Here is a 138,549-nt window from a genome sequence, read left to right as displayed (position 1 = left end):
GACCCCAGACGCCTGAGGGACTTGACCGAATCCTTGAGGCAGAAGCATCAGAGAACAGGATGGAAGCTGAGAAGTGAGCTGATCACCCCTCTGCAGGGGCGAGGCCTGGGGAGGCCCGGGGAAGGGTGAGGACTGCGTCCCGGCCCCCGGTGCTGGGTGCACCCCCGCCCCCCGTCCTCACAGGGGCACCTGCCCTCCCGCTGACAGCCTGCATCTGACTGCTGCACGTCCCCTCCTGACGCCTTGCTCGCAGTCGCCCTCCCCGGGTCCTGGGTTGGAAGGCCGTCCTTCACCCCCAGTCCAGCCCGCCAGGCTTATCGAGCTGCACAGGAAATTTCTCCCCATGCGTTTAAACGTCTTCTGGTTTCACTTCTATTTTTAATCCCTTGGAGTCACTTCTCTCCGGTGAGGTCAGGTGCTTCACAGACATTATGTACTGAATCTTCCCAGGCTGGTGGGGGTGGGGGTTGGTGACCAGAGGCCACAGGTGGGAACAACGACCTCCAGGAGCTTAGATGACTCTCGGGTGCTCCTGGCAGATGAGGATGCAGGGAGCCCGGCACCACACCTGCAGGAGACCTGTGCCTCTGGGTCCCTCCTCCGGGGCCAGGGAAGTGGCGTCTGTGTCTGGTCCCGGGGTGATGCCAAAGGGCAGAGCTGCGGCATTTCAGCGTGAGGGGGGTGCTCTGGACACCGTCACTGTCGTCTGCCCTGCCCCGACAGGGAGACTGGAAAAGTGGGGGCCGGTTCGAGGTCATGAAACCCACCGACAGTGACTCCTCCGGCCAGACCCTAGGCTGCCTGGGCCTTGGAACTCCACTTTCTGGTGGTTCATAGTTTACCGCCTACAGGTAATATTAAGCCACACGTGAATGCCTTGCTCAGGGATCAGCAAGCCTTTCTCAGCCCGGGGCAATTCTGTCTTTCAGGAAGACTCACGTGGAACGTGCCCCTCGAGCGTGGAGACTTAGACAAGTCTGTGAATGTGCACCCCTCTCCGGGTGTGTGAGCGCAGGCACGTGCGCTCCGGGGGAGGGAGGGGCTGCGCCGCAGGACAGCCCCCTCCCAGGAGAGGCATCCACGCGCCCAGCACAGCCAGCAGGGCGGCGCCGGTGCGTTCCAGCCGTGCTCAGAGCCGCCGCCAGGATGCTTGACGTCTCAGCCTGAGCTCCTGGGACCCGGGCGCCTGTGTTCTCATGCGACCTCCAGGGCCGGCGGGCACGCCTCTGGAACCAGGAACCGCGGCTCTGTGCTGTTCCTGGGCCCCCTCGGCCCCTCTGGGACCTCAGGGGGCCACCCCCCGAGCGGGGGCTTTCCTAGGAGTTCCAGTAATGCTGCGTGGGACTCTCCCGGGACGCCTCGCAAAGCTCAGGGAGGCCCAGACGGCGAGCCTGAGGGCTGCCCTTGGTCTCTGCGGCATAGGATGTTGCTGCTGTAGGTGTCCGTGTGAGAGAAGTCCTGCCAGGGTATCGGTTCTCAGTTCCTTTAAACCAGCTCCCTGTGATGCTTTCTCATGTCATCTTCTGGGTATCACCTCAGTCAGGAAGGTGTTTTTGGTCAAGCTTTACCCCATTAGTTATTATCACCCACCTATCTATTAGCTGAATCAGCGTATCATCCATCCCCATCTGCCCGCACTCACGTGTGCAGAGCGCATTGATCGCGATTGCCGGCTCACAGCACACTTCCGTCGCCGGCCAGTGGGCGGTGGACGAGCTACTAGTTAGCTGTTTTTGATAATGCAGCTGCCACCTGCAAACCCACCACCCCAAGCAAAGCCAGGACCACAGCCAGCCTTGGACCGTGCGCCCCTCACCTGCGGCCGGCAGCCCCTGCCTCGCCCCACCCCGTGTGGCGGCCGTCCGAGACACCGTGTTCCTTGTTCCCCTGCTTTCGTTTCCCGCGGCTTTGCCACCACGTGAGTCCTAAAAAGTGCGCGTGTCGGCGTGGTCGTCTGCAGCTTCACGAAAGTGTGCTGGGCCCCCTGCCGCGCTCCTAGATCTCCTTTTCCACTGACTGACTTGCTGTTTCACCATGTGGCTCCGTCTTGCCGTAGATCGTCGGTTCTGACCGCCGTTGTGTGGACAGCGTCCGGGTCCGGGAAGTGCCTGCATGGTGCCTGACCCGAGGGCTCTCACGTTAACCTTCAGTTTCACAGATCGGGAGGGGGACGGGGCAGGGCAGGGGGAGGAGGTGAGGGGCCCGCGTTCGGGCCACGCACTTCGTTAGTCCTTTGACGGACCGGCCCAGCGGGCAGCCTGACATCAGCATGACCGTGGGGGAAGCAGCTGGCCCAGGAGGGGCCGTGCACACAGTGGGCACACGGCAGAGAGGGTCCCTGAGCCCGCGGAATGTGAGCCTTTTACAGTTTGCAGTGAGTGTGCCTGCCCTCCGCCCTGGGCCCCGCCATCGCTATCCTGCAAGGCCGTCAGCTACCGGACATTCTGGAAAAGACAGTGGGGACCAGGGCAGGCACATCTGCTTGCAGGACACACGGACACGCGAGAGACAACAGGGAAATCACGGTCTCACACTTTAAGGTCCTGTTGCCAATGGAATAGAAACATCTCTAAGAAAGTAAACATACTAACTGTCATAAGACTCATTTACATAGCTTAAAGGAAATGAATCTGTCTGCCCTTCGCCACTTTTGGAGGTAAATGAGCTAAGCTTGAAAACAGGGAACAGAGACGGTTCCGAGCTGTGGGACGTGGAGAGGAGAGGTTGCTGGTGGGGAATGGGCGGGGCTACACTCAGTTTTTCCTGTTGGGAAGTTTTATCCTGAAGCAACCAAGGCCGTGTGCCTGACGGGATGTGTGTCACCCACCTATGTGGCCACAGTGTCAAGGACAATTAACTGATCTGACTGCGTTTTTATGCTGAGCTGATTCAGCGCAAAGTGAGGACAGACAACGGGGAGAGCGGTTCCAGGAAGGAGCGCACTTTGCTGCTGCCGGCGGGGGCACCACCTGCGCTGACCTGGAGCTAAGAAGACCCTTTTGGGACCCTCCCCTTTCCCTGTAGAAACTTCCCATCTCCTCAACAGTGCACTTAACTTCTGGGGCAGCTGAAGAGGGGGACGCACCGGAACAGCTCCGAGGAAGAGTCTGAATGTTTACGTCCCAGGCACAGGGGGTTCTCAGGTTGGCTCTGTCCAGGACTCCCTGGGGAGCGCGCACGTAGCCCAAGCCGGGCTGCGGCCAGACAGGTGCAGTGGAATCCCCAGGTGGGACCGAGCGTCCACACCCTCCCACGGTGTCCAGCCCGTTCCCCTGTGCTGTCAAAGTCGAGAAGCTCTGTCTCGGACCTCGCACAGGCTGGGGCAGAACAGGGTTCACTGAGTCCAACTCATGCTTCTACAACTGCAGGACAAAGATTCGGAACAGCTCTTTTCACCTGGGTTCCCCCGAGGCTCCTGGGGCAGCTGGTGGGAAATTCCAGTGCTGGGGCCGCAGCCCCTGAGGCCAACCCAGAAGACCTGGCGTGGAGTCCCTGCCGTGTTTGCTTGGAAGGGTCCCCAGGGAAGATCGACAGGCCCAGGGGAGGGAATTAAGACCCTGACTCTTGTTTGCTGCCTGCTCAGTGTTGGCCTGGAGGTCATCACAGGGGTGCAGGAAGGTCAGGGGAGCGGGCCGCCCGCTCCTCGCCTGCTCCTCCAGGGAAAGCTGGCCGAGCGGTTGCCTCTCTTCATTGCTCTGGAGTGAGACGTTCGAGAGCCTCTCCGGGACCCACCCGGCCCCCACAGGGCGGTGTCTGCTGCTGTCTGATTAGCGTTAGAGGCTGCCGATGGCAGAGGTGGCTGATGAGTCGGGGAGTGTGAGCTTTATAAGGAAACTGGGATTTAGCCAGCCCTCCAGACGCTGGTCCATGGGGCCTTAAGGGTCCTCGGTCTGGGGTGGGAGGGGGAGGCTGGGGTCTCGGCGGCGTTGCCCCCTCCTCTCCCGAGACGTCCCTTCTGGCCCTGGGCTTTCTGGCAGCATCACCCTGTTGCTAGGCGACGGACCCTGCTGCGCAGGCGCAGGAGCAGTGTTTAATCACTTCGGCTGTTCCCCTCGGCCCTTTCCCGCACGTCCACCATCTCCTTAGAAGGCACTGTGTCTCCCTGGAGCTGGTGGTGCTGGCTGAGAGAAGCACCCTCAGGCTGAGCTCGGAGGAAGGATTGCATCACGGTTCCCACCTCTTGTGAGGCTGCCCGAAGCATCCTGAGCTCCCCAGCAGGGGCAGCAGGCTCCTGAGACGGGGCCTGAGGAGTGGAGGGCCCCCGTGGGCCCCTGTCCCCCAAGGTCCCAGACCACTTGCCGCTGGCATCCTGGTGCCAGGGGAGCGAACTGGGGGCCACGAGCAGACTCTGAGACCTCAGCAAGCCACAGGGACAGTGTGACAGTCGTGTGCTGGCCTGTTACATAGCGATGACGTGACGGCTTTGCCCCTGTGCGCACCTGGACTGATCAGCACCTCGTGAGGGGCAGATGGTGGGCAGCAGTGGGTGGGCCAGGCCCCTGGGGGTCAACACCTGGCTCTCCCTTAACTCGCTGGACGTCTCCGTGTTTCTGGTTTCCTCACCTGTAACCCGAGACTTAGTTCCTGCAATGACCATTGTCATGAGAACCTTGGAATGGGCCCTGCACATGCTCAGCATGTGTTCCTTCCCCCACAGCCCGGAAGTGGACTGGTCTATCTGCTCTCTGGTCCCTTGGCTGGACCCCCGTAGGGAGGCCGGACCCCTAGCAGGAGGATGGGAAGAGCGTGGTGGTCTGCGGGCGCCCGTCTCCAAGTTGGACGACCCGGGATGCACTCCCCTCATTTGGGGGTTTTCTGTTCACTGCAGCTGAGGGCGTCCTGGCCGGGACAGCTGCTGCGTCTCTGCACCCACTTCGTCTTAAAATAGAAAGGAAAACCCAGTTCTGCTAATTCTGGGTTCGCAACTTAGTTAATTTGCATAACTAATTGAGAAACTGTGAGCGCTGGCTTGACGGAGACAGCAGAGGGTGTGGGCTGGAGACGGAGGCCCGGCTGGTGAGTGAGCCTCAGAGGAAGCCACGTGAAAGGGTGGCAACTTAAACGCTAAATTAAGGAAAACACAAGGTCAGATTTTTGAAAGAGATGTTGATTTTTTTTCCCACCAGAAAAAAAGTAAGGACACAGTATATTCAGAATTTGCCAAATTCAGTGTATATTTGAGTATATTTGATTTTTTTCCATAGGAAAAACGTGCGGACAGAGGGCAGTTTGGGATCTTCCGGGAGTGAATACTCAGTATGAGCTCGATCAGCTCTCGTCGCAAACCTGTGGGTCAAACATTGTTTTGTTTAAAAAAAAACCTCACTTGCTCTGTTACTGTAACCGCAATGCTTCCAGGGCTTTTTTTCCCTTTGGGGATTCCCAGATCCGGAAATACCTGATTGAGCCCAAGTTCAGGCAGCCTGACCGCGCTTACGCTCCACCTGGAAAGAGGTTTCGGAGACTCATCCGGCGCAAGGCAGCTCCGCCTGGCCTTTCCCGGACACCTGGGGCGCCGTCTTCATCTCTCGTGTCTTGGTCGGTGACCGCCCGACGCAGAGCCCGCAGGACAGTGATGCAGGGCCGTCCGGCTGGCCTTCCTCTCTCTCTGGACCCTTGGCCGTCCGGGATGGCGTCGTCAGTGCCGACTTCTCAGGCCTGGGGTGGGGCTTGGGGCCCCTGAAGTCCTCCTCCGCTTCCTCCCAGGGCGGAAAAGTCCTGGCTGTGTCCCTTCTGCCTGCAGGCGTTTGCAGCTGCTCGTGGACCAGAAAGAACTTACTCAGGGAAGAGTTGGGGAGACCAGGGGAGGGTTGTTAATGAAAGGGAGAGAGACCACATCCTCATGACTTTTATTACAAGACGTTTGTGATAAAATGTAATAAATTGTGAAAAATTGTGAGCCCCAGCACAGAAAGCCAAGCCCTGCCACAGGCGCTGGCAGCGGGGTGAGGGTTTCCCGCAGGCGCCAAGCACGGGGCTGGGACGCCAGCCTCAGACCCATCCCGCTTGGTCATCGTTGGGGGCTTTTAGGGGAAGAACAAAGAGACTGGGGCTGATCACCTCTCCTGTCACAGTTTCTCAGTCGCAGTTTCGGGAGTCAGGACGTCCCGGTGTTGCGAGTCTCAGGCCAGGCGGTCCACGGCTCGGGGTCTGTGAGCTCTTCTTGCCCCAGGGAGACAACCTGAGTTTGCGCGTAAATACGATGCCTGTGATGGCAATCTTAGTGCCTGGACGATGCTATCTGTTCTGACAGCAGCAGTTTTCGTCATCTGACTCCAGCTGATCTGTGCTCCGTGAGCGCAGGATTGAGGTCAGAGGGGACAAGAAAGGGGACGGATCTGGATGAAGGTGAACTGTATGCTATCTTACTGTGCCTAATTTATAAATTAAGCTTCACCGTAGGAATGTGTGCAGAGGAGAAAACATAGTATAAACAGGGTTTCGGGCGTCCAAGGGGAGTCTTGGAAGTGCCCCCCGCACCCCGTGGCTGGGGGGGTGACTGTACACTCGTATCTGGGGTCAGAAGCGCCGGTGGTGAAGCGGCGGCCACGGGGACACACGGGAGGCACTCCCTGACCCTCAGTCCCCAGCACAGTGGCCTCCGGCTGGGTCCCCACGGGCAGTCTTCTGTGCAAGCGCCCTCTGTCGTCTTCACTTGTCTCCTCTGCCCGTGGGCAGTCTCGTTTGTTGTTTTTCGGGGTTAAGGTTTTTCCTTGTGTGACTGATGTTTGCTTCTTCTGGGTCGTATGTTGCAGGACTCCTGGCATCCTCTGGCCCCGCAAGTCCCTCCAGTCCCCGAAAGCCAAGCTGCCAGCCTTGCCCACGGCCGCCCCCACGGACACCTGGCCCCCAGGGAGCTCCCCATCTGCAGCCCTGAGCCCGTCCTCAGACTCGGAGCTTCCCACCCCTCTCAGAACTGTTGCTAAGCCCAGAACCACATCATAAACCACTCAGAGAGCGGCCAAGGGGGTGTTCACTGAGCACCCCCCCCGTCCGGCACCGTGCGACGCACGACCTAAAGACCGATCGACCTGTCGACCGACGTCTGGGAAGGGACTCACTCCTGTCTGTGGCTTAACCTCCCCTGACGCTCAGAGGGCATCCACCCAGTTCCCCCGGGCCAGGGGGACCAGGGCTCCTGAGTCACTGCCCGGGACGCTCCCCCTCGCCCCTGCCTCTGGCTGTTCTGGTCAGGGGACAACTGGTTTGGGGGCCTGGTCTTTCTTCAGAAGGGCTTCCTTCTGTGAGGTGGCCTGTTGGCTGTCCCAGGAACCACACCAGGGACACTCCTCTCCCCCGTCTTGGGGAGGCAACCTTAGTCCCACATGAGAAAGAAGGAACTCGATGGCCATGTGCACAGTGGCCGCCCGGCTCGTCCTGCCACCGGACACGGGTCTGCTCCCCTACCTCCGACCCCACCCTGAACTACTGCGCTTGTCAGACCCCCAGTGACTCGGATCCAGGAGACCGGAGGCTGCGAGCCGGCCCGCCCACACCAATGGTCGGACGGGGTCAGAAGTAGGCCGCTCCCGCGCCGTCTCGGCAGTGGCCGCAAAGCCCAGCCCGAGAGGTGTGTTGGGACATTGCACTTTCCACGAGCCACCTCCCTGCAAGTGAGTGACACGGACACCGGTGCTTCCGTGGACGGAAATGGTTCCGTGATGAGGCTCCTCTGACCGTTGATGACAATACCTGGTCCTGCGGAAGAGACTGAGGCTCAGGGTGTGGCTGAGACGCGGGAGGCAGGAGTTTGGGGGAGAGGGAGGCCTGACCCGGGGCTGCCGGCAGAAGCCACGCTGGAAGGAAGGCACCCCTGGGGGAAGGCGGGCGGGGCCGTGGCTGCCAAGAGCGTGGCTGTGGGGCTGCCCTTGCGATGACCCACTCACTCTCCGCTTCTCCCTCCCCAGCCTGACAGCAGGCCCGAGATCTGGTCGCCTCTGATCTCCTGAGACCTGACTGCAAGTTGGCTTCACACTTCAGTGTCCATAGCTGGGCTCCAGTCCCCAGTGTCTGAGTCGCCTTTTGAAGCCCCTTTCGGTAACAGGGCCGCCGTCTGGGCTCTCTGCACGTCCTCCGTGCGTGGCTGGGGCAGGAGGGGGCAAGCCCATCAGCCCAACGGGACGGGGCTCCTGCTGTGAGGCCCCCAGGGCTGTTGGGAAAGTGTGGGGCTTACCTGGCCCAGAGCCAGAGAGCTTCGGGTCGTAGGGTCGGGGTTTCTGGGCCCTTGTGGCGGGAGACCAGGAAACAGCACGGTGGCAGGGCTCTGTAGTTGAAATCTACGCTTGACATTGACATAAACTGAGGATGGACAGAGAGGTCAGCGGTGTGCTCGCTGCAGCCCTTTTACCTGCAGGATGTCGTTTACGTGCTTACATCCCCGTGAGACTTTCCGTGGTTTCATGTCCTGTGTCCCCGTCAGAGTGGACACTGCACAACCACGGCCTGGCAGGTGTGGACGGCACGGCGTCAGATGTTCCACACGACACACACGATGTCTTGGTCCGCGTCTCACAACACCGCGTGGATAAGAGCGGTGGCTGTCCCAGGTCAGTGGGGGGCGCTTCTGTGCACTTCTGTCCCCACGTCCCCCCAGGGTCTCCCCCACGTCATTGAATCCTCAGTTCCGCGTCAGCTTTTCTGGAAGGGTCTTTGAACAAGCCCAGAGGGCTGTACCACGTCTCCTTGGCGTGGCCTGGGCACCTCGTGCTCACTTGGTGGCCTGTCGTCCTGGTGTCTGGGGACTGGTTGTCTTCTCACTGCACTGGCGAGGCCCCTGAAGACAGGCCCGGGCTTTTCTTCTCTCGGTTACCAACACCGCACGGGGCCTGGAACATCGTAGGCACCAACTCAGCCTTTCAAATGAACGGATGGATGAACTGGGGGTCTAGTGATGGAAGTGGAAGGCAGAGGGTGGGTTCAGAACAAGTGCAGAGGGAAGAATGGACACATCTGGTGACAAGCAGGCGTCTGGAGGGGTCAGACGAGCCAAGGTTCCAGGGCTGGGTGGCAGGAAGGACAAAGGTACCGATGCAGGAAGGCTGGGGGAGCGGTGATGCTGCGGGTGGCAGGTGTGGGTTGGGGTGAACGGATGCGGTCCACGAAGCACTCTGGCCCGGACTGAAGAAATCGAAGCAGAGTGTACTGCTGTGGTCAACGAAACACCAAGAAATATTCCAAGAGTCATAAGGAAGGACGGGGGAGGGGAGGGAGGCGGGCAGGAAGTGCCCTCTCCGCAGCTCCGCACCTGCGGCCTCACGCCCTGCGGGCTGCCAACCCTGAGAAACAAACCCCGCAGCCGGGAAGAGCCCAGAGCCAATACACATCATCCAGCGCACTGAAGGCTTCACCAAGAAACTGATGGAGGAAAATGTGCTGTTTTCAGCTTGAAAACAAACGAAGAAAAGGTCTATCTTAGGACAATGTAATGCTTAGCAGATTAAGTAAATCATTGTTCGCCTAATTTCAAAACTGGAAGAGTGGAGAGCGGGCCTGAAGACCGGGAAGAGTTAAGCTCACACGGATGAATTTAATGAAAAGCTGTGTACGTGTACCTGCACAGAGCGCCGTCCGAGAGGGGCGTGTTCCTGCCGCCCCGGGACGCCCGTGCGGCTGTGTCAGCACCGCCCGCTGGCTGGCAGACTGGGTCCTGGAGAAGCGGGGTTGCATCAGGCACCTAGTTAGCAGCAGGCAGAGCCTGTGTAACAGAATAAGTTGTTGCTTAATACATTCAGCAATAAAAAATCTGAAATCTGTTAACCTCAAGGGATAGATGAGAACCCACATTTCAAACACACTTAATGGCATATATACACACACATGTGTAATACAACACAAATGTAAACTATGTAATGGTACTTTTCCTCAAGCCTGAGAAGTGCGTGGATCTCATTTGAAAGACACACACACACACACACAAAACCCACTGTGGCTCCACAGTTGCAACAAAGTATTTTTTAATTGTGTTATTACTTCAGTACGTACAAGTGTAACGTCGCACACGCAATCCTTACACTTACAGAAATAAGAGAAGACGAAACTGTAGACTCTGCAACATCCCAGGTTGCGGCCTTTCCTCACGGCGGCCGAGCCGTCTCCGTCCCCACGGACGCGCCGGTGCGCGGGCTCGGGGCCCCGCCGGCTCAGCGGAGCCTCCTCCCAGTCGCCACGCTGCTGCTTCTCCTGCTTCCCAGCAAGTCCACGTAGCCGCCCGTTCCTCACTCAGGTAAGTCGGGCGTGTAACAATGTGCCATCGACACCCAAAGCTGAAAGAGAAAAGTAAGTGCTTTTATGAACGTTCGTACAAGCAAAAGAGATCGTGCCAGACGTCTGCTTCCAACGTGAGTATGTGACAGAGACTGAGATGCGGTTTTGTAAACGTCTGTGACTCCTGCCTGACTGTTGGTGACATGACATGAGCCAGCCCTCCGTCACATTCCTGTGACGCGGCACGCCACACACAGAAGCGTGCTCCGCTGCGCACCCTCGCGCTGGACACCCTGCAGAGCGCGCCCTCACACGGCGCCCCGGGCGTCCCCCGTCTTCACCGGAGGGCACCTTGTTTACACGTTTAGTTTCCCACCTTTATTGTGGTGTGACTCCGACACAGCGACCTACATGCGTTTCCGATGTACAATTTGGTGAGCACGTGTTTAGCTGAATCTCTGTTCCTTTCCCATGACCCCTCAGCATTTACAGAGGTCTGTTCTGTCACTCAGTGCTGTCTTCACAGTGTCACGTCAAAGCTGTGGGCTGCTAGACTCAGACGACAAGCTCTTACTGGAGGAAAGTGTCTTTAAATAGCAAAGCTAAGTTATGACTTTGTAACTTGCCAAATGTTTTAAGATGACCATGACCGGAGTAGGGCAACCCTGTTTTGAATTTAGGACGCGTGAAGCCGGAGGTGCAAAGACAGGCTTGGTTCGTGTGAGCCCGGCTCTCAGGACGCCCTGCCGCGCACCTGCCCGGAAGCACAAGCAGGCACGCGGGCGGCAGGCCTCTGGGGTGCTCGTTCTGAGGTGGTGCTCGGGTGGATGCTGTCAGCTGAGCATCAGAAGGAAGCAGAGCGGCGCTAATCACTCTCTGGGGCCTGGGAAACAGCTCAGTCCCCCCTCCCCGGCCCCCATCTCATACCATGACCTTCACGTCTTGTTGGGGAGGGACCTCCGGTTCCAGGACAGGTCCCCCACTTCTGAGCAGGGAGGCGCCAATCACCCCAGGTTCTCTGCAGCCAGCCTCCCAGGCCTGCCCCCTCCAGCTGTCTGATCCCAGGCACTCAGCTTCCTCGTCTTTAAAGCGGGGACAATAGCAGCGCGCCCCGACAGGATCACTGCGAGGCCTGAATCGGGGAGTGTCTGTAAAGCACTCGGGGTGCGCTCGGGACGGAGGGCGTGCTCAGCGGTTGTGACCACCTCTGTTCTCTAAAGCCCACGAGAGTCTTGTCTGTACTTTTCCACGGCCAAGAAGACAGAATCGTTGATGCAAATACAGTCCTTAAAATGACTCTCATAAAAATATGCAAGTGACAGAGCCATATTAATCTTATTATTATATAATTCAACTCGCCTCAGCTGTTGTATAAAGTGACCAATCCGATGCCCAGAAACCTGGAAGGTTTAGGACAATCAGGGCTGACGGCACAGATTTGCCCAGAAGGACGATCGCAGCCTTCAGCTTAAAGTGATCGTGTCCCCAGGTGCTGACCGGCATCACTAAGAATCTTGGGACGACAAGAGCAGAAGTCGCAAGACCCTGTCTCAACCCCCTGACATCAAAGTGTAGACACGCAGGAAGATAAACAGCCCCCGGGGGCAGACACCCAGGGAGCAGTGCACCCAGACTTCAAAGGCCCGGGCGGGCGCAGGCCCCTTACTCATCCGTCACTGGCTGCCTCGGAGACGGGGCCGGGGCGCAGGGGATGTGCCCTCTGCTCCCCTGCTGCCCAGGCCAGCTCTGGCCCTGGGCAGCTTGCAATGAGGAGCCTGGGGAGCCTGGGGAAGCGATAAGGGAACCCTCCCGCGGACTGAGTTTCCATGACTCAAGTTAACACAGCTGGGAACTCAGGCGTTACTTAACAGCAGGTTGCTCGGCCCCTGGGTTCCCATCTTAGCGGAGGTGCGGCGGGTAGAGGGTGTGCGAGGAGGGCAGAGAGGAGCCCTGTGTGGGTGGAGGTGGTCTCCTGGAGTCACGCTTGTCGGGGGGGGGGTTCCCCGCCAGTGGGCATCCTCCTGCCGAGACAGCCCCCCTCTGCCTTTGGCGGGAGCCCTCTGGTGAGGGTGGTTGGGCCTGGGCTGACTGCCTGGGTTGGGCCACACAGGCAGGTGAGCTGGGTCTCCCCACGGGGCGGGCCTTCTCCATCCCCGGCTCCGTGCACGAGCAGGCGGGGGCTGCCGCTGCCTCCCACCCAGCCTGGCAGCGTCTTCTGCTCATCGCGTCTTGTCTCCTCTGTTTCCGCTTTAGGAAGGAGATGGCCAGTCCTGCAGGAAAGGGCAGACACCCATACCGCCCTGTTTCTCCTGGGTCTGGAGGCCTGAGAGAGGAACACAGCCTGGGTGGGGGGCAGTCGGGGGCCTCAGATGGAGGATGGGCTTGGGTTTCGGGGGGTGACACCTAGGGACACTGCACGGCAGGGGTGTGCAGACCGGCAGCCGACAGGCTCTTTGCTCTTTAGAGTTCAGAAAGAACTGAAACCCAGGGGCCATCAGGAGCAAAGCCCAGTGAAGGGAGAAACTCAGCAGGGCCAGACAGCCCAGAAGCCCGAGGCTGGGCCGGGGTGGAGGGCTGAGGATGGCCGGTCTCTGCGCTACGCCGGGGCGAGCCCGGGGCTGCACACCGAACGCCCACCCTGGGCCCAGTCCCCAGAGCTCCCGGTGGTGTCGGTGCGCACGTCCTCGGGGATTGCTGTGAAGGTGGCGCGCAGTAGGCTCACAGCGAATCCTGGTTTCCTCCATCATTTAAATATGACAATGGCTTTTCTTTTCAACCATCCCCCCTACATTCTACCAGCCTTGCAAGAAAAGTGTCCTTGCTTACAATGCTGTGACCTATGAGATCACCACGAAAGAAAATCATTTTTTTAACCATCATTTTATTTATTTTGCCAAAATTGCACTTTTGAGTCTATTGTTGGCAGGGACAGCAGCGCCATTTCTAGGCATTATCGCACAGTCGACAGTGGCGTTTGGGAAATCTGATATAGAGCACTCCTTCCATCCTGCTTTGATATTGATTTAATATCAGAGGACCATTTTCTCTTCATCTCAACCAGATGCTAAAAGGAACTTGAGGGAGACAGAAAGGACATTTCCTGAGCAAGGTAATGCTCATCTAACCTAAAATAAGAGGCAGCTTTTTCCTTGCCTTTGAAATATCTTACTGCATTTTTTTATGCATAGAAAGGAGCAAGATTCTAAATGACATACATGAATACAAAGGACACATTTTTGCCTGTTCGTGTGTAGCCTTCACTTCCCCAGCTTTGTTGGGCTGCAGCTGATGGACAGCACTGTGTGAGTTTAAGGGGTACACAGGACGACTGGACGTACATCCGTGCAGTGAAACGATCAGCACGCCAAGGGCAGTTCCACCCGCCGCCTCACGCCGGTGCCGTCTTCGTGTGCGTGTGCGGCAAAAACACTGAAGATCTCCCGTGTTAGCAAATTTCAAGTATTCGATCCAGTGTTGTTACCTTTAGTGGCCGCGCTCTGCAGCGGGTCCCCAGAGCTCATTCCTCCGACAACCGGAAGTGTGTCCCCCCGTCCCCCAGCCCTGGAAACTAGCACTCTACTCTGTTTCTGTGAGTTGGACTTTTTAAGATGCCACAGATGAGTGAGATTATGCAATATTTGTCTTTCTCTGAGTCCTTTCCCTTAGCGCGATGCCCGCAAGTTTCACCCGTGTTGTTGCAAGCGGCGCGACTGCCTTCTTGCCGCCCTGCTGCGTGCGTGCACCACGTCTTGTGCTTGCTTGTTCGCTGCGGGACGCAGGCTGCTTCCACATCTTGGCTGTTGTGCCCAGTGCTGCACTGACCGTGGGGCGCGACCTCTCACTGAGATCTGAATTTCACTTCCTGTGGATGTATACCCAGAAGCTGGGCAGCTGGATCACATGGTGGCTCTGGTTTTAATTGTTTAAGGAGCCTCTAGGGGCTGCACAAATTCACATCCCCACCGACTGTACGAGGGCTCCCTTTCCTCCACGGCTTCCCCAGCACTTGTCCTTTCTTTCTGACAGGTGTGAGGTGCTGTCTCACGGTGGTTTTGACTCCATCCCCCCGACGGTGAATGAGCACGTCCCTGTGCCTGTTGGCCACTGGCATGTCTTCTCTGGAACAACGTCTCTTCAAGTCCTTCGCCCATTTTAAAGTCAGATTATTCGGGTTTTTTGCTCCTGAGTTATGTGAGTTCCTTGTATATTTTGGATGTCATTTGGCTTCCACTGGGCTCTCAAAGCTTTCCCTTCTCCGCTGTTCCCCGGGGGCACTTGTGTTTTATTCTTTAAATGTTTGGTGAAATTTTCCAGTGAAACCATCTGGGTCTGGATATTCTTTTTCAGAACTTTTAATACAAGTTCAATTTTTTAAAAAAGGCTATATACATATTCAAAGTATCCATGTCGTCTCGACGGGATTTTGGTAGTTTGCGGTTTTTGAGGAATTGGTCCCTTTTTGCTGGGTTGCCGTGTGTGAGCGTACGTCGCTCACAGAACTCCCTTTTCATCCTGTAGCGACCACAGCGCCTGTGCTGTATTTACCGCTTCATGCCTGGTATTGGTGGCTTGTGTGTGCTGTTTGTCTTTCTCAAACTAGCCAGCGGTTTATCGATTTCATTGGTTTTTTGTTTTTTTTTTTTTGAAGAACTGGCTTTGTGTTTCATTGATTTTCTTGGTGTTTCTCTGTTTTCAATTGTATTGATTTCTCCTTTTATCAGTTTTTAAAAGTTCTCGTGCTTTAGGTTGATGCTGGCCTTCTTTTTCTAATGTCTCGAGTTGGGAACATGCATAATTGACTGGAAACGTTTCTCCTTCTTTGGTGTGAGCACGAAGAGCTGTACACTTTCCCGTGAGCCCTGCCTAGCTGCACCCCGCAGACTCTACACGCTGTGTGCTCGTCTTCATACGCTTCAATGTACTTTCTAGATTCCTTTTGAGGCTTCCTCCTTGGTCCAAGGATCACGTAGCAGGGTGGTGTTTAGTTTCCGCGTGTTGAGGACTCTCTGTTGTCTTTCTGTCACTGACTCTTAGTTTCATTCCATGAGGTCAGAGAATGCACTCTGACCCTGGTACTTGTAAATCTGCGACTTCGGTTGTTGTTCATCTTGGTCTTTGAGATACTTTCTGTTCTGCTGTTACTGGGTGCAGTGTTCAAAAACGTTACATTCTTTTAGTTGACGGTGTTTAGTTTTCATATGTCCTCGCTGACTTTCTGTCCAGAAATCCTGCGCGCTTCGCGGGGCAGGCCAGCGAGGTCTCTGCTGTTGCATCTGACCGTCCACCTCTTCAGCTCCGTCCGTCCTCGCTTTGCGTTCTGAAGCCCTGCTTCTCACGTCTGATGTTCAGGTCACAGACCTTCTTGGCTGAGTCGCCCTTCCATCGTCGTGCGATGTCCCTGCCCGTCCTCGGCAGCTTCCTTTGCTCTGGAGTTCGCTTTACCTGACACTAATAGAGCCACTACTGCTTGTGAAAAACTACTGTTCGCACAATGTGTCATCTTCTATCCTACTCTTTTTTTCTGAGGGGAGGGAGGCCATCAGGTTTATCTGTTCATTCATTCATTCATTCATTGTTATTTTTTAACGGAGGTGCTGGGGGCCTAACCCAGCACGCGCTCTGCCCCTGAGCGGCCCCCGCGGCCCCCAGCCGGCTCCTTCAGTCTGCCTGTCTTGTTATACTTGCAGTGAGTTTCTTACAGACAACGTGTAACCGAGTTGTGTTTTTTACCTGCTCTGATAATCTCTGCGTTTTAGCTGGCGCCCTGAGGCCGCGTGCCTTGAAGGTGATTGCTGACACACCGGGGCTTCAGGCTGCCTGTTCATTAGTCTGTCCCTTCTGCTTCTTGTTTCTTTCTTTCTCTTGTTTTAAGTCACTTGGGTATTTTTTAAAAATTCATTTTTATTTGTTCAAAAATGCTTGCTGTGTCACTCTGCATGGTTTTCTCAGTAACTGCTCCAGCTGCTACAGGATACACGTGTATAAATATCACAGGCTGCTGGACCCAGTTTTACCACTTTAGGTCGAGTCCTGAAATCTTGCCCTCATTTAGGTTTTTTTAACCTTCTCCAATTTAAAATATGATTCTTAGAATATGAAAATGAATATATGTATATGTATGTGCGCACGACTGGGATATGAGGCTGTACACCAGAGACTGACACACTGTGACTGACCATACTTCAGTTAAAAAAAATTACATACTAATAAAAATGTGATGATCTTGAGTACTTCTTCTATAAATGCCACATTAGACGGTGTTACAAATTTTGCTTTAACCATCAAATGTTATTGAAAAATGAAGTATTTACTCGTGAAGTAAAAGATAGGTTTGTGGTTGTGGTTCTTTTCTTACCCAAATTCCCCGTCGTCTTTTGTTATCATTTCCCGTCTATTTGCAGAGTTTTCTTTAGCCGTTTCTTACGAGTGGGTCTTCTGATGAGAAGCTCCTTCAGTTTTCCTTTTCTGTGAGTGTTTTTATCCCCCTTCATCAGCAGCCGCTCTGGGTATGTGGCACGCGTAAGGCGTGGCCGACATCTGTGAGCTGTAATTCCAGTGACAGTGCAGTTTCCAGGGCCCTTCAGTGCTAGTCCAGTCTGCCTGTATCTCAGCAAGGCACACATTTTACAAAGCATGTATTCACTTTGTAACTAGGAAGATGAGAATCCAGTCTGACATGTATTCTCCAGCCCATGTATTAGCAAGGGAGACACCAGCATCCAAGTTAACACCAGAGTCCAGGTAAGGGCCGCGAGTGGTGCCCAGGAATAGAGGGAGGTGGGAGGAGTTCCGGGGTCAGAGGAGCGCGGACAGGCTGGCTGCACCGGGAGCGCGGGGCCTCCGGGCCCCAGGGGTTAGGATGAGTCCCTCTCAAGGACACTCCCCAGCGTCTGAGAGGTGTTTGCCCAGCGGTCAGACTGGGGCTTGAACTCAGGGCTCTGGGCTCTGAGGCCAGAATGCTCCTTCAGGCAGCACAATGAGAGACAGTGCAGTCTTACTGAGCTGACAGACTAGTTAATTTTCCACATTTAAAGCATGGTTATAGAGACGTTTCCTTACACATGTGACCTCACTGGTGACACGTACTTCAAGTGGACAGCAAAGCGCTGTCTCTACAGAGATCAGGACGTCATGTGGGTAAACGCACCCCTGCTGCCGCCAGCGAGCTCTGTTAGGAGCGCTGGTCACTGCCGCTGAGGTAATTTCATGTATTTAGACCTTCTGCAGCTTTTCAGTTTATCTTCATTAATTTTTAATACATGGAATAATACAACAGTCACATGCGTGTAATGCTGAATGAGGGTTCATGCTAAAACACATTCAATGTGATAGAATGAATCTCTGTGTTGGTCTTTTTACTGTAAGCTTGAAAAAATTCAGATAATGAAATCTACTAACAGACATTCCATAACCTCATTTGCAAGCCATAATTTTCAAAGGTTTACTAGGTATTTTTTTTAACACTAACTTATTATATCCTCTCAAAATCTTGCAAAGTAAGCATGCTCGTTTGATTTTAAGGCGTCGAAAACTGAAGGCTGAAGAAGTGACTTGTTCAGAGCCGCGCGCCCGGTGGTGGGGTTTACTCTGCAGGACCCTTTGCTGTCTCCTGCCTTCTCGCTCGCGGGGCCGAGTGAAGAGTCTTGGAAGCATTCTGATCATGAGACAGTCTCTCCCAGCTTTATTTCTGAGGAGAGCATTGAGCACGTTTGATGCAGAAAAAGCGCCCTCCCGAGGAGCTTTGCGCAGCAAGGCAAAGACTGTGGACCAGGAGGGCAAGGCTTACTTGAATTATGCGGATTCTACTAATGACATGATGCTTTCTAGATTTATTCTCTAAAACCAGCTGGCCGGATTAAGCTGCAGCTCTCGCGTCTCAGGGCAGCAATCCAGCCCCCGGCCGGCAGAGGGCAGCAGCAGGCCGGCTCAGGGAGGGCGGCCCAGCGCGGTGACTGCATCCCAGGCCGTGCTTTCCTGATCGCCCAGGCGGAGCCCCTCTCAGGCCCTGGGGACACTGGCGGCCTGGCGCTATTAGGTCTTGAAGGGCCTAATGACAGAAGAGGGGCGTCCTCTGCACGTTTGCAGAATGAAGAAAAGTGCTGAGAAAATTCTGAACCAAATACACATTTTCTCCACCTAGTGATCCCGTTGGTAACCAGGAGTGTGCTTTTCCGGCAGAAACGCATTGAATGCTACCTGCAGAAATATTTCTGACCGTATGTCCCGTAGCAAGAATTCCCAATGATGTCCCAAGAACTGGATACAGGACTACAAAGAACCTTACATTTCCATGCTGCACACCAAGGACTTTTAGGAAGGAAACTGCCCATTTGGAAGAAAAAAAATTATATTCTGCTTTAAAAAAAAGCATACAGAAACAGCAGCTTTGGCACGGTCGAAGTCAACTGGTAAAGCATTTTAATATACAATTTTATATTGACTTTTTATCTCTTAATTTTTAAATAAACGGTTAAAATAAGAAGTATTAATGCATTTTATAGACCATCATTAGTCAAATGGAGATTTAACAATTACATTCTGAACGGTAATTTAAAATTCTATTGCAAAGTTACTAGTGAGCTAGTGAAGCGTAGCACAAGAAACGTCAGCCTGGAAGGGCCGTGATTCCAGGCTCTGTTTGGCCATTTACTGCTGTGTGAGTTCAGGCAAAGCACTCAAACTCTCTGAGCCTCGGGCTCCTCACTTCTCAAACAGGGATCCTGAGCCTGCATCGGGGGGTTTGGTGGGGAAGCGGCCTCCTCGCTAACTCCTGGTTGAGAGCACAGACACAAGCGGAGGAGGATGCTCACCTCTGCTGACAAGCGTTCAGCCTGTGTAGCATTTTAGCACTAATTCTATCTTTGCGGCGTGCCTGCCAGGAAGCCACGCTGCGCGTGTCCATGCCTTTGCAGGGGTCGCACACATGGTCGACAGCAGAGCCAGGATGTGACGCTTTCTCTTCCGGCTCCAAATGCTGCTCCCTCTCTACCTGGCGGCACTACTGGTCAGATGTGTGAAGGGCAGCGTGGAGGTTAAGACCAGAATCGTCCCCAGGTCGCTCTGACTTCCAGGCTGGTAGGGAACGTCGCCCTCAAGAACGCATCTTTGATAAAGAGTGAAGGGGCCTGTCCACTCCAAACTCACTGTACAAATGGACTTCAGCCAAGGCTTTGCATCCAAATTGGCTTTAATGTTCTTTATGTATTAATACTGAAAAATCTGAAAACAAACTGGACGTCCCGGAACATGAAGAGGGAGATGAATCGCGCACATCGTGATCCATCCACAGGACGGAGTTAGTGCAGCCACTGAGAGTCAGGCTGTAGCCTATTTGATGCTGTAGGAAAACGTGAGATTATAATGGTGAGTGAAGTGGGAGGTTACAAAATAGCACGTGTGGTACAATTTTGTGGACGTGGGTGCGCACACACACACACACACACACACGAAGACTGGCTGTATAGACACTGAAACATTAATGGGGCTACCTCTGTGTGCAATTATGCCTGATTTTTGTCCTTTAGATATTCTTGTGGTTTCTCAAGTTTTCAAGGTACATCTGTTAACTTGGGAGCAGAAAAAAGTTTATTTTAAAAAAAATTGTGTCTATATATAATACTACCAGTAAAATAAAAACAAGTTCATAAGTTAACACATGAAGACCATTTCCCTAACTAAAAGATGCCAAAAGGAACCCCTAGAAATATAAGAAGAATGCATGAATTGAAAATAAGAGGCCGCAGTGCCAAGACACGAAGGGGAGTGGGCTGAGACCCGCCGAGATCTGGCTGGGAGACATTAGAGCAAAGCGTTTGAATTTGATTGGATTGTTTTCTCACGGGAAAATAACAAACCCTATTAGTTTGCCACTAAAATGCCTTTTGGAATTCTGGAACTAAAGCTTAAGCAGTGAACTTTTTGTCTGCAAATCTGCTTTAAGATCCCAGGGAGAGATGCTAACCAGAATAGCGAAGGTGGACAGTTTTACAGTTAAAATAAGAGTTGGAGTGTGAACTTGGAACAGAGCTGGCAACAATGAAATTCCGAAAATGAAGTGAGCAAAGCCTGTCTCTTCCCTTTCCTCCTCCTCTGCGTTCCCTTCTGTGTGTGCATGTCACCTCTGGCCCCTTCTACAAACCAGGGATGAAAAACGAAGCATGGTAAGCTTGCGGGTGCTACTAACATTCAGGATCGTTATGTGTCGAATCCTTCATGGCTTCTGATGTAAAAACCAAAGCAAAACACCTTCAATAAAAAATTTTAAGAAATTAAAAAATAAAAAAACAGCAAAACAAATCTACCAAATATACAGCATTAGCAACTAAATAAAATTACCCAAGAAGAACAAAGACTTACCCAGCTTTAGGGGGCGTATACTCTGACACAACCCCTTGTGACGCAGAGAGAGCCTCAGACGCTGTGGAGATGACCGTCCTCGGGACGCAGTCTACGAGGGCTGGCGGGGGGCCCGGCGCGTTGCGGTGCGCCACGGCTGGTTGTGCAGGGGCTGAACCCCTTGGTTCTTGCCATGAGAATCTGAAGTTAGCAAAACGCTGCGGTTTCTGGGTTTCAGATCAGAAAGCAGGCCGGAAGAAGTTAAGTGCCCTGCCCTTGTGGGGGAGGGGCAGGCCCCCAGATGATAGATCTGTGGCTCCAGGCTCTTTCTGTGCTTTATGAAGTCTGTTGCTTCTATTAACGTATTTACGTATTCTTATTTATTTACTTTTAATGAAGTAAAGCCTGCTGCTTTTAAACTGTAAGTTGAGTTTGCACGCAGTGAGACTTCAGAGCCCGCCTTGGGAATACCCACGTGGTAATTTTGTCCTTACATCATACACTGAAAGTAAACGGCAGGGAGGAACTGTGCGAGCATGTAATTTGTGTAAATTAAAGTTACTGTGTGAGACACAAGGTGGGGGGCGGTTCCTGGCTTTGATTCTGGACCCCACACTATCTAGTCTCACCTTGTGTATTCCAGCTGTGTTTTTAAAAACACATTCAAGCCGATTTTATGTGAAATGAACAAACAGTGGTGGTGGTGTGGGCTGGGTCACCGGTCCGTTCCGCTGTTTTGTGAGGCACAGTAAACAGAAAAGTGTGACGAAGGCAGACGGTTTTCTCCACTGGGCAGAGATGAACTGAGCGCTGCTGCTGCCAAGGTGACTTACGATAGATGTTTACAGACCTGTGAGCCGTCCAGCCCTTCACAGATCCCACAGCCACCCCTGAGCACGAAGCCCCGCGCACGGGAGAAAGCGCGGTATTCAAAATGCCCACGAGGGCCCCAGGACGAGTGTGCGGCCCGGGGTTTTCTGGTCGAAAGAGGCGCCCTCTCCCCACTGTTAACTTGGGGAAGCGTCTGCTCAAGCCAAAGGGAAGTAAATGCTCTACTCATCCGGAAAACTAATCAACTTCTTTTCTCAGACGCTTTATCAGGTTTCTCCCGTGCAGCGGTCCTCGGATTCCTAAAGGCCGAGGACACGGAGAGCCGCTGTGACACGTATGGGGCAGGCAGCAGCATCTGACACGCGACGTCTCAGGGTCCTGTGACACGGGTTGTTTGAACCCCGGGTCTGCCCCCGGCGGTGAACCCGGCCGAGTGACTGATGACCGCAGGTCACAGCAGGAGACAGGGCCGAGCTCGCGAGGCTGTGCGATGCTTACTGAAGGGGCTGTTCCACGCCAGACACAGAGGGCAGGGCATGGAGCCATCACAGGGGTCAGGGGCCAGGGTGGCCTGGTGGAAGCTGTGAGCCAGCAGCCCTGAGGGCCTGGGAGTCATGAGTGGACAGAGACAGTCTGGGTCCCAGAAGCTTCCCGGACTTTCGGGCATGCATATATCCTGCCGTGGAAATGGAACAATGTGCTGGGCCAAGCCTGATCCAGTGAGAGCCTTAACCCAGGTTTCTCAGCCCCGAAAGGAGAAGACACCTCAGCCCACGTCACATGCCTGGGGACCACAAGGTGAGGGCAGAGGGCAAGGAGGGACCTGTGCAGGAGGCCAGCCCAGCTGTCACCTCGACCTGACTCGACAGGTGTGTTTGGTCCCTAATCGTGAAGGCAGGTTCCATCTTCCAAAGATCAGACACCAGCACCGTGTGCTGACGTCAGGCCCAAGACACTGCGGACACGACCCTCCATCCACAAGAACAGCCTTCTCCGCCACCCACGCTCGCTGTTTTTACTCCTCACAATGGCTCTTTCTTGAGTTGAAGAATCTCTCAAAAGTTGTCCAATCTTTGACCAAGAGGATCTGTGTACTCCCAGCCGGCCCCACACCGCAGAGTAAGAACAGTTGAGCAGATCGTGGGTAAACTGGGAAGGTGAAGGTGGCAGACGCCCTGTTAGATGGGGTGGGGGTTGTGAGCAGCCCCCGGTGAGTGGAGGATTGAAATGCCAGCCACAGAATTTGGTCCCCAAACAAGGATATTTCCTCCCCAGTATGAAAGGCCATTTGTATTCTTTAAAAACAGTGTTTTAAAATTAATTTAAATCAAAGAAGCAATGTTCTGATTGAACACCATACTAAAAAATGTAATATGCTTCAAAAACTGTGAATATAGATTTGAGGATTAAAAGAATACAGGCAAAAGCAATGCTTAAAAAGAGGGGATGGGGGCTTCTGCTCCCTAAATTGGAGAGAGAGCCAAAAGCAATACTCAGTCCTGGCCTCATTTATAATAAGTTCGAGGCAAGTGCCAGCCTTCGAAAGTCGACTCCTATTTTTAAAAAGTATGAGAAGAAACACTACATACTCACAAAAGAAGATAACAGAAAGGACAATGGCTCAAGGCTTCTTGACTTCTGAAGTAATTTATCCACCCACCTACCACAGCTAAATGGCATCTTCCTGAACTATATGAGTATTCAAAGCCTAATTGGAGTTTCTTTCTGTTGACCCGATGTCAGAACGGTGAGTCATTACGGTCTCAAAGAAGGAAAGTGACTATCAATTTATGAATTAATTGTAATTTGAAAGCTTGTTCACTGGTTTTAATCCATCAGTCATTAAAGATCTTTCTAACGACCGGGCTGGGTACTGAAAGCTCATTCATCCTGAACCCCCTGATTGAGCACAGCTTGAAAGCATTTTTCCTGCAGTGTCACACGGGACCTGAAAGCTAGAATATAAGAGTTTTAAATCCAGCCGTATGAAGGAGAAGCAAGACAGAAGTGCCCTACCCATGTGAGAGCAGCTGAGCACCAGGCATGAAGGATGCTGTCCATGTGGTGCCCACACAAGTCCCCCTCAGACGAAGGAGCCCCTTCACAGAAAAGGCGATCCCGCGGTGCCTGACCGCAGGATTCGCCGTCTTACTGCAACATCCCGGCTGCCAGGAGCCCTGGACTAGCGTGAAGTACGGGCCCCAGTTAATACTAAGGTGTCCGTGTTGGGTCGTTCCTTGTAGCAGACACACCCCCAACGCAAGGTGTTGCTAGGGGTGCCAGGGTGGGTGGGTGGACGGGTCTTTCTGTCCTGCCCACTCCATTTCCTGTAAGTCTACAAGGGTCCTAAAACCCCGTCAGGTCTAGTCCTTATCTTTTCAGCACTCACGGTGATGAGGGAGTGTCAGAGAGACAGGAGGCAGCTAAAAGAGCCCCCACAGGCCAGGCCTGGGTCAATCCGAGCAGGAAAGTAAGTGCGGTAGCGTTGGATTATGACCCGGAGCAGAATATCAATATCCACCAATGCCTGCTGACATTAGCAAACTGCTGAAGAAACAATTGATGGGGGAGAAGAGGCAACCCTCCCCTGCAGAACGTTAAGTAAGCGGTGTAGATGCTCCACACCCAGGAAGGGGGCGGCTGGACAAAGGCCCACAGAGGGCAGTGGACCGCAGTCCACACCCAGACGGCAGCCTTGACTGGACGTCGCTGGACAGTGCTCGCCTCTGGGGACCAACCGCACTTACGCTGAACGTGACTGGTGAGATGTTCTGGTGCCAACGCACCACCGTTATATGTTTTCTCTGGTCCCTCCTGCTCTGCGTTCACTTTTCTTTCGCTTTTTTAGTGGAGGAACATTTTTTAGTGTACTGCAGTCTACTCTTCATTAGTTTGGTGGTCATCAATGTCCCAGGTTGTCCCCAAGTGTAAGTCAGGGCTCTCCAGAGACACAGAGGCAGCAGCCTGTCTGTCTGTCTGTCTATCTATCATCTATCTAGAGAGAAAGAGATTGAGTTATTTTAAGGAACTGGCTCACATTGAGTGTGGGGCTGGCAAGTCCAAAGTCTACAGGACAAGCTAGGGCTGGAGCCCAGGAAAGAGCCGATGCTGCAGCTCGAGTCTGAAGGCCGCCCACTGGCAGAAAGCCCTCTTCCTCGGGGAAGGTCACCTTTTGTTCTATTCAGGCCTTCTACTGATTGGGTGAGGCCCGCCACACTATAGAGGGTCATCTGCTTTACTCAAAGCCTGCTGTTCACATGTTAATCTCCTTCCAAAGCACCCTTACAGAAACACCTGGAATAATGTTTGACCACACATCTGGGCACACAGCCCAGCAAAGTGACACAAAATCAATCCTCACGACATTAAAATCCTGGCAGGTCTGCACCTTGTACCAAGTGGGTCCCCAGCCTGGGGCCGTGCTTGGGCAAATGTGGCTGGAGTTCCACCCGTCCATTTCCTACCAAGCCCCCTTCAGCTGGTGAGCCACGGCCTTTCATCTCTCGCCCCAAATCCAGCCTGCCTGCTCTGGGGCCAAAGCCGAGGGCCAGCGCCTCCTGCATGGGGCTTTTGTGTACTAGTTGCTAATTCTTAGGCAAGTCCTTCTCTATGTCCTGCTACATGCCAGCCACACTGTATTTTCGTTACTTTATTTCCATCTTTAGATTGAAAGAACAGAGGCACATTCAGGGAAGTTCCAGTGACAGGAGATGGTTGTAAGGACACTAGCACAATGTCTCCTAAGCTGTGCTGCGTCCTCCGCTTTCTTTCCCTCTCTCTGCCTCTGCCGTGCTGCTGTCACGACTGTGACTGGGGCCGTTGCCTCAGAAGCCAGGTGAGCACGGCAGGAGGCTGGGAAGCAGGAGAGTTATGGACACTCTGCTGTCTGAAACTGCCGTCTGTTCTTGATGCCAAGTCCCGACCTTCCAGGTACCTCACTCAGAGACTCTTTTAGCCTTTGTTTTGTGACCTCTATGGTTTTCCTAGAATCTAACGGTAGAAGAAGACAGGTGCTGAAATGCAGAGTCAAGCAGATGGGGTCTGTTATGGTCTTGGCCCTTCTTCGACGGGCCTGGGGTGAGGCACCTCCAGCATCCTGAGTCCCAGCAGGACGCCTCGGGTGGTCCACTTTGTAATGCCTGGCCTTTCCCTCCGACCCTGGGAAGGAGGGTGGGGCTTTTCTCCTACTCAGCTCACTTGGCTGTCAGAAGGTGCCCGATTTCTCTGTTATAGTTCAGGCCATCTGGAGACACAAGTTCTTTTGATCTTAATCCCAAATTCCCTGGGAGGTACTTGGGTTGGTCCGGCATGGGACGCTTGGTCCAAACCAGGGGCGCCACGTGAACTGGACAGCTCCCGGCTGATGTGCGGACTGGTCATTTGTCCCTGGACCGGGCAGTTCTCAGGGCCCGTGACCCCTGCACCCACTCCTGTGTAAGCTTCTACAGTAACGTTCAAAACGCCTTGTAACTGCCGGCTAGTTCACGTTTTCCTCTCCAGGCCTCACGGTCCGCCTGCCTGCGCTGGGCCCGGGCTGGGGACGGCCAACCCCGCGTGCAGCCGCTGTCAGTGCTCAAAGCCCCCAAACACCATAAACCCCTCCTACTGTGTAAACAGACTTCTTCCACCGAACGTGACTTTAAAAAAGAATTACGGACTGGAAAGGCGCTCACGGCAGGTCGGCGGCCGGCCTGACCCTCGAGGACACCTGCAGACCCTGGCGGGCGCCCGGGGCGGAACGTTCCGGGCCGGGCCGCAGCGCTCGGGGAACGTGAGGACCGGGAGCGGGGACCCTTTAAGCCGGTGCACCCGCGGCCCGCGCGCCCGGAAGGAGCGGGGCATTGTGGGAGGGCCCGCGTTTCGGCGGGTTCCGCTAAAATGGCGTCCTCGTTGCCGGCGCTGCCCGCGGGGCCTTAGCCTGTCGGGGACCCGGGGGCGCGAGCCGGGCGCGGGCGGCGGGGCTTCCGGAGCGCGCCGGGCTCGGGGCGGGGTCGGGCCGGGGGCTCCCGGAGCAGGGGCCCCGCGGGCGGTCCCGGGCGAGGATGGCGACGCCGGACCAGAAGTCGCCAAACGTCCTGCTGCAGAACCTGTGCTGTCGGATCCTGGGCAGGAGCGAAGGTGCGGCGGGGCCGGGCCGGGGCGGGCAGGGCGTCCCCCGGCTCCTCGGCCGGCCTGGGGCTGCAGCAGTCCCCGGGGCGGAGGCGCGGAGGGCGGAGGCCGCGCCCGGGGCGGGCTGAGTCAGCGCTCGCCGCCGCCGGCCCCGGGAGCGCAGCCCGGGGGCCGTCAGCTGCGGGCGCGGCCACGTCCCCTGGGCTCGCCGGCCCGGGCAGGCGCTCCCGCGCTGGTCTGGGTGGAGAGCGCGGCGGGCTGGCCCCCGGGCACGCGTCCGTGACGGCGCCGGCGGTGACGCCGCGGACGGGGTGCCGGTGGCGGCGAGCCACCCCATTTCCCCGGGATGCTGGGAGGTGAGCGGATTTGAGTGTGATGCGAAGGTGGCGTTTCCCTCCGAAAAAGGGTTTGACGCAAAGCCAGCCCTGCAGGGCTCACATGGCGAGTGCTGCCGCCAGACCCAGCCCTCTACAGCGTGTGAAGCCGTTCTGTGGTCCTTCAGAAATGGCCCAGTTTGCAGTCTCTCGGTATCTGTTTCGGCGGCAGGGAGGGGGTTCGAGGGGATGCACGATGAAGGAATTTTCTGGGTAATTGAAGCAACTGAGTTACTTGTTCCTTAAGCACCATAATGTGGAAAAGAAGTGCAGTTTTTGCGAGACGACTTTAAGCAAAATTAAAGTATTGACGCTGCATTTTGACCTGCCCTGATTCATGACAGTTAGCTTACATCATTTATTTGATGCTGTATGATCACCTTAGGGGCAAAAGATGATTTTTTTGGTCATTCTTTTAAATGATACCGACTTCATATGGTTCTTGCTACAATATGAAGTTTCACTCTGTCACTTTATTCATCTAGGAAATCTTTGGGCTCCCCCCACGTCCAGGCACTATGCTAGGATGTGGTTAGACAGACAGGTCATTCCTCTCATAGAGGCTACGTTCCAGTGGAGGAGACATGGTAAGATAAGTGAGCTTCTAATGTTGATGAGGGCTGCTGTGATGAAAAACAGAGTAGGGTGAAGCTGAGGACACCTGAACAGAGACCTGAGTGGAGTGTGGGTGCAGAGACTTTGAGTGGGTGAGAGCGTGGCTCTCCTCTGTTTTTGTCTCCAGTTCTTCTGAGTGTGTGTCTCTGGTAATCTTGAGTTGCCTTTCTGACTTGATCCTGATCACAGGAGAAACCAAGGAACTGAGATTGTGGGCCACTCATGTTAACCTTGGTGCTTTCATTAGACCAGTGGGTCCCCAGTTTTCCTCCAGGGGTAAACCACACATTCATCCGTTTCCATTGTCACAGCTGGACTTTGAAGACCGTTCATTTCAAGATATCATTTCTCAATTAATACATTTTTTAAAAAAAATTTGCAGCTCCTTTGATTGGCTTAGTTTCACCGACTCTGGGAGGGTTGAAACACTTCTCTTCAGCAAAGTTCTGCACCCTCCTTCTCTCCATTTAGAATTGTGTCTAAATTAAGAGTAAATGGCTTTTGTACAATTTAAACTTATACAGTGCTGTCGGTCAATTATATCTCAAAAAAAGAAGGAAAAAATAGGAAAAAATGTGACTAGGTTGCCTGTGAGACATAGAGGGGATCCTTTCAGAATAAAATATCTCATAGAATCCACTAAGGTGATGCTTTCTTGTTCTGTTCCGGATGGCTAGGGTTGCCATGCAGTGATTGTGTTCATAATTCTAAATTATGCTACTATGTACTGAAGAATTTACAAGTCTTTAGTAGCTTGCCTTTTTCCGTTTAATTTGTTCTACCTCAGTGAATAATGTAGGAAGCAGTATTAATTGCTGTCTTTACAGTGTTTGTGATTTTAAAAAAATTTTCTTTTCATTAGTGAGTATTTAATCTGTTAACTAAGTAGAACATTTGATTACTTCGTTTTCTAATGTGTTACAGTTGGCCTTATGCTTTTAAAATATATTGCTTTTTTGATACTATGAAATTGAGGCATACTACACATGTTACTTTTAATGTGAATTTCATATGAATCAATTTTTCATAAAGTATTTAAAGTTTTTTTTATAGTTGGCTTCAAGAGACCTTCAGAAGCAGAGTACCTAGCTGTAATGGTGCTTGCTGTTCTTCTAAGTTAGTATAACCATCGCTTCCCACTTTTTCCGGCTCATATCACCGTGGATTTCCTTGAAACGCATAAGCCTGCCAGTGACAGAATCCCCTCTCTGCATCCCTGCCCTCCTCAGAGCATGTTTTGCTTGTGTCTTTGGATAGTCATTGTTTCTGTGTTTGGAAACTGTGTGCCTGATGTTACAGTGTTCAGCTGTTTGAGGCAACATTCCTTGTCGTACTGTGTAATCTTCTTAGAAGAAACGAGGAGTCTTTACCAGGTAAGTGTGTGAGCACAAGCGCTCGGTAGGACCGCAGCGCAGGGTGCCCCGGAGCACAGCCATTGCCCTGACCTGGAGCCCCTCTGGGGGCAGCGTGACCCAGTGCAGGCAGAGGAGGCTGTGTGGTCCTGGTGGGTCAGGGGCTACAAGTGGTGTTGCTATGGGCTTTATGATTTTCAGAAATGGTGAAGAGCTCTTGATGAAGTTCCAAATAAAGTATAGACTTCTGCTGGTTATATTCTGGGGAAAATCAATGTGTATTAAATATATATTGAAACGTATGTGTGTTAAAGTGTACACTATGCCTGTTACTAATGTGCATGTTGGAAACTTAAAAATTTAGGCTTCATCTGAAGGTTGTACTTAATGGGTTTAGTATTGTTATTAAAAATGAATTAACATCTAAAAGCGATCTTGGCTTAAATTTCTAATACGATATATATTGATAGATGTAACTCATGTAAATAGCAAAAACTTCTAGGGGTCCTCAATATTAAGAGTGTAAAGGGGGCCTGAGACCAAACAGTTTGAGAACCACAAATCTAGAGCAGTGCTTTGTTTTAGAGCATCGCGTTGCACCTAGAGCTTCGCATCAGCACTGCCTGCGGCTTCACAGAACCTGACCGCCCTGGCTGCTCGCGGGGCGGGGAGCTGGGGGCTGGGCAGTGGTTGGGGGAAGGCTTTTTACTGTATCTGATGTTTCACCTTCTCATTTTGAATCCTCTAAACGTGGTACTTACTCAAAGTTGATACTATGGGCCCTGTTTCCAGAGATTCTGATCCTGGAGGTCCCTTGGAGCTCGGTGTCTGGAATCCTAAACCCGCAGTCATTCTGGCCCGTGTCGGGGCTGGGGCTGGGGTTCAGCTTACTGCCCTGCTGCCCCTGCCACGTGTGCATACAAGCCCGCATGGGAGGTGGTGCAGGAAGGCGGGGACTAGTGACCTAATCATTCGCCTCCTCCACTCGCTGCCCGCCTCCCGGGGCCGCAGCCCCTGCAGAGACTCTCTGCTCGCTTGTTTCTGTGCCCTTGAGCTCAGTTGATGCCTTTGACCTGAACATAAGGACGACCCCTGTGGGATGCAGGAGGCGCTGTCTTTCCCCCAAAACCGTTGGGCCTGCAGGTGCGGGGATGGAGGCCACAGCCCCGCTGCGCCTCTGGCCTGGCTCTGCGCCCCCTCTAGTTTGTCTTCTTCTCTGCAGCCAGAGGGCCGTGTTGGTATAGGTTGGGGTTCTTTTTTGAGTTTACCAAAATACCTTTTTCTCCCCCACATTTAAGTTGCTGTATCTCATCTTGAAGGCTAAAATCTTCAAACAGATCTTTAAAAAAAATACTGATACCGCAGGCCCATTAGACCATTAAAACCATTTGTGAAAGAGATTTTAGACTTACACGTGATGATGCCACAGAGCCGTGTGTCCCCACGCGCACTCCTCTGTTGCTGGCGTCCTACGTTAGCGTGGCGTGTTTGCTACAGTGAAGGGGTCGATAGCAACACACGGTGTTAACTCAGCTTCCTGCTTTATTCACATATCCTCGGTTATCTCCTGATTAACGTCCTTTACTGGTCTCGGGTCCCACCAGGGAACCATGTTACCTTTGCTGTGTCTCCTTGGGCTCCTGTTGGCCCTGACAGTTTCTCAGACTTTACAAGTTATCGTTTTGATGACCTTGACAGTTTTGAGTACTGAAAGTCAGGTATTCTGTAGAATGTCTCAGTGGGATCAGCATGGTGTTTTCTCATGGTTGTACTGGGATCTGTGTGTTTGGGAGGAAGACACCACGGGTGGAGTCTCTGCGCCCTTTGCGCGCGGGGGACCCCGGGTGCACGCTGTCCGCACGACTCCTTGCACCTGGCGGGGGGTCTGCAGGTCCCGGCTGCCCAGGCCCCCCCCACCCCCGCTCCTGCGCTTGGGGAGGAGCTGCCGGGCTTCGGGGGGGGGGCCCTGGGTTTCAGCCACCCCTTGAGGGGGGGCATTTACACCGATTACTTAGCTGTTAGTTTTTAAAAATTTCTTTGGGATCAGTGGTAGTATCACCTCTTTCATTCTTAAATTTGTGTCTTTTTTTGTTTTTGTTGGTGACAAATTTATGTTATCAATTCTGTTGAATTTTTTGAAGAACTAGCTTTCAATTTCATTGATTTCTTTCCCCCATTTTTGTTCTAAATTTCATTGATTTCTGCTCTAGTTGTTATTATGTCCTAATACTTTGAATTTAGTTTGCTTTCTTTGATTTCTAGGTTTTATTGTGTAAGCTGAGATTATTGATTTGAGACCCATCTTCCTTTCTGATGAAAGCATTTTCTACTATAAATTTCCCTGTAAACACTACTTTAACTGTATCTCACGTATTTTAATGTGTTGTATTTTCATTCTCATTCAGTTCAAGATATTTTCCAGTTTCCTTTGAGACTTTCTCTGGACATTATATTGTATAGGAGTATGTCGATTCAATTCCAGTATTTGAAGATTTTCCAGATATCATTCTGTTATGATTTCTGGTTTTTAATTCAGTTATTTATAGAGGACATATTTGAGTAATTTTAGTTATATTTAATAAGTTTTATTTTGTGACCTCTCAAACACTGTTTTTTTTCCTAAATTGAAGTATAGTCAGTTACACTGACTGTTAATTTCTGGTGTCCAGCATCATGTTTCAGCCATACGTATATATACATACCTTTGTTTTCGTGTTCTTTTTCATTATAGGCTACTACAAGATAATGAATATAGTTCCCTGCGCTGTACAGTAGGCCCTTGTTTGTCTACTTTATGTATAGTAGTTAGTACCTGCAGATCTCGACCTCCCAGTTTATCCCTCACTTATCCCTTCCCACCTCCTTTCCCCCATGACCATGTTTGTTTTCTATGTCAAACACAGTCTGTCTTGATGAGCATTGCATGTTGGTTTGGAGAGAGGAGTGTTCTTTTGCTGAGGCTGGGCTTCTGTGAGTCTCAGCGAGGCTCCGCTGGTGGTGCCGGGGCTCAGGTCTGTATCCCTGCTCACTTCCTCTTCACTCATCTTTCCCACCCTGGGAAGGGGACTTCTCGCGGTGGAGCCTGGGGGACAGCATGCCTGCGGTTTCAGCTTGTTGACGGTTTTCCGGGCATAGCAAGCAGATGTGCTTCCCCAGGAGGCAGAGGCGGGTGCCGAGCTTTGCTAGCGTCTCCTGTAGGATTTTGACTCCCAGTGTCCAGGAAGGAGGGCTGGGTCCTGAGTTCCGTCTGCTGCTTTTACTTCACGTCTGTGCTGTCCTGGAGGCCAGGGCGGGCTGGGGGTGGCCCAGTCTGCAGCTGTCGGGCTGTGTGGGTGCGGTGGGGCAGGGGTCCTCCTGCCCCCTCATCCGCATCTTCTGCGGTGCTGGTCCCCTCGTTTCTGAAGCCTCCCTGGACCTGCACCGAGGGAGCTGTTTCCTTCCTGGCGTCTGTCCCCGCGCTTCAGGTGTCGCCGTCCTGACCCCGTCCCACCCAGTGCTTCCTTCTCAGCCTCTCTGGCTTGGTGATTGTCTTTGTGTTGCTTCTGCCTTGCTTTCTTTGCCCTCGTAGGCTTATGCCTTAAGGGGCAAAAAAGCTCCCTTATTCTCTAAGTTCCGTGGGGACTTTGACAGGAGTGGAGGCAGACGCCTGTGTTTAAGCATCGTCTGTCTGGAAGAGCGAACGTGGTTGTTTCATAAACTCATTGCCTGTTTTGAGTGCTCACAGCCCCTCTGGCGTGTGAGGGGACCAGAGCCTCTCGGAGCCTCTGCCCAGGCCCACTTCCCGCGAGCACTATCAGGGCTGTGAGGGTTCCCGCTCCTTTTTTGTGATTATCAGCCCAGCGTTGTCTCCTGGGGGTCTGCAGACTCTCCGGCCGTGGCTGTCTCCCTTTCTTACTCTGTAAAACTGTTACTCTGCTCACTCGTTGTTCACCGTGTTTTCTGAGTGGCTCTCCTGCCCTCAGTGAAGACTGGGATGGGGGAAGGTGTGTGCATGTGCCCAGTCCCCTGTCTTGAATGGAAGCTTTAGGTGATCAAAACCTAACCTGATGGGCAGTAACTTGCAACCTTTTATTTGCCTTTCAGCTGACGTGGCCCAGCAGTTCCAGTACGCGGTGCGAGTCATTGGCAGCAACTTTGCCCCAACTGTCGAAAGAGATGAATTTCTAGTCGCTGAAAAAATCAAGAAAGAACGTACGTATTTTTCTTAAATGTTAGTGTGTGTTGCATTCTTAAGCTTGTCAAAGCTAAGGGTGCGCGTGTCTGTATACGTGCATGTATGTGTTCCCAGGCACGTTTTAATTACAGGTGCTGTTACATATGTAATAAAAATTAAAAGCAAGGGCAACTCAGTTCTTTTAACAGAAGACAGTGAGAGGAGGTTGTGTTAGATACTATGGTAACGACATAATTAGGTTTAAGCATGTGAGGAAGATGAAAGGACTTAATGTAACTCCCTGCTTGTCTTGTGATTTGCAGTGCTGAATGGTCACCTTTCGGGGGGGAGGGTTAGCTCAGGGGCAGGGCACGTTCGCTCCCCAGTGCCTCCATTAAATAAATAAACAGACAAGCAACCCTAATCCCCCCAGAATAGCCACCTTTGACCAGGTAACACAGATGTTACCTTGGCAGTTAAACGGCGCTTGGTGAGTCAAGCCTTACTACTCTTGATGGTCCCATGCAAACTTCGGGACTTTGGGACTTCGGCATTTTCATTCTGAGATGGTACTGAGAGCTTTCTTAAACACTGTTACCTTAAAGGCCTGCTGGCTGCTGGTTCTCTGACTGTGTCAGGTGGGCTTTGCTGCCCCTCCGTGTCTGGGGGGCCTGAGGGAGGGACCCGCCTGTGAGGATGGCTCCGGGGCTGCTTCCCCTGCCTCGGTTCCCTGGACAGAGTGAGCCAGCGCCAGTGCCTGAGAGGCATCCGGTGCCACCTCCCTGCCGGCCTGACTGTTGCAGAGCGGAGTGACTCTTTCTAGGAGCTGGTTCTTCTCGGCACGGTATCCCCCCACTGGGCAGCTGCATCATTAACTGCGTTTGCCCAGCGTCTGCGGGCTGTCCCCTGTGGGCTGTCCCCTGTGTGCTGTCCCGTGTGGGCTGTCCCGAGCGGGGCGTGCACCTGAGCGGGGCCGGGGCGGCGGAGCGGCGTGACTGTGGCTGTGCGAGCCTGGATCTGGTGGCAGCTTGATGCGCGGGGCAGGACTAAACATCTGCTGAGATGAGTCAGATCTCGGGGCGACTGGACACGTGTGTGCTGAAGGGGGACGGTGAGAACAGAGGGTCTGTCCTACCGTGTGTTCCCTTCTTGTCTGTAAAACCCTGCTCCCTGATGATGTCACATCTTAGGATATTTTTATGTTTTAGGCTTTGGGTTATTTCACATTTTAGATGATTAGTGAGAAGCCCAAGTAAAACGTAAAAAGGATTTTAAAGAAAGAAAAAGTTGATGTGGTCTTGTTTCTGATTATTGGAAGTGTCTCTAAAAACTATGTGAATTAACTTCACTGCTGAAACGCAAAGTAAAATGAAAGCATTAGGAAATAAAGGGAAGCGGAGGCAACGCTCTCTGTCTTGCTTTATTTAGCAATCTGTTAACATCATCTAGGTAAATATTCTGTGTTCACTTTTATTCTTATTATTTCTACATTTTGTTGTCTTGTGACTTTTATGTCTATGAATTTGAATCAGTCTCATTCTATGGAAAGAACACGTAAGAGTAAATTATATTGAATTCTTAACACGTGGTTTTGTTGGATGCGCCCAGCAGTGGGCATTTTAGAGGCAGCTTCCCCTCTCTGTGTCGGAGGGCGTGGGAGGACAGACGTGACTGGGATGCTGTCACTGGCGTGTGGTCCCTGTGGTCAGCGCACGGTACCAGGACCCTGTCCTAGCCAACGAGTCTGAACGTGGCTGTCACATCAGCCTTGTCTTTCTGCAGGAGAATTGGAACATTTAACTCAGTGAGCTTGGCTGATGAGATTGTGAGAAGACTATCCTGCTGCACGGGGATAAGGAAACACAGAGATTCCCTGGAGACCGCTGAGGCTGTAGCCAGCTTCTGAAGGGTGCCTTTTCTCGAGACTGTAACAGGAGTCCTTCGAGAGGCCCCTGTGCACAGGTGGAGGCGCAGTGCTGTTGGTGTGGGTGAGTGGGTCTCCCCCGGGGCCCAGATCCAGCATGCAGTCCCTTTTGCGGCCTTTAGAGAATGTGTGAGGCAGCCCTGGAACGTGGTGGGTGAAGATGAGCAGTAAGCTGTTTTGATTTCGATTTTGAAACAGAGTATCACGTCTTACACTAAAGCAAGATGGAACGTTGCTGTGAGTGTTAACAGATGCTCAGTGTGTGGTTGAGCCTCTGGCATCCGTGGTGCACCTGTTACTGCCTTTTGGTGTTAGGAGTCCAGAGATAGTGCCACTGCCCATCCCTCCCTCCAGGTGGCTTTTATTAACTGGTGAAACTGGTAGTTTGCCTTCCTGGGCTGTTCATTTCTATCTATAGACAGAGTCTGAAAGATCCCATCATTTCTGTTCCTTTACTAACCTTCACGTAAACTCTTTGATTCCACCCTGATTTAGTCTGTATTTTATGAACTTCGGCGAGCTCACATGAACTGACCCGATGGATGTAGTGAGCTGCGGTGACACTGTCTGGTTATTACCTGGAGTAGCGAGCTGCGGGGACGCTGTGTCTGGCTGGTACCCGGCGTAGCGAGCCGCGGGGACGCTGTGTCTGGCTGGTACCCGGCGTAGCGAGCCGCGGGGACGCTGTGTCTGGCTGGTACCGGGCGTAGCGAGCCGCGGGGACGCTGTGTCTGGCTGGTACCCGGCGTAGCGAGCCGCGGGGACACTGTCTAGTTACTTCGATTCTTAAGCTCAGGATTCTTTTCAGACGTCAGAGTTACCTGTCACTGTAGGTGAAATCATATCGTAAACACAAATTCTGGTGACTGACATGCTTATTTTCTGCGTTTCAGTTATCCGCCAGAGAAGAGAAGCAGACGCTGCCTTATTTTCTGAGCTGCACAGAAAACTCCATTCACAGGTACCGCTCGAGTGTCCTGGAAGCCGCTCTGCCATTGGCGAGGCTGTTTGTGTGATCTGGGAACGCTGTTAACCTTTTCTGTATCGGGTAACGGCTTTCAGTTGTAGATGGTGTTGCTTTTTCAAGGATGCTCAATATTAGAAGTCAGTTTAGCTGGGCTGAGCGCTGAATGGCTGATAAAGCTGTTGGGGCCCCCGGGAGAGTGTCAGACGCGTGCAGGGGACTGTGGGTCACTGAAGCCTTGGTCCCTTCCTGGGAGGAGGCACGCCGTAGGGGCCTCGGCTTGTCTGCACGACAGCACAGGCTTACATGTTGATCCACCTGATCGTTCATCAGCTTCTTGTTTGTCCTGTTTCAGCGAATAACTTAGAAAACATGACTCGACTGTTTTGTGACTGGATGTTGATACTCAGTTGGTTTTCCTGACCCGTTATTTTTACAAAAGACTCTGCTGGCCTTCACTCCAGTAACCTAGCTGAACCCTGGGGTGAGATGTCTGTGATTCAGACTAGAAAGGAGCCCAGGCTGCTGTCTCCTCTGGGGGTCCTTCCATGAGCCTGGACGCTGAGTGGCCCTGTGTCTGGAGGCGTGACTTGTCCTGCCAGAGTGCATTTGCCTGTGTGCCTGGGTCCCTCTGGATGGGGGCTCCATCAGGGCTGGCCCCCTCCTTTCTCGCTCTTGTCCCAGCCATGGAGCTTGTTGTTTCTGAAAAATCCTCAAGTTAGACCGTAGTTTAAATACCTGGAAGGAATTTATTCATTGAAGAAACTTTCGAGGAATATTTCATACATATGATGAGGTACTTGTGTAATGTGAGTAGCTATCCCATAAATTGCTTTGTGAATAAAGGCATTTGTGTTTTCCAGCCTGTGCAGCGGAAAGGTACGATCGCGTGAGCAAAGCAGAACGCTCTGTAAATTTGGGGTGAAGCGCGTTGGGGGTGAGCTCTGTTAATGGCTGTGCATCAGGGCAGAGTGACACACATTTGATGGTGACCTGACACCCAGACCTGCGTGTTATCACCCCGACATCTCAGTGCTTTGGAGCCGTGAGGTTCCCAGGAAGGCGTGGTGCTGACGCCCGCATCGTAGACTTTAGAAAAGCTACTTGTGTATTTTGTGATGCCATTTTTCTTAGAATCACTGCATTTGGGAGGTTGGTTACTATAAGAATTAGCTCAGGGCGGAAATACTGCTACTCAGGACTAGGGCAGCTTAAACATGTCCTTGTTGGGGCTTTGGAGTTGGATTTAGGGGCTTGAAGGGTCCAAGGGCACTGACTTCTTGAGAACAGCCTGTAGCCTTCTGATGGGGAGCGCTGTTCGCAGTGCCTCGTGTGAACGCTGCCAGGCAGGTTTCACAGCGTGTTCCTGTTTGGAAACAGGATCATTTAGGAGAGAGGAAGATGGAACTGGGGAGGGGTACAAAGCTGTTCTTTCACTGTTTTCTTTCTACACAGGGAGCTTTGAAAAATAAGTGGTCAATTCTCTACCTCCTGCTCAGCCTTAGTGAAGACCCTCGCAGGCAGCCAAGCAAGGTGAGCGGCTGTGTGCGCAGCTGGAGGCCTTCGGAAAGCACGTGTGGTGCCCCTTGTTGGGACGGGTGTCCCGCACCGTGACCGGAGCCAGCGTCAGTACCTAAGATAACGTGAGAAAAGCCAAAACACGTGTCCGGCTTTCTGGGCAGTTGTGGTGGCTCGAGAGATTCTTCTTTTTTCTTCTTTTGTTTTTAAGGGCATTTTCAGTCAGCATGCTGTGTTTCCTTAAGATGTTTTTGAGAAGCTTGTTAGTCAGATGTAACCATGTCTGATTAAATAGAGCATAAACTCCCTTTTCAGAATTTTTGCTGTGTAAAATTATTAATATCAGCACAGCTTTGTTATTCTTTGAATTAGAAAACCTTCTAGGATTGTCTTGTGTTTCCAGATATCCTTGTGAGCGTTAAGTCCTGTCACACCAGCGAGAACTTGGGCGTCGGCGGGTTTAAGTTTTGACCCGTGCAGGGGTGGAAGGGGCGGCTGTGCTGCTGCTCCGAGTCCCGGACGGTCTGGTTGATAACAGATTCTGCTGCAGAAATGTCCGTGTTTAAGAAGCTGAAGAATGGGGGTGGAAGCATATGTGGCTTTAGTCTGAGTAGTGAGCACTCTTTCATTACATAGTGACGCCAGACTTTTAAAAGTGCTTGAGTGCCGAGTCTTGGTTTTTCTGAAACAGTGTTTAGCTATCAGACCACGCGGGAAACCTTTCTGACACTTGATCGGATCAGGCACACTTTAAAAGTGTGGTAACTAATTTGCCGTTTAACAAATACAGGCAGACCTTGTTTTGTCGTGCTTCGTGCACACTGCGTCCTTCACACATTGAAGGTCTGGCAATCCCGCATTGTCAGCTGATGATGAGTGTTTTTAAGCGATAAGATATTTTTTTAATGATGGCGTGTCCATCGCTTTTTAGACACAGTGCTGTTGCACATTTGCTAGACTGCAGTGTAGTGTGAGCATGTCATTCATATGCCCAGGAAACCACAAACCGTGACTTGCAGTGCTCTCGCAGGGAATTTTGGAACTGAGCGCACAGCATCTCTGCGGTGTGCCTGCACAAGTGCGGCGGCCAGAGTAGAACGGAAATCTGAGTGTAAATGGTCTTTGTCAGCTTGGGGAGGGGTCCTGTCATTCATGTCTCTGCATTCGTAATGCCTCTTGTCTTCAGGTTTCCAGCTACGCCGCGCTATTCGCTCAGGCCTTACCGAGAGATGCGCACTCAACTCCCTACTACTACGCCCGGCCTCAGACCCTGCCCTTGAACTACCAGGACCGCGGCGCGCCATCGGCTCAGAGCACCGGCAGCCTGGGGAGCAGCGGCGTGAGCAGCGTCAGCCTGTGCGCCCTCAACGGCCCCACCCCAACGCCGCAGTCCCTTCTGCCGGGGTAAGCAGGCCTCCCGGCGAGGCTGCCTCCGCCTGGGGTCGGCGTGGGTGCGCCCTGCTGCTCTGTTCTGAGCCTCGTGTGTGCCCGGGTGTCCTGGGCACCGCCTCTGACGTGCTTTATCGTGGGCTCTCACTTTTGACCAGTGCCTGCCGGCAGGCGTTCTTCCCACTTCTCACCCTACTGACCGTCAGGGCGTTGGGCCGACCGTAGCCTGCTCCTGTCCATGCGAGTAGTGAGGGCCTGGCTTGTGGGGGCTGCGGGCAGAGCCTCGTGTGGGGACAGCTGTCCCTCGTGGCGGACAGCCCCTGCTGCGCTCGCACGCCTCTTGGGGAGGATCGTCCCCATCCCGAGTGACTTCCTGAGAAGTGAGTACGAGAAAAGGAGGCTGTGTCCCCCCAGGGGCGAGGTCTGCAGGCTGGGAGCGCGAGGGGTGAGAGGGCCTGCTGCAGCGGCACGTGGTCGCTTAGCATGCGCGGGCCGGCGCGGGGTGGGCTTGGAGCTGCTTTTCCTGTGTTTTCTGCACGTGCATTCCTGTGTGAGGCCCACGGCTAGAAATCACGTTAAAGCAGACTCGCAGAAAGGGCGTATTTTTCCAGAAGAGCAGTGACCAAGGATTCGCCATCAGGTGATGTTTTCCACGTGAGCATAACGTAGTACAAATCATTGTGTGGCTTAGTGCGTTTGTTCAAGTTATTAGAAAACAGAATGTGTGCCACACACACGGGTCCTGAACAGAGTCCGGGGTTCTAGGAAGGCAGCAAGACACACTCACCTTAGAGCCTGAGCTAACTATTGTCCTGGTAAACAGTTGTACAGAGAACCTTGAGCTTCAGCGGGCTTTCAGAATTTTTTCTTGGATTTAGAACTGTGTTCAAAACCAGTTTTAACTTCGTGCTGTTGGTGACTTTCTGGCCCTGTCAGAAGTAGAGTGAGGGTGGTTTCGGGTCCTCTCCTGCTTCGCCAGCAGGTCACGGACAGGCCGCCAGCGGTGACAGAGCTCCCTGTGGGGCCGTGGTGCCCTGAGTGTCTCGTTTTTGTGTTTTGTGGTCCTGGGAAGCGCTGTTTTTGTTGCTGTTGTCAGAACGTATGTCCCTGCAAATCAGCCATCTGGCTCTCAGAACTCAGCGAGCAGCTTTGACGTTCCCTCCAATGACTGAAACCAATGTTCCGGCCTTGGCTGTGCCTGTGCCTTGGGTCTGGTGTTTGTCCGTTTTCAGAACTGACTGCACATCGCGCTCCTTCTCCCCGTATTGAGGCTGTGAAGCCGGGAGATGGTGAGGACAGGACGAGGGCAGTATCTCAGATTTTTTAACTCAGCAGATGTTTTAGGGTGAAATGAGTGGTGGTTTTAGGTGGGTGATGTGTGTTATGTGTTTGTGAAGAGGAGTCAAGTAGATTTTGATTTTTCTGATAAGAAACTGAGTGGAGGTGGTGGCCAGGGAGCCGGCCTCGGGGCCCCAGGCGACCGTGGGCGCCCTTGGGCGACCGCTGTTGGGAGATGCGAAAAGCCCTTCCTCTCTCAGACAGGCTCATCCAGCCCCGGGGGTCGGAGATGGTCTTCGGCAGCAGCTGGGCTCGCGGCTCGCGTGGACTCTAAGCACGAACCAGCCTTCTTTACAAACCGCTACCTCCAAAGGTGTCCCCGGCGTGGCTTCGCGCGGTGTGACGAGGCCAAGGCGAGACGGGGACGCGGGCGGTGAGTAAGGATGTGCCTCAGTGCGGCTTTTCTCTGGGCGTTTGGAGTCCACGCTTCCCTTAGTCTAAAGCACTGACCAGGGATCCCTGCTTGCTGCCTGCGAGTGGGTTCTGCTGTCGTGGCGGGCTCCGAGTCCTCAGTGTGGTCTGTGAGGCCTTGGCGGGGCTGGCCCTCTCCCTTCCCTCCCCGCTCACACCCCGTGCTTGTGTTCAGCCCTTCTTCCTGGGAAGGCGTCTCCCGGTGCGTCAGGGTTACCCCCCCACAGCCCCGGAGGCCTCGCAGACCACGAAAGGAGGCTGCTCTGCCTTGTTCACTGTGCCGGCAACCAGCTCTGCGCCTCGCACCGTGAAGGAATACATTGGAGAGTTATCTATCTGATAGCTAAACAGAGACTCTGAAAGAAAGCCAGAGTTTGTTTTGTGAGAACGCTGTGAACAGCAGTGTTTGGAATACGCGTGTCCTGAAGATGGAGGCATGGGCTCTGCTGCTGGCTCCTTGTCTGCTGACCCTGAGATTCCCCAGCTGCCCTTTGTCCTCGTTCAGACTTGTGAGGACATGGCAGAGCGCAGAGCCCCCCGTGCACCTGCCGGTCACGGGATCCTGGGCCCCGTGGCTCCAGAGCTGGTTCCCAGATGGGTCGGGCACTGCTCTGCTCCTCCCTCTCTCACCAGTGCCTCCAACCCGTGTACAAAACTGACAGATAGAGGGACCTAGAACATACTTGATTAACCCAAAAGGATAGGAGAGGGAGCGCAGAGGAGAAGAGGTCAGTGGGATAATAGAAAACATAGCACAGTAAGGTGAATTTAAACCCAGACATACTGGTCATTATTTTTACATGGGTTTAGACTCTTTCTTTAAAACACAATTTTAAAAATTGCTGCTTAGACAGTTATGTATCGCTTACAAGAGACGCGTGTTAGATGTGGGTGCACCAGTAGGTTGGAAGTAAATGGATGGAAACGCACATCTTGTCCTCGACTGTCAGGACCACGGGGCGGTGTGCCTCATCACAGCGGAGGGCCGGGCTTTTCCCAGGATGAGGGGCACCTGGTGGCCACGCAGGGGTCAGTTCCTCGGGAGGAAGTCCTGCCCTGCGTGCGAGTTCACGTGTGACAGGGCCTCCGCCATGGCGCAGGGAGGAGCCCACGGGACTCCAGGCAGGACGGTGGGCGTTTCAGCTTCTCTCCCCCTCGTCCCCCCGATAGATGAAAAGTAGGCAGAACAGTCACTGGTCAGGTTTGATGTGATTTGATCTTCATTGAATTTTATCCCACAACTGAAATTGAAACCCGTGTGGCCTTCTGACCGCCGCCGGGCACGGGCGTCTGACCCCCGCCGTGGGCTCTGACTTGTCTCTCCTCCTGCTGGTCCTGGGCTCTGGGCTTTGCCTCCTCGGCATTTTGTTGGGCGGAACCTGGTTCTGAGTTAGCTTTTGTGCCAGGGTGTGGAAATCATACGTACCGTTCTGCTGCGTCACCTCCGTGGGATATGGCGGTGGGGCTGGGCTGGTCTGCAGGCTTGCTGCGCAGGGAGTGAGTTCTCCAGGCACCACGTGGAATGGTCGTCCATCCCTTTGGGGTTATTTGTGCTGCTCCTGGGTTACATTAAAGCCCCTCATGCTGCTTGGTCTTTTTAAAAGACTTTGTGAGAGGAATTATGTGATTGCCTTATCCCTTTTAGAAAGTTCTATTTTCAGATAACTTCATGTTATTTTCCACCTTAAACTCATTTAGTATTTAAATTTTGTTCTGGTTGCACATATGTAATCTAAAGTGACCTAACCTAATCTAAGTTTATTTCCTCTTAAAACGTGTCGTCAGTAATTGTTCTCTTGCACAACCGTGTTCCAGGCGCCGTGGAAGTCACCGAGGCGGCGCTGGTCAGAGACGTCCTGTATGTCTTCCAGGGCATAGACGGCAGATATGTCAAGATGAGCAGCGTTGCCGACTGTTACAAGGTGGAGGGGAAGGTAGGGGCTCAGCCCCTCTGCGGCGCTCAGGAGCCGTTAAGGCGGCGGAGGGGCTGTTTGCGCGCGAGGCGTGGGTAGGGTGTCAAGCACGGGATTCACCCCGTCCAGCCGCCCCGCGGGATCCGGGCAGCTCCTGTGTGGTCTTGTCGGGGCCCTTATCCGCAGCGCTGCCTCCTTTCCGCCTGCACCGCGGCAGCCGCCCCGTGTGCCGGTCTCTGTGTCCCGTGCTGGTGAGGTCAGGCCTACCTGACGGACAGGCATCCTGGCATCTTTGCCGCTGATACAGGTTCCACATGATGTGCCCCTGCTTCTGCTTCCGTCTCCAAAACCCGCCCCTCCCGCAGCCCTTCTCCTTGACCCCGTGTCCTTCTGTGACTCTCAGCCGAGTCCCGAGGTGCCTGATGCTGCCCTGTCCCTGTGGCGCTGCACACCCAGGCCAGTCACTCCTTGGTGGTGGGACCCACGCGCAGCGTTCCCTGCCTGCTGTCTGGTGCTGTTTGTTCCCAGAGTCTCGTTGCGTTCACTGTAGTGATGGTTTATTGGTTATTTCTTAGTTTCTTGTGTTGAAGCCTAAAAATTATAAATATAAAAGTACGAGTGGTTGAAAAAATTATAATTAAAATTTTAGTGTTTTAAAATTTTAAAATTTTAACTCTCGGTATATTTGCTTTTAGGCAAACCTAAATAAATCCTTGAGAGATACGACAGTCAGACTCGCTGAGCTGGGCTGGTTACACAATAAGGTCAGGAAATACACCGACCAGAGGAGTCTAGACCGTTCATTTGGACTTGTAGGTCAGGTATGTTCTTTATTCCTAAAACGCTTGGGGCGCCGTTCACTTCGGGAAGTGCTGAGTCAGCTTGGAACCTCGTTATGAAAGTCATTCTTAGAGGGTTCTTTTCACGCGAAGATTTGATCATAGACTGTTCTCTGACGTCACTCGGGGAGACAGGAGGCGCGGGGGATGCTGGCAGATGCCAGTGCAGCAGACTCAGCGTGGCGGGTGCTGGTGTGAGATCAGAGAGGTGGAAACAGGTAGAACGGGGGCAGAGGGCGCGGTGACCCCAGGGCTGCAGCCAGAGGACAGGCTTCCTTCCAGTGGACGCAGCCCCTGAGGGGGGCCACGGGGACCCCTGGGCGCAGGGCGCACTCGGCTGCACCGTGCGCCTGGACGAGGGGGTGCTCCGGGGGCCACAGGCGGACCGGCTGCTGGCTGGTCTGGAGGAGTGCCGTAGGGAGGACGTGGGCCTTCCCCTCCGTCCCGACCCGGGGCCTGACGGAGAAGTAGGCGAGGCCCCAGCTTCTCTGAGCGGTTCAGCAACACCTGGCAGCCGTCCTTTCCAGTGAGATCTCCCAGGTCTCGAGGGGACAGTGTCACCAAGTAACCCACGTGCCTGCTGGTCAGCGGTGTGGCTTCACCCTTCTTGGTGGCACCGTGTCACGTAGCTGACCCCCTCGGGCTCGAGAGGCCTCATGTGCAGAGCGGAGATGACGGTGATGTGTGTTCTGGGCACTGGAGGGGGTTTTGTGGACAGTGACACCATCCCTGAAAAGATGCCACATTGTGTTTCTTGGAAATCACTTCAGAAGATGGAAGTGTGGGCACCTCCTGCGTCCGCCCCGAGCCCCGTCACCTCGCTTGTCCCTCCTGTGCAGTCGAGGTGGGGTGCCCAGCATGTCGCCCCCAGGTCTGCAGATTCCAGACTGCACAGGCCGTCCCGCAGCTCCCGCCTCTGAAGTGTTTGGGTTGCAGAGTTAGCCTGCCTTCCCTTCTCTCTCGTAGCTTTAAGGATGAGGATGTTCGTGAGACCCAGTCCACGAAGCGTCAATACAGTACAAGTAAACGTGCAGTCGGCTGGTTAGGGAACGGCGTGGAACCTGGTCTTTGTTTAAAGGGAGCAGCTCTTCTCCTTTGCGGGCTCTGTTGCGGGCTCTGTGAGGTCAGCGCCTCCCACCGTGCCCCCGGGCTTGCGACTGGAGTTCGTTCCAGGAAGGTCCTGGCACAGGTTCCTTATAGCTTCTGATTTGACACTTTTTCAGAGTTTAAGACTGGAAGGTACAAGGCAGTGTTAAACAATGTGGGTGGGAAAATGAGCGTTACAAAAGAAAGAAAATTGGGAGCTGGCATAGAGCGGCCAGTAAAAAATACCGCTGATGACGAATGTGAAAGTTACATTTTCATGCTAAAAATCTAGAAAGGGTGTGGTCTTAAAGGGTCACTGTCTCAAGTGGGTCCCCTTCCAGCTTTGTGAAAGCGTGCTCCATTTTCTCATGTCCCTTCTGCAAGTGCCTGCGCCCCCGTGTGGCTAAACCCACACGTGGCGCTGGTTGGGCCTGCGAGAGGCCCGGGGCAGAAGCGGGACTCAGTCTCGTGGACAGTGTGGCCAGCGCGTCGCCGGGCCGTGGCCGTGCGTGCGCCCACGTGCGGCGCTCACCGGCCTCCTCTCTCCACAGAGCTTCTGCGCCGCGCTGCACCAGGAGCTCCGGGAGTTCTACCGGCTGCTGTCCGTCCTGCACTCGCAGGTGCCTGCCCCACCTCTGACGCCTTCACGGTCTCACCTGCTGCCGAACTGCACTGTACAGAGTTTTTACGCTTCATACGTCACTTTTTAAAGACGAAAATCTGGCAGTACTGTTGGGAAGGCTTGGGTGTCTGGAAAGGTGCAGTGTGTCTCACGCCAGCCCACTGCCCATTTCAGGGTCCTGTCTGCCACTGAACCAGACCACGCGTGTCCTGGAGGAGCCGTCGTGCTCTCAGAGGGGCCTCTGTCTCTGCGGGTGGTCCCTCCCCACGCTCACGTCACGGGGGTTAAGGAATGATTGGCGTGCCTGCTGACCTGTACTCACACGTCCTGCCTTCCCTGTTTTTCAGCTGCAGCTGGAGGACGATCAGGGAGTGAATTTGGGCCTTGAGAGCAGCTTAACACTCCGGCGCCTCCTGGTTTGGACGTACGACCCCAAGATAAGGCTGAAGACCCTGGCGGCCCTAGTGGACCACTGCCAAGGTCGTCTGGGTTTGTTTTGTGCCTGCTTTTCTGTGCCGCTTCCACACATTCACAGACATGAGCGCACAGAGGATGACCAGGAGCGCGGTCCAGCGTGGACGCGTGTGGAGACCTGGGGCCTCGCCGAGATGGAGGGAGAGAGGAGGCAGATGTCTGGTTCTTAGAGGTTTTGCCCGTTCTTGTGGCCCTCGGAGTTACAGCCGTTTGTCTCTGCTCCTCGTCCTTGTCCTCGCTTGGCAGCCTCCTCTAGACGCCTGTCACTCCCGAGGTTGCTGCCCGTGGCTGGGCTCAGTGTGGTGGCGCAGGCCCCCGTGTCCGCGCGCCTGGCCGCCCCCGGCTCCCGGGCTGTGCTTCTGGCTCCTACTCAACTGCCCCCCCCCCCCCGTTGTGCCGCCCGGGCCGAGAGCCACTTTCTCTTTTCTCATCTGTAACCTTGGGACACTGGTGGCCGCCATTCCCCAGCCTGGCAGCACGCGACGAGGTGTGGGGGCTGGGCATGCCGCCCCCTGCGGGCGGCTCTCGGGGCCCAGGGCCGCACACGGCCGACTCCAGTTCACGATGCCGCACGCGGCGAATGACGCCTCCTTCCTCCAGCGCCGGCCGCCTCTGCCCCCGCCCCCATCGCTCCCAGTGTCCTCCTGCCCCTGCAGCCAGTGCCTCTGCAGCCGGTGCCCCTGGCACCTTCATGGTCCCCGGTCTCCGCCTCTCCCTGGGTCGCCGGAGCCCTGCCCCACGCCCTCTCCATGCAGCGTGGCCACAACCTGCTGACCGCTCTGCCTTGGCCTCGGCCACAGTGCCTGCACCCGAGCGCGGGATCCGTGCTGAGATCCGACCACCCCACCCTGTCCTTAATGTCTTCTGCGATCTCGGACAGTCCTGAATTCTTAACGTAAGACACTCCTCACGTGTTTGCATATTTGGGCCTGGATGATGTCGCTCCCAGGACTTCACATGGAGCTGTGCTCCCAGGAGTCCGGGCCCTGTCGGTGCAGAGCTGTGCTCTCAGGCTCCTGGTTGTAAGCAGCTACTGAAACGTCCAGCTCAGGAGCTGAGAGCAGCGTGTCACACGGGAAGAGCAGAGGGCGGGCAGTGGTGCCGCGAGTGCCGTACATACTCGTTTGCGTACCGGGTCGCAGTGTAAAGCGGGAGCCTTCATGTGCGTCTCACTCAAGAGAGGTGAAAGGTCGGGTGCTAGATCGGGTCTCGGATTTTGTGCTGCCGAGGACGCTGTGGTGGCCGTGGACTTGTGCGACTTGCCGAGTCTCGCGAAGCCCGGGTGATCACCGGACCTCTTGGCTCCTGACCCCGTGGGTTTGCCGCTGCCTTGGGGGCCGAGGTGGTCCTAGGGGACTCAACACTTTGTCTCGACCTCCTGGCTGGGGGCAGGTTGCCTGGTTTCTGTGTGAGTGTGACCGTGGGCGTTCTCCTGTGCCCGCAGGAAGGAAGGGAGGCGAGCTGGCCTCAGCCGTCCACGCCTACACGAAGACGGGGGACCCCTCCATGCGGTCCCTGGTGCAGCACATCCTCAGCCTGGTGTCACGGCCCGTCCTGAGCTTCCTTTACCGCTGGATATACGACGGGGAGCTGGAGGACACTCACCACGAGGTGAGGGAGCCGCCGTGCCCTCGGATGCCGGCTTCAGAAGCGGGGCGCTCGGCGCTCTTCCGTGGTGGGTTTCCGTCTTGGCCGTTTCCCCTAACAGCGCCGCTCCGCACTTGGCTTGCATGCCACACGTGCGTCGTCCTGTGCTTTGAGAGCCAGCTACCCCACCGGCAGAGCCGTGCGGGGTTAGTGGAAAGCTGTTGTCCCCCTGAGCAGGGGGCAGCTCAGCAAGGGCTGGTCGCTTGTCCTGTTTGCTGTCGGGGCTCGGTCTGCTTTCCGGCCGTGTGGTGGCTTGCGTTCTGTTGCTTTGCAGGGTCCCTGGACAAGCTGGACTCATCTGGAATAACTGAGGTGCTGACAGCTTTTTTTTTCTAATTCTCATTTAATTTTATTTATTTATATATTTTTGGTGGGGACGGGGTAATTAAGCTTGTTTATTTGTTGTCAGTGGCGGCACTGGGGATTGAACCCAGGACCTTGCGCAGGTCTCCCACCGAGCTACACCCTTGCCCCTGTGCTGGCAGTTTTTATGAGACAACACTGTAGATATGTACCTGTTGAAATACTGTCAGTTCTGCTGTAAGTCTGCGTGTTTGTTCCAAAAAATCACGGCTGTGCAAAGTCATGGCTGTGCAAAACCGCGCGGTAAACACCACGGGACTCTGACGGAGTGGAGCGCGGGGCACCTCCCTCAGAAGCCTCGCCTGTGACGTGACACTGAAAAGGCTGGGAAGGAAGTGGAGGTCGGAGGCCAGTTTTAACCCGTCCTAAACGGTTGGGAAGCCCGCAGTCGGTGTGAGGACGGCCCTGCCCCGCACGGGGCCCTGGCGCTGGCCCCAGGGCGCGCGGCGCTGGTCACCGTGAGCCTGCCTGGCCCTTCTCGGCTGTGGCTGTTTTATTTCTTCTCCGAGCTGCTGTGTCTTCTCCCTTTTCCCCGTGGGTTCGTCTGCTTTTTAGCATCGAACCGCGGGATGGTTTTACACGTCTGGGTGTCTTGTATCTGTAATTGCAGTTTCTTGCTCTAATTATTTTTCTTTAACTGCTAATTTTCATGTGGTTTCAGACTTGGAGGAGAGGTGTCAGAACAGCGGAGCCCGCCTCCACGCCGCTGCCCAGGCGGGGATTCCGCCGCACTCTGTCTCTGCGGAACCCCGCGCGCACCGCAGTCTGTGTCAGGACTTCGCCCTTTTCCGACGTGGTGTTTGCTGGCTGTTAGTAACACTCGCGTAACCGCAGCGCTGAAGTTCAGCGTCTGGTGGGAGCGGTTCTTGCGCAGTTTTCCTTGTTGTCGCGCACTCCTACTTAGGTGTGAGCTTAGAACCAGCTTGTCAGTTCTGCCAAAAGCTTTTTTAGTGTTTGTATAGATCACGCATTGAATTTATAGATTGAGAAATGTTTTTATGCATCCTGTGTTCCTTTTGCTAAGTTAGCTGTCTTTTTTAAAAAATACGAGTTGGAAGCTTTGAGAGGCATTGTGTCTCTTTTTACTAGTGGTCGCCTTAAAGCTTTTTAGAACTTTTTTAAGCCTGTATTTTTCTAAATGTTAAAGTGAAGAGAAAACTAGTTTCTTTATTGGCTCCTGCCATTAAGATGAGGAATTTTGTACCCCTCCCCCCATGTTCTGCCTTCTATACGTTTAATCCTTGTAGGTTTTGTTAAGATCTGTGTTACTTTATTATTTTTAATTTTTTACATGCAATTTGCAACGTGGAAAAGTACACACGTTTAAGTGTGACGTGTGGTGCCTCCGTCCAGGGCAGCACAGCACCGCGTCAGCTCCCACGTTGTGTCCGCCCCCCGGGAGGCACTGCCTGCTTTCTTGTCGTTCCCATGGTTGGTTTGGCTTGTTTTAGCTTTTACGTAAATGGAGGCAGGGATGTTGTACTCACTGTGGCACGTTTACGCGCCATCCGTAGGGGAGCTGCTTTGTGTTTGTGATAGTTAAGTGTGGCCATTTAGTTTCAGATACTATTTCTGGAAAGTGCCACAAAGTTCCTTTTTTAATTAGCCCTTTAAGTTGGACTCCTCCTGATTGCTGGGAGTGCCTGGTCTTAGTTGGCGGCCCTACAGAGCTCACTGTCTGTGTAAGTGACTTCATCCTGTGGTCCTGCCCGGAAGCTCTTTCCAGCGCCCATGTTGACCTGCCTCGTGCAGGGTAGGGGGGGTTCTCTCCACCTCCTACTGCCCATGTTCAGTGTCCCGCCTTGGCCGCCTCTGGGTTGGCTGGTTTGTAGCCCGAGGGTGAGTTTTCACTTCTTTTATCCGAAAGAAAAGCTTCTGGGTGGCCTCTGAGCTTGCCTGTTTCTGTGGCATCATTGGAACTCCCTCTGGGTCCACCAGCTGGGACTGTACTTGAATTGTTAGAAATGTATGATCCGTTAGCCCCGTGGTGACTGGCATCCAGCTTCTGTTTCGTTTACCTTGTATTAGGATGAAATGCAAATGCAGGCAAGAGTGGAGCCCTGTGAGAATTCATAGCTATCCTCTGATAGACATTTTTCCAGTGAAGACACACAGACGTCCAACAGACACGTGAAAGGATGCTCCACGTCACTTATCACCAGGGACATGCAGGTCACGGCCACAGTGAGACATCATCTCACGCCTGTCAGAATGGCCATCATCGGAAAGACAAGGCATAACGAATGTCGGCAAGGATGTGAGAAAAGGGAACCCTTGTACACTGTGGGTGGGAATGTAAACTGGTGCAGCCACTGACGAAAACAGTATGGTGGTTTCTTAAAAAATTAAAAATAGAACTACCATGTGACCTAGCAATTCCACTCTTGGGTAGATACCTGAAAAAAACCCAAAACGCTAATTTGAAAAGATACATGCACCTTCATAGCAGCATCATTTACAGTTGCCAAGATACGAAAGCAGCCTAAGTGTCCATCGACAGATGAGTGGATAAAGAAGATGTGGTAAATACACAATGGAATACTACTCAGCTGTAAAAAGCATGGAAACCTGCCGTTTGGAATAACATGGATGGACTTGGAGGGTGTTATGCTGAGTAAAACAAGTCAGACAGAAGGACAAGCACTGTGTGATAACACTACACGTCAAGTCTGAAAAACCCAACCAACTAGTGAATGTAACAAGAAAGCAGACTCAGAACAGATGAGCGGTTACAGGTGGAGAGAGGAAGTGGGGGCAGGATCGGTGGGGGGGGGTTAAGAGGTGCAGGCTTATGTGTAAAATAAATAAACCACAGGGGTGTGCTGTACAACACAGCGACAATAGCCAGTATTTTATAATGAGTGTACGTGGAATACAGCCTTTGAACGTCGTGAATCACTGCGTCGTGCACACGAAAGTTACGTAAAGCTGTACATCAGCTGTACCTCAGTCAGAAAGAAAAAAGAATTTATAGGTGTCCTGAATGATTAGCATAGAAAGCGGTTTCAGCGTTTGGGGAGAAGTTGCTAATTTTTGGTTCTTACAAAGTACTACTGTAAAAAATCAAACGTTTTCGTTTTGTTACTGTTATTTTGAAAAACTACCGTGAGGCATTTAGTGGTTCTCGTGGGCTCCTCCCCTGCAGACCAAGTGAGGTAAGCAGATTTTGCAGTCTGTTCAAGGCAACAACACAGTAGCTCAATGTTAATTTTTTTTTTTGCCTTTGGACTGGGGAGCAGGAGAAGGGACAAGGTAAAGGGCAGCACTCTTGCTTTCAAGATTAGGAAATTGTCACCTGTTCCAAATGCTTGCTTAAATGCTCTGTGACACCCCCGAAATCTGTGTCCGCGGCCTGGAGGGTCAGTGAGCCAGCGCGGGAGACGACGGCGCCGCCGTGTGGGCTCTCTCCGCGGGTCCGTTCGGCAGTCTTGCTGTTCTGTTCCTTTTGTACTTTTGCTGGAATTGCTGGGTGTCAGAGTTCACTGTACACGCATCTTCACTCTGGCTCCCCCGAAACCTGTCCCCTGCAGGCTGCCTGGTTGGCTCCCTCCCACCCTTGCCCAGTCCAGCGCCTCCGGCTCCGCGAGGGGTGGCCCGCCTGTTGACCGGTTGAAGCTGGGGTCCTTTGTGGCCTGAATTAGTGGATCTGGTTCTTAGAACTAAGTCGCTTGCTTCCTTTCTGTTTTGAGTGGGGCGGCCGTGGCATCTGTCCAGCACTTAATGAGAAGTCACGGTGCAATTATGCCTTATTTTCTTCCTCTCACTTCTCTCTGTGTTTGACATATGGTGAAAATCAAAGAGCCTTGAGTGGAAAATGCATCAGTAAAATAAAAGCATGTCTCACCTGTGTTCTGGCCTTGACTCTTTCCCTCTGCAACTGTGTTTTTCGCACGATTAATTGCGTCCTGGAGTGTGCCCGTGCCTCCCGGCGTTTCTGCTGGGTGTTTGCTCAGAGGGCGGTTGTATGCGCCTTGTCCTCGGATGAAGTGATGCTTTCATAACTTCTAAAGATGATTGAACACCTGAGTTTCTCATCTTTGAAATTAAATTTTCTTATTGTTCATACTGATAAAAATCTGAGTGCCCTCAGCTCTCGGGATAAATTAGTGTATTGTCTGTAGGAGCTAGCTCTTCTGTTTAAGTGCATAACACACACATGCAGTTTATATGCAGTTAATCTGCTCCGTGGACCAGCAAGCTAGAGAGCAGGTGTACTGTGGCGACGGCACTCCCTTTTATCAGACCGCTCAGCGTGGGGTTGTGACGCTTTGCTTTGTGTCCAGGCTAACTTAGCTGCATGTTAGAGCGGTGCTGGCCTCGTTGTAACAGTGCTGCTTCCTCCTCAAAGCGGTCAGTAGTTACGTGTTTAAAATTGGAAGGGGAATGTAAGTCCAGTAAGTCTAAAAAAGGAAGATCAATAAATACTTCCATAATTTGAATTGGTACCTAAAGGTGAGAATTGGAGTTGAAAATAAATGTGGCAATCTCATCTTCATGGTTGTAAAATTGTTGGCGTTCATTCAAACACCTGCTTAAAGGAGACCAGCTGTGTGTAAGTGACACCCTCTGGCCCTGACTTACTAGGATCAAACGGAAGACCTTGACGTTAGGAATTTTGTTCCCTTAAATAGTTACCCTTGGGAGTAGATTTCTGCGAACAGGAAAAAAAAAACTTTTTTAGTTGATTGCTTTGGAAAAATGATGTTTCTAAAAAAATTCTTACTGGTATCATATGTGCACTTCTTGGGTTGAATTACTCAGCTCTCTTGAGCAGTATTTTTTTTTTTCTGATTTAAAGATATTTGTGCCATTAAACCATTCTGAACATAAAAACAGAGGAGAAGATTAGAAATGAAGGACTGCCGTGCTGAGCACGTGCCTCTGTCAGGACAGTCCCGTGTCCCGGTCTGCAGCGCGCGGTGTGCTTGTGTGTGTGTGTGTGTGTGTCGCACTGTGCAGTGTTTGCAGCCTCTACTTGAAGTAAATAATGAAAATAATTCCATGCCGCCACACACTGTTCTTCTATAGCGAGGCTTTTCACAGTGTGGTCTCTGAACCTCTCGATAGGAAACTCTGTGCTTCGTGGACACGGGCCCTCCCCCAGGACGGGGTCTGTGCTCTTCACAGGCTCTCAGGGTTGTTCCGCCCGTTAGCCATCTTTACTTTTACAGACGGCATGATGATAGTCTGCAATTCACTGTGAGTTTCCTTGTTTCTAGACATCCATTGTGTGTCAGAAATGAAGTGTGCCCGGACCAGGAATACTCCGCTCCAGTAACGGAGGGGTAACGTTTCCTTCACTGTCTTCATCTACACTCACAAACGGAGCTGGCCTGTGTTTTCCACTTTGGGTGTTGTTTTTGTTGGGGTTTGCTCGTGTTGTACTGGACTCATAAAATAAGCTGGTATCCTGTGCGTTTTTCTGTGGTCTAGAATATGGTAAGAATGGTGTCTTTTTTAAAGCCCAGTAGCCCTGTGTCTTGGTGGCAGCATTTTGCTTTTCTGGTTTCTTCTGCAGATTTGCCCTTTTTAGAGTCTCCTCCCTCCCACCCTCCCTCCCTGTCTCTCCCCACCCCTCATTCCTTGGATTTATTTTGGTTATTTGTTTTTTGCTAGGAAACCATTAATTTTGTGTTTCTATATAATTGCTAAAAGTGTATATTTTTTAATTCTTTAAATCCATTTTGCATCTGAGGACACAGCTTTGCAGCCAGGGCTGTGTGTTGTTCACCTGCTGGTGACTGGGATTTAAGTAAGGAGCAGCAGAAAGGCATTTAGGTGTGTTAGGACTTGAGTGACGTCACAGTCTAGCTCAGCCCCCCTGGGCCTCAGACCCAAGTGCTGCCAAGTGCTCGGGCTGTGGTCCCAGTGCCAGTTCTCCCTCAGGGGAACTGGGGCTCCTTGGGGAAGTGGACACGGTGAGCCTGGGCCTGGGTCAGACAGAGCAGGGAGGGCCGGAGCTGGGTCTGAAGGCCTTGGGAGCCCGCCTGAGGATCCTGCCGTCCAGGGTGGGAGACATGCAGTGCCAGCAGGGTGGCCTCTGCGGGGACTGTCGCCCAGATACACTGCAGTCCTTGTTCACGAGGACACAGCAGGAGTCGGCCTGGCCGCCGTGGACGGTGTAAACATCCTGTCAGACGCTACACAGCATCTCTCCGTCGTCAGCTCTTCCCCTGACACCTGCCGAGACAGTGAGTTGTAACGATGGTTCCTGATGAGGCACCGTAGCTCTGAGTGGGGTCGGAGTCTTAAGTACAAAGTGTTGGCCTGGCCAACAGGGGAGTTGCAGCCTCCTGTGCCTGGGCAGATTGCAGAGGGACGGAGGGGTCATACCACCAGCACCACAGCAAGAGTGCAGCTGTCCCTGGGGCCCGGGTTCCAGGACCTCGCAGGGACCAGCGTTTGCCACCAGCGGGTTCACCAGCCGTGGACACGGAGGGCCCAGTGTGCTAAATGTAACCTAGTGCTGGGGAGCTCTTAGGAGAACAGGAGACTCAGAAGCCACAAGGAAGACCCCAGCGTGACACACACAGCACGACAAAACAGGGAGCACCACGGACAGCGCAGGTGGTCACCCTGCGGACGGTTGTCACACCTGCTGACTCACAAGTGGTCACTGCCCTAGGGAACAGGACACGAGAGATGCGGAAGACGGCTGAGGGTGTGCGGGGACAGCTCCCAGGAGGAGAGGCAGGCGACGTCAGCACCGGGGAGCCGCCTTCCCTGGTGTCGGGGCCTGTGCTGCCGCCTGGCACCCGTGGCCCGGGCCCGGCAAGGACGCAGAAGCAGGCAGCGGCTGCCAGAGGGGCGCCAGTCGGCATGGCTGTTGGGAGGGGAAATCAGGCCTTGTTTGCGAGAATTAAAGTTGCCTTTGACCCAGTGGTCCCGCTGTTAGAACTCACGTTTATAGAAATAGAAGCCCAAGTCTGTTTGGACACAAGACTGAAAATGGCCGCATCGCAGCAGCAAGCGAGCTGGAAACAACGGCAGTGCAGTTTCTCTTCCTGGTGTCCTCACCAGCTGGCAGGCGGGGCCGGTGATGGGAGACATGGACGGGGGCCTCTGAGCACGGGAGGTTCTTGGGAGACCACCTAGAGCAGGTCACTGCCCGCAGAGCCACCTGGAGCCGGCCGCTTGTCTGTCCGTCTGTCTGCCCGGGAGCTGCGTGCGACAGCGGGGGCTGCTGCCCTGGCCTGGGGCTGTGCGGGTGGCACGCTGGCTGAGGGGCGCAGCTGCTGGTGCCGGGAGGCCGGGAGTGGGAGCGGCTGGAGCTAAGCGGGCAACCCAGCCTGGGTGCTGGGTCAGAACAGCCCCGCGCGCTGGGCTGCCCTCCTGCCCAGGCCCGAGCGTGCGGCTCAGGCTCTGGTCTGTCGTCTCAGGATGACCACACGCCTTCACGAAAAAGCTCATCTTGTTTTCATTATACGTCGGTTTGAAAAACTGGGAAATAAGTGATCCTGTGTAGGGAGTGATCGTTCCAAATATCTTTTAAAACAAGTCTGTGGCGCGGATGGCAGCCTCCCCACATCTGGAGGGTTTGGCTCCAGGGTTGCTTACTCTGTCTTCCTTACTCACGTCTGTGACGTCGCTGACGCACAGCACGTGTTTTGCCTCGTGTCGCTTTCCAGTGCTTGAGTGCCTCTTTGCTTTCAGTTCTTCGTAGCGTCGGATCCGACAGTCAAGACGGATCGGCTGTGGCACGAGAAGTACTCGCTGAGGAAGTCAATGGTGCCCTCCTTCATGACGATGGACCAGGCGCGGAAGGTAGGCTGAGCCCCGCGCCACATGGCACCACCAGCCTTCAGCGCGCGCAGCTGTGTTGCTCTTTGCTGGGCTCGCGTGCTTGTGCCAGCAGCAGCTCCCGGCCCCTGGGGCCCAGCTGGCCCTGTCGCAGGCGGTCCTGCTCCTGCTCCAGCTTCAGCGGGACAGCCTTGCTGCTTGCGAGTGTCTGTGTGGCCGTTTAATCTGTGTCGAGGTAACTCTAGGGCGTTTGCCTCTTTCAGGTCCTTTTGATAGGAAAATCAATAAATTTCCTGCACCAGGTGTGTCACGACCAGACTCCCACTGCCAAGATGATAGCTGTGACCAAGTCCGCAGAGTCGCCCCAGGATGGTATGACGGCGGTGCCGGGGGTGTGGCCGTGTGGCCGGTTGGCGATGCCGCGTGCAGGCGTCGGGGTGGCTCCTGTGTGTGTGAGCCTTCAGCCTCCCCTGCGTTAAATACAAATCATGTACATGTGGGTACTTTTCCCTTCTGGTCTTTACAGCTGCAGATTTACTCACCGATTTGGAAAATGCATTTCAGGGGAAAATTGATGCAGCTTATTTTGAGACCAGCAAGTATCTGCTGGACGTTCTCAATAAAAAGTACAGCCTGCTGGACCACATGCAGGCCATGAGGCGGTACCTGCTTCTCGGTCAAGGAGACTTCATCAGGCACCTAATGGATTTGCTCAAGTAAGAAGGCTCTTTAGATGATTTATTAAGTATACAGTGGATTTCGTCATGATAAAGAGTCTTACAGGTTTTGTCTAAAAGAGTAAATGGCGTTAGAGGAAGATTTGTTGAAGTCACGTGGGACATCTGAAAAGGTGAAGTTGTCACATTGTCACAGTGAAGCCCCTTTATTCTGCTAGTTCCATGCTTTGTTCACGAAGGCCCATGTGCCTCGCGGGCGCCGGCGCCGACATTGCTGGTGTCTGAGGGGCACGTGGCGTGGTCACGGTCAGCCTAGTCTCAGTTTGAGTGGTGTCTGGAAAACAAATTGTATGTTTTAAAACTGAGCTGCTTCTTCCATAGTTTTGGTTTACATTGTTTCTTGTGAAAAAGCAAAAAACTTCATCAAGCAGGTCCTCCTCCTCTTTCTGTCTTGTTCTATGAGGTTTCCCGGGCGCCTTCCCTTCTAGGAGCCCATGGGGTCCCTCCCCACCCCGCCCCCTGCACCCCGCACCCAGGGAGACGCAGACAGCCGTGGACAGAGCCCGCCACGCCCGGCTCTGGGCCGAGCAGCCAGGCCCAGCGCGGGGCTTGGGCTCGTAGGGATGGAGTGGTCATTTCTGGTTCCCTTTTGGACCCTCAGCCACAACCGAGTCCGGTTCGGTAGATCTGGGCTGGAGCCGGGAGTGGGGTGAGCAGGGCGCAGGGCGCAGGGCGGTGCGGGCGGAGGTCGGCAGGCGTTTCTCATGGAGCGTGGAGGGCCCTGGCACCCACGGGTCGGATCGCGTAGCTGACCGGCCGCGTCTGCCTTGTGCGGGCTTTTAACAGTGGGGGCGCCTCAGTCTTGCTGTGAAAGGAAAGTTGACGTCTTCTCAAAGGCACGTTTAAGTTTCCAGTTTTAAAAGGGGGAGTGCCCACCGTCGCTAACGCGCCTTCGATGGATTTGAGTGGCGCAGACGTGGGTCCTTTTTCACGCGTTCCTGCGCGACGCTGTGCTGCCCTGAAGCAGAGTTTATGTGCGCGCAGGGCGGGGGGTGATGGGCCGTGCTCCCGACTGGGCGTTCGGAAGCCCGGGTGTCGGCAGCCCCGAGGGACTGTTTGCAGGCGGAGCAGTGGGCGCGGCCTTTACCATCTTGACGTCCGCACGGCCAGCTTGTGACCCAGCAAAGCCCTGCCCCGCCGGGGCGACTGGGTCGGGGGAGCTCTGTCCGGGGGCAGTGCTTCGTGCCACTTACGCTAGTCTTACATTTGAAACCGTATCAACACGGAGGGCACGTTGAAGTATCTTCAATTTTAAGCCGAATCAAAATTAGAAATCTTGAAGAATTTTTTAAAATCTGTTTTATTTTTAAAAAATATTTTGAGGTGGGGTAATTAGGTTTATTGATTTAGTTACTTTAATGGAGGTGCTGGGGCTTGAACCCAGGACCTCCCCCACTGAGCTGGCCCCTCCCCTCAAGAATTGTTTTACTTCCCAGAGCACGTGACGAAACTTGCAGTTAATTCTGTGAAACTTATTTACCATGTTGTATTGGCTCCATTTGTCTTTTTAGTTTTTATAATTTGAACTCTTTAAGTTTTTACAAAGCTCATTGAGAATTCAAGTAACATTCTCTTTTATTTTCTAAAATATCTGTAAAGACCAGAACTCGTCCGCCCAGCTACGACTTTGTATCAGCACAACCTGACTGGGATTCTTGAAACAGCTGTCAGAGCCACCAACGCCCAGTTTGACAGCCCTGAGATCCTCAAAAGACTGGATGTGCGGCTGCTGGAGGTACCACACCCCTGGGCTCCACGCGGGGACCGAGCCCCCCATGGCGCCAGCGCCTTCCCACGAATGTCTTGGTGTGCTTCGAGGCACCGCCGGTCCCACCCAGTCTAGTGGGAGGCCCTGGCTACCCAGAGTTTGCACCCCTGCCCTGGCGCCTGGCGCGCTCTCAGATGGGTCCTGCCCCTCGGCTGAGTGCTCACCTGGGGCGGGGCCCACGGGGCTGGGGCGGGGACGCACGCTCTGGTCCCAGCGCCAGGTGCTCAGCAGCCACAGCTGTCGCTGCTGGGATGTCACGGGCATGGAGGGAGGTCGCAGGGGCACTTACAGGATACAGACGTGTGTGGGTCCAGTTTGACTGGAGGTGACCGTGGGGGACATGAGTGTCATAAACACAGCACACTGTCTGCTGAGCTGTGACGAAGGGCCGTTAGCAGAGCCTGTGGGTTTTAAGAAACGGTGACTTGCAAGGATTTGGGACATACAACGCAGTGGGCTTTTGACATGTTAAAAAATGGTGATGAATTTTAAAGAGTCTACAATAGTCATTCAAAAATATGCCCTTCATTCTGGAATATTTGCTGAGCACCGGCTGTGTGCCAGCCACTGTCGAGATGCTGAGGGCGCAGGAGTGGCCAAAGGGTGCCGCTCCTGCTCTTGCGCGGCCACTCGGAACTGTGGAGTGGTGGCTACACGTTGGGCTTCATGTCGACTCCTTTCCTCTGATGAGTCGCAAGTGTGCGGCAGTGAGCTAGCTCGGGTGGGAGGTCCTCCAGCTCTGTCTGTTCTTGCTCTCAGGTCTCTCCAGGTGACACCGGGTGGGACGTCTTCAGCCTGGATTACCACGTGGACGGGCCAATCGCAACCGTAAGGTCCCGCTGGGTGTCTGCAGAGTAGCCCAGCTCTGCAGCTTGCTGAGCACCCCTGAGAACCTTCCTTAGAGTGATCGCTTGACCTGTGGGCTGCACCCCCTGCAGGAGTGCTTAGGCAGAACTGTGTGTGTGTGTGTGTTTTAAACAGTCCCTAGTGAGCGCTGGAATGCTCTCTTGTTTTAAGAATTCTCAGAAAGACCATTTGTTCCATCATGGGTTTCAGCAAGCTCTTAGTAAACGGATCATTTGTTTTGCTCCGTTGTTCTTAGGCTGCAGTGACTGATCAAGGGTGACTTGAAAGGACTATAGATTGTATTTTAGGGAAGTTGTGTTTGTGCCACGTGGGTAAAGTTTGGTGTCTGGCATTCATTTGAACTGATGGGAAAACAGCTGTACTGTTGCTCCTCGTGCTTTCACTGGGCAGAAGGAAAAGTGCGACTTCCTGAACAGTTACCAGACCGCAAGTGACCCGCGGAGTTGTCTTGTGTGTCTGCAACTAAAATGCCCTCTTGAGATGCCCATTCTTTCTTTATTCAGACTTGAGTAAACTCCTGCCAAAGAGACAGCTCTTTGCACTTACTTCATTTTCACATCTGAAATACTGAGGAAGAACATGCATTTCTTCTAATTATTGGAAAATATTCTGTTAAGAAGTAGGATAAGTTAGCTGTAAAATTTCTCCTGTGCGGCTCTGGTGGATTGGAGTCCCCGGCTGTCCCCGCATCTCGGGGTGTCACCCAATCATCCCCCGGCCGGAGCACTGTCTCAAAGCCGTGCTCCAAAGTGCACGTGGCTGTGGTCTGCAGAAAACCCCGTGGCCAGCGTGTGGGGGCCCTGCTCGCACTGGAATAGCACTGCGGCTCACCTGACGTTCAGACTTAACTGTGCGGCCTGTGTGTTTATTTGCTAAACCTGGCTGCTGTAGGCGGGACAGGGGCTTGGAAGGCAGGTCTCGCCCTGCTGCCCACACCGGGCTCATCTGGCTGAAGTCGAGACTTGAGAAGCAACAGGTGCGTGTGTTCAGTAACCTGGGGGCCTCTTCTCAGCCTGGAGATTCTGGGCCCACCTTCCCTGGGGGCCCCCACCCGCCTGTCCCTCAGGTGGGCTGGGGGAGAACATGGCACAGTTGGGAGCTGGAGCTGGGAGTCCACGCCGTTGACTAGGCCTCGGCTGGGCTGAAAACCCCTGTTCCCCACTTGTGAGCTGTGTCATGTCAGGCCTGCTGCCCGTCTGTGATTTGACAAGAGCATCTACCTTCTGTTACTGTGAGTTTGCCTGAGGTGTGCTTGGCACATGGATGACCAGTGTAGCTGTTACATAGAGACCTTTCCCAAGATGGACCACGTCAGTTGCCTGCGTAGCACTTAGAATTTGTTCGAGTTGACTGTGTGTTCTCTTCTGACGCCGCAGGTGACGGCAGCCCGCGTTCTGTTCTCTGCAGGTGTTTACCCGGGAGTGCATGAGCCACTACCTGAGGGTGTTCAACTTCCTGTGGCGGGCCAAGCGGATGGAGTACATCCTCACCGACATCCGCAAGGGGCACATGTGCAACGCGAGGCTGCTGAGGGGCATGCCAGGTGACCCGCGGGCGGGGGGGCGGGGGTGGGCGTGCCAGGTGACCTGCGGGCGGGGGGGTGGGCGGGGGTGGGCGTGCCTGGCCTGCTGTCCTCCACTCAGCAGAAATCAGTGTTCTTTCGAGGAATTGAACTGGAAAGAGTCCTTTTTGTGCTTTTGGATTTGGCTTTTTTGAGGAGGCTCGTTTTTAATATTCCGTATCTTGACTTCAGTGCAAATCGGGGAAAAATAATTGCGTCATTTGATTTTTTTTTTTAGACCGTGAAGTTTTTTTTAAGAATCACATTTGTTTTTCACTCTAGTATCCGTATATGTACTTTAATTTCAAAAAATTTTTTAAGGAAAGCCATTTAATAGATCACTGGCTCATTTAAAACTCACTTCGTGTTTTAATTAGAGTCTGCTGGGCATTGCTTGAATGTTTTGGTTCATCAACCAGGACGTGGAAAGATTTTATAATATTATTTCATAATTAAAAGCTGTAATAAAACTCTCACATCAGTCAGGTTTATTTTAGTGTTATAAATATTGAATGACTTCAATTATGAATAGTTTTGAAATCTTTATACTGAAACTCATTTGGTCAAAACCTTTGAGAAAGTATTTCAGCACATACAACTCCGAGGAGGAACCAAGCGCTCTCACTCGCGGTCCTTTGGTTGGTGACAGCAGTTACTAAAGCAGAAGCGGCTCTTGGCAGGGAGGCCTCCGCGTCTCTGCCTGTTTCCTGGCCGAGCCCACCCTTGAGCAGCTTCCGCCTCCAGGATGGTGACTCCAGCCAGCGGGACTTTGTGTCCCTGCGCGGCCAGCCCGCTGGATTGTGAGGGGTCCCCGGCCGTCGCCTAGGCGGTTCTCGGCCGCCCCTTCTCCAGGCGGCGCCTCCCGCGCTGCGTGGCTTAGCGGCGGGCGACCGCTGTGCCCGCCTCCCTCCGGCCGCACGCGCCGTGTGCAGCTGGTTAGTGGAGCTGTGGGAGCTCGCGCTCTGGAAGGGTTTTAAGGAGTAGCTGCTTGTGATGTGTTTTTCTGGTTTGAACCAGCTTTGCAGCGTCTACATGAATTTGCTCTTCTCTTGTTTTGAATAATCAGCGGTGAGTTTTGCTTCCTCCCTGAAGATGACTAAGGCGTGTATTTGATGAGTTTCTGTGTGACTTTTAACATAACTTGACCCCGTTATGTCTGCTCCGTTCCGCTTCTTGCACTGAGCCTTTGTTGTTAAATCTTCTTCTAAGATCTTTCTAGTGGCATCGTATTCCTCCTGTGGACATACCGTTCTATCTTTTCTCTTTGGCTGGGCATGTAGGTTTAGAAAATTTTTTTTTAATTCTTCACTGTTTTTCCACTAGTGTAAATAATGCCATAAGCTTTTTGTAAATATGTATTTATATGCCTCTGAATATTTCTTTAGAATAGGTGATTTGGAAGTGGATTGCTGGGTTAACAGGTATGAGTGTTAGTTTTGTTTTATGTTTACTCCTACTTACATCTGGTAGTATTTACATTTTAACTCTGGTGCATGTTGTCAGATTGCTTCTCAGGACAGTTGTGCCAGTCCGACATAACATTCCCCTAAGCAGCTGTCACTGGTTGAAAGTCGTTTGTGTTGCTGGCGGTTTTGGCTAACACTGGCCATTATGTTCAAACCGATTGTCAATTTGATAGGTGAAAATGGAAGTTCATTTTAATTTTTTTAATGCTTTAAAAATTATCTTTGAATGTAAATACTTTTTTTTAACCATTTGTGTTTCTTTTTTCACAACATTGGTTTTTTTGCCCATATTTCTGTAGGGGTGCAATGTTCTTGCCTTTAGTCTATAAGGAAATGTTTTAAAGATGTTAATGGCCAGGTAACTTAGTGAACAGAGATCAGCCAGGTAGTTAGTCGTGTTAACACAGCAGATTCAGAAGTGCCCGCAAGCCCTAAGTCTGAGGCAGAAGTACAGGAAGTTTCCACAGAGTGCGCCTGTGAGCCCCGTGGAGCTCCCGACACAGCACGCCTGTGTGGGTGTTTGGTCACGTGCACAGCATCGCTGATTACCATCCCAGGTGCCATTTTTAAAACAATATTCATCAAAATAAATTTCGTGAAGTAGTTACACTTGAAAATGATTTGCTTAGAGCAAGAGTTTTTGATAATAGTCTACCAAGGAGATTAAACCCATGGTTATACATGTTTGCCACTTAACTGTACAAAAAAGATTATTGATCTGAAATGGCTTAAAGATCTTTTTTCTTGTGGTATGGAATTCATTAGATTGAATTAATCTAAAAAGTATTGCTGTTAGTGGCAACTAAATTTGTATTTCAAATAACATTGAGTGAAATGAGAGACAAATACAGATTCCAGGCAGTGGGCTTGCCGCGCTCTTCCTCAGCCCCTGGGGGGGGTGCTAGTGGCAGCCCCCCCCCCCCCCCCGCAGAGGAGTGGTGCGAAAGTAATCCTCTTCTGGTCCTTGTCGGAAATAAGATGGAACATGGAGGAGGTGAGGGGGGTGGTCAGGACCAGGCTGTGTGCGGGCGGGCACCACTGTGCGGTCCTCACCGCTGCTGGTGGACGCGACACCGGGCGCTGGGTAGACATCCTGAACCCGGGAGGTGCGAGGAGACCGGGGTCTCCCAGCGCCCTCGACTCTGGAGCCTGGAGAAAGGGGTCAGGCCCGTAATTTGGTGAAGTCACTTCAGAACAGCAGCAGCAGCAGTAGATACAAGCTGAAGAAGGTGATTTTGGAATTGGGGATGAACTTTTAGGGTATTTTTAAAAAAAGACACTTTGGTCATTTTAAACAATACTCAAGGCTATTTGCGATGCGCTTCCAGGTGGGCAGAAGCTTCTGGCTAAAGGTGCCTGCACCCCGGGGCCAGGCCTGTACGAGCTGCGGGCCATGGTGGCCTTGAGCCCCGAGCCGGAAGTCCTCGCTGCTGCCTTGAGAGGGCGGTAGAGAACCAGAGGTGGCGCCAGCGCTCAGCCCCCGGGCCCCGGGAGAGGTGGTCGACCCGGTCCTGTGTGTGAAGCCGTCTGCTGCTGAGTTAGCCTGGCGGGAGGCGCGCTGTGTGCATGCACTGTCGACCCGCAAAGCGAAGGTTGCTTCACTCTGGGGAGTTTTAGAATTGCCTAGTTACTTGGGGGTCAGCCATAAAACACGAGGACTTGTGTGCTGAATACGTCTCAGGTGCGTTTTCAAGGTCCTGGGTAGAGAGACTGGAAGGGTGTTTCAGGGTCAGTTGTGTTTGCTAGGAATTAAAGGACCAGATGAGACCTGTGCACTCAGCCTCCGTGTGACGGGGTGCACGTGGTTAGAGCCTCTGCCAGGCGGGGGAGCTCGGAAGCCCTGAGTGTGTGGGGTTTGATCTCGGGGTGGGGGGAGGGGAGCCGCGGTGCCGTGGGGGTCTCGGGCTGTGCCTGGGGATCAGTTCACCAGGTCCCCTGTCGGCCGGCGGGCTCCCCACTCCCAGAGGCTCCACTGTGGCGGGTGCTGTTAAAGATCCTCCTGCTAGGCCCAGAAAAGATGAGATTTCTAGAATGAAAATGTATTTGGTGCTACTTGCAGACTATAAAGGAAAGAATACATATTTTAGCCTTGTTGCCGAATGTGCCTTGGTCTTGGAAACCGTTCGGAAGGGATGTGACTTTAAATGGTCTAGACCTAGGTGAATGCAGACCGCCCGCTGTAATGTGAGGGTGGACATCAGCACTCATGAGTAGGGGTGCGGGCTGCTCTGCTGCCTGGCGTCGGTCTCCGTGGAGGCTTCAACAGGAAGGTCCCTGTGGTCAAGAGGGGCATCATCTGGCAGGCCAGACGGACACGTGGACATGCGCTGAGGATGTGCGAGTGTGTTCGTGTGGGGGAGGGCCGGTGCTGTGGGGACACGCAGGGAGACCCCCCCAGCCTCTCTGGAAGGCAGACTCAGGTGACTAGCGGGGCACCGTGCTGGCTGCCTCCGCGGAGGTGCCTGACGAGGCTTCTCGTGTCTTGCAGAGTTCTCCGGGGTGCTCCACCACTGCCACATCCTGGCGTCCGAGATGGTCCACTTCATCCATCAGATGCAGTACTACATCACATTCGAGGTACTGCAAGCCGCCTCTGGTCTTGGCTGAGAGGCGTCCTGTCCTGGCTCTCCTGGGGTGTCTGTCAGATGTGGGGCTTGGTAATGCGAGCTTCTTCCGGTCCCGTGCTGTCCCCAGGTGCTGGAGTGCTCCTGGGACGAGCTCTGGAACAAAGTACAGCGGGCGCAGGACTTGGACCACATCATCGCCGCACACGAGGTGTTCCTGGACACCATCATCTCCCGCTGCCTGCTGGATGCTGACTCCAGGGTGAGCCGCGCTGCCTCCTGCCCAACACAGGCCGTCAGAACCTCTCTCCCTGGGTTCCCGGCAGTGGAGGCCCCAGCAGGCCCCGATGCAGCCCCGTTGGTGGCCATCAGGACAGCCTTGTTGGTCTTAGGTTTCTGGACGAGGTGGGGAGAGTTGTGCTGGGACCGGATCGTGCTGTGATGTGGGTGCGAGACGGCCCAGCTGTGGAGATGCCCACCCCCTCCCAGGGGCCGCTGACGGGCTCGGTGTGGCCGCGGGCGTGTGAGGAGGGGCCTACTGGTCCTCCCACCCGGCTTGTCCGCCTGTGTGGTGGTCCTGGCTGCACAGTCATCACGCCCACCGTGTGTCCAGGCAGACCCTGCTTTCTCACTGCCCTCCTTCCCGCAGGCTGTTCTGAGGGGCCGACACCCCCTGGGCGGGGCTTCCTGGAGTGTGGAGTTCATTCAGAGATCTGGGGGACCCGGGACGCTTCCTGTCACCTGAGACCATGTGTTGTGAAGCAGGAGGCAAAATTTCAAGTGCATTTTTGACGTTAAATGTGTGACTTCAGGGAAGTTTCCGGCTTGCAGAGGGCTGCCCTGAGTGACCCTCACCCCTCCAGGGCCCTTGGTGGAGATGCTCTGCTTGGATGTTTGCCTAATGAGTTAGTGTCTGGTTGGCAGTTGTGGCTGGGAAGGCGGGTACCTAGGTGTGCCAGGTTTCACTATTGGAGGATTATTGGTCGTCTGTGCGTCTGGAGAGACGCTTCGGGTCAGCGGCTATGTCTAGACGATGTTTTCATAGAGACACTGGAACGGACACAGGAGTGATTCCAAGCACTTGGAAAGTAATGGGGAGTTCTAGCAGCGTGCGTGTTGAGGCTTTCCGCCATGTCACTCAAGCTCGTCCATGTGGGGCTGAGACCACGGACAGTTATGGATCCTGTGAGCCGCCTGCCTGTCGACACGTGTGTGTCCAGGATGTGTAGGTGGGTGTTGGGGACCCACAGACGGGCCCCAGGCCTTCCCGCCCCGTGCGTCCTTGTCCCGCCAGACCGCGTGGGCCCTGCAGGCAGGTGGACGTTGGGCTCAGTCCCGCTGCCCAGCCTCTGCCCCCAGTGCTCTCGTGTGGTGGAAGAGCACGCTGCCCCTCTCTCCCTAGACTTGTGAGAGTTTCGTTTCCCGTGAACCGTTCGCCTTAGCGCCCGGCACGAGTCAGTTGCTATTGTTTTTAAACAATTAAAAGTCACCTTTGTGTGTGTGTGTTTTGGAGGGAGATTTGCGATGGCAGGTGGTACCCACTCTCTGTCTGCTTGTGGCCAGTGGGGAGCTCATGCATCACTGAGGGAAACCCTGAGTCACACAGTCAGTTGCTGCAAGTTGACGTCCCCACGGCAGGCGTGTCCGCAGTTCCGGGTCTGAGCAGAGCGCCGCCTCAGCATGAAGGAGACTGCGGGTCCCTCCGTGGAGAGAGTCACTGCCCCAAAGGAGTGCGTGGTTGTTTGACTACAATAAAGAAACAAGTTAGAGGAGATAAATGCTTATTGAAAAATAGACTCCCCCCCCTTTCTTTTAATTGAAGTAGTCAGTTCACCGTGTGTGGTCGATTTCCGGTGTGACGTGTACATATTTTGTTGAGGTTTTTTGTTGTGACCGAGACCCTGCGGCCGAACGGGCAGCCGCCCCCAGCGGAGTACGGCGGTGACCAGTGAGGAGCTGCGGTGCGCGGGGTGCCCCGGGGTGGGTGGAGTGTGCGCGGTGCGCGGCAGGTCCCCGGTGGTGGAATCGCAAGTGCACCGTCGTGGATGAAAGAACGTGAATGCTTCGTCTTGCGGTGTCCGCGTTCTCTTGCATTCTGGAAGTCGTTAGGAAATACTGATTTCAGTTTTGTTTCACTTGAGAGTCAGATGTTAGCTCAACCTTCGAGGTGCTGCTCCGACCTAGTAAATGGGGTTTGAACCCAGTGCTAGGGTCCCTTCGAGGGGACACAAGGCGGCAGGCAGAGCGCGCCCCTCGGGTGAGGGGGACGGCAGCCCTGCAGACGTCCTCACTGACCGGCGCTGCTCCCTGCGGGGAGAGCCCAGGGCTCAGCTCCTCCCCGAGCAGCCCCGTGTGCTCCCTGAGCGCGGGGTCCCTGCCGTCTGTGTCTACGCTCCGCTTCTCAGCAAAATTATGTCGTTTGTAAACATCATGCAGATCTTTTGTGAGATTATCACTTCATGGGTGGATTTTGGCTGGTCTGTGGGAATGTTGTTAATCACTTTGATTTGTTTGTCTATTTTAAATTTCCGACTCTTTTAGCTCTGCTTACTGTTTTTGTTTCTTTCCACGAAGCCTGCCTTCTGCGGCTTCTTGCCCTGGCGTGTCGCTGGGTTGCCTGGGAGCACAGGTGGGACTCTAGTCTTACTCCAGACACTGGAGAGGTTTTACTGTTTCCCACTGACTGACGTTTGCTGGGGCATCTGATGGAACTTCCGTTAAATTAAGGTGGTCCCCTCTCATCCTCGTTTGTTTGAATGTTTTAAGTTAACCATGAGTGGGTGTTAAATTTTAACACATGATTTTTTCCTGCTCTATTTAAACTCCCCTCCCCACCGAAAACTAATAGATTAAAAAAAAATCTGAGCTGGCAGAGGACAGCGTTACTCCTGCGCTTCAGTCTGACACGTTGGGTCCAGTGTGGCCTCCCAGCCCCCGCCCTTCCCCACCACTGCCTGACGCTCGCTGGACGGCCTGGGGTGCGCGTGTGGCGCTGCGCGTGGCTGTCGTCTGACCTCTGTTGTGTCTGTGCCCGGGCATCCTCATCTGCTCCTTTCTCGGGGAGGGAGCGAGGGGAACGGGGCAGACAGGCCCTGAGCTCATCGTCCTTGCGGAGAGTTGGACGTCCTGCCACACTTTGGGTTTCTAGGCTTTCCCCCAGGAAGTGATGACTTAAACCGTCCTTTCATCCCTGGTAGGAAACATGACGCCTGTTTCTAAAATCCTTGCTGAATTTGTTTCTTATGTTTTTAAAGAATTTCCTCTCTCACGATGCCTGGGTCTGGTGCTGGTGTGCGGCACTGGCAGTGAAAGGGTTGTCCTGCTCCCCGTCCCCTGGCCCTGGGGGGGACCCCTGTCCCCGGGGGGGCTGACCCGTGGACGCAGCTGCCTGTGCTCCTTCCGAGCCGGGGCAGCACCGAGTTGTGGGGCTGCGGAAGCTTGGGGACAATCGCCCGCTGCTGCTGTGGGGACAGGCTTAGCGTCCAGGGTCCTGGAAGTGTCTGATGGCGAATGAACGGACAAAGAGCACCTTGCGGAGTTGCGCTGGTACCTTGTGTAATGGTTTCCTTTTACTAAATGTCCGTATTTTATTGGAAAAACTTAGTGCTGAGCAGGATGGGACTGTATTCTATAAGGAGAAAAAACTTGTCTTCTCTCCTCAGGCACTTTTAAACCAGCTCAGAGCCGTGTTTGATCAGATCATTGAGCTGCAGAGCACGCAGGATGCCATATACAGGGCTGCCCTGGAGGAGCTGCAGAGACGCCTGCAGTTTGAGGAGAGGAAGAAACAGCGGGAGGTCGAGGTACGGCTCGGGGTCTGTGGCTTTGTCCATTTAGGGTGTGGCCTGCGCCACAGCGATGCCTACAGCTGGGGCTGTGGTCACGTCCACGTGCGGTCAGGGTCCTGAGCAAGGTGGCCTGCGCTCGGGGGTCAGCAGCCCCGTCATCATCACGCTGTAAAAATAGAAGACGACGGGTTCACGAGAGACACGGGTTCTCCTCCATGTGTGTCCCGACGTCCGTCTGGTCGGTGTCTGGCCCGCGGTCCCTGACGCCCGAGTGCTCTGCTACATGGCGCTGGTGGCTGCGCGTGTGCAGCTGGGGACCCGACTCCTCCCTCTGGCTGTTTTCGGTGACTTTCCTGAGTGTTTGATGCCCTTCGTGACCCTGAGGCACGAAGAGCTGTTGAGCCAGTGTGACTCCTCGCGGGACTCTGTGGCCTTTCCCTTTTTCCAGATGCTGCTGCTTGGGCGGTGACGGTTTTCAGTTAGTGCAGTTTGATCAGTTTCGTTTTTGAGTATTTCCTTAAAATCTGTGTTAGAGGATGGTTGACTGGGGTGACTCACAGTGTGGTATTCGCTCCGTGTGCGCACTGATGGGCGGCCCGGCCCGGGAGTCCCCGCACCACGCAGACTGGGGACCCACCAGACGCGCCTGCTGGCTGGTGCCTTTGGGGCTGACGAGGTTGTGACGTGTTGTCTAGGTTGTGGGAGGTCACAGCGTGTCCCGCTGTGAACTGTGAGCGTCACTGGCAGCAGCGAGGGAGTTCTGAGGGCACTCATGCGTGCGGACGTGAGATGTTTCCGGGGTGCACTGTTAATTGACAGCAGTGAGCTCCAGGACACCTGGGTGCTGGAAACTGTCCCAGCAGGTTCTGGCCGTGCAGGGGGCCTGAGACCCTGTGTGTGGCTCCTGACGCCCGCACCGCGCCCACCCAGGGTTAACTCGCTTGCTTCCTCGTGTCCGCAGGGCCAGTGGGGCATGACCGCAGCCGAGGAGGAGCAGGAGGCCCAGAGGACGCGGGAGTTCCAGGAATCCATTCCAAAGATGTGCTCCCAGCTGCGGATCCTGACACACTTCTACCAGGTGCGTACTCGAGGCACAAAGGCCGTCCAGCCTCCGCGGCCTGGCTTCCCAGGTTGCCACTCGATGCCTCAGTGACGTTAGGAACCGTCTCAGTCCGGGTGGTGCATCTCGTGCCGACGAGAGCGGGGCCGGCCTGGCTGCGCCCCTGACCCAGGCCCGCGGTCTCACTGCCGGGGGGGTGTGGAGGCGGTGGGGGGGCAGCTGCATGCGGGTCGTGCCGCGTCGAGCCGAGCCCTGCAGACGCGGGGGTGGGGTGGCCGGGCTCGGGCTGCGACCCGTGGGGCCCGCGTCTCTGCTTTGCTTTTCTTTGTGATGGTTTGGTTTCTGACTTCGTCCGTTTCTCAGCCTGATTTTGTTGATGAAAATATAGAGGAAAGGTGTTACGAAGATTCTTCCAGTCAGGTGCTGATAACTGACTGGACACATCGGGCGTCACTGGCCCCAGCCTCTAGAAATTGTTGGTGCTGGAGTTGTCTTCCGTTCAGAATTCTGAGTGAAACATCAGACCCTGTTCCTGGGGGTCTAGTTTGCCCCCCAGGAGCCTCATACTTTGTAATTCTAAGTTTTCCTTTAGTGTCACTGAGGGGTGAATTTGTCCCTTTTGGGAGTGGCCTCACCCTGGCATTGGTCTTCTGTTACATTTTTGTTGAAACATTTTCGTAAATGGTGGTAATGACTGGCTTATGTTCGGTGCGGAAATACCTTTATTAGATGAGTGTTTTGATGGTGAGATATAGCGTGTGGCCAGGTTGTACGTGTCGTATGTGATCATATTTCTTACTAATGGATGCCTGACGGTGAGTTCCGTGCTGCTGCTGAAGCTGCAGAGAAGTGACCGGTAGCCGAGAATGTTTGAGCGCTCACGAGTCTGCAGGCTTACCACCTCCCCAGGGGCGCGGGTCAGCGGGACAGCGGCAGCGCTCAGAGTTTGGGGAGGGCGGGCGAGGGTGTGGGGAGTCGGTGACTTTTCTCCGTGGATGGGAACTCTTCCGAGCCTGAAAGCAGGGGACGAGCAGCCCCGGCCTGGGCAGGTGGAGGCCTGCCTGCCGTGAGACGAGGTGGAGTTTGTCCTTGCCGGGTGGCCTTTCAACCCCAAAGAGAAGCAGCTGGGGCTTCTGTCGTGTTAGAGTTTGCCATCCTGCCCCGCCATCTGTACGGGGCCCCTCGCAAGGAGTGATAGGGCGGCACCCTGCCCCGCCTCGGGGCCGGGCCCCCCAGAGGCATCGATCGGGCCCCGAGGTGTCTGTTTCTTCTGTCCTCAAGCCAGGGCTTCACAGCTCGCTGGCGACTCATGTGAAAGGTGAAACGTGTAACACAGATGCTTCCTGCTCGCAGTTAAAACTTTGCTGTTTTGCTTATTCTTGTGGAACTTAAGGGCAGAGAGGAAAAATCTGTCTGTTGGTTCTTTTCAGTGAAATGAGTGAATTTGCGTCTGTGGATGTGCCGTGGCTGGCGAACCTGGGCCTCCGGGCGGCTCTGGTCCTGGGGCACCTCCCTAACGCAGGGAGAGGCGGGGCGCCCCATGGCCGGCCCCCCCGAGCCCCGGGATAGTGCCGGCTCCTTTGCTTCCTTGCAGGGCATCGTGCAGCAGTTCCTGGTGTTGCTGACCACCAGCTCGGACGAGAGTCTGCGCTTCCTCAGCTTCAGGCTGGACTTCAACGAGCACTACCGGGCCCGGGAGCCCCGGCTCCGCGTGTCCCTGGGCGCCAGAGGGCGGCGCAGCCCCCACACGTGAGGCCCCGTGCACACCGGCCGCGGGAGCGGAGCCGCGCTTTCACACGTTGGGGTTGAGTGTTTGTCACATCACTGACTCAAGTAGGCTGGCTTGCACTATTCAAATTTATTTTTTAAAGTCTTCGTATTTGAAAGACACCACACTTTGTTGAGGCTTCTCAGGCTCTCCACTATATAATTTATATTTGTCACTTTTAAAAAAGATCAGTTTCTTTTAGAGAAAATTAAGGTGACGGATACTCATCAGTTAGGATGGTAATGTCGTTGCTGTTTTTTTAAAATCCTCTTTAGAGGCGGATTTTGTTAACATAATCAGATTAAACTGAAGCAGAGTGTCCCTGCTAAGGAGCTGCGTAGAGCCTTTTGTCCTGGCTTCTGGTGCAGAGCGCCGGCCTCTGTAGGGGCCTGTCTGTCTCAGCGCATCTACACGTGCTTGTTCTGTTTCCTCGTCCTTCACAGTTTACATTTTCACGTTGAATTTACTCTTCCAGGTAACTTGGAAAATAGTAGGAAAAGAGCAGGAGAGACACAGAGCAGAACACCCTTGAGCCTGGGTTTCTTAGACCATCGGCTGAAACAGCTTGTAAATATGGGTGACGGGGAAGTTAATGAAGTATTTTATTTTCACAGTTATGATGAGCATTGGACACAAGTTGACTTGAATAATGAAGATTTCCTTTTTCCTTGCCTATTTTTTCATTGTAAATATTTATATACTACTGACCAGATGTCGGGGACATTTTTTGTAAAAATGTCATATCACGTCACATAGATCTGCCTTTATTATGTTGCGTAAGTGAAACTTAGAAAATTAAAAGCAATTATCTTTCAGACATATTGGTTCTTTCTTGAATCATTCAAGAAGAGACAGTTCGCTCACTGGGTCTGGGGGCCGGGGCTGGCAGACTTGGACAACGTGCTTCAGTGTGGGAATGACTTAAACCACGAAACCAGGAAGTTAGACTGTGCGTGCCTCTCAGTGCAGAGCCAACGGGAATGCCCCTCGCTGCTCGTGTGGCCTTTCGGTTTCCTGCTCCCTTTGGCGTCAGGGGTCCTGGCGGTGCAGAGAGGCCACGGTGAGGATCAGGCCTCGCTTGGACGTGCCTTTACTTCAGTGTGAAAGTTCACAGAGTCAGAAACCAGAAGCAGTTTCTCTGCTGCACAGCTTCCCAGAAGTGATGGTGCGTTGTGTGTCTCCAAGAGAGACTGCCCATTTTATTTGAAGTGTCTCTCCAGAGATGAGCCCTCAGCGGAAGCCATTCTAGAAGATGCCGCTCTGATTTGGGGACGGACTCGCGGGGTGCGGAGGAGCTTGTGAGAGGCCCTGCAGGGCCAGGTGGCGGGTCTCGCTCAGAACGGACTGGGGGCTGGAAGGTGGAGTGCAGACCACGATGCATCAGGGCAGCGGGGGTGGCGGGCAGACGAGGCCTTGGGAGAACTTGGTCCAGGCCCACTGGAGACATCACACGATGGTCAGCCTGTCACGGGGCAGGGCCTCACCACCCAGAGTCAGCAACGGCTCTGATGGGTGGGGGCTGCACACTGGGGTAGGTGGGGTGGGCCGTTTCAGGAGGCAGGCACCCCGGCACTGCCCTGGGAGGGTCACCGTTTCACCCAGAAGAAGACCGTTCTAACCTTTCAGGTCGTCGTGAAGACTGGGGACCCTGTGTGCGCAGGCTCTGGCTGGCAAGCCCTCAGGGAGGGTGCTGGAGGCTAAGGCCTGCTGCCCTGGCAGCTCCAGCGGCCCCGCCTGGCTTTCCTGTCACTGAGGATACTCTTCCCCGCCCAGGAGGCCCTGGTACTACGTGAAGGCTGAAGGCTGTCCTTGGGCGGGAAGGACACACTCCCTCCTCTCCTGCTGTGTTAATGGGCCTGACTGAGGGGAGAGGGCCGGCCCTTCCTCCCTGGGACCCGTCACCAGCAGGATTCACAGTGGTGACTCTCCCATCCCCGTGGGAGTGTGTCCTGCAGAGGGGAGGGGACAGAAGGGTACAGCGGCTTGAAGATATCCCTTGTTGGGAGGAGAGCATCTTGGTCAAACAGCTTTTATGACGTCCTGTTATTAACATTCACTGTGTAATTTTTAGAGAGGACTTCCACGTGTGGCCCAGATGGAGGCAGAGAGACTAGATTTATTTTCCCGCCTGATAGAAACACCAGAACTCCTAGGAACCAGACAGCATGTAGCAGTGGTCTCAAGACCGTGTACACCTGGCGCTGGAGGACCGCGACAGCGGGGTCAGAGGAACCTGGGCGAGCCTGACGGTCGCCCCGGGCTGCTCCCTGGAGAGCGCTGGCAGCGGGCGGTGCAGGGAGAGGAGCCCGGGAGGAGCGAGGGTGTTCCCTGAGTTGAGTGGAGCCGGGAGTCCTGGGAAGCCAAGGTGGCTCGGATCTGAGGACAGGGTGTCGGAGATGCTACCTGAGTCCCTGGGCTTATGAGTCGGGGTTCTGAGGAGAGGCCAGGGCTGGAGATGCACGTGTGGGGCCGTCCGCGTGTACGCGGCAATGAGGGCATGGGACTCGGAGAACGTGCCCCGGAAACGCAGAGCAGAGCACCCAGGACGCAGCCCCGGCTGCTCCCGACACTTGGAGGCCAAACGGGCGCCGGGGTCACGGGAGCCGAGAGAACAGCGCTGCGAGAAAGTCGTGGGCGACTCTTGGATGCTGCTGAACCGCAGGGTTCGATTCCGGCAGAATTGATCGCTGCCCTGGGCACGAAGATGACTGTGACAGGAGCCATTTCACTGGAGTGGCGGTTTGTCCGTTTCATCGGTTCTTTGAAAGAACCGGCTTTTGGCTACCAGGATTTTTTCCATATAATTAATTTCTGCATGTATTTAAGACTCGTAGAACTTACAGATTAATTACAAGGCCAGAAGCCGTATTCCTAACCCCGCGTTTAAAATGTGGAGCGTTTCCAGTAACCTGGGAGCCCCCTTGTCCCTTCCTGATCCTGTTCCCTACCCTCCCTGTGCAGGTGCGTCACCCTGGTCTTTGTGGCGGTCACTCCCTTGTTTTCTTTATAATTTTACACCCGTTTGCATCCTTAACAGTAATAGATTCCTGGTGGAGGCTTTGGTCCAGCATTTTACACGAGGGCTCACGGTGATACCTGCCGTTGAAGTGTGACGCTGCGGCTGGCCCTCCGGTTGTCTCTGATGCTTGCTCATTGCTATGTACTATTCCAGTTTTTGATCATACCACGATTTCTTTGGCCATCTTATTGCTAATGAATGGGTCATTTGCAAATTTTAGCTGTTATAAACGTTGCTGCCGTAAACATTCTTTACCGTTTTTCTTGGGGTACGTGTGCCAGAGTTTTTCTCAAGTGAATACCAGGGGTGGAGCTGCCCGGTCACAGCGTTACCTTCAGCTTCACTGCATGGTGCCAGCTGCTGTGCTGAATTGTCAGGGTACATCCCTTCCTTCAGCGTATGAACGCTCCCTGTGCTTAGTATCTGCCAGTCTTTATGGTTTATAAAGAAGTCATGGTTAGCAAACACGTTTTGGTCAAGAAACACTCCCCAACATTGAAATCATGGAAAATAGACTTATTTTATTCTAAAAACTTCATAGTTTTGTCTCTCACATTTTATTTTTAATTTACCTGGAATGAATTTTTATATATGGTGTGAGGTAGGAGTGCAGTTTTATTTATTGTTCATAAATATACCCAGTTTCCAAGCACCAATGATAGGGAAGTCTGGTCTGAAGTACTGCCTCGGGGCAGAAGGTACAGCGCAGTGGTCGAGAGCATGCCTCGTGTGCCCGAGGTCCTGGGTTCAGTCCCCAGCACCTCCACCAAAATAAATAAGTAACTAATTACCCCCCCCATAAATGAATAAATATGTGAAATTGTAAAAGAAGAAATGCTCAAAAAAAAAAAGAATAATTGAAATACCGCCTCTGTCGTGAAGTCAGTCTCAATGTTCATGGTTTTGTCCCGTTGGTCAGATGGCCTCTTCTCGCAGCAGCACGAGGCTCTCAGTTTCTGCGCTTTCGTAGTAGCTGCTGGCATCTTCTAAGGGGGGTGCTCAAACTTCTTACTCTTCTTCAAGAATTCCCTGGTTATTTCTAAGCTTTTTTCATTCATAGCTATTTTAGAATCCAGTCCCCTGTCTTCCACTGAAAAAAAAATTAGTGTTTCGATCAGGATTGCACTGTATCTATAAATCAACTTGGAGAACAGATGACATATTTGCAATATTGGTTCTTCCAATCTGTGAACATAGTGTATCTCTCCATGTTTATGTAGAGCTTTCTTTTTTTAAAATTTTTTGAAGGATAGTCAGTTTACAGTGTTGTGTCAATTAGATCTTTCTTAATATCTTTCAAAATTCTATACATTTCTCCACGATGGGAACCTTTTGTTAGATTTATTCGTAGGGGCCTCTTTTTTAAAAAATGCTTGCAAATGGTATTTTCTGTAAGATAATGTTCTGCTTGTTACTGATACACAGAAATGCAGTTAATTTTTGTGGATTGACTTGGTGTCCAGAAGTCTTGCTGAATTATCTTAGCAGTTGTCTACTAATTCTAGTGGTTTACATGTCGGTCATTGGGTTTTCTGTGTCCCATGTCTGGGTCCTCCAAGAAGGTGGAGTTAGATGTGTGAGGGGTTTACTGGGAGCAGTATGAGAGGGACACGGGGGAACATGGTGGCACCTGGGGACCAGCAGACCGTGATGCAGCTCAAATCCTCTCGAGGAAGGAAGGGCAGGCGGGCAGGAAGGGAGGGCTGGCTGGGGGTGTGAGGGTCCCGGAGCCAGTCACCCAGCAGAGGGCCCCTGCGGTGGGCGTGGAGCCCGGTGTGAAGGTGGTGGGTTCCCTGGCGCAGCGCCCAGGGCCTCAGAGCAGATGCTTCCACAGGCTCAGGGCTCATCCATCCATCTCCTCACAACAAGGGGGCGGCCTCTTCATGGCCCTCGAGCCTCTTCCTGGGCTGAGGGGGTGAGCCCACCCTATCCCTGCGTGCTGGGCTGATGTGACGGCTTTGCCCCAGCAAACCCGGGTCCCACGTGCGTTACTACTCCCCTCCCCTCCCGCCAGCATACTGACCTCTCACCTGAGGTCCCCACACAAGATGCCCACGTGGCCCGGGTCCTGGGAACCTTGCCGTGGGGGCACCACCCCAAGAGGGTCTGGTTTGTGTCCTGCAGGGTGAAGACTCCAGAGGTGCCAGGCCTGTCCCGTGTCCATGTTCCATGGGCCTGGGAGCCCCTGGAGCACAGGCCTGGGCCCTGTGGGGTTGCCCCGTGGTCTGGGAGCCTTGTAGACAGAACCTGGGGTCGTGTGGCTGTGCTGGTTTGAACGGGCAGACTGGAAACTGCCCCGTGGCCAGCGACAGGGCTGTTACCTAGTACACTAGCGTTCCCCCGCGTAACTGAGGAGGGGTTTTAAAAAGTGAATCCAGACGGAGGAAGGTGACTGTCACATGGTGTCACTTCCATGTGGGATCTGAAAAGCCATGCAGATGAACTGATTTACAAAACAGGAGGAGACTCACGGACACAGGAAAGAAACATGGTTACCAAAGGGTGAAGGCGGGGAGGGGGTGAATTGGGAGTTTGGGGTCACACACCACTGTGTGTAACGTAGGCGAACGAGGCCCTGCCGGACTGCACGGGGGGTGCTCCGCTGCTTGTAACGAAGAAGGGTTTGATGCTAACACTGAAAGCAGTGGCAGGGTGTAATAATGAATACTGTTTTTGAGACAATAGTAAATAGTTAAAAACAGGCTTCAGAACAGGAAGTTTGTACAGTATGTTTTTCAGTAGAGTCTCTTAAAAAGCACGTGTATGTGTTCTGTATACTGTATGTTTTAATGTACATTCATATGTGCAAGTATATATGCATGTACTGGGCTTGTGTGCGTTTACATGTACATGTAAGGCTTGTCCGCCTTACACGCGTGATGCACGCTCGGGAAGCGTCGGGACGAGCGCGCTGGCTGGAGCGGTGACTGGACAGACGCCGGTGCTGGAGGGAGGCTACCGGCAGGCGCCCTGAGTCTCCAGCCGAGGCCCTCATTCTGGGATGTTGGGCCTTCACTCCAGGTGTGTCCTCTTCAGCTGCACTGAAGCACAAGGAGTGTTTTTTCATTTGTGCGTGTCTTGTCACACATAACGGGTCATCTCCCCACTGTTTACAAACACCGCAAGCTTCCATGTCTTGGCTGTTGTAAATGATGCTGCAGCGATCAAAGGGGTGCAGGTATCTTTCCTAATCAGTGTTTTTGTATTCTTTGGAGAGATACCAGGAGTGGGGTGCTGGATCCCGTGGTAGTTCTGATTTTAGCTTTTTGAGGAACCTCCGTCCTGTTCCCGCGGTGGCTGCACCGGGCCACGGTCCCACCACAGTGCGCGAGGCTCCCCCTGCCCCACGCCCTCTCCAGCACTTGCTGTTCACTGTCTTTTTGACGGCAGCCAGTCTGGCAGGGGCGAGGTGGTGCCTCCCTGCGGTTTGGTCTGCGCTTCCCTCATGAGGAGCAATGGGCGTCTTTCCATCAGGCCGTCTGTTATGTCTTCTTTGGAAAGATGTCTGTTCAGGTCTCTTGCCCGTTTTTAAATCAGGTGGTTTGGCTGTTTCACTGTTGAGCTGGATGAGCTGCTCGGCTGTGTTGGACAGTAGCCCCTTCTCAGACATCTGACGCACAAGCGTCTTCTCCCAGGCAGCAGGCAGCCTTTCCGAGTTGGTGATGGCTTCCTTCCCAGCCTGGGTGTTTTCCCAACAGGCTGTGAAATTTTATCATCATAGTTCCTTTAGCAAATGCAATGAGTTCCCACAGTCAAATGAGAGTTTGCTTAACCAAACTGAAGATAAGCTTATTACAAAATCACCAAGAATAAAGATTCCAAGTTAAAAGAATCTTTTCAGTTTGATGGAGTCCCACTTGTTTATTTTTGCTTTTGTTTCCCTTTCCTGAGGAGTCGCATCCAAAAAAATATCACGGAGACTGAGGTCAGAGAGCTTACTGCCTGTGATTTCTCTAGTTCTTTGGTTTCGAATCTTATATTTAAGTCTAACCATTTTGAGTTTATTTTTATATGTGGTCTGAGAAAGTCGTCCAGCCTGATTCTTTTGCATGTAGTGGTCCAGTTTTCCCAAATTGCTGTTTACTGAAGAGACTGTCTTTTCCCCACTCTACGTTCTTACCTTCGTCAAAGATTGTTCACAGAAGTGCTGGTTTGTTTCTGGGCTCTATCCTGTTGCATTGATGTTTGTGTCAGTTTTTGTGCCAGTACCACACCGTTTCGATGACTGCAGCCTTGAATGGATAAAGATGTGCTCTGTGTGTGCACGTGCGTGCGCCTGCACACGCGCGCACACACGCACATATGCACACACACATACACACACATGCGCACGCACATGCACATACATGCGCTTCCGCGCACACTCACATACAGGCGCGCGAGCACACACACACACACACACACACTAGAATACCCCCAAGCCATAAAAAGAGTGAAATCTGCAACCACGTGGTGGACCTGGAGGGTGTCGTGCTCGGTGAAATAGAGAAGGACGAACACCGCGTGGTCTCACTTGCGTGTAGAGTCTAAGAAAAAACCAGCGAGCAAACACAAAACAAAACTGAGGGCACAGATACAGAGAGGAAGCAGGTGGCTGCTGGGTGGGACGGGGGAGGTCGGTGAACGGGATTAAGAGGAGTAAACGGCCAGATGCGGAGTCAGCGGGTTCCGGCGCGAACGTCCGGTGCGGGGGTGCAGTCAGCCGTCACGCGAGGTCTGTGGGGACAGCTGGTAACTAGACATCGTGGTGACCAGTCTGAAATGAGTAGAAATGTGGAATCACTGTGTTGTGTACCAGGAACTAACCCAGCGCCGTAGGTCAGTTTCCCGTCAAAAACGTACGCACTCACAGAAAAGGAGCTCGGATTGTGGCTCCTGGGGGCGGGGGAGGGGTGGGATGGGGGCGTCCGACTCCGGCTGTGAGACGAGTGAGTGCCGGGGCCGTGGCGCACAACATGCCGCATGCTGCGGCGTGTTGCACATGGAGGGGGTTACGGGGGAAATCCTGAGCTCCCATCACAAGGGACCCTTTTTTCTTTAATCTTGTATCTGGATGAGAGGATGGACATCCACTAAATGGACTGTGGGCCTCATTTCATGATGGACGTCGGCCACATCCTCATGTGGCACACCTTAAACCTAGCCAGAGCTTTGTGTCAATGCATCTCAGTAAACCTGGAAGAAACAAAGGGAAAAAGCACTAAAGCTCTTCAAGGATCACCCTCTGCGGTGCAGGCAGCCTGGACGTCTAAGCCGAGTCTGAAGCGTGGAGAGCCCACCCTGAGCTGCTGTGGCAGGCGGGCAAGATGGGAGCAGCCGTCTGGCGTGGAGGAGCCCTCCCCTCCCGGGGAGCCGGCACCACCCGCTTTGGGGTCCAGGAGCCTGATGGACCACCGCTGGCCGACAGCGGCCTGTCTGAAGACCCTCCAGTGTCATCCGGCAGGCGTGGTCTGAGGGGTCCCACTCACCCAGTTCCTCACAGGCAGGGGTCCTGCTCAACCCAGGCTCATCTGGTTGTAGTGGCCTCTCAGCAGAGGGGACCATGTCCAGATTGTCACTGTTCCAGCACCTGGTGCTGCGGGCGGCTCCTGCAGGTCCCCTCCCCCCACACCGCCGCCCTTGGGGTGTTTCCACTGCGGTGTGTTTTGCGGGCACTTGGGTCCAGGAGTGAAGTGGCCCAGGTCGCCAGGTCCAGCCAGAGCAGCCACTGGGTGCTAAAGCCTCCCAGCCCAGCCCACCAAACGCTGCCTGCCCGCTGGGAGTGCCGGGTCAGACCCTGCTGGGGGAGGCCCTGGGAGGCACTGCCGCCGGCCTGCCCGCCCCTCCCGCCCGGGGCTCCGTGGGGGCTTGGAGAACGGGGGTGGGGGGGTGGTCACATGCGGCTCTCTGTGCCTAAAATACATCTCTGCTTTCCAGAAAATGGAGCCACTGGTATGGAAATCTGACTAAGTGATTATGGGTATTGTTCTGCGTTTGCGTTGCCAGGTGTCTCTTCAAGAAGAGAAATAAATTTGTATTTCTCTGCCTTTATTCTGGCTCAAGGTTTTAATAAAAATGCAGCGAGGGAAAATCGCAAAGCAGCTTGCGGAGCCCAGATCCCCGCTGCTGACAAGAGCTGCAGACTGCCTTTCTCCCAGGGGGCTGGTTCCCCAGGTAATCTCTCCTGTCCCCCACAGGGACACCGGAGAGACTGCTGGCCTGCATGTGTCCCCACCGGGGGTGCGAGCCGGCCGCCGCCATCACACACCCCTCTGCTCACCCTTCTAGTCTCCAGGCTGGGGCTGGTGTCACTGGAGGGGCCTGCGAGTTCCCGGCCTGCAGGGACGCGTGGCTGGGGACACTCGGGCCAGGGGTGGCCTGTCTCAGCCTCCAGCCCACCTGGCAGGGCCGCTCTGCCCTGCAGTCTGGGGAGCAGTGCTTCCCACATGACCTTGCAGAGAGTTGGGGCCCTCCCCTTCGGTGCACCTGCGGGGGTCAGGGGGGCTGCGGGAAGGAGTCCTAGCCTTGGAGGGGGTGGCTGCAGGCCTGGGCTGGGGTCACACCGCCAGCCTGGGTGCCCAGAGGCTCAGACGAAGCAGACACCTTTGAGCTCTGAGCCCTCTCCGGTCAAAGCAGAGGTGTTCCGGGCAGGTGGAGCTGCCCAGGCTGGGGTCTGGTCCACATGGCGACCAGAGGTCACAGTCGACAGGCTCCCTGGGGCCCCGGGGCCGCACCCAGAGCCTTGCCCGTCTCGGCCGGACCTGGTGGTCGCCAGCAGCACAGATGCGGGCCCAGCCGTGCGTATAAAGAACTTCAAACTGACATCCTATTCTGGGACGGCACTTTTGTTCCATATTTTTAAAAGTGAAAAGATTAGGGAGCAGGGTAGGGCAAGTTTAGTCCTCAAGCCAACACCCTGTCGCCTGACACTTAATGTCACTGTTGGGGCGGAAGCAGAACGGGGGCCCCCCCCTGGCCGGCCCTCCGCCTGGGTCCCCGTCAGCAGCGGGGCGGCTCCAGCTCCGCGTGCTGGGTCAGCTGGGTTCTCACTAATGACCTGTGTTAGGTCCCCCTCCAGGAGCGGGTGTGTTTCCCACGATAATCTGCAAGCATTTGCGTTACCTCCCTCTGCAGCAGGGAGAGAACCCCGCCTCGTCTCCCGGGGGGGGGGCGTGGCCGGCCCTGCCCAGGCTGGTGCATTTTCAGCCGTGTCACCAGCCCCGCCCCGGCTTTATCTCACGTCCCTGCACAGCACTTCACGCCTCCGCGGGCCCTCTTGTGCCGGGATCCATGCGGTTCTGAAACACCTGCTCGGTCTGCCGTTGTTACTCCTCAGCCGTCCACAGACGGAGAAGCTCGGAGATGACTGGGTTAACTGATCGCTCGCATCAGCCGCCTGGCCGAGGCCAGAGGTCAGCGCGGGGCCCTGGGGGCCATGGGGCCCGGCTCATCCTGGGACCTCCACCCGGTGCCCGACGTTGGGTGTGCTGGGTGCTCGTCCGATGGCCCCGAGCTGGGGTCTCCAGGGACTCAGGCACAGGAGAGCAGACGAGGCCGTGGGGGAACCAGAGGGTGCAGGTCAGACGGGAGCCTCCTGAGGGCTGGGGCCAGGCTGCCCGCTGGCGGGTCCGGCCACCTCCTTGCCTGGTGGGGGATGGTCACCCTGGCAGCGCTCTCTGTGGTGTGGGCCCCCTCCTGTGGGAGGTGTGCGGGGAGCAGCGGGCGGACCCGCTCCTGGTCCTCCTTGTGTCCGCCCGAGCACCCTCCCTGGGACCCTGTTCTCAGTGTCACCTGCCCTTTTGGCAGCTCGCCTGCTGGTGTGACCCAGCACCTCGCTCCCAGGGCTGGACGGGTCGGTGGGGAGGGACAGATCAGCCGGGGAACAGGCCTGTGAAGCAGGTGCTTTTGTCCTTACTCAAGAGCTGAAGTTGCCCATCCTGGGTCTCCCGCGTCTGGGAAGGGAACCAGGAGCTCTCACGCTGAGGTGAGGACTCAGGCCGGCTCGAGGGAGCAATGGAGCCCCGGCCGAGGCACCCGAGGGACAACGCCTTAGTTTGCGAGCGAGGTTTCTGTGCACGGGTCACAGCAGCCGGTGCCCAGGGCCTTCCACGCGGGCTCTGCCTGGAGCCCCCGCCGCTGGCAGCTTCTGGGGCCACCCGGAGCCTTGGCACCTGGGCCGTCCTGTCAGGTGACGCACGGGGGAAGGGGTCGTAGGGCCTCATTTCTAGGGGTTGAGGGTCTCAGGGAGCCTGGCACCGTCCACTGTGTGGCCCAGGCCTCAGCTGAGCGTTGGGAAGGGCGTGGGGTCGTTATTCTCAGGGGGGCCATGGGAGGCGGCTCTGGCGGCGACTGAGGTCCCGGGTGTCAGAGCCCTGTCCACTGCCACGCCTCTGTGCCCCCAGATTGTCTGTTCCATCTGTTCCACGCCGCCACAGTGCAGGGCTGCAATGTGTCCCCTCCCCAGGCAGGGACCCAGGTTTCGGTCAGACACCAGTCGGGATGTTGCTCAGGTGTCGTCTTACACGAGAGTAACATTTAAACCAGTAGGGTTTGAGCACCGCGGATCACCGGCCGCGGTGCGGGGGGGCAGGCTGTCCCCCTGCTCTGAACCCTTGAGAAGATGGAGTGTGCCAAATCAGAGGGGCTCTGCCTGCAGGCGGCCTTTGGAATCGGATGCCCTGTCCTCTTCCCGCGTCTCAGTCTTGCCAGCCCTCGGCCAGGTGAGTGTTCCTTAAAGTAGACCACCCGCGGACATGCGCACACCCCCCCGCCCCCGATGGTTCTGTGTCTCTGGAGAACCTTGACTAACACGGCTGATGAGGGTGTCACGCCACCTCGGGGGGGCTGCAGGGGCGGTGGCAGTGGGGACAGTGGCAGTGCTGTGTCCTCCCAGGGCTGCCGATGGGCTGGGCTTGTTCAAGTAGAGACCCCCCTAGACAGCGCCTGCCCCACAGTGGCCCTCGACAGTAGTGCCTGTCAGTTATTCTCCTTAAATAAGGCTGTTAATTCCTCAAACTTGCCATCTGTTTTTCATAATGACGGACTCCCGCCCCCGCGTGTGGTCTGCGGGCCTGGCCCAGTGGGGCCGTCAGGACGTATCCAGGATGGCCTGGATACGGCTCCGTTGTCAGGGAGCCAGAATCGAGCAGAGGAGTGCATCTGAGTGGAGAAACATCGTGTGGGATCTTCAGCTGAAAAACGTGTTTTCACAAGCAGTTTAAAGCCTGTTTGACCACTTACAAGGCAGTGTCTTTTTAAAAAGTGTTTCCTGGACCTGCCACTTTTAGCCTCCTGGACACAGATGAGGTTTTTTCTCCATCTAAACCTGTGCAGCATCTACTCTGTCACAGGAGCAGGCCTCCTCTGGGTCTTCAAGGCAGTTTAAGGTGGGCGCGGCAACGCTGGACAGTCAGCCCCTGGCACACACGGCAGGAGGGCCGTGAGTCCCGACAGCGGAGTCCAGTTGCGCTTGGGGTGACGCAGGTGACCCGCTCTAACGCGTTCCCTGGGCCGCGCTGCTGCCCATCCAGGAACCTCACCTTGAGACCCTCTGGCCTGAGGGGCGGAGCTAACCAGCTGCATCCTGACACCTGCGAGGAAGGCAGGGTTTTCTGCAAACAGTTCAACCCAGAGCTCGTGCACGTGGGGTGGGAGGGGAACAACCCCAAAGGACACGCGATTGCATGGACGGGGGTGTGGCCGCCAGTCAGGAAGAGGGAGGGCAGCCAACCCAGCCCCCTGCACGGAGTTACACCTCGCCGTCTCGCCGTCCGCACATCCAGCCCCGCTCACGTCTGGGTGGTGCCAGCTACAAACCGCAATGCAAGCGGAGTGACCAGCCATCTCCAAACCCTGTAGTCTAAGGACGGGGCGTCAGTTCAGCGCAGACGGAGGGACTGAGAGCTCTGTGTCGCACACGAGCACCGGTCCCAGCCAGCGGAGGGGCACGTGCACCAGCAACAGGGCGGTGAGCACGGCCGGGGGGGGCCGAGGAGCTGGCCCAGGGCCTCTTGAGCTCCAGGGGGATCGGTCATCAGAACCGGCCGCGTCTGGCCGGAACAGGCCTCAGTAAACGCCACGGAATTGAAAATCGCCTAGCAGGTCAACATTCAAGAGCACTTCCCGCGTCGTCCCTGGAGAGCTGCCTGTTCAGGTCTCTGCCCGTGTTTGGGTGGGGCTGTTTGGTTGTTTCTCATCAAGTCGTAGGAGCTGCTTATATATTCTGGAGATCAAGCCTTTGTCGGTTTCATCTGCAAAAACTTTCTCCCATTCTGTAGGTTGTCGTTTTGTTTTGCTTATGGTTTCCCTCGCTGTGCAGGAGCTTGTAAGTTTCATTAGGTCCCATTTGTTTATTTTTGCTTTTATTTCTTCTAGGAGAAAATCTTTGAGATGTATATGAGATAATGTTCTGTCTATGTTTTCCTCTAGGAGGTTTGTTGTGTCTTGTCTTATGTTTAAGTCTTCGATCCATTTTGAATTGATTTGAAGAAATACAAATGATCAGTAGGCACATGAAAAAATGCTCAATATTACTAATTATCAGAGAAATGCAAATCAAAACTACAATGAGGTATCACCTCACACCAGTCAGAATGGCCATCATTCAAAAGTCCACAAATGACAAATGCTGGAGAGGCTGTGGAGAAAGGGGAACCCTCCCACACTGCTGGTGGGAATGCAGTTTGGTGCCGCCACTGTGGAAAACATGGAGATTCCTCAAAAGACTAGGAATAGACTTACCATATGACCCAGGAATCCCGCTCCTGGGCTTATATCCAGAAGGAACCCTACTTCAAAAAGACACCTGCACTCCAATGTTCATAGCTGCACTGTTTACAATAGCCAAGTCATGGAGACAGCCTAAATGTCCATCAACGGATAACTGGATAAAGACGATGTGGTATATTTATACAATGGAATACTGTTCAGCCATAAAAACCGACAACATAACGCCATTTGCAGCAACATGGATGCTCCTGGAGAATGTCATTCTAAGTGAAGTAAGCCAGAAAGAGAAAGAAAAATACCACATGAGATCACTCATATGTAAAATCTAAAAAAAGAAAAAAAAGGAACAGAAATACAGAACAGAAACAGATTCATAGACATAGAATACAAACTTGTGGTTGCCAGGGGGGAGGAGGGTGGGAAGGGACAGACTGGGAGTTCAAAATTTGTACATACTGACAGGCATATGGAGAATAGATAAACAAGATTATACTGTGTAGCACAGGGAAATATATACAAGATCTTGTAGCTCACAGCGAAAAAAAATGCGACAATGAAAATAAGTATGTTCATGTATAACTGAAAAGTTGTGCTCTACACTGGAAACTGACAGAACATTGTAAAATGACTACAACTCAATAAAAAAATTAAAAAAACAAATTCTTTCCAACCCATCATATGTACTAGGGGGTCCCTGGCACCCAGGTGGCAGCACCTGAGCTCAGCCACCTGTGCCCCGACCTCCGAGGGCTAGTCCTCCCCGCGGGCCTCTGCCCAGGTCGACTCACAACCCACAGACGCCCTCCTCCCAGCTCAGGCACACTTAGGTGCTTATTAAATACTCATAGGTCAGCTCATCACTTGATTTTTGCTAGCTAATACTAACATTTATTTATTTTTGTTCATAAATTTAGCTTCTCAGCTGTATTTTAAGCCTCCCAAGAATGGGGCCGTGCATCCCCCACAGCATTCGGATGCTGCCCGGAGTCTCCCAGACTCCCCATGGCCCTGACGGCCACCTTCCTGCTGGGCTGTTCTCGATGCCGTCACTGAGGGGGGCGTAAACTGTGCTCAAGCTGTTAAATCACTGAGGTTTCAGCTTTTGAAAACCACTGCGATCGGGGATCTCACAAAATCAGGACCAGAGTGAGGCGGGGGAGGGGGGAGTCAATGATGCGTATCTCTCTTGTCTCGCTCCGTCAGTGTTCCCGTGGGGACAGGCACTGGAGGTCCTGCAGGGGACGATGATGCCACTGACTGTGAGCGCACTGAGCAGGGAGAGCCCAGCCTGGGAAGGAGCGTTGGGTCCACCCTGGACCGTGTGATGGTGTAAGAAAGCCACCACCATCTCTGCATGGGGACAACGTCCCTCCCAGCTCTGGGTGAGGGCTCAGTTGCATTCAGTGCATGGGAACAACTTACAAACCAGCTAGTACTCTGAAAGTGTTCTGTGAGAGTCAAGCATGAAACAAAAATCAAAACTGAATGTCCCTAAACAGGAAAAAAGCCAGCACTGAAATCTCCATTTATCGGTGGGGGCTGCAGAATGGTGTCGCAGAAATGGGGAGGCCGGGGAGCAGGGCAGTGCTTCCTGGTCGGACACCGGCTTACCTGTCCTCGGGTAAGGGATCCCAGGTTGGATTAAAGGTCTCATTCTGACTCCCACCCCCAGCCCTCGATTTTACAGCCGACTGGACGACCTCAGCAGAGGACAGGACAGGGTTTCGTCTGTCCTGAGAAGAGTGCACAGCTGGCACTCACAGACAAGATGGGTTTGTTTGATTTGATCTCCAGCTGCCTTTAAAGTGGTGTCTGAGAACGAACACCACCCATGGCCCGGTCTGTGCCTCGGGACAGAAGTTCTCTCTCCGTGGCTGCCGCTGACACAAGGTTCACCAACTTCCTCAGACCCGTCTTTCTGGAGAAATGGGGCGGATACCACATTCCGGCCTGCTCGCCTGACGAGTCTGCCCGCAGTCAGGATGCGTTTGGCCGAGAACTGCTGCAGGCCAGATGCCTCTCGGAGCGCAGCTTCGCCTCCTGCACTGCGGGGACCCAGAGCCGCTTCCCCTCCGGTAAGCGGGCGGCCCCCCGGCGCCGAGCATGCGTGTTGTGCACGTGTGTGCGCTCTGCTGCTGGAGGGGAGGGGGAGCCCTGACTCAGGCCTTCAGACCCTGGTTCTTCATGGACAGAGGCTCTGGGGTTAAGTTCCTCAAACGTTATCCTGTTAGAAAAGAGGAACGCTTCTATGCTCTTCTTTTTAGACTCAAGTTTTTTGGTTTCTTATTTCCTTTTTAAAGAACAAACAAAAAGAAAACCATATACCCTCTAGCTTAATGTGTAAATAAACGACCTCTGCTTGAAGTCACGTGAACAGGACAGCTTTATCTTGGGTAATGATACACATGTGTGTGCACATACGTGCTCTTTATTGCTAAGGATGGGGGTGGCTCTCACGCAGTCTGGGCAGCCTGCTTTGGGGAGCTCCCCCAGAAGGACGGCCTCGTGGCCTCCATGACTCCTCTGGGCCTCGCTCCTCCTCTTCCATTTACTGGAAGGAGTTTCCTGTTTGGAGAGAGATTTTCTTGAGAAATTCTAGGGGTTCCACTCACTGCCACGAGCCTCCCATGGAGTCCCAGGTGCCTGACAGGAGATGCCTAAAGCCACTCCATGTGCCCCCGGTCTGTGGGCAGCGATCGGCAGTGCCATGTGGCTGGAAGGAGACGGAAGAGGAGCGAGTCCTGGGTGGGGGCAGAGGCCGGCCTGGGGCGTTCTGAGTTTAAGGTGCCGGACGTCACCCTGGTCAGGCTCAGGGGATGTTAAGGATGCAGGACAGACCCCGGAGCGGTCAGGGCTCCACGGGCGTGTGTACATGGAGGGAAGGTGGGGAGTGTGGGTTTAGGGGGCTTTGGCAGTGAGAGGAGGGGAGAGAGAACCGGCAACTTTGGGGGAACAAGAGGTGGGGGAGGAGCGGGCAGGGAGGTGGGGGAGCCCCAGGACTGGCTCTGGCCCCCAAAGTCTGAGGGGAGGAGGCCTCACCTCAGAGCAGCTCCTGGCCTGTGCTTGACGACACAGGAGCTCCCAGGGATGTGCCTGGGACCCCTCCTCACCAGTGTTAAATTCAGGATGAGATGGCTGTCCCGTCTCACTGAGGGTGAGGGGGCCTTGGAGGAGCCACCGTTAGGAGGAGGCAGGACCCGGAAACTCCCGCAGGCGGAGCAGCGAGGCCCAGCCGAGCAGCCCGGGGGCGTGAGCTCGGTGAGCCGGAGCTCTGTCTGCGGGGGTGAGTCCCGAGGACCAGACCCGGGCCTGGCGTGCGGCAGGTGCACAGTAAAGCGTAGATGAGAATGAGCTGAGGGGACAGGCATGTGGCGTGTAGGACACAGGAGGGGTTGACAGGAGTGTTCAATGTGACTGCCAGGTCTGCCTCGGAGAGGCTGGGCGGACAGGAGGGCTGGCCTGGAGAAGAGGCTCAGACGTGTTCTGGAAAGTTCTGGGGACAAGCCTGGGGCCAGGGCAGAAGCCACGGGGAAAGCATGGACCAACTTCAGCCATTAGGAAGTTGTGTCTGAAAAGGTGATGGCAGGGGGAGACAGGGGCCCTGGGGGGAGGCGCCGGCAGAGAGGGGCAGGTCTGGCTGGTGCGCGGGGGACCTCCCTGGGCTGGTCACAGGGGGCAGGTGACCACACTGTGCGAGCGTGTGAGGATGGCCCCCTGAGTCCCAGTGTTTCCTGGGAAAGAGGAAAGGCTCTCGCTCAGTTTGGCTGAGAAGGGAGGGGGCACCCACTCAGGCCCGTGACTCCTGGAACCTGGACTCGGCAGGGCTCACGGCTGGTCCCCCAGGGCTGAGTCACCTGCTCTCCCAGAGAGCTGTTCCCAGGGCACGGGGTCCCTTGAGTGGACACTTTACTTCTCTTTGTACTAGAGGGGCAGACTCCCAGCACGAGGAGCCACTATTATGGTCAAATTCTTGTCCCGTTTACCTGAAGATTTTCCAATATTTTGCAGGATTTTGTCCAGCACTAACTGGTTCTTGTGTTGATCACTTTTGGATTTCTTCTTTCCTGTGGGAAAAGTGAGGGTAGCAGTCAAGCTGTGGCAAAGCGTTAAGTCACGATTCCCATCTTTCCCACTTGAGGAAACCATCGCCCCTGAGACGGCGGTGGTTCCCAGAGCCGTGGCGGCAGCGCAGCCCTGGACGGTCTCCGGCGGCGCCTGCAGCACAGCCGCAGAGCCGAGCCACTGTGACAGGGCCGCCTGGCCCCAAAGACCGAAGTATGTACTGTCTGTTCACCAAAAACGTTCATTCTGCCTGCAATGGACACAGGTGAAGCCTTTGTCAAAGTTCAGCATCCATTCGTGATCAAAGCTCTTGGAGAACTAGGAGAAGGTGGTAACTTCTTCAACCCAATAAAAGGACTCTATGAAAAGCTCCCTACAGCTAACACCACCGTTAGTAAAAGCGTCTTTGAAGGCTTCACGGTTATGGAAGAACATCTGTTCTAGTCACCACTGTTGAACATTCAACACTGTGTTGAAACTAGTGCAAATCCCATCCAGTTTTTGGTAGAAATTAACAAGCGGTTTCCTAAATTCATGTGGGAAGACGCAGGAATCGGAATATCTAAATCGATTTAGAAAATCAAGACCGGGGCTGGGGGGGTGACTGAAACAGCCTGATTCCAAGTCTTGTTGTAAACATACAGCGACCAAGGCCAAGCGGTATCTGAAAAAGGACAGACCTTAAATCAATGGAACCAAACAAAGAATCCAGAACCGGACCCACACATGTATGATGAGCGTCGCGTCGCCATCCGGCAGCTCAAAGAGCAGGTCTCAGCAGAGGCTGCTCCGCAGAGAAAGCCGAGTTTGTTACCGAGTGTCATCGGGACAACGGGCGTCCGTGCGCAGAAACCAGACCAGACCAACCGTCCGTCCCTCCATCGTACACACAGATGAACCCGAAGTGGATCACAGCACAAGCGTAAAACCTGCCACTGCGAAGCCTCTAGTATTTGCGGCTTTGAATTAGGCAAGGGTTCCTGATACTTGCCACCAAAACCGTGATCCATAAAATGGAAACTGATAAACTGAACTTGACTGATACAGAGAATTTCTAATCTTTGAGAGGCATTGTTACGCAAATGAGGAAGGAAGCCCCAGCCTGGTCAGAAATAGTTTCCAGTCACACGTCTAATGGCGGACCTGTGTCCAGGATGGACACATGCTTCTCGAAACACAGTGAGGGCGCACTCTGATGTGGGGAAAATGCTTGCACATCGTCCAAAGGTGCACAGAGAAACATGACAAGACGCTCAACATTGGCAGTTACCAGGGAAATATAAATCAGCCCTGCGATAAGATTCCACTGCCTGCTGACTAGGATGGTTGAAAGAGAGAAAGCACCAAATCTGGAGGCCTTAGGGCAACTCTAGTTCTTCTGGAGAGAATACAAAAATTTGACAGTTTCTTACAAAGTAAAACCTAACAGTTACCATTTCTTCTAGGTATTTACTAAATTGAAATGAAAATTTATATTCACCCCCAAACTGGTCTGCGAATGTTTACAGCAGCTTTAATTGTAATTCCCAAACCTGGAAGCGATTCTAACGTCACTGCACCGGTGAGTGAGTAAACAAAGCGGTCACCGTGGAGTGCCACTCAGCCGAAGACAGGCAGACTGCCGATACCCCTCGCCAGTGGCAGTGCTGGCGGAGGAAACCAGACTTGACGGTCTGCACAGCGTACCACCCACGGACGTGACATTCCGGAAAAGGCAACATTAGAGGGACAGGGCACAGGTCAGTCCTTCTCAGGGCTGGGGATGGCGGAAGGAGCTGAAGACGTGCAGGTGTGGAATTTTGGGGTGATGGACCTGTTCTGCATGTCGTTTGTGACAGTGGTGACATGCATTTGTCAAAACTTGCAGGACTGTACTCTAAAAAGGATGAATTTCACTGTATGTAAATTATACCTTAATGAAAACCAAAAAGTCTTGTAATAATGCCTGACATTTGTTACGAACCGGGCTCTGTCTGCCCCAAGTTCTTGACCTCTGTTGCCTCATTTAATCCTCACAATAACCCCGTAGGTTAAGATACTGTCAGCCCCAGGGCACAGGGTGATGAGGTTCAGAGAGGCAGAGTAACCTGACTAGGATGCACAGCTAACGAGGGCGGAGCCAGGACCCGACCTGCTCTTAGCCGCTACCCTGAGCTGCTGCCCGCGTCTCCGCGCCCCACAGAAACTTCCATTTCCACTCCTCTTCAGCAGAGAAACGTGTCAGAGGGGTTGTTGGGTTTCCTCTGGACTATGACAGATGCCAGTAAGAAGCCTGGTTAAAATTAGGCTAAAAATGATCAGGGAAAAGCGGTATTACGTGGGCAGTGCCATCATGCCCCTTCGTAGATGAAGGAAACTATCCCAGCCCAGGAAGCGGAGCGAGTGGTTTTCCAGGAGGCTCCCCTGCTGCAGGGCCTGGAGCTTCACACGGGACATTCATTCCCGGGAGCCCCACTCTTGGGCCGCTCTGCCCCGTAACCCCGAGGTACGGCTCATGAGGACGAGGGCAGCGAGCCCGTACTTTGACACGTCCGGGGAGGTCAGCAGCGCAGCTCAGGGCAGCCCCGGACGATGAGACCAAAACACGGGGGACGGCTCTGCTTGTGGGATAAACGAACACAGAGCCCGCGGTCCCGAGCCAGCGCCTGTGTGGGGGTCTGGCGTCCACCTGGGGAGGAGGCGATGGGCACAGAGCCCCGGCACACAGGCTGGCTCACGCCCGCTGGTCCTGTGTTCGAGCTCGCGCCCAGTCAGCTGCAAATTCAGTTAAGACTGGAACGCACCTCCTCACCCGCAGTTAGTGGTGTGTTAACAGCGAGACCCCGTGTGGAAGGTGAGGCTGTGGTTCCCGCCGAGCTCCGACGCCTGCACCCTGTCTCCCTGACGGCATGCTGAATGCAGGCGGGCGGGTTAAGGTACACTTACCATCATTATGAAATCTGTCTTCGGTGCCAAAGGGGAACTTTGATCCGTGGTATCTCTCGAGACCCCCGACTTGGTAACTTCCGTCTTTACTGGGTTCTTTGATGAGGAACATGGAAAAAATAGGAGCCATTTCCTTGATTACACACCTGTGAAGACTTTGGCCCACACTTTATTTTAAGTTAGGTCAAAACCCTAATCCCGCTTTCATGTTTCGTTGGAAAGGGCATTCTGGAAAGTCACGATGGAAATAGAGTCAAGCAGCATCTGACTAGTAAGTTTCCACGCTCGCTCATTTTCTGAGCCGGCTGTCCTGGTTCTAAGGATTCAGCCTGGAGACACAGCCCCCACGATGGGGAAGTACCCGTGCACCAGGCTGTTCATCGCCGCATCGCCGTAACCGCGGATGACTGGCAGCAGGGGCAAGACTGCGCACAGCTAACGGGCTTGAGGTTTGGCCCGTGAACTCTGTGGGACACTTTGCAGCTGTGAAAAATAGAGGAGGGTCTGTGCTGACTGAGGTGAGGTGATTTTCAGTTTTCAATGATAAGGGGAAAAATCGAAGACTAGAGGAGATTTGTGTGTGTCCCTCACGTAATCAAGTAAGGGCTCACGGATGCCCCTCATCTCCTCCCTGATGCGGGAGGACGTGCCGGGGGGACAAGACAGAACCAGCGAGGCGGGTCCCCTGCTGGACGTGCGGGCGCGGGGTGACCGGGTGTCTGGTCCTTTTTCTGTGGTTGTGATTTTTAAAGCCATGGTGATGCTTCATAGATTTAAAGGTGAGTAAGTGCTTACAATGAGCAGGATGACAGCAAGGCAAGGTGGGCAGCAGCAAGGAGCCTGACTTACTGGGGCCGAGCCACACACAGAGTGCACGGCGGGGACAGAGGGCAACGCTGGGAACCAGAGACGAGAGACGTGTTTGTTCACAAACATTGTTCCCTTGTCGGGAACCCTGATTTTCTCAAGGGTGGGGGAGAGCGATTCCAGGACTAAGCAAATGATTCAGTCCTTTGTGGAAAATGGGATCCAGGCTGCTAAGAAAGTGTTACCAAGAAGGAGCTTGGAGACGGGTCCCTGAGAGAACCTGTGAGGTTGGAGTGGAGCCAGAGGTGTCAACGTGAACTTGTGGTTTTATGCAGAGAAAGAGGAGGGAGGGCGGGAGGAAGACAGAGAATTCAGACAGGGGTGTCTGCGTGCCTGCACCTGTGTCTGTGTGTGTTCATACGTTTTCCAGCCCTGGCTGCCGAGGGTTCCTGGAAGCATTTCCCTGGCACCCAGTTTTAGTTTCTAAGTTCAGCTCTCTGACAGAAGAAACGAGATTCCAAGGTGGGGGTGGGTGCGGTACAGGAGGCCCCGAGCATCTCGTGGGGCCAGAAAGTAAGGATGTGGTCAGAAAGGGTGAGGGGTTAAAAGGACAGAAGAACCAAATGGAAGGAGCTCCCAAGGCAAAGGCGGGGCAGTTTGGACAAGGAAATACTGAAGTTACTGTGCTGAAAGGGATAGAATACAGTAAATATTTGTGAGTGCGAGTGGGTGCTAATAAACCCTTAAATCCACACACACATGCGTATCCGTAAGGGGCAAGCTCTTCCTTAGAGCAGAGCCCCAGTTAATAAATGGAGGAGGGGGGCAGGGATAGGAAGCCGCCAGCCGGCAGACACCACACTGGCCACTGGGCAGTTTGCAGAAGTCAAGGGGAGGGACACATCCAGAGACGCTGGGAGCGTTAACTGTGAGTGGAGCCCCCCTTCCTGTTCAGTCTCCCAGACACCAGAGGCGGGGTCCCTGGAGAGACCCTTTGGGGAACAGACAGAAATGCAGGTTCCTGGGCAGAGACGCTCCGCAGGGCCCGGGAATGTGTGTTTGAGTCGGCTCCCCTCCCACATGCCCGACGGAGGTGGGAAACCTGCCCATCCCGGGTGCAGCAGCCGTGCCTCCAGCCACGCTCAGTGAAGGAGGCATCTCTGTCTGTCCTCCCACTGCGGCTGAGCTCAGGCGGGAGCTGCTGGCTGCATTTACCATTATTGAGAATTTTGTCCTGGGCGCCGAGAGAGAACTGCGAAATATCTGAGAGCTCGTGATGGCCCTTAGGTCCACCAAGCTGGTAATTCTCACCAGTGCCGCTGTCTTTGGTGAAGAGCATGGAAAAAAAGAGGGAAAACATAACGTACACGCTTAGGAGCATTTTTTTCTGCGCTGCACTTTAAGACACTAGGCTGGAATGCGAACACAGTTTTCAGCTTCCGCTGACAGTGTGCTTTGGCAAGTTCACGTGTCAACAGTCAGGCGTCCCCTGACCTCCCCGAAGCCCGCTGTCTGGGCCTCAGCAGATGCTGGGTGAGCTAACCCTCGGGACCGGAATTTACATCAGGACCCCACACTTCCAGGAAATGCTGACCGACCCCCTCTCCCCACGCTGCTGCTGAATGCATTTTCACCCACCCCTTGTGGATTCTGACACAGGGCTCTCGCCTTAGCCAGGGTCAACCAGATGTTCCGTCCTGGACCTCACTGTGCTGTTTCCTCATCTGTGTGTTTGGACCCTACGAAGCCGCACTTGGGAAAGCGTGCTGCTTTTGTTCACTGCTAGCTGTGTGTTCCTGGGCCCGTCCTCCTTCAGGCCTGCCTCACCCCTGTCGGGTGGGGTCACGGTCACTGCCCGGCTCTTAGGAGGCTGCGGTGAGCATCCGACGTGCTGGGTAGCTGATGCTCCTGTTCCCGTGTGCCCCATGGTCCCGCAGTGGCCGAGCCCCACCTGCCCCCCAAGCACGAGGCCTTTCATGCACGGGCACCAGAGACCACCCGGAATAAAGGGAAGTGGTCTCTGCCCGGCTGGGCTTGACCTCCCCAGTCTCGGGAGGAGCACGGCAACGTCTGGGACACGTTCCCTCTCGTCTCCACCTGCGTCTGCCCCGGAGGCAGCCGGCCTCCGAGGGCGCTGACCTGACGGGGCTGCGCGCGCCCGCGGGCTCCGGAACGCCGTGAAGCTGAGGCTTTAACAAGCGTGTACTTACTTTTCTCCTGGAACAGTTTCGAGGATAACGTTGTTCCTGTCTTTCGTGTTTTAGACACGGATGATTTGTTTGGCTCCAAAATCTCTTCGACCAGAATTTCATCTTGGGAAAGCACACAAGGACAGTTAAAGCCGAGACGCAGGGCCTAACCCTCTGCTCTATGGGGACCTATGGCCGTCAGCTAACGGCGGACCGGAACAGAACACAGCGAACTCTGTGGAGGTGGAACTTAGTTTCTAAAGAAGCTTGTCTGGAGTTCTAAAGAAACTCCCTGAATAATTTCTGAAAGCGCCGTCTGGTCCCCGGTTCCAGCTCACGTGGGATACTCAAGTCGGGGGAGAAGACCGGAAATACCACAGGACACAGACATCACCGGCAGGGCGGGGAAGCGCTGGCCCACGTGCGGCCGCGCCACCCTCCTCGGACCAGAACCTGCCTGGGGCGGTGCACCAGCGGGGTGCCGAGACCCCTGCAGCCGGTGGGCTACGGACATGCAGAGTCTGGACCTGCACCCCGCTTCCTCCTGCCCTGGAAGTGGCCCTGATGTCTGGAGCTGTGGACGCCATCTGGGATGTGGGGCACCAGCAGGAGGGCCGGCCAGGGTGACCTCAGGGACACGGCCTCATGCGGTGGAACCGCTGGTGCCACAGGAGCACGACCCCACGTGGCTGAGCTGCCCTGGGCTCTGCTCAGGAAGCCGGTCGAGTCTCAGCTGGTGCAGCTGCTCTGGCAACACCTGCTTCCACCTTGTAAACGACCTTGGCCCCTTCTCTGGGCAGCTGCCAGGCGGGAGAACCCATTCTAGGTCCCTAAACTGTCGTGGTATCTGGTTAGATTTGGGGTTACGGAGAAGGGTGGATACTCATGAGAACCACAAGCATGTATTGAGCACCTGCTGTATACCAGGAACAGTCCAGGTGCTGGAGGGTCGAGGATGGCCCCGCCTGGGACCCTGGTCTCTGTCTGGAGCAAACCAGCCAGGCGTGAGGGCACGACCTCGAGAGACGGGCCGTGCACAGCCCTTCGGCTGTAACAGAGCCACCCCTCCCCAGGGCTGGGGTGGGGGGCCCCGACGCGGGTGGGCCAGGCAGGGGGCAGGGCTTGGCTGACCGGCAAGAGAAGTGAGTCCCCCGGGAGTCAGTCTGCCCCGCAGGAAGCCAGGAGTGACTTACTGGGGACCCCTAGCCCTGGCTGTCCCCCCAGCACCTCCCCCAGGACACCCCTGAGCTGTCCCATCACCTCCCCAGGACACCCCCGAGCTGTCCCCCCCAGCACCTCCCCCAGGACACCCCTGAGCTGTCCCATCACCTCCCCAGGACACCCCCGAGCTGTCCCCCCCGGCACCTCCCCCAGGACACCCCCGAGCTGTCCCCCCCGGCACCTCCCCCAGGACACCCCCGAGCTGTCCCCCCCGGCACCTCCCCCAGGACACCCCCGAGCTGTCCCCCCAGCACAGCCCCCAGGACACCCCCGAGCTGTCCCCCCCCGGCACCTCCCCCAGGACACCCCCGAGCTGTCCCCCCGGCACCTCCCCCAGGACACCCCCGAGCTGTCCCCCCCGGCACCTCCCCCAGGACACCCCCGAGCTGTCCCCCCAGCACAGCCCCCAGGACACCCCCGAGCTGTCCCCCCCCGGCACCTCCCCCAGGACACCCCCGAGCTGTCCCCCCCGGCACCTCCCCCAGGACACCCCCCGAGCTGTCCCCCCCGGCACCTCCCCCAGGACACCCCCGAGCTGTCCCCCCCGGCACCTCCCCCAGGACACCCCCGAGCTGTCCCCCCGGCACCTCCCCCAGGACACCCCCGAGCTGTCCCCCCCGGCACCTCCCCCAGGACACCCCCGAGCTGTCCCCCCAGCACAGCCCCCAGGACACCCCCGAGCTGTCCCCCCCCGGCACCTCCCCCAGGACACCCCCGAGCTGTCCCCCCCGGCACCTCCCCCTGGACACCCCCGAGCTGTCCCCCCGGCACCTCCCCCAGGACACCCCCCGAGCTGTCCCCCCCGGCACCTCCCCCAGGACACCCCCGAGCTGTCCCCCCAGCACAGCCCCCAGGACACCCCCGAGCTGTCCCCCCCCGGCACCTCCCCCAGGACACCCCGGAGCTGTCCCTCCAGCACAGCCCCCAGGACACCCCCGAGCTGTCCCCCCCCGGCACCTCCCCCAGGACACCCCTGAGCTGTCCCATCACCTCCCCAGGACACCCCCGAGCTGTCCCCCCCAGCACCTCCCCCAGGACACCCCCGAGCTGTCCCCCCGGCACCTCCCCCAGGACACCCCCAAGCTGTCCCCCCGGCACCTCCCCCAGGACACCCCCGAGCTGTCCCCCCGGCACTGCCCCCAGGACACTCCTGAATCCTCTTGCCCACCGTGAGCCTCCCCTCCCCGCCTGCCTGGGTCTCTGACCCACACACGTGACGGGGCTGAGCCCTGTGCAGCGAGCTCTGGTCCAACAGCCTGGGCTGTTCTCGTGGGGTCCTCTTTGCTTATTCCCAGAGGCAAGGATTTCTCACTTTTAAGGTGTTCTGCTTTCTACCTGGGGGGGGGGCACTGCAGTCCCCCTGCAGGGTTAGCTTGCTGAGCCCAGAACACCACCGGAAGTCCCAGTGACTCGATTCTTTCTGAACTTTCCCCAAAGGCTGCTGGGGCTCCGGGCGGTGGGCCCCACGGACGGAGCGAGTACCGTGTCAGGACTCTAGTCCCCACGTACAGTGACTGTCAGACCCGCCAGGACGTGCGGGTCCTCGTCACAGCCACTCCCTGACCTGGTGGAGCTGGATGCTTCCCGGACAGTCCACCTGACCACCTGGCTGGCCCTGGCACTTCTGACCGTCCCGTCCGACCACACGCAGCATCATTAAGGGGGTCTGACTCCCCCACCGCACCCGCCTGCGCGGGGCCGTGGGGACGTGATTCCAGCCTCAGGTTAAATCACTTCCCTCCACCCTGTGCCACTAGCACGAGGTCACCCGGGAGACGCCCAGTGACGGTCACCCGACCCGTCCAGGTACAGCCAGAAGTTTGGTAAGAGGAGGTTCCTTACCGAATACTCCGGGTATATCCTCTTGACTTTTTGAGCTCATTGTTTCAGTAGTTGGACCTGGGGGCGGGGAGGGGAGGGAAATAAAAACCCTAATAGTTTAACAAAGTTCATTGAATCTGCACTGACGTCCCGCTACATAGAGTGGTGTTGCGGGGCCCAGCAGCCCGCTCTCGGGGAAGGAGCCCGGCACAGGGTTCCTGGGCCTCATCTGGGAAGCAGGGAAGGTGAGGACACACGCCACGTGCTCGTGCTGGAGCTGACACCTGCGCCCCCAGGCAGCACTGGCTGGCACCGTCCCGACCCTCGGGGTGGGGGGGACCAGCGTCTGGCTCCCAGGACGGCCGCGCCCTGCCCGTGCTCAAGGGACAAGTGAGGAGGGACACGCCTGTCCTGTAGTAACCTCACTCTGCCTCCTGCATGGCCGCTTCCAGCCAGGAGCGCGTCCAGGTGCTGAGGGATGTGATGTGGAGAGTGTACGTGGCCATGGGCCGGGTGCCTCTCTAGTGGGCGGGGGACCCAGAGAGACTGGCCGCCCGCCTGCTGGCTCCTTCCATAAGCAGAGCAACTCCGGGTGGCCCCTGTCCCACGGGGGAGCTGACCGCAGAAGTCAGTCCTCCTGGGGTCCCCGGAGTCCGGTCCTGGCCTCAGGCCTGCCTGGCCCGGCCTGTGCCGAGGCCCAGCTGGCGCGCGGCCACTCCACCACCAGGAGGGCCTCGCATTCCCCCTGAAGCTGGGTGTCCGGGTCCCCCGCCTCCACTCCAGGTCAAGATCAGCCTCCTCCTCCGGCCCTGGGGAGCGGGGGCAGACCGGAGAGCCGACGGCCACCCTGAGGACCGCTGCGCAGGGCCGGCTTCCCCTTGCCACGGAGTGCTCAGGTGGCATCTGCAGACACTCAAGTCCCAGCACTAAACCAGTGACGACGCTGATTTTCAAATGGCTTTAATGATGGACAATCTGCATACCAATGGGCTCATCTGCACACACGAGGGCTTAGAACAATGCGGGGAAACAACACAAAAAGGTCTGCGCTGCGATGACAATCGCTTCCCAGCATGCTGACCTCCGTAAACGGGCAAACAAAGTACAGTTCTCTTTGGAGGCGACATTAATGAGTCATTGCGAATGGGTACAGCTGCTAGTGCAAGCACTTTGTCAAAAACACTCTTTTCATGCTGTGTGTGTCCCTAATTACACTGGAGGCATTGTGCCAGCCCGGGAGCGTATGCAGACAAATATTTATGCTTTGTGATATCCGCCCGGGTTCTGAAGTGCATTGTCAAGTGTGGCTGTTCCCTCTGCTCTGCCTGTTGCCGCCTCTTCCTTACTCAGTTTTCCACCGGCCCTGTGCCCGCCTTCCAATGTCCCACTGCTCTTTCTCCGTATTTGCACAGTGCACACCCTGGCCACCGGGAGAGGCTCACTGTTGAGTTCTGCGGTTGCGCGCTGGCTGATCTGGGGGGGACAGGGGGTCCCCTCCTCCCGCAGGAGGCCCAGGGCTGCTGCTCCCCTTCCTGCCTCGTGGTCGGGCCAACCCCGGGCCCACCGAGGCAGGAGTCCGAGCAGAGAGAACCATTTCCCATCTGCCTTTAGCTGCTCTCCAGCTGAGAAGCCCTTGAAGGTCACCCAAGGGCGTCTGTGTCTGGACGGGAGATGGGGCGGGCTCTGGGGCTGCGTCCAGAGCGCTCAGTGTAACCCGTGCGTGGGAGCAGTTCCCGAGGGCACTGGGAGCCGGACCGTTGGAAAAGGAACGGGCAGCTGAGGGCGTGCAGCGGCGGGGGTGACCACCTCCCACCTGTCACAGACCCTCTGATGCCCAGCACCCGAAGGGCACTGTCCTCAGTAAATGTCTCAAAACTCAGCATCTTGAGGAGAGGCAGCTGGAAATATTAGCTGCTTCGTGACACAGTCAGGCGGGGTGACCACCTGCCTTCCTGCTCAGGCCCAGGCCAGGCTGGGCCGACCCCCAGTTAACTTGGGCACCGCCTGCTCCTCCAGCCGGGGAGCTGGGCGGGGGGAGCCTGTCAGCGCCCCTGTCCTTGAGCTCGTCCCTGGTGACCCCCGGGGAAGGAGGGAGGTGGCCCTCGGGGGAGCAGGGGAGCAGGGGACCTGGGCTCACAGCCTCCGGGCAGGAAGAGGGGGTCATGCAGGCCCCGCCCCTCTCTGCACCTGCTCAGCCAGGGAGTCACATTCCGGGGAAGTCATCGTCCACTGTCCCCTTCCTCAGCTCCTGAGAGGTCAGGACAAGTGGCTGGAGCCAAAGGCACGCGGGGCCACTGGGCTGGGATTCGAACCCACCACCTGTAAAGGTCGTTCTGGGACCTGGGGGAGGTTTGAGTGTGGTCGGTACTGGGAGCTGCAGGGAGTTTTAATTTTATAAGTGTGTTAATGACACTGTAGGAATGTGGAATAAAAATGCCTTATGTAAGTAAGGCAGCGTCTGCGGGAAATGATGAGACACCTCGGACGGAGCTGAAACACTCCGGTAACAACAGAAGCGCGAGTGTGCCTGTGCGCGCGTGAGGAGGACAGGACTGAAACCGGGTGCTGGACTTTGCTCCCACCGTCCCTCTAATTTGGGGCTAGTTAGAAAATTCCTGTAACAAAAAGTTAAAATACATACTGTATGCTACCCTCCCACGGAGGTTTAGGTCTGAAAAATTCTTCAAACATAGAACAACTTTTCCACTTGCTCCATTCGCCCGCGAATAAATGGTGATTTCGGGGAGGCGCCCTGGGGGGAGGCGTGGCCCCCGTTTTCTACAACAGCCCCCGAGAGGGTACCTGTGGTCATGTTTATCGGCTGGAGCTCAACTCCCCGCCAGCAGCAGAGCAGCAGGACAAGGACGGCCACTTCTGAACTAGCTGCCATGGTCCCTCCACTGCAGGAGGAGGACCCTCTCCTGAAGGGCCCTTGGCTTCTCCAGCCTTGGTCTCCAGGACACTGTGGAATGTCCGGGGTGTGTGACATCACGGCAGGAAGTGAGCAGGGTCCTGCCTGTGTAGAGGGTTGTGTTCAGGGACCTGTGACGGGGAGGAGGGGGTACTGCCCAGGGATCCAGGGAATGGGGATCCCCTCTACTTTCTCCTGTTGCCTGTTCCGGTCCCTCCTCAGTCCTGCAGACCCTGAGACCTGGCAGGATCCAACGAAGCCAGCTTCAGGGAAAGAGGTGCGTTGCAAGGAGGCTGGGCACTCCCTGAATTATGTGGCAGGTGCCAGAATCAGCAGAAGATCAGGGACTGACGCCCGGGTCTCCCCACTGTCCACCCCACCCCCACCCCATCACAGCAGGACCGTCGCTGTGTTTCTCCCCTTGTCACCCTCCCCGCTCCATCCCTCAGGGATTCTGGAGCCTGCTCTGTGTACACCAGCGAGACGTCCCACGGGAGGCATCTGGCTGGCTCTCCTGGGCCATATCTCACCCCAGGACGGACTCCCATGTCTGGGGCTCAGAGTAGGGTGGCTGGTCCATCCCAGGGGCAAGGCTGAGGTCCTGGGTGGATGGTCTTCCAACCGCAGGGAAGTGGTCCTGGGCACACAGGAATCACAGTGCCCCTAAACCCTGGTAAGGGCCCTAAAGACGGCAGGCCCGCCAGGGAGCTTTCAGCTTATGGATATTTTTATTGCTGATATGGGCAGTAACTGCAGATTTTTAAAGGTTTTCTTCTGGTAGATGTAGTGGAAACCAACCAACCTTGAGGAATGACCACAGGGGAGGCCGCAAACATTTGCAGTGTCCATGGACATGTTGAAATTAAGCAGAGCTTGTGTTTGCAGGTGACGTGGTGGGCTCCAGTCCCCACTGGAGCTGATTAACGGTCTGATGACACACAGACCAGGAGTCTGGGTTCTTTTGGCTCCATGTGGCCCTCGGCCCAGCAGCCTCAAGCAGAAAATGGCACCATGAATGAAAGTAGAACTTGACCCGCTGTCTGTAGCGACCAGCCTGGGCAGGGACGCCTGCATCCACAGTAACCGTCCAGGAGCTGAGAGTTCTGTTTAGTGACTAGTCCAGGAAGTGAGGCTGCCTACAGTAACCATCCGGCCAGATCCGGGTAGCCGAGCGACAGCTCCTGCCCAGACCTGGTCAGTAGCTGACAGCTCTCCTAATTTTTGTCCCCACTTGCAATTTAGGACCAAGCAGAGGGAACTGAAGGAAGGAAGCCCTGGGCGTTTCCCTGTAAGGGTGTGGAACCAAAGCTGGAGACCCACCCTGGGCACCTGTGTCCCAAACAGGTGTGTCCTTAAGCAGGTGGTGCTTAAAACAACATAAATGTATAATCTTATCAGTTCTAGGGCCAGAAGCCCAAACGGTCTCACTGGGCTAAAATGGTGTTGGCAGTGCTGTGTGCCTCCGGGAGGCTCTAGAGAATTTGTTTCCTTGCCTCTTCCTGTTTCTAGAAGCCTTTATCATCAAAACCTGTCCTGTCTGATTCTCTCCTCTGCCGCTTCCACAGACCCTTGTAATTACAGTGGGCTCTGTGATGGTTAATGTATGTGTCAGCCTGGCTGGGCCACGGTGCCCAGGTATATTAAACATTATTCTGGATGTTTCTGTGGGAGCGTTTTGAGTGAGATTTGTGTTTGAATTGGTGGGCTGTGAGTACAGCAGATGGTGGGTGGGCCTCATCTAATCAGTCGAAGGTCTGAATAGAACAAAAAGACCAAAGTCCCCCAAGCAAGAGGGACTTCCACCAGCAGAGGGCAGCATCAGCTCGTCCCTGGGTTTCCAGCCTGCCGGCCTGCCTTGCAGAGTTCGGATTTGCCAGCCCCCACAATCCGTGAGCCACTTCCTTAAAATAACTCTTTCTCTCTCTGCACCACCTGTTGGCTGTTTCCTGGAGAGCCCTCACACGGGCCCATGCAGATAATCCTGGATAATCTCCCATCTCAAACGCAGTGCATTAGCATCTTAGCTCCACCTGCAGCCTCGGTTATCCTTTGCCACATAAAACTCAAGATGTTGTCAGGTTCTGGAGACTATAGGACCGGGCCGTGGGTATCTTTGGAGGGTCATTATTCTGCAGACCACAATGTCCTTTGCCCATTTTCCAGTAGGACTGTCTGCTTTTTTCACTATTACATTTCGAGTGTTCTTTATATTCTAAATACGAGTACTTTGTTAGATCCTTGAGTTTTCTCAGTCTGTAGCTTGTCTTTCAATCTTTACAAGGTCTTTTGTAAGACGACAGTTGTTTTAATTTTGCTGAAGTCCAGGGTATTGATTTTTCCTTTTTATGGACTGTGCTTTTGGTGTCATGGTTGAGAGCTCTTCCCGGAGCCTTAGGTTCTGAAGATTTTCTCTTATCTTCTAAAAATTTTATAATTTTATGTTTAGATCTGTGATCAGTTTTGAGTTGCTTTTTGATAAGGTGTGGCTTTTGTTCAAGGTTCATTATTTTGCCTTTAGATTTATGATTGCTCTAGCACCGTTTTTTGAAATGGCTGTTCTTCTTCCATTGAACAGCTTTGGCTTTTTTTTTTTTTTGAAGAATCAGTTGGTCGTAATTCTAGGGGACTCCTTCTGGGTTCTCTGTTCTGTGTCTTCTGTTTTATTGATCTGCGTGTTTATGCCTCGACCGGTGTCGCGCTGATTACTGGAGCTGTTTCAAAAGTCTCGGAGACAGGGACAGTAATGCTGCTTCAGTTTTCTTTCGCAGAACGGTTTTCACTATTCTAGTTTCTTTGCCTTTCCATGTAGATTTTAGGATAATCTTGTCCTAACTGAAAAATGTTTTGCTGGGATTTTGATGGAAGTTGTGTTAAACCTGTACATCAATTTGAGGAGAATTATTAAATATTTTTTCTGTATGAATTGATACAATTGTGTGATTCTTTCTTCATTAGCTTCCTAATGTGGTCAATTACAATGCGAATTTTTTTTTTTTCTGTTTTCTCCATTTTGCTGTTGAGCCCATCCTGTGAGTTTTAAATCTTTTTCAGGTACAGTATTTGTTCGTTCTAAATGTCCATGTAGTTCTTCTTTGTGTTTTCTGTTTATTTGCTGAAGCTTCTGTATCTTTCTTGAGACTTTCTATTTTTCTTTTGTTTCGAGTATGTTTGTAGATGCTTGCCGAAGCATTGTTGCCGTCACTGCTTTGGATTCCTTATCAGATTATTCTAACATCTGTGCTGTTCAGCGTGGGTGTCTGGTAAACGTCTTTTCTTGTTTCTTTTGACGTCTCCTTGGCTCGTGGTGCGGTGAACGGTCTTCGATGGAAATGTAGGCGGGGTGTGCACTATGCCCTGAGACTCTGGACCTCAAACCTGTCCTTCAGCAGGAAGGACCCTGACACCTGATTTAGGGGATCAGCTCCAAGCAGAGGGGCTGGTTTACTTCTCAGCTTGGTCGTGTGCTGGGTGGCGACCTCAGACCGGCCACTTACACTCTGATCCCTTGGGGGCAGCCGTTCCCGAGGGTCCGAGTCACTTATCCCCAGCTGACGCCGCCCGGCCCCCTGCTCGCTGGGCTGTCCCGCCTGGCGGCGCTGCCTCCCGCCCCAAGAGGCACTTCGCCGGCCTGCTCTCGTCCCGGGCGCTCTGTCTCTGTGGCTCTGCTGTTTCCTGCCGCACCTTGGCTTCCGCTGTTGACGTCTCAGGAGGGTTCCGTGCTGGCCAGATGCTGAGCTGATGGGCTTGGCAGGATTTTGAGGTTCTGGGAAGATTTGTTGGAGGCACTTTTGGGCTCAAATAAAGAGAGCCTGGGGCCAGGCGGGGCAGCATCAGGAACAGCGCATTTCGAAGTCCAGGGAGCAGTCGTCTGGAGAGGCTGGAGAGGAGAGAGCGAGGTGCTCGGACCTGCCGGGAGGCCCCGGAGTAGTGGGGCCAGGGCCGTCGGACAGTCCGTCCGCGTCACCAGACACCCGGTTAAAGATGACGTCAAAGCAGGTTTGCTGTTTTCACTTATGAAAATGTCCCGGACCCACCGCGTGGCCAGACCCAGATCCTCAGTTGCTTTAAACAGAAGCGGTGCTGGCTGTCACAACATGCCTTGCTTTCCAAGCAGAATTAACGGGGGTGAGTGGAGAGGGACGCACACGCGGTTGCTGTGCGGCTTCTGGCGAAGCGGGCCCAGCGAGCAGCCTTCCTGGGCGCCGCGGCCTCGCTTGCGGTGTGGACGCGCGGGCCCAGCTGCCCCGGGCGCCGCTGTGCGCGCGGACTCGCCGGCCGGCCGCTGGCGCCCGCAGTGCTGGCGCTCTGAGCTGCGGGTCGCCTCTCGTCCTCCGGTCTCTGCCATCTGTGCCATTGTCCTCTCACTTTTGTCTTCAGAAAGCTTTAAACAGAGCTGCCGGGAAAGAGCAACCACGTCAGAGGCACCAGGTTCCGATGCCCCACGGATCCACCGCGGAGACTGGTCTGCCGCTGCTGCAGAGGCGGGCGGGGGCCGGGGTCCCGGGGGGAGGCCCGGGGCGGTGGCCAGGGGCCCGTCCCACCGGGAGTGTCCACGGGCGGTCTGGGCACAGCAGACCAGCCCCCCTGTGACGCACCCGGGGCCGCTGGTGGCGCGGGGCCCTGCGCCTGGGGGCCCCAACCTTGACCCCGGTGGGCCGGGATAGCTCTGCCTTGCCAGGGCCCTCTGCTGGGAAGTCTAAGGGAGGCGCCCGAAGAGACGCCAGGGAGACGCCGCCTCTGCTGAGGAGGCGGCAGGGAAAGGTTGCCTGAGTAAGGACATCCCTGAGAGCGTCCCTGTGCGTGCTCGCTCGCTCACTCATTCCTTCACTCACTCATTTGCCCGCTCACTCACTCACTCACTCATTCACTCGCTCATTCATTCGTGCGCTCACTCATTTGCTGCCTCATTCATTCATCCTCCTTGTCTCCACATGGGCTGCGCTTTCTGAGAGGACCCTGTTACAGGAAGTCAGACGGGCTACGCATCTCTACGTGCAATGAAGCCCAGTGTCTTGGCTGTGACAGGTCAGCCCAGATGCTCGGGCCTGGAGGGCCTGGGCGCATGTGCTCCCCGAGACCAGTTCCCCTTTCGGGCCCCGTTCTGCTCATCTCTTGAATTTAGATAAAGAATCCAATATTGCTTTGAGAACTAATCTTGGCAAGATCTTCTCTATTATACAAAATGCACTGTGGTTTGAGGACGGAATCCCCTTACAAGTAAAGAAAAATTCTTACTTACGTAGAATTAAGGATTAATTGGAAAATTCAGAGAAAAATCAATCAGGGCTTACATACAAAGTTGTGCTAGACATGCTTATCCAGGACCAGTCCTTTCAAAACCTACTGCTGTGGAGTCGGGCCTCTGCTAGCTGAGCTTTAGAGCAGTATTTTGTTTTAAAGGATGTCATTACCTAGAGAGACGGCAGGGAAACAGCAACAAACCCGTAAGGATGCTCCTGGACTGCAGCACTCCCACAAGCGCGTCTGCTTTCGCCCGTCACTGCGGAGACCAGACAAGGGCTAGACACTCTCGGCGTTCTTTGTGCAGTGCGTTCACAGACCCACAGGCACCAGTCCTGCAGATTGTGGGACCAGGAGTGAGTAAGAATTGAAGCTGGAGAGCCTACATATCTCAGCTTCATGGTCGTCTTTAAGATTCTAAAATCATGACTGGAAACAAAACCGCTCTGTCCCCACCGTGGCTCTAACAGCCGCGTGTACTGACTAGCGTGGAAGGGGTTTTTCTGATCCTTGACCTTTTCAATTGCTCGTCACTGCGACCGACAGACCTGGGTAGCAGTTTCCTCTTGGTGAGCTTCTAAAATCGATGAAAATCTAGCTTGGAAAGCCCTAAGTGAGCAGAGCTGCATCAGGGCGTGTCCGGGCACCGGATCACCCAAAGTCTGGCTCCAAGAAAGGGGGAGAGGGTTGGCTCGTGACAAAGAAGAGAAAATTGGTGCTACACCCCGTACTTAATGTGACAACACGCGGCTAGTGAGCATTTAATGGCCCCCCGTCTGCTCATTTTTGTCACCCATTTGGGAATGTCACTTGCTTTATACTTAGTCCCGGGGTGTAGGGTTCACTTCGCGCTCAAGTGAATTAGTCAAGGTTCTTTAAAAATCAGAACAAAAGTACTGGGAGATGCTCACAGACATGAAGAGACTGAGCATGTGCACCCTTGCTCAGATAGTGTGTAATTAACTTAAAGGGATCGGGGCCGAATGTGTGAACTGGCAGAGAAATTCTGCATTTGGTGAGATCTTCACCTTAACGGGGAACGTAATTTTTAACCTGAAGTCATTCTTGGAGAGACATCAAAGGTCATGCCAGATCAGTTACTGCTCTTTGGCACAGAAAGAACATCACTTTCAGGATAGAATTAAGGGGTTTTATTTCAACCTGTGCAGACACTATCATGTGTTTATTATATATATATACACACACACACACTCACACACATTTTTTCTTTTTTTTAACACTAATTTTTCATGTTTTGTTTTCATTCTCCCAATGTTTCCCCATAGAAGTTCTCTTTTCTATTCTTCGTCTAAGTAAGTGCATCCTAGAACCCAGAGATTCCAGAAAAGAGGTAGAATTTGTCAGTTTGAAAAAAGTGCAAAGCTCTCTGCTCATCGTTCTAATGTCCTACAGGGAAGTTCAGCTTAACAGGAAAGCTCGCTCTGACTGCTGTTACATTTTGCAACAAGTGAGTGAAAAACGGTTTTCTCGTTTGCTGACTTTCTTAAGACAACATCACAGCCTTGAAACCAGGCGGGGTGTGCTGTTTCCTTTCGCCCTGAGATCGCGCATCCCCAGCCCCCGCCCAGCAGAGACCACGCTTCGTTGTAAGTGAGAACTCAAGTGTCCGATAACAGTGCAGAACGAATAAAAGCCTCGGCGCTCTGGCACTAGAAGAAAGGGAGAAGTACAACAGGCATCTTTTGATTTATAAATGTCCAGAATCCCACAGCAGCTGTATCTTTTACCGGCTCCAGCTGACCACGGTGGGTCTGCAACAGCGGACCTGCAGTTCACAGATCCAACCATAGATGTCGCCACAGTACGCAGCTCCCTAAAACCTCATCGGCACAAACTGCTTATTGGCTCAGGTGGCTGAATTTTTTACCATTAGAGTCCTTCCTTTGCTTAAAGTATTATGTTATTGGGCGTACCACTGAAAATTAAATACTTTTGGAAGAGATAAAGTGTTAATAATTCACCAGCCGTTGATATTCCAGAGCTAATTAATTTAGAAAATGGCTTTCCTACTGCAGTGAAAGGCTGGCAAGTCTGCAGGCACAGGACCGGAGTGCACCAGCAGTGAAGGCTGTAGGTCCCTACCTGATGTCTGTGCTGGGGGAAGGCCAGAACTCTTAGGGTGGCCGGCTTGGAGGGAGGAAGACACATTTTCCTCCATCCTAAAAGTGCCTGTAACTCTCCCATTCAATTAAGAAAGCAACACTTTTAAAATTCACAAAATGAAATTCTGTAGAAATCCGAGTTGGGAACTGAGGAGAGACAGCCAGGACTGTTGCAAGGGCAGCGTCTCTTTCTATCTGAAATTGGACACTTGGAATTCTGAATTTTCTAGTTTTGTTGTCTAGTAGTTCTTGGAGGTGAATAGGCCAAATAATTCCATTTTAATCGGTCTCATCATTGATGTCTGCTCATAAAATCTGCTTCCTTGCATCTGTGTGCCTGAGGCTGGGATGCAGTTGTTTTGGAGGCTCCAGGTGGCCCAGAGCTTCTGTGCAAAGCTGTTTTGCACAAAGAGAACTGTAGAAACAATCCTGGCTTTTAGTTTTGATTTCCCTTCTATTGATTTCCATGAGGTACATCTAATTCTAAATCCTGGAGACGGCTGACATGGTCATTCAATTGAAGCTTGGTAGTGAAGGAGCCACTGAGAAAGTGGAGAGGGAAGACCACACAAAGTCCACCGGGATGAGGAGTCGAGGGCTGATTTTATTCTGAGATAAATTTGTGCCAAAAGCTTAGCGGGTCGCAGGCCAGGACCATCATTTAAGTAGGAAGGACCTGACGCATGGGGCGTGAGTAGAAAAAGCAGCCTCTGACTCTCTGTTCGTGGAGAGCAATTTCAACCAATGGTTTTGTTTGCACATCTCTTCAAACATTTATTTGAAGTAATTGAGTGAACTTTAAAAAATTAATTTTGGTCTTAAAAAGAAAGATGACTCTTCTTACCCTGGGACTCCAGGTGGACACAAACCTGGCCCTGGCCCGATGACAGTCCTGCTCCCCACGTGGCCGTGGCTCTCACAGGAGGGAGGATGTTGCAGGGGCCCCGGCCAGGTGCCCCGCCATGCTCACAGGTCCTTCCTTTGCAAACGGCCACTTTGTGTACTCAGTGGGCAGCCCGTGCCAGAGGGCCAGCACAGGGACTTAGCATAACAATGCAGCGTCTCACTAGTAACACCTGAGTTATCTATCCTACAGAGGTGCCTTGGACTTGAAAGTTTTCCAGTTTTATTTCACTCTGAAAGGAAGGAAGTCAAAGTGTGGTCTTGTTATGTTTCCAGATGCATTTCCCTGCAGTCAGGTTTCACATCAGGAGAGCATGCAGGGGGCTTGCTCAGGTGTCTGTGTCCCAGGAGGACTGAGAGGGCCGTGCCTGCCCCGGGCCGGCCTGCTGACCCCACTGGCTCTAGAGGAGCTCCGAGTCGCCCTGCCGGCTTCAGGGCTGGGGGCTTCCTGTGTACCTGGGACCTGAGACCGGCCCACCCTCAGAGGGCCCCCCTCCAGGCCGTCAGCTGCCTTGTCCTGGGGTGGGCGCCCCTCTCTGGGCACAGCAGGAGGAGGAGAAGGGAGGGAAGGCAGGAGACAGAGGAAGGGGGCCCAGGACCCTTGCGGGGGGACAGTGGGCATGGCGGGGCTGAGGGGGAGCCGCCTGGAGGGCAGAGCCCAGAGGTGCCAGTGGCAACTTCAGCAGGTTGTCCTCTCCTCATTCCCACCCTCACCTTTCCGATGACGCCTCCCTCCACCTCCAGCGCCGTGACCTTGATCACACGCCTGATTAGCTGCCCCTGAGAGCACCTGCTCTGACCTCATGGCCTGGGTGCTGCCAGGGGCCTCGCCTGCTCTTTCTGCCTCTGCTGCCTCCTGCCTCGTCCCTGCATCATCCGCTGCTCTTTTAAAGCCCTCACCTGGCCTGTGCTGGCGGGGATGCAGGGGGAGATGGGGGGCAAGCCCTCTGTGGCCTCAGGCGAGGCCCGGGCTCTCATGCCTCAGTTTCCCCATCTGTGCAGGTGTGTGGATTAGACAGTGCTCGCTCAGGTGGCCAGGTGGCGAGGGAATGAATGGGTCAGAGGTCACGGTCACCCCCCAGCTGCCATCTTTGGCAGCGCAGGGTTCAAGAGCTCCTTCACCAAGGGCTCCCTGAGGTGGGGGCCCGGCCCAGTCCCCCCGGGGCTTTGGGGTCAGTGTCTGACTTTGCCGTCCCCTTCGCCTCTCCCCTCAGTTCCCTGACCCTAACAGACCTGCCGTGGATCTTCGGCCAGGCTCCAGCGGCCCATTCCAGTGTCTGGTGTCCCCTGACGCTGGGCCCCCTCTGGATGCCAGGCCCAGCCGGGTCGGGCTCCTTTGGATGTCAGACCTCCTCTTGGCCCAGCTCCCGGTGCCTCCTGACTTTCGTGACAAGTTCAGAGCCTTGGAAGGGCGATGCCATCTACCCCCAGTCTCTAGGCCCATCTACCTTTCAGCCCCTAGAGAGATGGCGTGCCTCACCACCGCTGATGTGCGCTGACGTTCTGTTGGCACAGAAATCGTCCCCTCTGAGGAGCGTTTCAAAGGACTGTGTGATGTTCGGTGACCTGTCCATCCCATTTGGACTTCACTGGAAGCATCTCCTTCGCCCACTCTCGTCACTCCCCTCGGTGCTTCTTGCTGTATCCCAGTGTGCTGCCAGCTGATCGGACTTCTGGAAGCGTTTGAAAATGTTCTCTTCTGCAAACACGGCCCAGAATCCACCCACCGCCCCACTCAGGGCTGGGCGCCGGGCAAGGTCCCCCCACGCCTCGTGAGCGTCTGAGACACAGAGTCAAGGGAAGTTTCCGAGCTGAAGTGTCCTCAAGAGGTGAGGCCAACAAGAGACTCTGAAATAACTTTTGTTGCTGTTGGATTGAAAACAATCCATGTTTGGGGGGGTGAGTGAGAGGACGGATGCCTTCTTTCAAAAAGCAGGTGTCGTCAGGGAGCTGTCCCCCGAATGCCTGGCGGGCGCCGTGGTTCCAAGGACAAGAGCCGCCGGGGCTGGCTGTGCAGCGCGGCCTCCAAGAGCTGCTTGTTCCCCGGGAGCCGCAGCTCATGTGGACGCGGGGTTCTCCCGCCTCGCTGTTTTGCGCGCTTGGGTCAGGATGCAGGGACTTCGGTGGCTTTGTTAAGCTGGCAGCCTCCGGGTGTGGGTGTAGGCAGACTGTAGACGGCCTTCTTGCTTTATCAAAAGGGTTATTTATTTATTTACCACAGAGAGTGTGTGTGTTTTCCCCTGAAAGACTACAGGGCTGCCCGCCTGGCCGCAGAGCCCGTCCGCTGGGGATGGAGACGCGCTACGGAGCCAGCGGCGCCCACACCCTCGCTCTCCAACTGCGTGAAGCCTACGCCACCGTTTTGATAACGGCCACGTTGTAACTTCCTGTCCCTGGAACGACAGTCATCCCTAACGTCCCACTAGCCTGTGCTCTTGAAGAACAGTGCTGTGCTTAACGGGAAATCAAAACAAGCTGGGGGGAAAGGGCATTGGTTAATGGGTAATGGCACACACCTCAAAATGTTAATCCCTGAAGTGGACGAATATGTGCACCCCCTGGGAATGACTGTTCGAATTTAAGAAGTGAAGCAACATTCAGATTGTTCTGAATGAAAGCGTGTGGCCCCAGGCCCTGCAGAGGAGGGACAGTGTCTGAACAGACTCATCCACCTGAAGTGTGGGAGAGGAACCCCGCTCTCAGCGCGATTGTTAGAGCACCCACAGCCACGGACAACCACCCACAGCCACCCACAACCACCCACAACCACAGACAACCAACCACAACCACCCACAACCACCCGCAACCACGCACAACCACGGACAACCACCCACAACCACCCATAACCATGCACAACCACCCACAGCCACCCACAACCATGCACAACCAGGCACAACCACGGACAACCACCCACAACCATGTATAACCACTCACAACCACCCACAGCCATGGACAACCACCCACAACCACCCACAACCACAGACAACCATGGACAACCACCCATAACCACCCACAACCATGGACAACCACAGACAACCATGCACAACCACCCACAGCAATGCACAACATCTGAGTGCAGACCTGTAAGGGCCTTGCTAGCAAGCCAAGTGTGAGGGTGCCACCACAAGTGGTGAATGGGACTTAGGAGACAGTTTGAGACAGTGACAGTTTCTGACCATAGCACTGGAGTTCTAGAAGAGGTTTTCCGGAGCCCTCGTCTACAACACTGTCCCAGTCCAGTCAGCGTGTTGGTGGCGGGATGGGAGCTGGTGTTTGCTCCTTCCCCTGGACCACGAGCTTTGTGGACGGCCAGGGCCAGTGCTCCTGCCCTGCTGGTTGAGCAGGTGCGTCCCACAGGCCAGAGCCAGGGCGCGGGGGCAAGGGGGTCTGCATGCAGGGCAGCTGTGGAGGGCAGCGGCCGCCCGTCGGGAAGGAGCCCAGTGAGGCTGTGCTGAGATGACGGCGACCCTGCTGGGTGCCTGAGACAAGGGGGCCCCCAGGCTGCCTCCACAGCCAGTGCCTGGGGCTCAGGTGTGCCCGGTGGGGCCCTCGGGGTTGGGACGGAGGGGGTCGGTTCCTGGGGAAGGATGTAGGATGCCCGAGCGCTCAGGAGGGGCACTGGCACCAAAGGCAACACAGAGACGTTGCTCCTTCGAATAATCTGAACTGTCCTCCAGTTTGTCCTCACGTGGGGCCCCGGAGGGCAGTGCCTTGTATTGTCCCGAATTCCAGCACGTTAGGAAGACGGGCCCGGAACAGAACAGCCGTTAGAGAGAAATGACCCAAATCTTGCTTGTCCAGCAGGACCAGCCCAGGTGTGTGCTCTCCTGACCTCTGTGACTATCCTGCAAAAACCAACCAGGATGCACATCACCGTATACGCGCCAGGAGACAAATGTCCCTCGGCCTCCAGATGTGGCCCTACACCCGGCCAGCACCATCCGGCAGTGCGCTTGTCCCACCGCAGCCCCCAGAGTGGGGTCCACACCGAGCAAGCTGAGCAGGCTCGCAGGACCCTGGCGCCCTTTCCTGGCGCCCTGCATAAGACGCATGCGGAGATGGGCAGACCCGGGATCCAGACGGAGGCTCAGGGCGGAGGCCTCTGCATCTGAGCACGACTCCCAGCGGAACCAGCACTTGGCCTTTGGAAGACCACGCCCCAGCTCCGTCAGGCAGGAGGGAGCTGTGTCCTCTGGAAACCCTGTGGGTGAGAGGCCCAGGGGTCATTCTTCCCCAGAGCAGCAGCCGTCGGAGAAAGCAGAGGTCGCTCCTTTGGGCCAGTTTCCTGGATGGCACGCTCCCCGCCCCCGCCCCGTCCTAGAGTCTTGAGTAGGTGCAGTCGGCTTGTCTGGTTTAATCTGTGTGTGGGTTGAATTTGCTAGTTTGTTTATAACAACCGGGCCCAGAATTCTCCCTCGTCACCGCCCCTCTTAGCCACTGATTAAGCCCCACAGGCCGTTTGCCATGACTTCAACGCGCACAGGCGCTCGCGGGCCAGCGGGGCCCGGAAGGGGCAAGAGACGGCATCTCTCACACGCTCCGGGGCAGCGAGGTGTTAACAGCTGAGGTCTCCGTCCGCTGAAGCCCATCTGGGGACACGGGACTTGGAGAGACACATGGAGGGGAGTGTGGCAGGAGGCACCCCACTGGGTGCTTTGTGATCAGGGGCAGGCGGGGGGCCGCGGCTGTGATGGGGGCAGGTGAGCTCCACGTGGCCAGGTCTGACCCTCTGAGGGAGGCGATGAGGCTGGGTTTTACGTGGAGTCTGCTGTTGTAAGTACTTAGCAGGCTGGACAAAACAAGCGGGTGGCCCCCTCAGGTCCTGTGGCCACCCTTGTGGGCTGAGAAGCTTCGAGAAGTTTGGGCCTCAATGTCGTGCTGGTCTCTGCCATTGGAACCCAAGACCGTCCCCCAAGGCCCCGCATGCCTGTGGGCAGTCCCACTGCAGCAGCAGCCGGGGGGCAGGAGCCAGGACTAGGAGACCAGGTGCCCCTGACACAGGGCTCACTGTCCACACCTGTGAACACAGCCCATTGCTGTCACTTCCATAAAAAAAAAGCCAGAGCCGGGCTGCCGGGTACCCGAGTCAGTGACGATGTGACTGACCTGCCCACCCTCACCCAGGACGGCACCTGCTTTGCCCGAATGTTGAAATAACACCCGTTTATTTTGCTCAAGAAATTAGGGTCCAATTTAGCAAAACACCATGTGCTTCCCTCCATCCCCCAACAGAAGTGATGGAAACCTGATAGTTCAGAGTTTATTCCTTGTTCCTACATAAACGGCAAACGACCGGTACAGAGACTGTTTTCCTGAATTAGATTTTTTAGGTAAAGGACTCAGACTCTTTATGACGCCAGCCCATAAGTTACGGAAACAGACTCCATTGTGACACGCTTGGTCGAGGTCCTGGAAGACCACCAGAGCCAAGGCTCATCTTGTGGTTGTCACCCGTTTCCCCCAGGACTGTAAACACTGTGGCTCAGTTCAGCAGAAACGTTCCCTGGACGCCTTGTCCCGGAGCCGGAGAAGGCAGCGCGAGCTGTGGCTGCGCCAGGTGGCTCCTGCAGGCGCCCAGTCGCCTGACCCCGTGCGGGGGGGTGGGGGGCTGCCAAAGTGCCAGCCCACGACGAGGGCAGCACAGAGCGTGGCCGGGACACCTGCGGTGACAGGAGCCTGCGCTCCGTGTGTGAGGACGCGCACCTGCATAGGCCGGCTTGACCGTGACGCGCTCGGGTCTGTGGCGCGGGGACCGGGGCGGCGCCTGTGAGGCGACAGCCACACCCACCGCTGCTGCTTTGGTTTCTTTCGTCTGAACGGGGACGAAAGAATGCTTTTTACTCTGTCAACACATCTTAAGTAATGGCGTGTTACCTCTAATTCTCCCATTTGAATTTGAAGTTTTCTTTTGATTGCCATTGATTTGTCAGTGATCTTGACGTGCAACTTTTACTCAAATACACAGCAAATTCCGAAGTCGCTCCACAGTCCCGGCTTAGCTGCCGCGGGGTCACATCTGTCAGGCGTGGCCGGAAAGTGCAGAGGGTCTGTGTCTGCACCTTATTTGTATTTATAAATCCCACCTCATCACTGCACCCAGACGCCACACACGGTGCGTTGATGTGGAGTCACTGCCTCGCTTTCTGGTGACAGTGCCCGAGCCTCTGGGCGCCGAGCGCGTGATGCCTCCCGAGGAGCTCGTGGTCGCCCGGAAGCGCCGCTCCCTGCGGCCCCCGCTTGCCATGTGGTTAGTGCGACCGTTTCAGGGGAAAAGGACTATAATGAAGATTACGTGCGGGAAGGAAAGAAACTCATAAAAGAATTAACTGTGAAATAATGTCATTGTCCACGGGGTCTTGAACTTTTGTGTTTAACATGCAGAAAAATGTAAGCAGGTGTTTTATCTTGCTGCCCGGGCCCCCCCAGGAGACGTTAGACGCTAACTCGGGGGGTGCACGTGGCCTGTTGCATCGCAGCGACCTGGGGCTAATGTCTTAAAAAGGTTAAGCCGGCATGTTCCTCAATGAATTACCACTGTCATTCAACTCATTAGAAGAGTTTATGGACTTACAGTATGTCTGTAATTTATAGCCTGCTCCGTGACAAAGCCGAATGCTAACATGTGCCTAATTTCCAGGGTTATCTCAAGTTCCATTTGTCTCCCCACGGACAATGCGCCTCTGATTCCGTGCTTCATGGATGAGGTACATGCGGTTTCATATTTAGTGCCATCAATCACAGGGAATTGCCTCCAGTGCGCGCCTCGGTTCAAAGCGATTTCTTCGCAGCCTCTGGTGAGTGACGGAAGGTTGCTGAGCCGGCGGGAGGCATCGTCCTCCGGCGTCCCCAGAGGTGACAGGCAAGGCCTTGTGTCCCTGGGATGCCGGAGGCCCCGCCCGGGTGGCCCCTGGTTCCAGAACGTCCATGCACGGTTCACCCCGGGATGCGGGGCCAGGGGGCCACTTCCGGCACAGTGAGGTTTCTGGATGCCTGTGTGCGGGGCCCTGACCCCACTGGCTTCCCTGCTGCGGGAAGTCCCTGCTGGGGACACTGACCAGAGCTTGATGCTGGGGTGTCCACCTAGAGCACTGCTCTCGGCCACTGTCCTCTCCTGCAGGTGCCATCCGGCCGCGGTGTCCGACTGCCTCGTGGTTAAAGTGTCAACGGAAGCCTGCGTGTGAGGTGGGAGCATCCAACCCTCAGAAGCCATGGTTCCAGCAAGTTCCAGAATCACTGGGGAGGGGCAGGTTGGCCCAGTGGAAAAGACGGTTTTACAACGGGCTTTACATTTTGTGCAGGAGACCAGCCGCAGTAGTCATGAAAAGTGGGCTTGCAGCGGTGGGGGGGGGGGGCAGGAATAGCACGTGCTGATGGCACAGCTGTGACCCCAGGACCTGCGGGGGCCTCCCTCCCCAGGGGCATCCTTGGTCTTTTATCACAGCCCCCAACTCCTTTGGTCAGAATCGTCTTTCTTCCTGTGTTCTTCTATCAGACCCTTACTGACGGTTTTAAAAACCAAAAGCTGGGTGTGGAGTTCCAGTTTCGCAGGGTGAGGGAGCCCCCGGGGTCTGACGTGCATCCGCCTGCGCAGAGCTGACATCCTCTTAGACGCGGTCGCCGTGGGCGACGGCATGTGTGCACTTTTTACCACAAGTTGAAAAGAACCCTGGCGCTTGGATTATCAGTCCCAGGCCTGAGATTGCGATGTCATTACGGCGACTCCCTCCAGAAAACCAGCGGGATCCGTGGGCCGCGGTGGGACCACGAACAGGAAGCCCCCAGTTTGACATTAGATTGGTGTTCTGTCGTGTCCCTGTGACCTCGTGCCGAACGGTGCCCTGGAGAGAAAAGCTGTGTGTGTGTGTGTGTGTGTGTGATTTTTTTTTTTTTTTAATTTTGGCTCCTGACAAGCAGTTTCTTAAGACTCTGTCTTTTTTTTTTTTAAACCTCTTTCTATTTATTTATTTAACCGTTCCACTTACTTTAAATTTTACTCATTTATTTGTATTTTTGGTGGGAGTAAACCCGTGCATGTCTGTTTATCTTTAATGGAGGCCCCGGGGGCGAGCCGTGGACGGCGTGCAGGCTGAGCGTGTGCTCCGCCGTCGGGCTCTGCCCTTCCTGCCGGAAAGCACATCGCTGACGGCCTGACGGAGAAAGCCCGGCCAGGAGGCGCGGAGACATGAGCCGTGGACAACCAGAACGGGGTTCTGCAGGCGTCTTTTTATTCAGAAGCCGTAGGCATTTCATTTTTCTCCCATTAACTCCCGACCCGGGGGCCAGAGGCTGAGGGCTTCACGCCCACCCCGGGCCTGGGGCGGCCGCACCTGCTCCCTGAGCCTCTCGCGGCGGGAGGAGGGGCTGCGGGGCGGCGTCAGCGCGGTGGCCGTGTTTCATCGTGTCTCATCGCTACCCAGGAAATGACCGAGCAGCCGGTTTCCCAGCTCGGAGTCTGCACATCACTATGGTTTAAAGTTGTTAGCTTTCTTGGACTTCAGTGCAGGAAGAAAGCCTATGGGCTGTGAGAAAAGCTGAGGGGCTGTGAGGCCCACTGGGCTGGCGCACACGTGCTGGGCTCGGCTTTGGCACTCCCACTCCGTTACAAGGGGCCGTGGAAGTGGCTCGGTTGTCTGCACAGTGGGCGCCCCCCGCCCCATCCCTCCCCCCGGGACGTCCCAGTGGCCGCCCTGCTCCTGCCTGCTCACCCAGGACGGCTTTCCTTTTTCAGAAGTTTCTACCATCCTTGAATTATTTCTCTTTCGTTAAAAAATTACTTTATGTATTTTGTTTTGGTGTCATGTTACCAGTTTGAGGCATGGAAACAATTTCTTTAAGTCTCTCTCTCCTCCCGCGTTTATAAAATTACCGTTTTGAGTGTTTCCGCCACATACGTCGGGAAGCTCAGGGCTGTAATATCTGCTTCAAGCGCCTAACAGGACTCAGGCAACCAGGGGGAGAGGGAAGCCCACCGTGTTCGCCTGTTCTTCCTCCATCACTTCTTGTCCGTTTAGGGGCCCCCGTCCCTCTGCCAGGGTAGGTCTGGGGCAGCACGTTCCTCCTTCCCCTTTGCCTGAGAGTGTCTGGATTTTCCTTCAGTTCCTGAGGGAGCAGAATTCTATGCTGACAGCCTTGTCTTCCAGCGCTTGAACGATGATGTGGCACTTCCTCCTGGTCTCCAGTGTTTTCGAGGAGAAGTTTGCTGTCATTTGCTTTGCTTCCTCCCCCTGCGAACGGGGCGTCGTTCCTCTCCGGCTGTTCCGAGACTCAGTCTTGGCCCTCAGTCTCCCGAAGGTCGACTGCGGTGTGGGCTTCCCTGCATTTATCCGGATTGCACTTCGCTTGGCTCCTTGATTCTGAAGGTTTGTTCATTTATCGCCAGATTCTGGTCACGACATCTTCAAATACTTTCAGCCTCCTCCTGCTTCCCTCGTCTTCTGAGGCTCCAGTGAGACAAATGTTAGATTTCTCTTTCAGGCCCACAGACCCTGAGGCTTTGCTCATCCTTTTTTCGGTCTGTTTCTCTCTGTCGTTCAGATTTGGTAATTCCCACTGTGCTGTCTGCTTGGGTCCTCTCCTCCGTCCTCTGCGTCTGCTGAGAAGCCAGTCCGGTCAGTGTTTGATCTGATGATTGTATTTTTCAGTTCTACAGTTTCCATTTGGTTCCTCTTTATATCTTCTTTTTTTAAATTGAAGTGTAGTTGTTGTGCAATGTTGTATAAGTTTCAGGTGTACAGCATAGTGATTCAGTTATACTATATGTATTCTTTTTGAGATTCTTTTTCTTTATTAGTTATTACAAGATACTGAATATATCTGTTAATTCCAGACTCTTTAATTTATCCCTCTGCCCCTTTCCCCTTTGGTAACCATAAGTTTTTTTTTTTTTTTCCTATGTCTATGAGTCTCTGTTTTGTAACTAAGTTCATTTGTATCACTTAAAAAATTTCATATAAAAGTGATATCATATGGTATTTTTCTTTCTCTGGCTTACTTCACTTAGTATCATAATTTCTAGGTCCATCCATGTTGCTGCAAATGGCATTATTTCATTCTTTTTTATGGCTGAGTAGTATTCCATTATATAAATACACCACAACTTCTTTATGCAGTCATCTGTTGATGGACATTTAGGCTGTTTCCATGTCTTGGCTATTGTAAATAATGCTGCTATGAACATTGGGGTGCAGGTGTCTTTTCGAATTAGAGTTCCCTCTGGATATATGCCCAGGAGTGGGATTGCTGGAGCATATGGTAAGTCTATTTTTAGTTTTTTAAGGCACCTCCATACTGTCCTCCATGACAGCTGCACCAATTTACGTTCCCACCAGCAGCGCAGGAGGACTCCTTTTCCCCACAGCCTCTCCAGCATTTGTTGTTTGTGGACATTTTGATGATGGCCATTCCGACCAATGTGAGGTGATAACCTCATTGTAGTTTTGATTTGAATTTCTCTAATAATTTGCGATACTGAGCATTTTTTCATGTCCCTATTGGCCATCAGTATGTCTCCTCTGGAGAAACGTCTAGTTAATTCTTCTGCCCATTTTTGAACTGGTCTGTTTGTTTGTTTTGATATTGAGCTGTATAAGCTGTTTGTATATTTTTGAAATTAGGTCTTTGTAGGTCTCATTGTTTGCAAATATTTTCTCCCCTTTGGTAGGTTGTTTTTTTAATTGAAGTGTAGTCAGTTTACAATGTTGTACTGTTTTTATATCCAAAGTAACAGGCCACTCCAAGCTTCTGCTTCTTAACTGGCGCCATTTCAGCCTTAAACGGCAAGGAAGCGTCTGCTGAAAGGGGGAGGGCGTGTTTGCAGGAGACGTCGTTCGTTCGTCAGTTGTGGGAGGCAGGGAACTCAGGGGCCCAGAGCTGGGGGTGCGGAAACCCGAGGGTGAAGCACAGGAGCGGCAGAAGCCACACCTAGGGGTCTGGACGGGTTCAGAACTTTCCCAGGAGCAGATCTCAGCCAGTCTGGTCCATGCGCCCCTTTAATCCACCAATGGCCTCTAAGAAAGGTGGGGAAAACCCATCCTCCCTGCAGAAGAAAGGGCTCCCCAACATCTCCCACTTGGGCTGGAGCAGGGAGAAGTTTCATTCAAAAGAAAAGAAGAAAAAAAATTCCCCTCCAGGGCCTTTGACCAAGCGCCCTTCAGGACAAAAGGCCCCTGGCGTTTCCCTCCCCCGGGGCGAGGACCCAGGCGAGGGCTGGAGGCCGGCTGCCGGGCGCGGCTGCCAACTTTGCAGGAGCGCCGCTGCTAATTACGGCGGGTTTCCCTGCTCGCCGCTCTTTGGCAGCCGGCGCGGCACCTGTGCACTCAGACCTGGGGCCGCTGCCCCCGCAGATGTCCTGATCCTTTGTTGCTCTCCTGTTAGTGGCACTTAATAGGCTGGGCCCGGAGGCTTTGCTAAGCACCCGGGGATGGACAGCAAACATTGTTCCCGCAGTGGGCAAAGGGTCAGACGGGTTTCTCCAGCCTCTAAAGCTCAGCCAGATAATTGCTGGTGATTAGCAATTTTAATTACCAGGTGCAGGGGTCGGGACCCCTCCTGTAATTGGGCAGGTCGTTAACCAGCCAGTAGTTGTGACCGCGGTGGGAGGTGACCAATATGCTCTGGATCTTTTAAAGTTAATTAAATTAAAGCAGCTAACATCACCAAAGGCAGCCTGGAATCTGATGGGCTGGAGAGGACACGTTTTTGGTAAAACTTGTGCTGCGAGCGAGTCTAAGGCCACTTCGCACAGCAGCTTGAAAGCCCCTGGAAGCTCTGTGTGTGGCGTGTGTCCGTGGCTGGAGGGGCGGTGACGGAGACCTGAGCTGCTACGTCGGCCCTGTTGGAGTAACTCACTGGTTTCTGTCGCTGACCCTCAGGGGTGGGGGTGGTCATAGGACCTCGATGAGCAGAACAGAAGCATCCCCAGGGCCAGCTGTGGAAGGCGGACGTGTTCTCAGCCCCCGAGGGCCCTCCTGCCACATCTCCCATCATCCTGTTAACGTCTAACTGATGCCAGTGTCGACTTGAAGATGATAAATGTCCCCAGTTCCTTTCACAGAAGCCTGGAAGCCTTAATAAGTTTCAGAGTCTCTAAGGAGCAGAAGAACCAGCCGCAGTCTTCCTGCGGTGGCCGCGGTCTTCCTGCGGTGGCCACGGCCCCACACGCCGCCGGAAGGGCTCGCCCCTCTCTGGGTGACACCTGGCTGTGAAGGCTGCATCCTTCCTCCAGGGCCGTGCTTGCGGGGAGCAGCACAGCTGACACACTCAGGAAGAGGAGACCAGGCAGGTGAGGACACACCTGTGGCTCAGGCTCTGGGTGGGAGTGGAGGGGCAATGTGGAGAGAAGATGCCTGGCCCAGGGCAGTGGGCCGAACACAGGAACAACCCCATGGACGAGCCTCAGCCTCGTGCTGCCCTGTCTGGCTCCAGGGTCCTGCGGCCCCCACTCGACCCGCTGGCCGTGATGCAGAGCCCTCCCCCAAGTGCCACCAGGGGCAGCTCACTCCCGACAGTGGATGGATGGCGCGTGACTCTCTGACTCCCCTGGAAGGCTTTGTGGTTTCCAGAAAGAAAAGGCTGGCACCCAGCGGTTGGGTGGGCTCTGGAAGCCACGTGCCCCAGGGACAATGGCCGAGCCAGCTCCGGCCATGGGAGGCCTCTCAGAGGAGTCCATGTAAATGGGGCGGGATGCATGCCCGGGAGGTGGGTCCCAGTCGAGCACCTGCAACATCAAGGTAAAGAGATGCAGGGAGGTTTCTGAAAGGGTCGGATATTTGCAGGCTGATACTTAGCAAATCAACCATTTTCTCCATTTTCTTATCACGTGTCATGCTGGGATGGCGCCTCCTTGGTCACACGGATGGAGTCATTACTGCCATGTTGTGTTCTGGAAGGGCGTCAACGCGGCGTGTGTACATCCCACACATCATGCATGTGCAACACGCTGTGGGTGCCTGGGAGGCCCGCTCATGTACATATGATGTACACATGGAGTTTTACATGTGTGGGCACATCACACTTTCATGTTATGGGGTTAGGTGCACATGGACTTATGCCCTGTACATGTCATCTGTGCATGCTGCATGTGTGTTATACCCATGCACTGTGTGTGTGCACGATGTGTGTGTTGTTTGAACTGGATAGAGCATGCACATTACACACATACGTAGTGACCCTGTGTTATGTTTGCACGCTGGGCAGGCCACCTGTGCATATTACGTGTACGCATGTTCAGTGTGTATCGTACGTGCACATGGAGCATGCTCATATGTGTACTCACATGTTACATGTGTTGGCTCTGTTGTGTGTTCTGTTAATATTGATGATAACATGAGGCCAAGTTTATGGTCCTCGTGTGACAGTCATGAGGTTGAGGAGGGGTTGAGGGCAGGATATCAGTGAGGTGACTGCTTGGATAAGCAGAGAAATGTGAAATGTACCCCTCCTTGTGTGTCCCGTACGCTTTTAATTTGTGACTTAAAAAGCACATTTCAGGCATAATTACTTAGGGGTAACTTTTCCCCCTCGGGGCTCACCTGCAGTGGTTCCCTGGTGCACCGCCATCCATCACTGGTTTTCATCTGATGGCCTTTAAACCACTGTGCAAAAAAGTAAACAGGACCTGCAAATTAGGTCCCCAAGCTCCTGTCCAGGCTGCCAGCAGCCAGAGTTTGCTGGCAGGAGGCTGGGCCTGCTTGCATGGAGGTGGAAGAAGGTTCAGAGAAAGTGGGTGGGTGCACTGGGCACCACTGCGGGAAGCACACAGATGCTCTGCAGGGCGGAAAGTTACTGGTGGTAGAGGTCGTACAGGTGGTAGAGGAGAAACAGGTGGTAGAGGTGGTGCAGGTGGTGCAGGTGGTGCTGGTGGTGCAGGTGGTGCAGGTGGTGCTGATGGTGCAGGTGGTTCAGGTGGTGCTGGTGGTGCAGGTGGTGCTGGTGGTGCAGGTGGTGCAGGTGGTGCTGGTTGTGCGGTGGTGCAGGTGGTGCTGGTGGTGCAGGTGGTGCAGGTGGTGCTGATGGTGCTGATGGTGCAGGTGGTGCAGGTGGTGCTGGTGGTGCAGGTGGTGCTGATGGTGCAGGTGGTGCAGGTGGTGCTGATGGTGCTGATGGTGCAGGTGGTGCAGGTGGTGCTGGTGGTGCAGGTGGTGCTGATGGTGCAGGTGGTGCAGGTGGTGCTGATGGTGCAGGTGGTGCATGTGGTGCTGGTGGTGCAGGTGGTGCTGATGGTGCTGATGGTGCAGGTGGTTCAGGTGGTGCTGGTGGTGCGGTGGTGCAGGTGGTGCAGGTGGTGCAGGTGCTACAGGTGCACAGGTGCAAAGGGTCGAGGTTTTCCTGGTCCCCGGAGAGTCCTTGTTGTGTGTGGCTGGGCCCCTGCATTGAAGGGCAGAGAGGAGGGTTTGGGGCAGGCCCAGGAGACAGCGGAGCCCAGCCTCAAACTGGTTCCCCATGAACAGAGGCCCCTGGTGGGGGGTGGAGGGAAGATGTCGTGCCGGAGCCAGTCCCTCCCGGTGGCGGTGTTGGGTGGCAAGTCCTGAGTGAAGGGCCTGACCAATGCCCATGTCAGCAGCCTCTCTTTGTTTTTTAAGTTTTATTCTGAAAAAGCTCCCACTTCCAAAATAGCTACACCAGTGACGTCAAGTGATCTAGGTCACGTGCCAACGGCACAGAGTCAGTCTCAGACGGTTGACACTGAAACGCTGATGGTGATCGAATGTCACCGATGTCCCCACTAATATCCTTCCTCTGGTCTGAGATCCAGTTCCGGCTGCATTTGGGACAGGCCCTTGCTGTGTGGTTGTCCCTCGCACCTGGGCCATCTTGCAGCACGCTGGCTGGGATCCTCCCAGATGCCTGTCAGTCTGCATTCACCTGAGGTTCCCCCACGGCTAAGTTGAGGTGGTGTGGGGTCCTTCCCAGGCCCTCGTGGGGTGCACAGTGCCTGTCACTCCCGGGATGGTGGCTGTGGTCTGTGACCGCTGGTGGAGGTCCCACCCGCCAGTCTGTCTGTTGTGAGTTTGTGGGTTTTCCCTTTGTCATTGCTAAGTATTTCACGGGGAGATATTTGGAAACACATGAATGGCCCATTTCTCGCTGTATGTTCACTGACCGGTTTCAGCATCCATTGGTGCTTCTGCCTTCGTCAGGCATCACTGCGCTGTCTGCCAAGCGGGATTCCTGTTTCCATCGCTCCTCCTTGGTGGACTCATCGGAAGGAGCTCCCCCCGCCTCACTTAGACGATGACCTATTTGTCTCAGTCTAACAGTAGGTACTCCTTTTATCCCCTGGGATGTAACCCAGTATTATCATTAGTTAAAACTGTCCCCAACTGGCCACGGGTGCTCCTTCAGGGCAAGATCATTACTTTAAAGTCACACGCTGTGGCATTAGTTCCAAGTCAGATTTTCTAACTTCTCCGAGCGATGGTTCAGGCTGTGGAAACTCACCGGGGCTGGGGGGTGTGGGGTGCCCCGTCAGAGGTGAGAGAGGCCAGACGGTTTACTCTGTTCTCTTTGGAAGTGACCGCAGCCTCCCCCCTCACTTCAGGAGCAGGGAGGGCATCAGGTGTCACCCCTGAAGGCAGGCAGAGCCCATGAGGCGCCCCCCTCAGAGCCGCCACCCCATGGCCCGCCCTGTCCCTGGCGCCCGCGGCCCGTCCGGCAGCTGACTCAGCCTGACCCAGGCCTAGTGCAGCCACGGCAGGTGTTCATCGAAAACCACCTCAGATCTTGCAGCTTCTAAGAGAGCTCGCCCTTCAAAGAGGTGTTTTGGAGAGAAAAACCTCTAGGAGTGAGTGGAGTCCGAGCACGGGGGACAGGGCGGGCTGGAGGGAGATGCGGGTCTGTCTTCCACCCTGAAGTCATGTCACAGAACTGGAGCAGCCCTGCAGCCGGGGTGGGTCTGCCCCGGCCACTCTGGAGGGGGCCCCTCCCCCAGGGCCGTCACAGACCCGCGCCCCGTTGCCCCCAGTCCGAGACGGGGAGCAAGGAGGGCTGCGAGGCACAGGGCGCCTTGGTCGCGTGCAGGCAGCCCGGGACCTCCGGGCTGCATGTGCGGGACCCCCTGGGTCACAGGAGGGGGAGGCGTGTCTCCAAGGTTTAAACAGAGAGTAGCTTTCACATCTTTTTAAAAGAGTAAGCCAAGTGTCCCCTCGTACGTGGAGCCTTGGTTTGTCTCGCACTCCCAGCGGCACAGAATCAGCCTGCCCCGCGCAGCCAGGCCGGGACCCGTGAGGAGTCGAACTTCAGCGCCGAGAAGGGGCAGGAGCTGTCCGAGGGCCGCGTGAGCCCCGCCGGGCGGAGAAATCTGCACGTCCGGACGCGCCTGGTGGGCAGGGCCAGCAGGCAGCGCCCGGAGTGCTGTGAGGTCACGTGTGAGCGACGGCCCCCGTGGGGGGACGGCAGTCAGGGGCTTCAGGGGACTCCAGGTCCCACCAACTCCACGTGCGGGTGGGACCCCGTCCCAGAGAGGCCCAGCACCCCACCCAGTGCCACCAGCAACCACGGTGCAGAGACCAGGCCGGTGGGTCTGTCCTTGGTCACCCTCCATGCCACTCACAGCCGGTGTGGACGTCAGAGCGAGACCCTGGACCGTCAGGGCACTGGATGTGGTAGGGGACTTGGACCCTTTGAAGTGACCTGAAAACCAGGGCCCACACTTCTGGTTTCTAAACCCCCTAAGGAGGATGGAAACACACACCCTGACCCATTTCTGAGCCTCAGCCCCTCCCCACCCCCACGCCGAGGACGCGGCCGGGCCCTTAGAGGATGTGGGGGCCAGAGGTCAGCTCACGGATGGGAGAGGAATGGGAGAAAGTGGAGGGAGGTTGGAAATGTTGGTGTAATTGACACCTAGAGCTGTGCGGGCGTAGGGGACGCTGACAGCACTTGTGGTGGCAGCTGAAGTGGCCAGCCTCACAAGGTGCCAGGCGAGGCGGGAAGGTGGACGTCTGCTACCCGGTCAGTCCTTACCTGTTGTGGGCGCCAGGCCCCGGAGCCATCAGGCAACGACGTGGGGCGGAGCTTCAAGAAGATCTGGTTTGAGATGGGGTGTGGGCGCTTCCTAGGGGTTGGGTGACTGAGCGCCATGTCACGACTGAGGATCCAGCCACGCCACCCACTGGCTGTCTTGGGCGTTCGAGGACATCGCCCTGCGGCTTCAGGTAACCTGCCCCCACCTGCTCACAGGCCCAGCCCCAGGACGCTCGGGACCACTGTGCTGTGGGCAGTGGGAGGGGGCTCGGCCTGGCACTGGGCTGGGAAGGGCCCACGTGTAGTTGCCCTCAGGAGTGAGACTGGTCTTTCCAGGAATATTGTAATGGCTCAGGGGGTGTGGGGTGATCACTACAGAGAGAAACGGGTTTCAGACGGAGGCCACCGGACGGCGCCTGTGCCCAGCCACCTGTCCCAGCTCCAGATGGAGAGCTGGTCACCGTTAGCGGACCCGTCCTGGCCTTTCTGCGCTGAAGCCTTGGCGGCAGGAGAGGGCGCCGCCCGTGGCCCGCGGGGCTGGCTCTCCCCGAGCTGTGAGGGGGGCTCTGGGGGGGCTCTGGCCCTGATGCTGCTTCCCACCACTTCTGTGAGCTGAAGTTCGACCCCTTCTGTTGCTGGAACGTGAACCTGGGCTACTCTGTTGGTGTTAGTTACCTGCTGTGCCTCTGAGCACCTGCCGCTTCCTCGCTGGGCGCTGAGAACGCAGGTATTGTGCGCCGGAATGACCGTCTTGCTGTGATAATGCGCCTGTATTGACTCAACAGAATGAGTTGTCTATTTTGTTTCCACTTCGACATCCCTAAGAAGGAAAGACCGACCATCAGGAGCGTAAATATTTTGGGCTTTGTGTCCTGTGGCATGAAGATGAAAACAGAAAAGTGTAGTAATTGCAAAATAAAATTTTACCAGGAAATGCGGTCTGTTTGAACCCTGAGGATGAACGTCTCACAAAAAGCACTTACTCCAGAGCTGTGTTACGTTACAATCGCAGAAGCACCTAAAAAGCAGAAAACAGCCTTACGTTAAGGCCGGACAATCCGGCATAAATGTGCAGAAGGGGCCACCTGGCGTCGGGCGCGGCTGCACTTTGCTGAGCGGGTGCAGGAGGTCTGTCTCCGCCCTGCTTCACTCCAGAGACCGTGGGGCTCCGCAGGGCTTCTCCCGGCCCCCGGGCCTCCCCGAGCCGCCCCGCCCGAGGGACCGCCGCGGCATCCAGCCCCGCGTTTCCGCACCAGGTTGCTGTTTCCTTGCGGGTTTGAGTCCATCCGAGCGGCTGGGTTTGGGTTGGATTTTAGTGCTTAATTACAGCGATCGTATGTAACTGAATGTGTTGATAAAGTCACCTCAGTGACCACGTTTATTTCCATCTTTGAAGGAAAACAGGTGTTTTTGTAACCAAATCGGAAGACAGTTTTGTTCAAGAAGAGTACGGCTGAGTTCTCCTGGCGCGTCTTCCGTTGATGAGGGCCGTCACCAGTGTGAATCCCCGGACTCTCTGGGTTGGAACTGCAGACTTGTTTTACTTCTGGTGATCGTGGTCTGAGGGTTTTGCTGAGCAGACCAGGTGGGCCACCTGGGGAGAGTCTCGGGGGGGCGCCCAGCACCCGCGTCCCCTCATTTTGACAGTAGCCCCCCAGCCTCCCCGAGGGAAGCCGCCCCTCTTGCCCCGCCAGCCGTGTGGGTCGGGGGGGCTGACCCCTAGGCCGGCTCCAGGGTGGGCGGGAGGCCAGCAGAGCCCTGCGTGCCGGTGGGGGGAGCAGCTCCCGCTACCCACGAGCCCTGCCGGGGCCTCGGAGCCCGCGGGAGAGAGGCAGCTTTAAAATCATAACTCGTCTCACCGAAAATTTAGAAGAGTGCGAGCTAGTCCAGCAGTGTTTCACCGAGATGACCCGGATTCCCCTGGTGACTTTGCCTTGCCCACCTGGTCCTTCTGAGCTCTCTCCGTGTTCACACACCACGTAACACGCGCACGTGCGTCTTCTCTGACTCATTGAAGGGTAGGCGAGGCACTGTTTTTGTGAGCACTGCTGAGCGGGAGGCTTTAGTCCTGGAGATGGTGGTCACTGTCTTTGCCACCGGGGAATGAAGCCACACGGGCGAAAGCAGAAGGGGGCCCGCCGCCCAGTCGTGCGATTTCAACACTCGGTCCAGCCGTGCCCGCAGCTGGCTTGCAGCTACGCAAGCCAGCCCCTCCTACGTCTCGCCTGAGCCTGTCTGAATTGGGTTGCTTCTGCTCGCAGCCCAGGACCTGGGACCCTCAGTGCTGCCGTCCGGGGCACAGCTAGGAGTGCCAGTGCAAAGATGAGGTGGAATCTGTGAATGACTGGAGCAGAAATCCATGTCTGCAAACTGCCACTGACAATGGGCGTGTCCTGCAGAGCCCGCACCCCCGTCATGCGAGTCCCGGCGCCCAGCCTCGAGCAGAAAAGACTTTCGGTAGCTTGGAGTCAGCGTGCGTTTCCTGGATGAGCAACGGTTACAGCGCATCCCTGCCATGCCCAGCATGGAAGCCTGCACCGAGACACGCTCAAGGGTTTCTCCCCACTAAGACTTTCAGCCCAAACGGGTTCATTCTCTAGGCAAGTGTGACTGGCTCCCCGGCATCCTGGCCTCACCCGGCACACGGCCCCCCTCCCCCACCCTGCTTCACTGTCCTGACGCAGCCCGGGCGGCCCTGTCGCAGCGCAGGCCCCCTCCCCAAGTGCATCACAGGGCCTTGGCAACATCCCCTTGCAGAGGCCACGCTGTCATGGGTGGAGGGGGGCGGTTCTCCGTCCGATGGAAGGGGCGACTCGCCTCGCTTCCAGGCACATCTGACTTTGCGTATGTAATTCCTAAATGATGGCTCAGTTTCTAAAATGCCCTCGTGTGAGGTCGCACTCCCACTGTGGTTCATCCAAAACATGGACTGTTTAAGAAGGGAAGCAGGGAAAAGAGGAAGAAAACATCTCCAGCTCCAAAACGGAAAGCACTGAATCGATCCTTTAAGGAAAGTTCACAGCTGAAGACCCGTGAGCACCAAGGGCATCTGTGAGGCGAGCGCGTTGGACGTCCAGCCTGAGGAGCCGCATTGTTTCCCACCCCAGTTAGGGCAGAGATGTCGCCTCACACGTGCCCGTGTCCAGATGCTGTGGCTCTGACGGACACGAAGGAGAAAGGCCAGAAACCACGACGGAAGGGGCTTCCGGGGGCCAAGTGCTTGGGTGGAGGTTGATTCAGAATCAGCTGCTTCTTTTCCTCCTTTTTGCCCACATTGCTCCAAGCTGAAAACCAGGCACGACTGCAGGACTCTTCTTGAAGAAGCTCTCGTCCACCGCTCGCTCTGCCACGCGCCGACCCGCGGCCGCCGGCTGGGCCATCCGCGCCGGCGCCGGCCAGTTCCGGGAAACCTGCCTGCGGAGAGCGGTCCGGCGGACGGGCTCATCGCGTCCATCCATCCTTGCTCTGACGGCGGTTCCTGCTGCTGCTTTGTGATAAAACCCGCAACACAGCTCGTTCTCAGGCACAGGCGTTCTCTCACTCGGTGCTTTCGGGGAGTTAGTGCCCAAGACACAAGGCGTCTAACCACAAAACACTTTTGTATATTGTTTTGGGGTTTTTTTTGTGTTTTTTGAGGAGGGCGGATTATTTGGGACAAGAACACACTGGCTGGTCCGTCGGTGGAGGGACTAAGGACTGCGAACACTGTTGTTGAAGCACCGTGTGTGTGTGTTATGTGTGTGAGTGTGTGTGTGTATGTTTGTGTGCATGTGTGCAGCCGAGGCCTTCACTGGTGAAGGGAAGAGCAGTCGGGAAGGTGAGTTAAGGCTTGGAGGCGGGCAGGCCACCCCGCCGCCCCTGCCTCCAACGTGATGCTCGTCCGTGGAAAGAGAAAGACCATTTGGGGTCCGTGTAGACAGAAAGAACACCAGCACGTACGTGCAGGGGCCTCCGGAAGACTGGCCCGGACTTGCTACAGGGATAATAAAATTCCTTCAGATTTTTTTTGTTTCTTGCATTTTAATGAAAAGATTGATTTCCAGTCATTATTTATCTATTGTCAAATTTTAACAAACAGCTGTAGTGACAATTGCTGAGTCTCTACTCTGTGTTTAGAGGCAACTGTCAATTCACAAACATGGAATTGGGCTATTATCTATGTCGAAGGCGTTTTCTGTAAATATACAGATTTAGTGCTGGTTTTCAATAAATATACCAAGATGCCAATTATCACTAGAACTATTTGTTAACACTCAAAAATACATAAAAAATAAATAAAAGAAATGCCATTTTTCCATTAGAAATCCAAAAATATTTGTCTCGAGGCTGCCTTTCACATAATATTTGGAAATTGCGCCATCGTTACACTGTAAACTTTACCTTCCGTTTTCCAGTCCTTCGAAGCGTTTCCTGAGCCGGCCCCACCGGGGCGCTCACGTTCCCGGGAGAGCCCTGCGGGCGGGCACAGGTGCTGTCCCGCATCTCGGGGGAAAGGTCAGCGCCGTGGGCCCCACGGGCCGTGCGGGCTGGAAGCTCCCCAGATGCGCGGTCTTTGCGACGTCCTTCTCTGCAGCCTCCCACCAAGGCTCCGCGCAGGAAGCGCTAGACTTCTCAGCGTCGTGTGGGGCTGCCGGGGAGGCCTCCCTGGTCCGGAGGGGAGGCTGGGCTAGGCGAGGGCTCTGTAAGTGACAGCGACGTTTTCCCTGGTTTACAGCTTTTCTTTGCCTCTGCCGTGTCGCCAGGCTCACCCGTGTGGTGCATGGGCACAGGCGCTTTGCATTGGCTCCATCCCACGGCGCACCCGAGCTTCCCCGCGGCTCACCGCGGGGGCAGGGGGCCGGCCCTCCGGAGCTCTTCGCCACGGGCTCCTCCGCGCTCGTGGCAGGTGTTAGCACAGCCACTGGTCGGCTGGCTGAGGATACCACCCTGATCACAAAGGACAGAGTTTCTGTGCTCTGTACTTAGATTCTAGTGGGGGACCGAAGTCTGTATTTGTCAGGATTCCCCAGAGAAACAGGACCGATGTGTATATGGAGAGAGAGGAAGACTGATTTATTATAAGGGATGGGCTCGCGTGCTTTATGGAGGCTGGCAAGCCCCAAGGTCTGTAGGGTGGTCCTGCAGGCTGGACCCAGGGAAGCAGATGTCTCAGTTTGACTCCAAAGGGAGGAAAAAGCCAATGTCCCAGTTCAAAGGAGGCCAGGTGGGCGGAATCCCCTCTTCCTCATGGAAGGTTCAGTCTTCTTGGTTCTATTCAGGCCTTCAACTAATTGGACGAGGCTCACCACACGGTAGGACAACGTGCTTCCCTTAGCCTACGGTTTTAAATGTTGGATTCACCCAGAAACACCTTCAAAGAAACACCCAGAACAATGTTTGACCAAATAATATAAAATTAACCATCATAAGTCCACCCCTAGTCAACTTGGCACCCTCACACGTCTGCTTAAACTGTGTTCAGTCACCAAGCAAAGATAATAACAAAATCATAAGTCTGCCTAGCATGGTGCTGTATGCTGCACACAACCGAAAACACACTGGCCTTTCTCCAGAAGAGAGGCGTTTAGTGGCCTGTTTGGTATCCTGTGGCTTAAATACTATGGTGTAAAGTTAGCAATACTTAAACACGTGACACAAAGTCAGTGCATCTTACGTTACATAATAGGCGGATAAGGGAGGGGAGAAAATAAAGACATTTGCTGCATATATTGTACACAGAAAACAAGTGTATTATTGTTTATATGTGCAGATATACTCATAACAAAGCAAGGAGGAAGGACGTGTGACAACTGCAGCCCTCAGTCCTGCAACTGGCCCCTGGGAACAGACTAGAAGGTACTTCCAGGTAGTGATAAGAGCCATGAGAACGGAATGAGCGGGTTCCTGCCTTGCTGGCAGGACAGACTCGGGGGCCTCGCGGGTCCCTTTAAAGGCTGAGAAGTGAGACCGTGACCCTGAGACTTCTGCCCGTGCGCACGATAGCGCCTCCTGGTCCCGGGTCTCCAGGCTGCTCCGTGCACGGTTGCCTGTGCCCCCATTTACCCCAACAGCCATGAGGCTCAGGTGTCGCCCCCATTTTACAGATGAAGGGACCAAGGTGCCGATGGTTCAATGACTTGCTGAAGGTTACAGAGACACAAATGGAGGGGCCAGGATTTGAACAGGGAAGAACTCACACGGGAAGTTTAAACGCTCTACTTCATATGCTTTTATTATTAAAAACTGCATCAAGTGCACACACAACACTTTAATAATAACATGTTGTGTGGATTTCGAGATTTTCTCTGACTTTCACTCTGGTCCTTGCTACTATGCACTGATGTTTAAATTGATCCATACTTTTGTGTTAATCATCATTTGCCCTTTTCAACAGAGAATAAAACAGCTTCAACTGCATTTCAGGGAGGAAAAGATTAAGTGGTTTGTCTCAATATTCTTCCCACCAAGAATGAGGGCGTCTGCGAGCAGCAGAGCTCGGGTTCAGGGCCACAGACCGCCCTGGCGCTCGGCGCAGCTGGAGCCTGATGCGAGTCTCAGCGGATTTAAGAAGACTGAAATCATATAGGGGGTACTTTCTGATCACGGCGAAATTAAGTTAGAAAGCTGTATCAGAAATGCAGCTAGGATATTCCTCAAATATTTGGAAATTAAACAACACACTTGTAAATAATCCATGGGTTAAATCACAAAGGAAAATTAGAAAACATTTCTAGCTGAGCTGTGGTGAGAACACAATATATTCATATTTGGGGACGCAGCTGAAACAGTGCCTTGAGGGAAGTTTATGGATTTAAATTTGCATATTAGAAAAAAATTTCCATCCCGTGATCTGAGTCGCCAATCTGAGGTATCGGTGAAAGAAGAGAAAATTAAACCAAAAGTGAATAGAAAGGAAGAGATAATCAAAGTAAGAGCAGAGCTCGGTAAGATAGGAAATAAACACACAGCAGAGAATGGCAGTAAAGCCGAAGGCTGGTTCTTTGGGGGAAAAAGTCAAAAAGTTCTGAGCCTCTGGTTAACTAGTCAGTAATAATAATTAAGGAAACACAGAGACTCAAATTACTGACACCAAGAACAAAAGAAAAGATCTCTACAGATCAGCTAAAAAGAAGGTAATAAATACGTATTATGAACAGCTCTTATTTGTTCAGACCTGCTCTGACAATCTGGGGGAAATGGACCCTAACCTTCAAAGACGCGAGTTACCGACAGTGGCCCAAGAAGCAGGGGCCGTCTGGCCAGCCCCGTAGCAGTGAAGCGCTCGAGCAGGGCCTCTGTGCTCGCGAAGGCGGAGTCGGCCCGCTGCAGCTCCTCTCTCCCCCTGGTTGTAACTGAAAGCTCTGGACAAATACTGGGGTGACCACCTGAGGACCCTGGAGACCAGCAAGCGCGACCCCCCAGCCTGCCCAGCCCTCGGGTGATGCAGCCCCAGCCGGCATTCCACGAAAGCCTCTGAGAGGCCCAGAGCCACACCCCCAGCCCAGCCCCTCCAGCTCCCGCGAAGTGAGCGTGAGACGCCTGTCAGCACCAAGCGCCAAGCGCCAGTGGTGACTGCAGGCACCCCCGCGAGCCCGGGTCCTTCTGCTCGCCCTTCCTTCCAGGGCGACCGTTCCCTCGCAGTGTCTGGCTGTTGGCAGAAGGAAGCTGATGTCAGGACTGTGGGACAACGCCGTGCAGGACGTCCCCGCAGTGATCACAGGGCGGCGCCAGCAGGCCCGTGAGGATTCCATCTCCCTTCTGTGTCGTCGCCGAGGGAAAGCGCGGTGGTCTGCGCGGGCGTGCTCTGGACCTGCTCCCACTAGCCCTGGTCCATGGCTTGCGTCCTGACTCTGCTGGACCCGCAGGCTCTCCGAGGTCAGTGGGCCTGCGGCCCTCACCAGGAGCCAGGGTTTTAGAAGCGCCGGGTGGCTCCACTTCCCTCCCTACACTTCCCTCAGCCCCCTTCTTCGAGTCTCACGCAGTAGACGCGCAGCAGATGCTGGCTAAATGAAAGGTCCAGGAAACCAGGAGAGTGACACCTGGACACAACCCTCTCTTGAGTCTTTTAGAAATTAAATACGGGGGAAATTCAGAAAAATGAACTCAGGTGTTTCTCCACCCACACGAAGCAAGACCAGAAGATGCCTGAGCTCATGGCTGCAGGGGCCTGGGCAGGTGGCAGGCAGGGTGGCCACACTCCACCCTCTCCTTTCCGGGTGCTTCAGGGCGGGTGAATACGGACCACTGACCCGAGCTCTGCGGACCCTGCGTGGCTGCCTCCCGACACTGTTTCTTTCCTTCCCGCCCTGAGAGCACGCAGCCAGTCAGCGGGGAGCCTGGGAGGAGTTCTCCGCGGCGCCTGCCTGGTGGCTGGTGTGGATGAGGGGCGCAGGCCTGCTGCAGGGGCGCCGAGCTGGCAGGGGCTGGCGCTGCCTCGGGTCTGGTTCCCCACGTGCGAACGAGCCCGGCCTCCCCTCTGCCAGCTGCAAGCTGAGCCCCGGGACTCTTCCCGCGGGGCTGGCGGGAGCAGAGCTGCGCGGGTCACTCCAGGGGGACAGGAAGGAAGCCCTCGCCTTTTCAGTCATTCCAAGAAGGCGCCCACTGAGGACGTTTGCTCTGCTGGAGAGGCAGTGCTCTGGGGGAGGGAGGGGCTGACGGGACCTCGCAGGGCATGATGCTGACCTGATTTCAGCTGCTGCCGGGGTCCACCGGGCATGGACTTGCCGCTTGGGGCAGGCGTGGGCGCTGGGGGGCCGCCGGAGGAGCCCGCATAGACGGCCTGTCATACCGGTCTGCGTGAACTGCTCCGGGACCCGCACGCCGGGGAAGCGCTCCTTCTGTTATTTCTTGCTGTCCTAAGTGTAATATGCATTTTCATCTCTTCTTGTTAAGCATCTTTATAGAAACTTTCAAAGTGCTGAACGGTGCAGTTACAGACACGAGGGACCAGGGGTCTCCACTGTCCTTTGCTCCATCCAGTGGGTGCCAGCCTTCACCAGCCCCCGTGGTGGACAGTGTGTGGTGCCGCCCCCACCTCCCAGGGCGGGATGCCAGGAGGTGGCCTGCTGTGAGCGCACAGCTGGGCGCCCCTCCCCAGGACTCACCTTTGGTAGAAGGGAGTACCTGTCCCTGGCCCCGGAGCAACTGCAGGACATGGAGCAGAGATGCTGGGAGGAGCCGGGCCGGAGCAGGAGTGAGGACTCAGAGCTGGACCGCGCACCGCCCCCTGCAGCGTCAGCCCGCCCTGCAGCCACGCCCGACGTCCTTGCCGGCAGCTCCTCCCTGCCCCTCGGAGCAGCCGTGGGATGAGTGGCTCGGACGGCAGGCCCTGGGCTACCGTGACCGCTCTTGTTCAAGCCACCTGTGCCCCCACGCGCTCTGGGCGCCAGCACCCTCACCTGTGAGACGAGGGCTCACGAGGCCGTGAAGACGAGCGCTTTTGTGCGCTCGGTCCTTCCTGCGTGTCCAGCACGTAACGAGGTCAGGTAAATTATTGTCATCGCCACCATCATCATCACACACTGACTTTCATCCAGAAAGTGCGGAGGGCTCAGAGAAAAAGAGGAGCCTGTGCCGCCCCGCACGCGTCCAGAGACGTTTCTGCAGGAGTGATGAGAGCCGGGCAAAGCGTCTTTAGTAACTGATGCTCCCGTGAACTTGGAGTAACTGCGGGCACAGAGGCCAAGGCTTTCATGCCGATAGCGCGAGGTCCCCGACACAGGGGAGCAGCCCCCTGCGCAGACCGGCTTAAGACAAGATTAGTGTGCGTGCGGGAGGGTCCAGAGGCCCTGCACCGGGCAGATAAGAAATCTGGACCAGGCCAGACGCCCGTGCAGAACGGGGAGCATGACTCCCCGTCGGAACCGCGAGGGCCACGTGTACAGCTGTCACACGTCGTCAGGCTCAACTGTCATGAAGTGTGCAAAGCCCTCCACGGAGCCTAGGTTCCTCGTGGAGAACTCAGAAAGGAGTTGGAACCTCACTTGGTTGATTGCAAACCAGCTTTCAGTGCCCAGAGGAGGCAGAGTGGACCCAGAGTGGAATTCTGCGTCTCCCTTGTCTCCATCGAGGGGTCTTCGGCGCCACCCCCTTTCCTCTGCTTGTGCCCCACTGAGGCCCCAGGCCCACCCTACACCCCCTTCCTCCCACAGATGTGCCCCTTTGACTCTGCTTTCCTTGCTCGGCCGCCACCCCGAGTGTGACCTTGTCCCTCTCCCTGTCCCTCCTTCTCCTGTTCCGTTTGTGAGTGAAAAGTGTCTGAATCGCGGCTGATGAGGTTGGTTCTGTGCAAAGGAGGAGGGAGACTGTACGTCTGGAGGTGACCAGTCTCTGAAAATGTTGCTGGAATCAACGGCACTTTGGTGCCGGTGAAAATGCAGAATCCCCTGTGAAGATTACAGGCCAACTTCACACGTGGGCGCCAGGGCACGGATCCCGAAACTGTAAAAGGGTAATTATCAGGAAGAAAGCACAGACGGCCATCGTTTTGGTGACTAGATTATAGACACACATCACCCTCCACGAGCACTTAGGATCTGCTTTAGAATCCCGAGGGCATCTGTCAGTGCTGAGCAATGTGTGTCGCTGTCAGAAGCCAAACTGCATTTCTTCTACCAGAAACATTTAGAAAATTTACTTTATAAGAAAAATTAGTTGAAATCTACTTCTGGTCAAGACGGAGAAACAGGGCTTGAATTTACTGTCCAGCCCAAACAGCTAAAAATCCAGACAAAACATATGAAGCGTGTTCAACACACTGGGCTTAACCGCTGCGTCCGCTTTGCAACGATGTCACCGATGTACGTTCTGACAGTGCTGAGTCCCACTGTTTGCTCAGTAGCTCACGTTTTTGCATTTTAAGTTCTTCAATTCACTTTTCATCTGTGTGGAGCGCCTGCTTGAGTCATTCTTTAGAAATGAGTTTGTGGTTTCTGAGTCCTGGCACGTCCAAATACAGATTTGTTTGCCCTCATGTTTGAACCCTAATTGAATAATCATATAATTCATAATCCTTTTACCTGTAACTCTGTAAATACGGCTTCACTGCTGTTCTGCATTTAGTGTTGCAGTTGAAAAATCTGAATATCCTTGCAGATAACTCACATTTTATACAATGTCTTCCTCTTTTTATTGTAGTTTTAATTTTTTTTCTCTTTATCCTTGGAAATTAGCAACTTCTTCAGGAAATGCAAAGATGTGGGTCTTACCAGGGTCCTAACTGGCTGGCTTCCGTGGGAGCTGGTTTGATGGAAGAGTAAGTCCCTTTTCTGAGCCCAGCCTGGGGTCTTGCAGGTCATGTGGATGGCAGGGGTGGGAGGCAGCCTTCCTCCTCACATGTGCCTGGAGAAGCAGGCTGCTCTGGGCTTGGAGGAGGCAGGAGCCTGCCCCTGCCCTCCCCACAGCGTCTCCCCTAGGTCCCCGGCCGTACTCGGGGCGGGTCTGGTACAGAAAGAACCAATCTGGCTCTGCCCCCCGGCCGTGTACGGGGGCGAGGAGGAGTTCTGTGCTGCGGCTGTGGGAGGGCGACACCTACGCCGTCCACGTACCTTGCAGTGAGCGGCACGGTTCTCCACGTTCTCATTTTGGGGCATTTTCAGAATTTGGAAAAGGGTGGTGCTGAGCAAATGCGCTGCGTTGCTGTTTCAGCCTCACTCCCTGAAAGGAGCCTTGATTCTCATCAACTTTGCAAATATTTAAAGAGAATGCTGCTTAAAACCTACACTTGGACTGTTTCGGGGAAATTTTTTTTTTAGAAGAACGTTTTCATCTGTTTTTTTGTGGGGGAGGTACTTAGGTCTATGTATTTATTTATTTTAATGGTGATACTGGGGATTGAACCCAGGACCTCGTGCTTGCTAGGCACACGCTCTACCACTGAGCTGCACCCTCCCCTCAAGAATGCTTTCAGATGTGCCAAGTTAAACAGCGGGGCCTCTGCTTCAGCGTAATCCCAGGAGGCCCCCCAGAAATCGTGCATTACGCAGAGGTGACGCAGGGCATCATTTAACACCACAGTGTCCCGCCCGGCAGAGCACAGACTTTGCACACAGTCTGGGGGTTGGCGAGGGAGTGGGGTGAGGTCGGAAGGAGTGATAGAAGCTGCTCCATCAGGCTCACACGTGTGGGCACTCTCTGAGGTGGGCTGTGTGGACCCGTCGTAAGGACACGGAAGGTCAGGCCAGCAGGTTGGGAGCCAGACGGTGGCTGTTTGGAGGAGGCTCGGCTTGGGTGTGGAGGCAGGTGGGGACCTCACAGATCGCTGGGGTCCCAGGGTGGGGGAAAGGCCCTGTGTGCCCTGTGGGCGGGTGTCTGTGCACGTGTGCACACACATTCCAACACGTGTGCACTCGTGTGTGCATGCCCATGTGTACTGTGTGTGTGCAAAGCTGTGGACCAGTTCTGCCAGGGGAGGGCGTCGTTTAAGTGCCCGGTGTCTTCAGGAATAACATCAGGAGGGTCGGTGAGTCATCCCTGAGCTGGTCCCTCGGATGGGTCCCCCTGGAGCTGCTTCCCGGCCCCCCTTCCCGCCCTCCGCCTCTGGCTAGAAGGAGCTGTGAGGGGAGGCAGGAAGCCTGGCATCTCTGCGTCCTGGGCATCACTGCTGGCAGGACCAAAGCAACGAAGAGTAATGTTTCCCAAAACGAACGTGCCCTAACCTCCCGCCCGGGGAGCAGTCCCACGGCGGCGAGCGTGGTGCGCGGCCCGGGGTGAGAGATCACAGGGTTAGGGACGGGCAGCTGGTCCCGCGGCCTGACTGCCCGGCAGCGCTGAGCGCTTTGCAACTGCGCTTCCGAGGACTGTGGTTTCACGCCGGCCACGGCTCCCTGTTTTAAGCTGTGACACAGTCTGAAAGGACTGCCGACGTCCCCCTCCTGACCCTCGCGTTATGTGAATTGTTGA

At 54.7% G+C, this 138,549-nt stretch overlaps 1 protein-coding gene and 1 long non-coding RNA gene across 2 annotated transcripts; one reads left to right on the top strand and one right to left on the bottom strand.

The window, feature by feature from the left end:
• Positions 1–16,923: 16,923 nt before the first annotated feature.
• LOC141579792 (uncharacterized) lies at positions 16,924–22,363 on the bottom strand. Its single transcript, XR_012511782.1, has 4 exons — positions 20,560–22,363; positions 20,387–20,448; positions 19,692–19,769; positions 16,924–19,540 (listed from the first exon to the last, which is right to left on the bottom strand). It is a non-coding gene; the product is annotated as an uncharacterized LOC141579792 (long non-coding RNA).
• Positions 22,364–26,223: 3,860 nt separating this feature from the next.
• Positions 26,224–71,596, top strand: TUBGCP3 (tubulin gamma complex component 3). Its single transcript, XM_074378559.1, has 22 exons — positions 26,224–26,487; positions 32,903–33,010; positions 35,790–35,857; positions 37,316–37,393; positions 38,565–38,782; positions 40,306–40,478; positions 42,332–42,450; positions 43,125–43,250; positions 44,906–44,974; positions 45,324–45,456; positions 46,895–47,061; positions 55,114–55,224; positions 55,464–55,572; positions 55,727–55,916; positions 57,537–57,672; positions 58,465–58,533; positions 59,980–60,115; positions 64,088–64,176; positions 64,294–64,425; positions 67,826–67,966; positions 68,913–69,029; positions 70,606–71,596. The coding sequence occupies exons 1-22, from the start codon at positions 26,412–26,414 to the stop codon at positions 70,762–70,764; spliced, it is 2,724 nt and encodes a 907-aa protein (XP_074234660.1). The 5' UTR covers positions 26,224–26,411; the 3' UTR covers positions 70,765–71,596.
• The last annotated feature ends 66,953 nt before the right edge of the window (positions 71,597–138,549 follow it).

Source organism: Camelus bactrianus, chromosome 14 (genome assembly GCF_048773025.1).
Source record: "Camelus bactrianus isolate YW-2024 breed Bactrian camel chromosome 14, ASM4877302v1, whole genome shotgun sequence".
NCBI classification, from domain to species: Eukaryota; Metazoa; Chordata; class Mammalia; order Artiodactyla; family Camelidae; genus Camelus; species Camelus bactrianus.
This window is presented reverse-complemented; position numbering and strand designations above follow the sequence as displayed.

What these genes read in the sequence shown, in the direction of transcription:
- TUBGCP3 (XM_074378559.1), top strand. Translation starts at nt 26,412, where the DNA reads ATGGCGACGCCGGACCAGAAGTCGCCAAACGTCCTGCTGCAGAACCTG. An exon ending in CCGCAGTCCCTTCTGCCGGG is followed by an intron (nt 38,783 to 40,305) that starts GTAAGCAGGCCT and finishes TTCCTCTCTCAG; the next exon opens with ACAGGCTCATCCAGCCCCGG. An exon ending in TGTCCGTCCTGCACTCGCAG is followed by an intron (nt 44,975 to 45,323) that starts GTGCCTGCCCCA and finishes CCTGTTTTTCAG; the next exon opens with CTGCAGCTGGAGGACGATCA.